General features: G+C 38.6%; 6 protein-coding genes and 1 long non-coding RNA gene across 13 annotated transcripts; 4 read left to right on the forward strand and 3 right to left on the reverse strand.

Annotated features, from left to right (window-relative positions):
• The first annotated feature begins 3274 nt into the window (after positions 1-3274).
• On the forward strand, positions 3275-5603 carry LOC122982026 (CMRF35-like molecule 3). The gene is made up of 4 exons (XM_044350977.1): positions 3275-3409; positions 3518-3883; positions 4829-4892; positions 5068-5603. The coding sequence occupies exons 1-4, from the start codon at positions 3373-3375 to the stop codon at positions 5207-5209; spliced, it is 609 nt and encodes a 202-aa protein (XP_044206912.1). The 5' UTR covers positions 3275-3372; the 3' UTR covers positions 5210-5603.
• Positions 5604-7436: 1833 nt separating this feature from the next.
• On the forward strand, positions 7437-12602 carry LOC122982027 (cell division control protein 42 homolog). Of its 3 annotated transcripts, none has more exons than XM_044350980.1 (6): positions 7437-7552; positions 8135-8279; positions 8402-8474; positions 8582-8691; positions 9923-10120; positions 10998-12602. In XM_044350980.1, the coding sequence occupies exons 2-6, from the start codon at positions 8175-8177 to the stop codon at positions 11085-11087; spliced, it is 576 nt and encodes a 191-aa protein (XP_044206915.1). In that variant the 5' UTR covers positions 7437-7552; positions 8135-8174; the 3' UTR covers positions 11088-12602. The 3 variants fall into 3 exon arrangements, with proteins under 3 accessions (XP_044206915.1, XP_044206913.1, XP_044206914.1); XM_044350978.1 differs by lacking the exon at positions 10998-12602 and adding an exon at positions 10289-10900 and having other exon boundaries at positions 7438-7552; XM_044350979.1 differs by lacking the exon at positions 10998-12602 and adding an exon at positions 10289-10900 and having other exon boundaries at positions 7448-7552; positions 8138-8279.
• On the reverse strand, positions 12483-17425 carry LOC122982025 (F-box only protein 6-like). Its single transcript, XM_044350975.1, has 6 exons — positions 16903-17425; positions 15348-15597; positions 14755-14869; positions 14560-14655; positions 13905-14040; positions 12483-13805 (listed from the first exon to the last, which is right to left on the reverse strand). The coding sequence occupies exons 1-6, from the start codon at positions 16996-16998 to the stop codon at positions 13659-13661; spliced, it is 840 nt and encodes a 279-aa protein (XP_044206910.1). The 5' UTR covers positions 16999-17425; the 3' UTR covers positions 12483-13658.
• Positions 17426-17480: 55 nt separating this feature from the next.
• On the forward strand, positions 17481-23513 carry LOC122982028. The gene is made up of 4 exons (XR_006403375.1): positions 17481-17772; positions 19553-19703; positions 20860-20900; positions 21355-23513. It is a non-coding gene; the product is annotated as an uncharacterized LOC122982028 (long non-coding RNA).
• Positions 23514-27370: 3857 nt separating this feature from the next.
• Positions 27371-28918, reverse strand: LOC122982744 (F-box only protein 6-like). The gene is made up of 5 exons (XM_044352282.1): positions 28753-28918; positions 28547-28663; positions 28352-28447; positions 27698-27826; positions 27371-27595 (listed from the first exon to the last, which is right to left on the reverse strand). The coding sequence occupies exons 2-5, from the start codon at positions 28597-28599 to the stop codon at positions 27445-27447; spliced, it is 429 nt and encodes a 142-aa protein (XP_044208217.1). The 5' UTR covers positions 28600-28663; positions 28753-28918; the 3' UTR covers positions 27371-27444.
• A 10129-nt stretch (positions 28919-39047) lies between these two features.
• dnajc11a (DnaJ (Hsp40) homolog, subfamily C, member 11a) lies at positions 39048-49412 on the reverse strand. 2 transcript variants are annotated; one of them, XM_044352237.1, is made up of 16 exons: positions 49299-49412; positions 47617-47746; positions 47382-47455; positions 45692-45793; positions 45444-45572; positions 45188-45310; positions 44942-45015; positions 44652-44841; positions 44456-44541; positions 44162-44278; positions 41895-42050; positions 41696-41765; positions 41365-41422; positions 40175-40317; positions 39845-39974; positions 39048-39504 (listed from the first exon to the last, which is right to left on the reverse strand). In XM_044352237.1, exons 1-16 carry the CDS (start codon positions 49368-49370, stop codon positions 39479-39481), a joined length of 1680 nt encoding a protein of 559 aa, XP_044208172.1. In that variant the 5' UTR covers positions 49371-49412; the 3' UTR covers positions 39048-39478. The 2 variants fall into 2 exon arrangements, with proteins under 2 accessions (XP_044208172.1, XP_044208173.1); XM_044352238.1 differs by lacking the exon at positions 49299-49412 and adding an exon at positions 49098-49119.
• A 1837-nt stretch (positions 49413-51249) lies between these two features.
• Positions 51250-102810, forward strand: LOC122982445 (calmodulin-binding transcription activator 1). Of its 4 annotated transcripts, XM_044351736.1 has the most exons (6): positions 51251-51542; positions 55399-55500; positions 65861-65964; positions 92076-92133; positions 92627-92680; positions 95559-95742. In XM_044351736.1, the coding sequence occupies exons 1-4, from the start codon at positions 51518-51520 to the stop codon at positions 92097-92099; spliced, it is 255 nt and encodes an 84-aa protein (XP_044207671.1). In that variant the 5' UTR covers positions 51251-51517; the 3' UTR covers positions 92100-92133; positions 92627-92680; positions 95559-95742. The 4 variants fall into 4 exon arrangements, with proteins under 4 accessions (XP_044207672.1, XP_044207670.1, XP_044207671.1 ...); XM_044351737.1 differs by lacking the exons at positions 92076-92133; positions 92627-92680 and having other exon boundaries at positions 51250-51542; XM_044351735.1 differs by lacking the exons at positions 92076-92133; positions 92627-92680; positions 95559-95742 and adding an exon at positions 66053-66237 and having other exon boundaries at positions 51250-51542.
• Positions 102811-125817: the final 23007 nt, after the last annotated feature.

Here is a 125817-nt window from a genome sequence, read left to right on the forward strand (position 1 = left end):
ACATTATATGTTACCAATTATGCCTGAGCTGCCAAAATTGTAATAAAATTTGTATCAAAGACCTGTTATATGAAAGAGGAAAATATCTACAGAGACACAACAAAACAAGAGGAAAGACAGATGTTTGTGATTTGACTGAAGTGCACGGATCTCTGATATCTTATCAAATATGCCATCCATGTCATGCAGTAAATACGTTTTCTGTCTCTGTTGAACGGTGACACAAAATATTAAAAGTCGAATCACATAAACAACGTGCAAAATTGCCTTTGAAAAAGTATTTAGACTGCTGATATGTGATGATAAATATGTTTGACAACTCTAATCATGCAGAAAAGATGATAGTGATATGTCATGGAGAGGGATTTGCATTAGTCTATGATTAACATCAAAAACATTCGCAGGGTAAATGGAGAACGTATCTAATCATTTAGTTTCCATATTATAATGCAGCCTTCTTTATCTTTAACAGTTAATGTAATATTTAAAGAGAGATATGCTGGTGTCAGCGGAAAATACCTTGGCTGAGCTTACGCACTGGAAGCAGAAGTAATGTCATTTGCTGTTGCTGTTACAAAACAACTCTGTCTGCTTTCAAAAGAATAAAAAAAGAGATGTCAAGCAAATGTCAAGGAGAATAAATTTATCCACAGATTTACTTCGTTAAAAATGAAACACAATCCAATTTAAGTTTTAGCCAAGGTCACTTCATCATCTCAGAACAGTTCATTTAGTAGCCTACTTGAGAATTATTTCCTTGAGCTACAAATCAAAGACTAATCTGTCACGTATCATACATGTACTTTAATTAAACATCTGCTCAGTTAAAAATAATAAAAGTCTGAATATTCACAAACCAAAAAGGACTTTTTTATTAAGCCGTAGCTATTCTGCGTCGTGTCTAACTGCAAGACAGAGAGTTGAAATTTCACATCATTGCAGATAAAACGACCTTATTCAGGTTCAGGTTTTTTAAATGACTTACAAAGAAGAGCATTGTTCCCTATGGGTGGCGTAACCTCTTACTCGATTACGTACTCACTACTGCATGTGTCAACAACATAGTTCTGCTTTTTTACTCCTTGGGTTAACCTTTACTCTCTGAGGGTCAGACCACATTAGTGTCATTCAAGTTTTCTTCCTGAACTCAGAGAATCTATTAATCTTCACTATCACTATAAACAAGTAAAAGTGGATAAATATACTGTAAAGTGGACCAATTTTAATAAAAACAGTTGTGTTTTTAGATTAGAGATTCAGAGTTATCCTGTGTGACAAAGACAACACAAACTGTTCCCATGATTTCAGGACTGCTCTCTGACACAATCAACTCAGATTGTTCAATCGTCTTGTGGTATTTGTTGTTTACAGCATTTTCCTTCCCACAGTTGCTATATCTACATGCGTACGTCTATATTACATCAACATTAATTGTGAGATTTTACTGCTTGTTTTTAAAGTTTTGCATGATCAGGCTCCTGCCTATGACCTATTTACTGCCTATCCTCTTTAAAATCTCTTCTTAAAATTAATTTTTGGCTTATTGTATTTTCTTTACAATGTGAGAAATTGTTTTTTATTATTTTATCTTTTCTTTTTAGGATGTTTTTCTACTTTTTGTTCTTTTGTTGTTGTTGTCTTTTTTTTACTGTAAATCACTTACTAACTATGTTTTGAAAGGTTAAGCTTTATTAATAATGTTATTATTACAGTTGTTATTATTATGATTATTATTATGTATATCTATATGGCTAGTTTTGGGCAATACCAATTCAATTTGGACTGAAACAAATTAAAATCTTTTCAGTATAATAAAGCAATTCATTAGTTGTCACTGAGAAATAATTCATCAATAAAAATCAAGATGACATAAAAAACTGAAACATGAACTGTGACATATTTCAACCTATATAAAGTCCACTCAAGTCTACAAGACTGAACTGAACCTCGGAAAAGAAAAGAGCTAAGTCAGCCGCTATGAATGTGATATGAACATGAAATATTGAAGCCCATGAAAAGAAATCTGAAAGCATCATCTTTTATGATAAAGTAAAATATCATTATTAAGCCATTAAAAATGTACTGTGACACAAAATGGCAAAGAATCAAATTAGTATTAATAATTTATTGTATCTATAAAAAATGGGAAGATACATTTGATTGCACTATACCATGGAATGAAGTCTTTGGGTTGATATATAAAAGAACAGTGGACACATTTATGAGATCCTTTCAATTAAAAATAATTAATAGGTTTTTGGCTACAAGAAAAAATGGTAAAGATTTGGAGCATTACTAAGACGGATGGATGCCGTTTTTTGTTTTGTGGAATCTGAATCAACAGATCACTTTGTTTCAGTGTCATGTTGTTTCTGCCTTTTTGGAAGGAGGTTCAAAGGACGTGTTTGAAAATCAACCTGAGCTTCCAGCCAAACTTTTTCTTGGTTGTACTGGGTGATGTTATAATAACAAATAGTTATATTATTAATTTTATTATTTTGTCAGGGAAAATGTTTATGAAGCTGAAGGGATGGACAGCAAAAAGAAATAATAATACTACAAATTATCTTAAGCATTGGGAAAAGTTCATTGTAGCTGAGAATTGGTAAGAAATTTGTTTTTGTTTTGAATACATTTGTCTTTTATATTCCCACATAATGTAATTATTTTGTATATGACAGTGAGGATGTAGAATTTCCTTTTTTTTGTTTTTTGTTGTCAAGTTTGGTTGTAAATGTGTAGCTTTTATGGCTGAGTTGATGTTTATGTCTGATATCGCGTGGTTCGTTCTTTTGTATGTGTGTGGTTGTATTTTGTTGTATTTTTCTGTCTTAAAAAAATCTAATAAGAGAACCAGAGTGTGATAAATGCAATGCAATGTGAAGCAATGGGGTGAGTGAAAATATTGCATGTCTCACAGTAAATGATACTATAACACTGGTGTAGGTGAAATTCCCACGAGGCTGCAGTGCACTGTAGTTGATCAGATGGGAAGAAAACAGCTGAACTAGTTTAGATAGATAGATAGATAGATAGATAGATAGATAGATAGATAGATAGATAGATAGATAGATAGATAGATAGATAGATAGATAGATAGATAGATAGATAGATAGATAGATAATAATTAATAATTAATTACGTCCTCTGGCAGGCTGGTCTTTAGTGCCACCTGCTGTTTAAGCAAATAAACTGGCTTTACAGTTCCCACTCAGGGGAAATATAATAACGGACCTGCGCAAATTTACTTTTCCCAACACCCTGATTCTCATGAACTAATTGCACAACCTGACCACATGGTAGGAAGCCTTAAGAAGGGGAAGCCTTAAATATCACAAACTTCTGCTTCACATTGTTCTTTCCACTCTCGTCATGAAGACCTCAAGGATATTTGTTGGCTTCTTAAATGGTAACAACAGCTTTTTAAACTGCTGTACTTCTTTAATAGTAGAGAAGCATGGAAACAATACTTGATGTAATTAACTAAAGTCATATGAAATGTCTTTGCATTGTGCAGCTCCTGTTCTCTTTGTTTTCTGGCTAACAATGCATACAGTGGACTCAGATCAGCTGTCGGCTCCAGGGGAGGTGAGAGCAGTAAACGGAGGATCTGTGACAGTCTCTTGTCAGTACGACCATCAGTTCAGAGACAACACAAAGTACTGGTGCAAGGGATTTGTATATGAGCTGTGTGTAATAATAGTAAAAACACCCAGGAACCGAATTAATGACAGATTCTCCATTGCTGATGATAAGGAGGCAGGGATCTTCAATGTAACTATGACTTCACTCAGACAAAGTGATCAGGATGTGTACTGGTGTGTCATCGCCAGACTTGGAAGGAATGTCTACAGTCGTGTCGAGCTCGTCATCTCCAAAGCAGGTATACTTCAACTGGGTCAGCTCTGACACTAAAGCAAATATAATAAAAATGCTACTGCTGCTTTTTGATAGTCTTGCTTTGATGTATTAATTTATTACTAAACAAAAAATACATATAACTGACTTTAATTTTGAGTACAGTTAGGCCTAACTTCACTAAAACCATGTTGTTTGTTGATGCTATGTTCTTAAAGACCCTGAAAATGTATTTCCTCAATCTTTCCACTTTTTAAGAGTTTTGGTTGTTTTTCACTGGTTTTAAGTGGGCAGGGCTCAGTTGGAAAAATGATGATGGCACGTATTTCTTTGGACCAATCACAATTTAGCATCAGGTTGTTTGCTTATGTTGCCGGGCCATTTCCCATCAAATCTGATCAAACACATGGACACAGTGCAGGTGAAGCAGATTAAGTTAAGTTGTAGCTAAATAAGAAAAAAAAAGTTTTTTCCACTCTGAATTTCATCTTTGAGGGTTGATTATTTGATTGTTTATTTAGTCATCATAAATATTTAATGATTAAAGAAATACTTAAGGTTTGTACCCAGTTTTAAAGACATTTGATGTCTGTCCTCAATTAATTGTCTTGTTTTGTTTTTAATACTGTGTGATATTTTTGCATCAACAGCTGATATTTTACACCAGTATTTCTTTTTTTTTCTACTTTGATCCCCAAATAACTTCTAAACTTATCAATATTCACCAACATTGTTTCCTGGCCGGGTGTAAAACTATAAATCTGAACTGTAAATCTTACCAATATACTCCAATAAAAGTCCCAAACAAAATAAATTACTTAGGTTTTCTGTCCCCTCATGTAACTGTTTTACATTACTGTTACTAGGTATCTGCTATGGAGATATGTATGCTGATGTTTTGACCTCTTTTCATGTCACTATTGTAATTCAAAATGTCAGTTATTTTAATGCAAAGTTTTCTTTTACACAGTGATAACACCCATCAACATCACACCAACAAATTCATCAGTGACACTGGAACAAGCTGAAATAAGGTGAGAAATAAAGAATAAACAGGGATGGCACAGTGTTCATATTGTTGACATATTGATAAAACATTTACTGACTGTTAATATGATTTAATAATTAATATGAACAAGTATATGCTTCTTACACCAAAAGTAATTAGTGTCCCAGTTTAAATGTGTTTGCTGTTGTCTGTTTGTGTAGGTGGTGGGCGATTCTACGTTGGATCATCTTTATTTTAATGTTATGTTGTTTGGTATCAATGCATATCACTGTGTGGAGGATAAAGGCTGCACAAAAAACACAGCTGCACCAACAACTTCACTCTCAGAACATTTACGAGTGAAAGTCTGGCAATGTCACAGTTTTAAATCGGGTGACTTATGAACACAAACTGTACGTATCAAAGAATTCTGTCAGTGTGTGAATTGAAATGAACTATCAAGTGAAAAATGTGCTTTCCGCTTTTTTTTCCTTAATATTTAAATGATTAAACCTCATTAATTTCAGTGCCAGGGCCTCAGATAAATTTGGGCGCAACTTTTTTAATATCCAATCAACTTAAATTTAGCACCTCTGGAGGACTGGAGCTCTTGTCTTTCATTTAATTTATTTGCCGATTTTATATGAATGGTCATAGAAGTTGGTATTCTTTTTGCATTTTACCACCACTTACAAAATCTGTCAGTGTTGTACTTCAAATATGTGAAAACCATGCAGAATAAAAATCTCTTCATGCATTAACGAAGGACCAACTCCTTGTGAAGTGCTTCTTTTAAAAGACAATACATGGACATATAAACAGATGACTTCCAGCTGTAATCAAAGGTAAATTATATTCAAATTTCCCAGAAAATGTGACATAAGAGGCAATGATGGGTTTTTGATTCTCGTCAAGTAGATTACATTAGCCTGTTGATTGTACCTACAAGAAATAGATAATGGCGTCTGCCGGTCGTTGCTTTCACAGATTTCAAAACACCCTCATAGAACAGCATATTAATAGTTTAATAGGCACACCTGTACAGTGTAATAACCCTTCATTAATCTTATTTTTGTGACACATATAATGGTCTTCTTCCTTCTATCCTTCTTGTCGTAGTAGGAAAAGCACAAGTTACTCATAACATTAACAATGGCTCTGTTCCAAGTGTCCCAGTAAACTGTGACAGTATAACAGGGAGTATAACATGCACAATACCAGGACCCTGAATCCGAGGCAGCTACATGGACTTCAACAATGCTTTTCAAACTGTGACATATCAAAATGTCTTCTACAAAAAAGGCGTATAGCAAAGTGGTTCTAGTCTCAAATCATATCTTAGAAATCATAAGTCATCATACTAGTTTCAACAAAAAGGGGATATTTTTAGCAATATAATGTTTATCATAGAAATCCTGTTGTATATTCTTCAAATATTCCCTCAAGACCTACTCAATTAAATTCAAGGAACCCCAAATCGCTCAATCACTTAATTTCTCATATCTATCTCCATCCAATTTAAATCTATTGATCCTCTTAATAAGAGAGAGAGTGGCCTGCTACCTGTACATGTACTGTGGAGGAGGCAGAGCTGAGATTCAGGTGAGGATGCAAGAGTTTGGGAGGTGACGTAATCACTTCTGCTGCATGGACCTCCTGCGTCAAGACACCAGACAGTTAGCTTTCAAAATAAAAGCACAGGAGATAAATTAAAGGATAGGTTCACAATTTTTCAAGTGTGTCTTAAAACAACAGTTTGGTGTCCATATAAACAGTGAAAGAGGTTTTCCTTTCTGTAATCATCCTTCCTGTTCATACTGGCTGTTAAAAAAAAATCCTCTTCAAATGTGCTTTCAAAGTAAGTGATGGCGGCCAAAATCCACAGTGTGTCCACACAGTCATTTTGTTCAAAAATTCATTTAAAAGTTTACGTGAAGCTTATATGAGGCTTCAACAGCCTGAGTTAGTTAGTTAGTCATATCAAGTGAATATCTGCCACATTTACAGTCTTTTTTAGTATGAAATTCCCTCTTTATGTTTCCTTGGACATTATTTCCCTGTTGAGCTGCAGTGTAAGTATAGTAACAAAAACTAAAGGAAGGAGGAAGGAGGAGGAACTAAAGCTGCACTAAAAAGACTGTGACAATGAAAGTTATCTACTTGATTTAACTAATTTTGACAGCTGAAGCTTCATATTAGCTTCAGATTAAATGTATTTTTGAACAGAAGGAGGCTTGTGGATTTTGTCCTCAATCACTTACCTTGTAAGTGCATTATGAAGGCATCTTTTAATAGTCAGTATGAACAGGAAGAATGATTATGAAAATTAATCAAGGAAAATCTGTTTCAATGTTCATTTGAACTCCTGACTGTTGTTTTAAGACAGAGTTGAACAATTGTGAACCTGTCCTTTAAGTCTCTCTAAATAAATTAGCCTATATAAAAGTACATGCAGTATAAAAAACAGCTATGGATTTAATTTGAGCATCTTTATATCCACTTTGGTTCCTCTCTTGCAGAATTTCCTCTCATGAATAATTTGGACTTTGCAAAGCATGCAGGATATTTTATGTTGAAGGTGATATCCGGTTGTGATGCGTGTTGTTCGACAGCAATTCAGCTCCACACTGACCGTAGCAAGTTGCTGCTCGCTGGTGCCAACGCCCGGCGAAACAGACGAGCTAGCAGAGATACGGAGGTACACTGGTACGTAATACAAACATTTTCTGACACCTCTGTCTGCAGCTGATTTAGAAATACAACGTTGGATATTAGTTTCATGCTTTGCCTTTGTCAGCTGGAACTCAGACACAGCAACTAATGCCAACGTTAGCTAGTTTACAAGCTAACGGTGGCAAAGCTAGCTAACTAACCAGCTAGCATTGTCAAATGATTGCTAGCGCTGCATTAGCTCAGCTTGCTAACCGATACAACAAACCGATTTCATTTTCAGAAACGTCACACGTTTGTTAAAGTATTTAGTGTCAAATTCTATTATGGACCTATGTTTCAAATATTAAAGTTGGAAAAATAATTACAAGTTACTTAGTGTTAGCAAATGAGTAATGTTGGTCAACGTTATCATTAGCAAACGTTAGCTCTAACAGTTTTGGTGGTGGGGTGTGACACTGAACAGTCTGACTTTTCCCATTAGTTTGTCTTGTTTAATAAAGATTGTCTGTAACTGTTCATAAAGGTGGATTTTTAAATAACCTTCAGTTATCTTAGGGTTATTGTTTACACGTTTTATACATAGTAAATGTTCTAACGAGTTATCACATCTCCCAGCAGCTAACGTTGTTGCCAGCAGTATCAGAAAAGCACAGAGATGCAGACTATCAAATGTGTGGTGGTGGGGGATGGAGCAGTGGGAAAAACCTGCCTATTGATTTCATACACCACCAACAAATTCCCCTCTGAATATGTACCAACAGTAAGTAAGTTTGGTGTACTTTCACAGTTTGATGCATGTTGACACAGACCCAACATTTTGATAAAGAAAGTAAGAAATACTCCTGAACAAACTATGACATTCCTGTCATTCTTTTCTTACAGGTGTTTGACAACTATGCAGTAACTGTAATGATCGGGGGTGAACCATACACCCTTGGCTTATTTGATACAGCAGGTAAGATTATGTTTTCATCTTTCATTTGAATTTGTCTCTTAACTGAATGAACTACAGTTATTAGTTTGTCATACAGTCAATTAATTTGCAGTTTGTTCTCTTTATAGGTCAGGAGGATTACGACAGGTTACGACCACTAAGCTACCCACAGACGGATGTCTTCTTAGTCTGTTTCTCAGTTGTTTCACCTTCCTCATTTGAGAATGTTAAAGAAAAGGTGAGTGCATTGTGTTTATCTTATAGCAGTGGAGTTGCTCATATGCACATCTAACGTCCTCCTCTGTATTATTAAGTCATTGGAGATTTGTAAAGTAGTATACTAAGGAAGGTCAGTCAGGTCACACATATGAAAATCATACTGCCACAGTGGTAGCAACGCTAACACACAAACTAACACATACTCAACAATGTTTTCGATATAATCGATCAATTAATAAGTGATTCCCTTGCAAAACAGTCCAATAAAAGGGGTACGAGATATGAAATGAAACCTAAAAATTAGCTATTGTAAGAACAAAATATATGAAACGAAACCTAATGCTGTTAACCCAACACACATCAGCATATAACAAGGCAGTGGCCACAAAACTCAGGTAGAAAATATGACTCCAGTTTTTCCTTTGTAGACTCTTAACTGCCACTTTTATGGGGAATGGCAATGGATCTTTTGATCTTAGATCATCTGATGTCTCAGATGACAAAGTGTGAAGTAGGGGGTATTTTGAAAAGCCAGATTATAAAGTTGTTGAAAACAATTTGACTACTGTCTTGTGATAGTTTCAGGTTTGGTAAACAGAACATGAATTTTAGGTTTAGGAATATGATTCAGTCTTGCGGATGTGCAGAATTTCCCGAGGCATTTCAAAAATATTTGGCTAACTTGTGGATCCTGTTTTGTTAATGAGGAAGTTCAGTTCATGATGGTTACAATCTAGTTTTTATTTTTTGTGTGTGTGACCAAGTTACATGGAATGAGCAACAAATAAATGAATACACAAATTAAACAAAATAATAGCTAATAAATAATATACATGAGCATACATATATATACAAGTGTAGCCATACTGTATACGCATATACAGTATATGTACTCATTTACAACCTATAACCAATATAAAAAGTGTTGTTCCTTTCCTGAACAAGTATGGCACCATGACAGAGATTATATGAAAGTAAAACATCCTTCTTCCTTTACCAAGAATCAAGAACAAAAGGTTTCTTTTAGTTACACCAGGACCCCAGAATCTTCAGGCATACTTTCTTTTTACCCATTAAATCCCCTTCTTCCGAGCTACAATAGTTTTTTTGGGAATAATTATATTCCATCATCAGACCTAACTTCATAGCAATTTCATGCATAACATTCTACATGTAGCACAAAATTTAATTGAGTGTATCTTCCCTTTGATGATAAGTGTTTTGTCTTTGTGGGGCTTTCTTTTCTCCAGTGGGTTCCTGAAATAACTCACCACTGTCCCAAGACCCCGTTCCTGTTGGTAGGCACTCAGATTGATCTGCGTGACGATCCCTCCACAGTGGAGAAGTTAGCCAAGAACAAACAGAAGCCAATCACCCCCGAGACAGCAGAAAAGCTGGCTCGTGACCTTAAGGCAGTCAAATATGTCGAGTGCTCCGCCCTAACACAGGTAAGATCTCCTATTTAATAACACGTAAAGCTGGTGTGGCAAGCATGTGTTTAAATGTCGGTTTCCTAACGAGGGTGGAAATGCTTTTGCTAACAACATTTGGCTTCAGACTTCATCTAACTCTGTGTTGTATGCCTGTCTTTCTCCCTTGTTTTCCTCTGTCTGTAGCGGGGACTGAAGAACGTATTTGATGAGGCTATCCTAGCCGCTTTAGAGCCCCCTGAAACTCAGAGAAAGAGAAAATGCTGTTTGTTCTGATGTCTTCTTGCATCTTGCTTTGCCTCTCGATCGTCTGCTGCTTACTCATTGTAAAGAAATGTCTGTCACTAAATTAACTACAACGCTCTTTTAAACTTAAAAAAAAACAAAAAAACAACTTTGTGCCCATTAACTTTTTTTCCTTCTGTTCATGTGTGCTTTCTTTTCAACTTGATCTAATCACAAGTACCCATGATGCCTAATATGACAAGAGTGCCAATCTTCAGTTCTCCTTTCTGTTGTCAGCACCATGTGTGCAAGTCTGTGTAGCTGGACATAACAGTTTTCTTTTGTTTTCTTAATTCAAGACTCTGTTATTATCTCAGTATTGAGCTTCTCAGTATCATTTGTACCCTACGAAGCATTTATGCTACATTCTGTCTTAGACAGTGAGAACGTTTTTTTTCTACTGCAGCATCAAAATTTTCCATGGGCTTTTGTCTATACTGAGACAACTTGATCACGAGGAGAGTCTTGTATAATGTTATTTGAATAAAGGAAAATTTTGACTGCCCTGCTCCATTTCTACTCAGCCTTCTTTCACAATTAGTTCCCTGAAGATGATAATTTGTATTTGGAACGTAGCTCTGTTTTGAATATTAATATTTTGTTTCCACAGAAAGGATTAAAGAATGTGTTTGATGAGGCAATACTGGCTGCCCTGGAGCCCCCTGAACCTAAGAAAAGGCGTAAATGTGTACTGCTCTAAGTTCCGTCGCAGCCTTCTCCACACCACTTACCAAATCTAGGTTAACAGTACTGAAGAGGTTTGTTGCACAAGCACATTCCAGCATGAGTTGAAATACCGTGAAATATTTTGCCTCCTGACTGACTTAACCTAAATACATATTCAATGTTGAGCATGATTTTTAAGATTGAGTAACATTTTGATGCTGTTTGTGATGATTTGATGCTGTTGAAATGGCCTTACATGGTGTGAACACTGAACACTTAAAATATATATATCAATAAATTGTAGAGGACACTTCTAAATAACCTTTCAGTTCAACCACATTATGTTTTAGCGTTCACTTAGCAGAAAGGCTGTTCCAAAAGGACTATGAAATGGGATTTTTACTACTGTTTTATTGACTGCCTGTAAAGCACAAACAAGCTGATAATGATGACTTAGCAAGATGCTCAAATTCTGTCTTTGTATGTCCTACATCTGTTTCTTACTTTTCTAGTAATTCTCTTCATGTTTAGCATTTACACTATACTGTATGTTCTTAACACGCAGGGCTGCATTTCATTGCCACTGCCTCATTCTTCTGGTGGGGTATACAGCGATATAAATCCTGCTAAAGTCTTAAAACTCAAATATTTTGTTTTCCAAACATTTTTTTAAGAACACATTACTCAAAGGGTTAATAGGAGTCATTTTATTTCTCCACATAATTTCATGTTCAATGTCAACATCGCCTACGGGCAGATCTAAGAAGTATTTGACAGTTAGACATTTCTAGGCTATGCTCCATCTCACTTCTAGTTTGCCAAAAACAACCTGGCAAATTGACGCCTGTCAAAGTCCAGATCCGCAGAGGCTGACAAAGAAGTGGGAAATGTACGGAGCTAGATGTTTAAATACAATGTGAACACGCCATTGGAAGTCTTGTATCACAAATAGTCACTGTCAGTTTAAGCCACTACACGCATACAGTTTCCCAGTCCTTTACTTTTTGTGACAGACATGAGTTAACATGAAGGTGATGTGTATCTTTTACTGCTTATCAACACAAGTTGCAGAAGTTTAACTTTGTAGGTGCATTTTAGCAAAACCAGGGTAAAGAACTATTTTGATGACTGAAAATACTTGCAGCATTGTTACGTCAGCAACACATTGTGACAGTTCTTACAAAATGCTATACATAGTTTGAGATCCTGTGAAGTTTTTTGAATGACTGAAGTAGTAGTATTTGCTTTTGTCTTTTACTATATCCATGCCTAGATGTGGGCTTGAATTAGATTTGTAAATACAGTGAGAATAACTCATAACTTATTGACTGAATAAAAATGTGTGCATTACTGATACAAAGACTTTAAAAAGAAGCTGAGGTGACACTGAAATCAAATTAACCAGAAAATGTTGATTTGCAATAGAGAATGAGTTTCTTGGAGTCTTTGATCTTTATTCAATTTGACATCAAAGTTGTACTGTATCTTCCGTGTGATAAAACGTCACAATAAACCAGTATTATGAATAAAACTAACTTCAAATACTATACATGATGTTGTCTGACTTGATGGTGAAAAAGAAGGTTTATGAAAATACACATTTTTGACAGATGACAGGGATGAGAAATACAAAGAGTTGTGATACATTCTCCAACCAAAATGTTTCCCACTTCAGATTTCAGCATTATAACATATACATTACAGAGCAGTGCAAAGCATATTTCTATTACAGCTGTTACAGTAGTGTTCACAAACAGAGTGTGGATATTTATTCTTTTTGTCCAAAGCTGAGCAGCACTCATCTTGGCCCAAACATATGGATGTTGTCAGAAATAATGAGATCACAGCACACAATGATGCCTCCACATAACTCACTCCACTTTACAGGCGAACACCTGAGAATAATATCAGACAGTCCACTGACGACCCTGTTCTTCAAAACTACTCTTGATACTGTATAGGGAATCTTTTCCATTTATATAACCAGGTGACATACAAAAACACTAAACTGAAAAATGATTTATTCCAGGCTCAAGTGTACGTTTTCATTAAAAATATGGAATGTTGAATACAGAGGGTGATTTATATCAAGTGTTCTCAGGGATCATAATGGCTCTTTGGTACTAAAACAACATTAACTTCACTGCCCGTGAACTTCCTTTTAAAAATGAACAGCCAGATGCAATGAGAGGTAATAATAGTGTTTACATTTAAAGAAAGTTACATTTCTGTTAACTCTTTTAAATGGTCTCTTTTAGTGTGTTGACTTTAAAGCAAGATTTGCACAATTTCTGTCAAGATTTTCAATTACACTTGCATTGGAACAAATCTGTAACAACTCTTCTGTCTTCTGTTGTACAATGCTACAATTCAAGGTGTGCTGTGTTGCTACACAGAAAATCTACATGTCACAATTTTTTCAAATTTCCTTCCATAAAGAAACGTATGCACATAGAGTATTTCGTTTTTTAAGTTAAATAAAGAATCCTTTAACATGAAAAATGACTGCGTATTACAAGGTCAGTATAACATACAGTGCAATATCTGAAAAAAGGTGCAATTTTAGGCAAAGGCAGGAAACATGCTTTAGATTAATCCCACAGAGCTATGTCTCGATTGCTGGACATATCTCAACACAGCTGTCCGTAACACGAATACCATACCATCCTGCCCAGAACTTTGTGTCCTTGCCTCCGTGGATGAAACGGATGTATCTCACTCCTGGTCCGTAGTTCTGAAATACATGGGTCATCTGAAAAATAAATATCAGTCAATCTAGAGTTGTCTTTGGGATTTGTTCCTCTGCTAAAAACATCATTTTATCAGTTAGGGCCCCGTGCTCTGTTCATACCTGATTCCATTTCTGATCGTTCCACTGCTCAAAGTAAACCGTCTCTGGAGCAAATGTTTGGACAACCTTCTTTCTTTGATTCAGCAGCTCTACGCAGATCTGATATTCAGAGCCACAATCCCATCGTGGTGCATACCTAATGTAACACAGACACACAAGCATGTGAACGTACAGTAGATGCTTATTTACTTTGAGTGATTTGGAAACAGTTTTGAAATTTAGGACTCCAAAGTCTTCAAAGAGATTACAGCATTATTCCATTTGTTGACGTATAATGACATTGTTAATACCATGTTTTTTAGCTCTGCACAATAATTGGCTGTTAAATCTAGATTGTGTCAATTTACCTTTAATTAAGAAATTTACGTAATGAGCTGTGACAATATGTGTATTGTCCTCAAAAGTGTAGTAGATGCACACATCCAATAAACTTCAAACAGGTGCTGGACCAAAGAAACAATGCAACAAAGAAAGATGAAGGTCCGCACACTGTAGCTCCTTTTAATGAGACATCCACCAGTGACGTTTCGAGCTACATGCTCTTCAGACTGTAGCAGCATGTAGCTTGAAACGTCACTGGTGGATGTCTCATTAAACTGCATCTAGGGGAGCTACAGTGTGTGGACCTTCTTCTTTTTATATGTATTGTTCTCACCAATCAGATACTTTGATGTCCGGCTGGAAGTGATCCATAAACGACGGGTTGTACCCTTCCACCGCCAGATCAACCAGCTGGGACTTCATACACATGCTAAAGATAACAGAATAAGTTTTAGTGATTACATAATTTGAATGTAGTACATAATATGATTGCCATATGATTTCTGCGCCACCTATGGTGTAAACTCACCCATAAGAGGTCACAAAGTTTTTCTGGGCCACTTCATTTGGATGTGGCACCATAACTTTCTCTACTTTCCATCCATCACCACCGTTCTCCACAATTTGCCAATGATTCATCTCATCTATAAAAACAAAAAGGATAGTTGTAAGAGAAATTATTTTGGAGAGCAGGAAAACAATGTTGAGTAGAGTTAAAGGTGCATTGTGTAGAGTTTAGTGGTATCTAGTGGAATGGACTTGGCAGAAGTGGAATAAAATATTCATAAATATGTTTTAATTAGTGTATAATCACCTGAAAATAAGAATCATTGTGTTTTTGTTACCTCAGAATGAGCTCTTTATGTCTACATAGGAGTGGGTCCTCCTCCACGGAGCCCACCATGTTGCACCGCCATGTTTCTACAGTAGCCCAGAACGGGCAAACCAGACAATGGCTCTAGAGAGGGCCTTTTGTGTTATTTGCTGGTTTTGCGACCACCGTAGGTTCTCCTACATGCTTGGAAAGGGAGGGAGGGGTATTCAGTTGGTTGCAATCTGCAACGTCACCTCTAGATGCCACTAAATCCTACACACTGGTCCTTTAATTTTGCAGCTTCTTACGTTCTCCTCTTGGATTCTCGAGAAGATTCCTTCTCTTCTTGCACAAGAAATAAAACAACCTCCAGTCTTTAGGTATTTTGGCAGGATCACGGAGGCGATATCCTTCTCTTCTACATCGGTCTCTCCAAAGAGATTCACTGTCAGCCACTTCTTTCCATTGACGGCACACTAACCGACAAAGATGAACCACCTGTTCAGGAGGAAGATTCAGGAAGATCTCCTCCAGGATCTCCAGAGGAACAGGGAAGAACTGACGAGAACAGACAGGGCACAGATAAGGTGGAGCTTTGGATAATGAGTTTAGTTTTAAAACGCTATGGACCAACACCCCTCCCACACTGCCTATATCATCATGTATGTCAACATTTTGTCTCAGTATTAAACAAACAAGAAAAAAACTAAATGTTATTCGGTATGTGGAGACAAGGAAACTATGTTACCGTCTTTGATACTAAATGAAATTGAACTCGCACATAAAAATTTAACAAGCATATGCGCCTGACTCTTCAAAGAAAGAACAAAGTTAGACCTAAAGGTGAATCATTTTAGAGGTTATGCATTGACAATATTTGCTGGAAGAAGGCTTCGCTTCTACCATACAAATATTGCATCTCCAACAAAGTCAAGGACACCCACTTTACACTCTCACACAAGATTTATCCCTCTAATTAGTTTTTAGCTGAATTTACAGATGTTGAAAGCTCTTGTGCCTTTTGTGGAAAATGTGAAGAACCCCCATCCATTTGTTCTTTACCTGCGAGAAAACCTTGAAATGTTGGGAAAGTTCATACTTATTCACCAAAGTCAACCCCACACTCTTCTTTAGCCTCAGGACATTGTCTGTTATTTTGTTGCTGTTACACACAGCTTAAAACACTTGGTTAAGTAGAAAATGTCTTTGTTCTAATAGCATTTTTTTTACCCAATGTTAAATTTCTTAAAAATAAGAAATCCATAAGACTGCTGGAATTAAATAGGACTGATGTTTCTCCATGAATGACTGATGTTATATTATGATATATTTTGTCATGTGCCTTTTTATCTTTTTTTTTTTGTTGTTGTTCTGTTTCACTTTTTTTTATCCCTTTTATATTGTCTGTTTGTATGCTTGTCTTGATATTTATATTTGTCTCATTTAGTTTCATTTTGAGTCTGTGACTCTTGATTCATGCAATGTTGAACCTTTTGTGTGTTTACAACTGTTCTGTTCCTATGTTGCAAAAAAAGTTTACAAATGCAGGTTTTATTTATTTTTTTTAATGACAAAGCTCTTAAATACTGATAATTTTAGCCAATTGTTTTTAACGCATTTGTAAACTTTCTCTTTCTAATGGTTTCTGTTCTGTTTTTCCCCCCTTAAAAATGAAAGTGAGTTCCCTCGTGCTGAACCACCTGCACCTCTTTCCAAAAATGAAAGAGACCAAAACAAAGTGTGGTAATCGTTCAACCACTATCAACTGTTTAATCCACGGTAGTTTAATAATTCTTGTAGGTGCAATTCAGTTGAAGTTCATTAAGCACTGACTTCGTGTTGAGGGTCGTGTAAAGCACTTACTTCTGCTTTTGAAAGCGAACATGACGAAGCAGCAGACTGACTGCGACTTGAGGGTGAATCAGAGCTGTGACTTGAACCCATAGGTTTCCTCTTCATGCCTGGGACAGACCCAGACTACTAACGACTTTACAGGCAATACAGCTTAATATGCTCAATCGCTACAATCGCTTCTCGACCGTCTGACGAAGACAGGTTTGTGTGTGACTGCTTATGCAGCAGCGATATCACATATATGGCTACAGTTATTTATAAACGATAAAGCTACACGACGCGGAAGTAACTGTTCGAGGAAAGACTAGAAATAAGCAGCTCCGGTACAAACGTTACCAATCAATCTAAATTTAGCAAATGACCTTCAGTTCATCTACTTTCAGAAGTAACGACAGTCACTTTCGGTCAGACCTGTTTCTACGTCGCCTGTAAGTCATACTTCTTTCTAAAAGGTGTTCCTTGTTTCTGACAGTTCACCAAAAGAAGCGTTCGTTATTAACACCGGGGCGCACGTCCGCCTGGACGAGCGCGACGAGCGCGACGAGCGCGGAGGGCGGGAGGGGGGAGGGGGGGGGGGGTAACAGCTAATACAACGCAGCAAAGATACCCGAAAGCGAAGGATCTTGTTCCCCGTTATATTGTACCCTATTATTATTGTAGCCAATAATCGATCCTGCAGCAGCTGCAGGACGCCAGTATCGCTGCTGACTCCGCCCACCCTGATGAGTTTCTGTATACGCCGTATAGAATTAAAAGCGAACCCTTTCCGGTGTGGGCGGGCCAGCTGAAAATATTATTTAACGACGATTTAAACAATTCCTTGGTGTCTCGTGTCTGCGGATAGCCGAGGATGATGAAGTTTTATGAAGCAGCCTCAAGGTATGAACAACTTTCAGAATGAAAATCTTGGAGTCTTTGATTTTTACACAATTTATCATGTTTTTTTTTACTATATTTTGTTTGTGATTAATCAATAATCTGGTATTGTGATAAAATCCTAACCCTAATTTCTAATACAGTATGTTGGTGACTGACTTAATTAGCACATGTATTGGTAAGATATTATTTTACAGATCCTTTAATTTTATACCATTTTCTTGGAAATTTTCTGAGTAATTTGCAGGTACTTAAAGGACTAGTGTGTGAGTTTTAGTGGCATCTAGTGGTGAGGTTGCAGATTGCAACCAATTGAATTCCACTCACCCTCCCCTTCCAAGCATATAGGAGAACCTACAGTGGACACGAAAAACGCAAACAGCCCTCTTTAGCATCAGAGTTTGTTTGTCCGTTCTGGGCTACTGTAGAAACATGCAGTGCAACATGGCAGCCTCCATGGAAGGGGACCTGCTCCCTCTGTAGATAAAAAGGGCTCATTCTAAGGTATCGAAAACACAACGATTCTTATTTTCATAGGATTATACAAAAATTAAAACACACTTATGAATATTATATCCCATTTCTGCCACTAAATCTTACACACTGGTCTTTTAATGGTTAACTTTAAGGACATTTTACAAGAAGGGTGGTGCAATTTGGTACAAATTATGAGAAAACAATGAAAAAAAAAATGTGTTACGTTGGTTCAGTTGTTGGTACTGAATCATTATATTTGAGTTCATACATAGTTGTTAGTTTGTGGAATTCTTCAATTTAACTCTTAACAATTCTTCAACAGGACAGAAAATATTTAGTTTTAAGTGTGTAGTTTTGTGTGTCAAACTACAAAAAGATATATTTTTTTTTAAAATAGAAGTCATTCTACAAAAAAAAAAATAGTTGAACATTACACATATCCTTCATCACACCTTACACATTACAGTGTGTTGCAAAGCGGCAGTACAAAGAAGATTTCCATAAGACCGATATGCCAAACAGTAATGCTGCACAGCTTTCATGAAGAAGTTCAACTTGTGGATAATGTTGTCCCAAACCATTTAGCATTCATCCTGGACCAAAACAGGCTCTTTCTCTGACGTTGACAACGTCAACAAATCAATAATACTGAGGAGATGGATTTTATTCCCAATGAGGTCTGGTTATCATTACTGCAATGCATTGTTCCCTCAAATTACAACAGCACAACACTGATGCAATCATTGGACTTCAAATGCATTATCATTAATCTACCTTTCAATGAATACGACTGAGAAGCAAGCAAACATCAGATAGTCCATTCAAAGAGCCTGTTCTGCAAAGCTGCCTTTGTGAGGCATATTGTCCTTAGGATGTCCATGACTGGTTGTCATGCAACAACACTAAAGGGTAAATAACAAAATTAACAAAATTATTTTGGCTCAATGGAAATTTTCATGATGTCATGACCTGGCTAAAGTGGCCACAACAAAAGGGAGACACACCATGATAAAGCTTCAACAAAATATATCTATTTAAGCAAATTAAAGAGATAATTGAATATTTACAATGTGAGGCGTGTTGTCAGTGGGATCAGTGGTGTATGTGATGCATGGGTGGTGAGTGTATGTGTGTGTTGAAAGGTGCATGAAACCAATGCAGTCTAGTATAATGTTATTTGAATAAAGGAAAATTTTGTCTGCCTTGCTCCATTTCTACTCAGCCTTCTTTCGCAATTAGTTCCCTGAAGATGATAATTTGTATTTGGAAGGTAGCTGTTTTGAATATTAATATTTTGTTTCCACAGAAAGGATTAAAGAATGTGTTTGATGAGGCAATACTGGCTGCCCTGGAGCCCCCTGAACCTAAGAAAAAAGGCCGTAAATGTGTACTACTCTAAGTTCCGTCGCAGCCTTCTCCACACCACTTACCAAATCTAGGTTAACAGTACTGAAGAGGTTTGTTGCACAAGCACATTCTATGGAATCAAATAATGGTCATAAATATTTTGAGCATGTGAAATGGTTTGTGAATGTGTAATAATGTTTTTGCAGCTGTAGAAATATTTGTGCATGTGTGAAAAAGTTTTGTGCACACAGACATAATTTGCATATGTGTAAAACATTGTTGTAGTTGTAGAAATATTTTGTGTATGTGTTGGATTTTTGTCAACAGCAAGGTTTCACAAAGTCTGAGAGACAGACACACAAATTTCCCACCTTTGTGTGCGACAGTGAAGTAACAACTACAAACTGCAACTTATGAGTACAAATTTTTTATGTGTGAACTCCGATTGATCAAACGCAGAGTCACCCTGTCCAATCAGACGGCCGATGGTTCTGTTATGTTCAGTCCTCTCAAACGAGTAGCTCACTTCCGGCCTGAAAAGTGAAGCCAATATGGAAGTGCCTTAAACCTGCATTCTTTCTAATGGCCAGCAGGGGGCGACTCCACTGGCTGCAAAAAGAAGTCCAACTGTATAGAAGTCTATGGGAAAATGACTCTACTTCTCACTTAATTTATTACCTCAGTAAATACTTTCCTAATGAGTTTATGGCCTCAATTGCTAGTTTCAAGTCTTATTCAATTCAGCATGATGTTCATTTTGTAAATTATGGTCCCATTTAGAGTGAAATAGATGATAAAGCAACGTATGCTTTAGGGCGTGGCTACATTGTGATTGATAAGTCACTACCACGGCAACAACATTGATTACGTAACGTAACCATGGCGTAACCCCAGATTTACAGAGCATAGGCTAGGCATAGCTGCTGCTATTTCGCAGTGTGTTTTCAGTTCATGAAAGTTAATCGTAACATTTTCGCCGCCTAAAAGAGTTTTGTTCAGCGTTTGGCTGTGATAAAAGACCCTCTAAGGGGTCGGATGTTCAGTTTTGTTCCAGTAAGTATATTTTGTTTTAAAGGTTTTAGGTCTGTTTTGTGCCAGCAGAAATTAGCATTAGCATTAGCATTATCACCGTTAACCATAGATTGGAAATGCACCTTGCTAACGAAGCTAGCAGCTAGTGCTATGGTCAGCTCCATACTCTCATCCAAATACAGTCACTTCTGGTCACTACGTCCACCTTTTTTACAGTCTATGATCCCCCTACAGGTCTTGAAAGATGGTGCAGTGCAGGCTCTCCCGCAATCCAGGTGGGTTTAATTGTACTTGAGGATACTATAGATGTTAATGGTAAACATTTAATGTGATGTGTATTTAGCTTATAGTTAGTTTGCTGTTATTGTAAAGCAACGCAGTTGTCCAAATGCATATTTCCAAGTTCAGGAAGGCTGCTTTATGTACCCAGAATAGAACAGTAATGTAGCTTTCTGTTAGCAAATGTCTGCTAGTGTTACTGAAGTAGCAGCATCAACGCTGGCAGGAACTTTTCAGGCTGAAGGCAAACCAACTATGATGAACTGTACGTGATAACACATAGTTAGACACTCCTTAGTATTTACAATTTTGTGTTAGCGTTGATAGCGTTAGCTATTAGCTTAGGTAAGGTTGATCATAACCGTAAGTCAGTAAATTTACAGTAAGTTGATTATATTTTCTGTGCAGTGATTGCTTTGCATTTTAATCTTATTCTGTTTGTTGGCACAGGTACAGCTGATGGTGAATTCATCCCTGTGGGTGCTTCTACGAGTCTACAAACAAATTTTACACATGTTCGAATTATATCTGTGTGCACAAAACTTTTTCACACATGCACAAAATATTTCTACAGCTGCAAAACTTTATTACACATTCACAAACCATTTCACAAGCTCAAAATATTTATGACCATTATTTGATTCCATATAATGTGCGTTTGAATTAGATTTGTAAATACAGTGAGAATAACTCATAACTTATTGACTGAATAAAAAGGTGTGCACTACTGATACAAAGACTTTAAAAAGAAACTGAGGTGACACTGAAATCAAATTAACCAGAAAACGTTGATTTGCAATAGAGAATGAGTTTCTTGGAGTCTTTGATCTTTATTCAACTTGACATCAAAGTTGTACTGTATCTTCCGTGTGATAAAACATCACAATAAACCAGTATTATGAATAAAACTAACTTCAAATACTATACATGATGTTGTCTGACTTGATGGTTAAAAATAAGGTTTATGAAAATATACATTTTTGACAGATGACAGAGATGAGAAATACAAAAAGAATTGTAAAACATTCTTCAGCCAAAATGTTTCCCACTTCAGATTTCAGCATCGTAACATACACAGAGCAGTGCAAAGAATATTTCTATTACACCTGTTACAATAATATTCAAAAACAGAGTGCCTTACAATCTGAGCGGTCACACTGTGGATGTTTATTCTTTTTGTCCAAAGCTGAGCAGCACTCATCCTGGCCCAAACATATGGATGTTGTCAGAAATAATGAGATCACAGCACTCAGTGATGCCTCCACATAACTTACTCACTCCACTTGTGAACACCTGAGAACAGCATCACACTGTCCTACTCTGATCCTGTACAGGGCATCTTTTCCTAACAATTTACATAACCAGGTGACATACAAAAACACTAAACTGAAAATGATTTACTCCAGGCTCAAGTGTAAATTTTCATTAAAAATATGGAATGTTGAATACAGAGGGTGATTTATATCAAGTGTTCTCAGGGATCATAATGGCTCTTTGGTACAAAACATTAACTTCACTGCCTGTGAACTTCGTTTTAAAAATGAACAGCCAGATGCAGTGAGAGGTAATATTAATATTTACATTTAAAAAATAAATTACATTTTAAATGGTCTCTTAAAGTGTGTTGACTTTAAACCAAGATTTGCATTATTTAGAAGTTCTGCACAATTTCTGCCCTCAACATTTTCAGATACACTTGTGTTGGAACAATCTGTTAGGACTCTTCTGTCTTCTGCTGCACAATACTACAACACAAAGTGTGCCGCTAACCAGAAAATCTGTTAGGTCTTCTTAAGGTGCAGCTGTGGGAAATTTTTCAAATTACCTTCCATAAAGAAACTGATGCACATACAGTATTCACAGTTTTTTAGTTAAATAAACAATCTGAAATGGTTTCTGCCTTACATAACCGATACTCCCTACCAGTGTGGATAAGGCACTGAGAATGTGGCTGTCCTACAACCTCTGAGCCAGGTGTCGAACGGGCTTCCCTCAGTCTAAACACAAGACTGCCTTAGCCTGCTTAGGGAATCCAAATGTCCACCCTGGCTTCTGTAATCACTAGCTGCTGCTGAATCACTTATTTCAGACCTGTTATGTCAGGAATGCCTGACGGCTGGATAGAAACGGAAATGTATGCATGAGATAAGTGGTGGGAGACTGGTTGTACTCCGGGATGGCCCTTTAATGGGCTATCTCTGGAGGAGGCCCACTCTGTCAGCTGAGGGCACTTGCCTGGTTTTATAGGGCAGCCTCGGAGCCCTGACCGTAACATCTAATTTAAATCAAATAAAATTAATTAAATGCCAATTGAACAAGTTATAAACATCTCATTCAGATATGCTTAACCTTAACTTGCATTCTGATAGTATGCAACAACTTCAAGTATACCAGAACCTTTTTAATAAACAAATTTAATTTTTACTATCGGCCCATCCCAGGAGAGGCGTCTGCTTACCTTAAAGCACTAGTCAGAAGATCTCAGAGATGAGCAAAAACCAGGAACTTTGGTTGGAGTGTATAAAAAAACAAACCAGTTTTATTTAGGTTTTACAATAATATGAGTAATAAAAAAAGTGAAAAGTTAAATGCAGAGGTTATAAAAGGTTCTAAAAAGTAAAAAAAACGGTGGCCACAAGAACTGTTTGGTTTTATATCATTTTGTCTGCCACTTCTTACAGCTTAAACCATATATGGTCCACAGACTAGAACAACAACACACTATTATATATATAATATATATAATAGTGTAATGTATCTTTGTTTATGTTGTACATCATAATTCATAGAACTCTGACATGTAAGCTATTTTTACATGTTCCATGACTTAACGGCTAGAAGTTAAGATTATAGAGGTGTCAGCCAGGTGCAAGAACCGCAGCTTGCCTTGAAGGCCACAGGCTTCCTACCATTTTAACCATCTCAAAGATGTCAGTTTGAGCCTTGCACAATAGCTCAGTCACAGTTCAATACAGATCATGCAAACAATGAGTGCAAACATTGTTTCATGTGTTAGTTAACTGCCAATTTTAAATATACTTATTTGAGAATTATTTTAGAGGTAGATTTGGGTAGAGTTGGTCTTGGCCACTTATTAACGGAATCTTTAACACCCTCTCTTGGCTGAAGCACACTCAAAGCCCTGCAGGAGGATGTTTGTGGTCAGTGGTGGTGCTGGTCAGGGCAAAAGACTATACACATAAAAACAGAGGTTTCTGAAACCACACATGGCCAACCTCATCCATCCTGCCACCCGGCCTTTGAGACTGGTGGCCCCTTCACAGTTACCATTGTCAGATAATTATAGTCAACCTTCAGATTGAGACACCACCTATACTACCAAGAGTTACATAATCAATCATCCAATTTTGGCCACAGCTGGGTTTGTGCAACTGGCATCGCTCTGCTTGCAAAATATCACACAATAAAAAAATTAAAAGATAAAAATATAAGAAAAATGATCAAACAATTCAATTTTATTTATATAGCACCAAATCACAACAAAAGTCATCTAAGGGCACTTTTCACATAGAGCAGGTCTAGACCGTACTCTTGAACAGTTTCCAATAACAATCAAACAATGAGAAATCGAACATAAGTAACTTCAATAATAGAGTATATTTAAATCCATCAAACCTTGTTTTTTTTCTATTTTAACACGAGTCTCAAGAACTAAATGTCTCTCATTGTGAAATTGTTTCCTTTTCCTTGAAGAAAGCAGTTAAATATTATTGGGCCTCATACTCCATGTGCATGAGACAAAGGCAGGCCTGCATGCAATCACAAAGTCTGATAACAAGAAGGGCGCCAATCAAGTCCAAAACGGACTCCATCTCCCAACATGCTCTGCTCAGTTCGCATCTTGGTGTCAAGTCCGGATACTCTCATCTCTCATTGGCAGAGACGCTCCAACACCAGAGGAAGTCACAGCATCACAGCCATGACGTCATCGCCCCTTTAACTACTGGCTGCACACAGAAATCTTTGCCTACTACAAACCATGCAGGAGGAGGCTCTGTCCCTTCGTGAGCCAGTTTACTAAAGGGGGTAACCCCGTGCACACCCTCGAGCTGAAACTTTGCCCTGCGATCAACCAAACAATCACCAGATCCAAGAGCAGACAGCTGCCACCAGCACTTTCACTGCCTGCGGAAGGAAGAAAAGGATTTCTTCACGAAGATGCAGATAACTTCTATGCCCCGCTCTTCTTCAACTAAGTCAACTCGGCTGTTTTCTCCGCCACGCTGCCAAGGATCAGCTTGCCGTGAAACCCGCCGACAGAGCATGAGGACGGCCCCATCAGCATCTGAAATGGACCAAAGACGGACTGAAACACACACCCTGCTTGCTTTCTGAAGCGACCAAGAGGCTTAAGTCTGGGCGGAGACAGTGTTAGATGGTGTATTTTCATCTTCAGTGCTGTTAACTTTTAGCTTTTCAAACTTTATTGCTCATGTTTGTTGTGTGAATTGACGGACCACCGAGTCCCTTTGTGCTGTTTTACTCTGAGGAATATTTGAATTTTGCTGCCTGTTAAGTCGTGTTTACCACACTAGACTGTCTGTGTTTATCCCGCTTGGGACTGCTATGTTCGTGCCACTGAGTGAGAAAGTAAGTTGCTTTGTCGATCAGAAGTCAGACAACGTGCGTTACAGACTGCCGTCCGTATGCGCGCTCTCTGTGGACAAAGCAACCGCTTCTCTCCCCCCCACGGTCACTTTCCCTCCTCTTTCTTCTGTGGTGGAAAACTGTCCTTCCATGAATAGGCTAGTAATTGTGCAAAGAAGACATTTACATCTATAAGAGATAGTTCCCAAGGGAATACGGAAGGGGAGAATCAGCAATGTCGTATTTTAATCTTCTGTGTGTGATGAGCGAAGGCCACTTGGCCATGTGTATTGGGAGAAATGTGGAAGAGGCCAAGTACAACTGATACCTGTTAGAGAAGTGTGAAACACCTTTTGTTTTCTGTAGCTGAGCCATGTCTGGATTATTACCAAAGTGTTAAGATCAAGCGAGGTGGGGTTTAGCAATAAAGCTCCACGTTAGGAGGGGTTATGAGAGGTATATACTTATATGTTTTATGATTTTTCATTAGATTCTTTATCCCGGGATCAAGGCCTCGGTTTGCTTTGTATTGCTCTTTATGCAGAGTAAACCTATTCACATTGAACTCTACCAGCTTCCAGTGTATTTCTTTGAGTCTTTCTCTTATAAGTTTTGAGTTTAATACTAAGTTGTGGGTGACCTGAAGATTTATTGGCCCATCTGAAGATTTCTCCACAACACTTCCCTCTCGTATTACTAACCCACATACACACACACACACATCTTCTTACACATCTGACGGTCAGATAACGTGGGACACAGTGCCACTCTGCCCCTCTTTATCTACCATCGGACACCTGTGTTTTACATGGAATTGGGTGAGTTTAGAGACGCCGACCTCTAGGCGGCGCCATTTTGCTATTCTAACCAAGACACCATGGTCATTTCCGCCATTTGGTTTTGGCGTGACATGACTTCCTCCCAGTCACGTCACCATCTTGCCACGCACCCATACCCACACCCACACACAAATACATGCTCCCGCTTGCATGTGTTTTCGCTGTACACAGCTGTTTTGTGTATGTTATTGCTTAGGTAGGATTAGATTTTAGGATAGTGATTTATTGATCAAAGCATCGGCTAACTTTGTTAACTCTGCTATAGTTTAATAAACACTGTTATATCTTTAAAGAGAAGTCTTTTGTCCTTATTGTGTTTTATATATTGTGAAAAGTGGCTGATTGAGAGAGTCACAGCTCGAACTCAAACCTTCATTCACCTGTGAATGTTGATATCCCTCAGATTTTAGCATTCTAGATGAACTCTTTTATGAGACTACCTTATTGTTTGGTTATTGGTCCTGGTTTCCGGGTGGTGCCCTGTAATTATTAATTCATATTAATTATACACATTATAATTATCTCTGATAATTATTAATAATTGCTAATATCCAACCGTGCTCCTCACAAATCCAACAGTTGGTGTCCCCATGTGAGGCTCTTTAGCAGTTGGTGCCCTGTATTATTAATTAATATTAATAATATCTTGATTTTATAGTTCATAATTATCTCTGATAATTATGAAAGCGCTTTTACACTACAAGCCACATTCACCCATTCATACAGACATGCATACACTGATAGCAGGGGCTGCCATGCAAGGTGAGTGATTAAAGGTGCTAAGGTGGGTGGTAAAGGTGAGTGATAAAATAATGTTAAAATATAACACATGCAATAAAATGAAATAACAACAGTATGAAATCACTAAGTATCTAGTTAACTTCAACACAAAAGGTTCAAAAAGAGAAATCATCAAGTTTCATATGCAACAAGTTTAGCATTGATCCATCTGTGAAAGGTGAAGGTGATCATAAACATGAACATGAAAAATGACGGACGATTACAAGGTCAGTATAAGATACAGTATAATATCTGATAAAAGGTACAATTTTAGGCAAAGGGAGGAAACATGCTTTAGATTAATCCCACAGAGCTATGTCTCCATTGCTGGATATATCTCAACACTGCTGTTTGTAACACGAATACCATACCATTGTGCCCAAAACTGTGTGTCCTTGCCTCCGTGGGTGAAACGGATGTATCTTACTCCTGGTCCGTAGTCCTGGAATACATGGGTCATCTGAAAAATAAATATCAGTCAATCTAGAGTTGTCTTTGGGATTTGTTCCTCTGCTAAAAACATCATTTTTTTATCAGTTAGGGCCCCGTGCTCTGTTCATAGCTGATTCCATTTCTGATCGTTCCACTGCTCAAAGTAAACCGTCTCAGCAAATAGTTGGACAGGCCTCTTACTTTGAGTCAGCAATTCTATGCGGATCAGATATTCAGAGCCACAATCCCATCGTGGTGCATACCTAATGTAAGACAGACACACAAGCATGTGAACGTACATTAGATGCTTATTTACTTTGAGTGATTTGGAAACAGTTTTGAAATTTAGGACTCCAAAGTCTCCAAAGAGATTACAGCATTATTCCATTTGTTGACGTATAATGACATTGTTAATACCATGTTTTTTTAACTCTGCACAATAATTGGCTGTTAAATCTAGATTGTGTCAATTTACCATTAATTAAGGAATTTACGTAATGAGCTGTGACAATATTTAATGTGTATTGTTCCCAAAAGTGTAGTAGATGTGTGCATCCAATAAACTTCAAACAGGTGCTGGACCAAAGAAACAATGCAACAAAGAAAGATGAAGGTCCATACACTGTAGCTCCTTTTAATGAGACATCCACCAGTGACGTTTCGAGCTACATGCTCTTCAGACTGTAGCAGCATGTAGCTTGAAACGTCACTGGTGGATGTCTCATTAAACTGCATCTAAGGGAGCTACAGTGTGTGGACCTTCATCTCTTTATGTGTATTGTTCTCACCAATCAGATACTTTGATGTCCGGCTGGAAGTGATCCATAAACGACAGGTTGTACCCTTCCACCTCCAGATCAACCAGCTGGGACTTCATACACATGCTAAAGATAACAGAATAAGTTTTAGTGATTACATAATTTGAATGTAGTACATAATATAATTGCCATATGATTTCTGCACCACCTCTGGTGTAAACTCACCCATAAGAGGTCACAAAGTTTTTCTGGGCCACTTCATTTGGATGTGGCACCATGACTCCCTCTACTTTCCATCTATGACCACTGTTCTCCACAATTTACCAATGATTCATCTCATCTATAAAAACAAAAAGGATAGTTGTAAAAGAAATTATTTTGGAGAGCAGGAAAACAACGTTGAGTAGAGTGAATTTTGCAGCTTCTTATGCTCTCCTCTTGGATTCTTTAGAAGACTCCTTCTCTTCTTGCACAAGAAATAAAACAACCTCCAGTCTTTAGCTATTTTCGAGGGATTGCTGAGATGATATCCTGCTCTTCTACATTGGGCACAACTCGAGGCAGCCCCGGAAAGAAACCACCCTTAGTGGTGCTGTGGGGGTTAAAAAACACACACCACAGTCTTTTCTCAAATCTACCAACAACTGACCTCAGCACCTATGTAACATAAGATGGAAAATGAAACCCACTTGACAACAATGGTAAAAGTAAGTTAAAATAAAGTGAAAATAGAATACATAGAACACATAAAATGTGTACTTCAGTGGTGGTAATTTCAGACCTAATAACCAAAAACTCAGAAAGTATTTCACCATGTGTGGACAATCTGTAAATCGGCGCCTAGGTCTCTGAAGCCATAAGCAAACAGAACCTCCTTTTTCCCAATGGACACGGACTCACCACTGGCCTTGATTAACTGAAATAAGCCTCTTTCGGCTTACCGCAGAACGTCTTCCCACGGGTTTAACCTCACTGTGGGTCTTATCTTTGTCGAGCGCAAGTTGAAGCTGCCCCAGAAAAAAAAAAAAACACCCTTAGTGATGCTGCGGGGGTTAAAAAACACATAACAAAGTCTATTTTCTCAAATCTACCAACCACTGACCTCAGTACCTGTGTAACATAAGATGGAAAATAAAGCCCACTTGATGAACTAAAAATATCTAGAATGCGTAATATAAGGTGGAAGAGAAAACCCACTGACACATGAAATAGAATTCACACTGAATAATAAAACGAATAAGAATATAATAAAAATAAGTTAAAACATAGAATACATAGAATGTATAAAATAGAGTAAAATACAACATTTTAAAATAAGTGCAGTAGTGCATAAGTGTGAAATTGACTGAAAAGCTAGTTGAAGGCAAAAGTGATGAGATAAGTTTTCGGCTTTCTTTTAAAAAATATTTAGTGAGCTGGCTTCCCTGATATCTACAGGTAGTGTGTTCCATAGCTTTGGGGCATAACTGACAAAGGCTGAATCTCCGATTTTCTTTCGGCTGTTACTGGGAACCACCAATAAACCAGCAGCAGATGATCACAGTGTTCTTGAAGGCAAACAGTTAACAAGGAAGTTAGCCATGTAGCTTGGTCGTCGCCCATTAAGGGCTTTGCATGTAAGCCAGTGCAGAGCAGCTAAAACTGGACTAATGTGTTCTCTCCTCTTAGTTCTGGTTAATAGCCGAGCTGCAGAGTTTTGAAAGAGCTGAAGTCTCTCAGTGGTTTCTTTCAGGAGGCCAATAAAAAGTACATTACAGTAATCAATTTGGCTTGAAATTAAGGCATGAATCAACTGTACAACTTGTACAACTGTTCTGTCCCTTTGTTGCAAAAAACGGTTTATAGTAACACAAATGCAGATAAAAAAAATGACAAAGCTTTTAAATAATGATCATTTTAGCCCAATTTTAGTGTACAACTTCGCAGTTCAGAGACCAAAACAAAGTGTGCATTTTTGGAGCCAGAAGTGATGAGGAGTGACCATATACACCAAAAAAAGTTTCTAGCTTCTGGGTTTGCTTCTGCGTTGTGCAGCCCACTGAATATGCGCAATGGTGTTTCCTCCGCTGGCCCCACCTGCAAGTTCCCGTTCGGCCAATAGACTTTACATTGTGATGATGTCACAGATTTTTAAATCGCTTTTCTCAGTTCGAGGAAAGTTTTACAAATGTAAAACCATTTGAGTCATAATTGATATTGTTTGCAGTTTGAGGTGTCCTGTCGTCAATTTAACAGACGTCTCTTTTACAATGGTGGTCTACGGGGAAAATGCTTTTTGGGCTACAGGGGGGTTTTTCGCTGCAATACCATGAGTGACCACTTGGAAAAACTAGCTGCAAGGCTGAGCAACAGAGTCCTATCCAGCTCTTATAATACATCCATGGCATGGTTAGCACAGTGCATTTAGTCTATGGTTAACTGTGATAATGATGATAATGAGCCCAGCTGAAAAAAACTAAACTTTAACCTATAAAAAACGTGGATGTATGATGATATTGAACCGTTGAAATATGATTGTATAGTTTACAAAAACACAATTATTAAGTATGGATTTCAAGTATATATTTAACCACAATTTAACTATAATTCCTGTAGCGGCACGATCTTTGTCGTCTTGTGTTTTCTGATATCCGAGGATGATGAAGTTTTATGAAGCAGTGTCTAGGTGTGAATTTTCTTTGATTTTTACACAATTTATCATGAAATTTGTGCTATATTTTGCTTGTGATTAATCAACAATCTGGTATTGTGATAAATCCTAACTCTAATTTCAAATACAGTATGTTGGTGACAATTTCCTGGAAATTTTCTGAGTAATTTGCAGGTACTTAAGTTAGTTAACTTTTAAGACATTTTACAGAAAGGGTGGTGCAATTTGGTATAAATTATGAGAAAAAAAAAAGTTTAGTTGGTTCAGTTGTTTGTACTGACTCACTGTATTTGGGTTCATACATAGTTGATAATTTGCAAAAAATTCTTCAACAGAAAGAAAATACTGTGTAGTGTAGTTTTGTGTGTCAAACTACAAAAAGATGATTTTATTTAAATAGAACTGATTATACAACAAAAACAGTTGAGCATTACACACTTCCATCACACCTTACACATTACAGTGTGGTGCAAAGCAGCAGTGCAAAGAAAATTTCATTAAAACTGATATGCCAAACAGTAAAGCTGCATGGTTAAGCTTTCACAAAGAGAATACCTTTAGTTCTGATGTCAACTTGTGGATAAACGTCCCAAACCATTTATCGTTCATCCAGGGCCTAAACAGGCTCTTTCTTTGATGTCAACAACGTCGACAAGTAACTAATACTGAGGAGATGGATTTTATTCCCAATGAGGTCTGGTTATCATTACTGCAATGCATTGTTCCCTCGAATGACAACAGCACAACACTGATGCAATCATTGGACTTCAAATGCATTATCATTAATCTACCTTTCAATGAATATGACTGAGAAGCAAGCAAACATTGGTATTTGGTATTTATGTATTTATTGGGATCATGTACCGTGTTAAACATAAATGTTAACATTTGATGTACTGAACCAGAGTTAGCTTATAGCTAATTTTCATCTGCAATCCCTTACAATTAAAACATATAACAGCACAATAACAAACAGTACAAAGCAAAAAAACACAGGACACATTATACAAAATGCAAAGCTACACACAATAACACATCACATACACCCACAATGTCAACTAGAAATTAATAATGTAAGCTTGTCAAATTAAAAGCAAGATTATTTGCATTCATGAGAAGACCATGAGATGAAATTTAGATTCATTGGTTACAGAGCTGAGTAGTTTTTAGCAGATTTTTTAATTTGGTTTTGAACGTACTGATGGAACTGCAGCTCTTCATATCATCAAGTAAGACATTCCACTGAGTTGTGGCTTTCACAGAGAAAGCTGACTGCCCAAATGCAGTGCGATGAAATGGTAACATCAGATAGTCCATTCAAAGAGCCTGTTCTCCAAAGCTGCTTTGGTACTGTATGAAGCATATTGTCCATATGGTTTCCATGACTGCTTGTCATGCAACAACACTAAAGGGTAAGTAACAAAATTATAAAGTTATTTGGGCTCCAATGGAAATTTTCATGATGTCATGACCTGGCTAAAGTGGCCACAACAAAAGGGAGACACAACTTGATAAAGCTTCAACAAAAGATATCTATTTAAGCAAATTAAAGAGATAACTGAATATTTACAATATGAGGCATGGCAGTCAGTGGGATCAGTGGTGTATGTGATGCATGGTTGTAGGCCTGGGCGATATGATCAAAATCTCATATCCCGACATAGGTAATTTCGTATCCCGATAACAATACCTATCCCAATATAGCACTTAGCATATAGCATTTTAATTCAATGAATAAATAGTTTCTGGTTCAGATATAGCACATTTTAATTCACAATGTAATAAGTGTAGTGTAGTCAACTTGAGTACTTCAACTGGTTCACTGTCTCTCCTGTGTGTGCAGCACACACATGGAGGGCTCAGAGTAGTGCAACCATAAATGACAGCAAAAGCAACAGAGACTCTCACACTGAGCTCACATTAAACAAGTGCACATAAATCTGGTAAATAGCATAAATAAAGACAACCCCTACTGCATTTTGCTGCCATTTATGGTCACGTGTGCAGTGTAGCAGAGGAGAGACAGACAGCGGTGGAGAGTTGGAGAGTTGACGACAACTAAACTCGTTACATTACTGTAAGTGCAATAAAAGCTTTGTCAGTAAAAAGCCAAGAAGAGTAATTTATCAATGTAATCTGTGCAAAAGTCAGACAGACTCCAAATGACAAAAAATATTGCCATAAAGAACGTGATTTGCGTCACAACGATTTAAAAACAAGCATAAAATGAAACGATAGATGTTTTTCTCTCATCACACGATATATATCGTCATATTGCGCAGCCCTACATGGGTGGTGAGTGTGCGTGTTGACAGGTGCATGAAAGCAAGGTAAAGAACTAAAGCAACATAACAAAATCAAAAGAGAGAAGAGCAAAGCTGCTGCAGCTGTAGTAGCAGAGTGGAAAGTGAGCCAAAGCCAAAGAGAAGCTGCTAACTGCAGCCAACTGGGAACACCAGTGCCAGGTGTTCCCAGTTGAGCTAACAAGCCACCTGTAGAGCAGAGAAGACAGACAAGTGAATATACAGCAAACAAAAGATGACACATCAGAGATCATCACCCCCACTTTGACTTATTTTTCAATAGATTTACTCTAATAAGATCTTTATGTTTCATTATGTATTGAAAAAATTAATAAAAATCTTTACAGAGAGAATTTGTATTTTTTTCCAAAAAAATGACTCAAAATGATTAGTCAATTGTAGAAGTAGTTAACTATCCACCTGTTGCAGCTCTTGTGTTCTTAGCTGGCTTGCTCTGTTTAGAGTAGAAGGGTGTGTGAACTTCTGTGCTTCTAATGCTGTTACAGTCAGTCACGGGATAACGTTAAGCAAGCTGTTGATGGTCAGCAGAAACTGACGACTTGTTAAACTACGATGTTTCCTTTTCAAATGGAGGTTTTGGAGTTATTTGATGGGGGTGTCTGATTTTTTAATATCCTTTAACTTGGTCTGAGTAACTGCTTAATTTCACTTCTGCTTTTCAGCAATATTTAGCTAGTAAAGTAACATATGCACTTTCTATACTTAATTATTATTTGCATCTAAATTGGCCAACGCTTACATCTACATTTGGGGGTGAGGCTGGAAGTGAAGTCTGCTTCTTCCTCAGATTTTGGCCTGACTCTGAGCTGTTAGTTTCATCCATAGCGTTCCTCTTCTTATCTGGGTCTGGGGCAGACAGGCCAGCAGTAGTTTCACAATTAAAGTGTGGTGTGGAGAAAAGTAAAAAAGAAACAGACACAAGTGTTGCCTCACATAAAAGTTAACAATTGACCTCTATACTAATCCCTCCAGTTAAGGAAGTTAGTCCCTTGCGGTCAAAACATTCTTAGTTTGTGTCATCCCTGGGAGTGGGCAGAGAGCAGTGCATGAAGGAGAAAACAATTAGGAAAAATAATGTAAACTGTAGCTGAGATTGAACCGTCTCAATCAAATTCAACAGATTAAAAAACACAATAGGCCAGAACATATTTCACACCTCTGGATTTTAAAACTAAATGTCCTCTTTGAGTGCCCGAGGAGTTCACAGTACTCTACATATCTCTCTATATAATAGATCCCTCTCACATGTTGACTTGTCAAAACAAGAAAAGCACAGGTGGAATTAGTAACTAATTAATGAATTCCATTTAGGTAAGCCAGTTCCAGGGCTCTGGTGTTGTGCATGGGCACTTGTTGCCCCCCCCCCTGGCCTGGTGGATGTCAGGAGGGGTGTGTTCATACACCCTGCAGATTTATGTAAAAAGAAAGAGGTTGTGTTCAGCTCGACTGCAGGATTTATTCTGCTCCTTCAACATCAGAATACTGAGGTCATCAACAAAATGGTTGTTGTAGCATCAGGTAAGTTACAGTATCTTCAAGTACAAGAGGTATTCACAATATCTTCAGAAAGTACTTAAGTAACCATAGCATAGACAAATACATTGAAAAAACTATTTGTTCTCGTTTGGTTACTACAACTAACATTTTCCAAAGTTCATCACATTGCAGATAAAACAATAATATACAACCTTACAGTGAGTAACTATTAAATTTACCAATCATATTACTCCTACTCCATTGCCACACATTCACAAATTATTGTATTTACACCTCTTTTAAAGTCAGTAACAAACACACATATATAGGAAAACAGTTTAACAGACTGTGAAATACATGCACTTGCACTTTATGTAGCCTTCAGATCCGTCAACAAACCAAAACAAACCCCTTTGCATGTGTCATTAGCATTTCTATTATACTGTATATATTACCATTACTAATAGCATATGGACTGCTAGCCTAGCATGACAATTTATAGCAAAACATCACTATTCCGACCATGGATGTATAATAAGAGTTGAATAGGGCGCCGCCACTCAGCCTTGCAGCCAATTTTTCCCAGTGGCCACTCGCAGTATTGCAGTGAAAAATCTCCCTGCGGCCCAAAAAAGATTTTCCCATAGACCACAATTGTAAAAGAGACACCTGTAAAACTGTTGACAGGACGCCTCGAACTGCCAACAATGTCAATTATGACTCTTTCTATTATGAACTTTTGATCCATGGAGGTTTTATGTTTGTAAAACTTTCCTCGAGCCGAGAAAAGCGATTTAAAAATCCTTGACTTCATCACAATGTAAAGTCTATGGGCTGAGCAGTCGTCCAAATTAGTCAAATCAATTATCTTTCAGCATAACAGACTTTTTAGTGCCAAAGTCCATCTTTTTTTTTTACTATTCTTCCACCGCAGCTCAACAGGGAAACACTGTCTGAGGAAACACAAAGAGAGAATTTTATGCTAAAAAAAACTGTAAATGTGGCAGATATCCACTTGATATGAGTAACTCAGACTGCTGAAGCCTCATATAGGTTTCAGATAAATTTTTAAATACATTTTTGCTCAAAATGACACTGAATTTTGGTCCCCATCACTTTGTTCAGCCTGTCTTTTAATTTAGATTCTCTGCCCAGTAAACATGTAAATTGCTTTCACATCTTAAATAGCCTTTCAGCTGAGATGTTTTCTGCAGCTTTTGACCCAAGCGCAGCATTGTCTTCTCATGCTGACATTGCTTGTCTGGTGCACTCATTTAATACACATTGCTCTGCCATTTTGACGAAAGTGGCTCTTAGCAAAATGAGACTTGTTCCTTTTGTCAATTTGTTGTCTCCCTGGTTAAATGACACTATTCTTTGTTTCTGGTGTAAATGTCAGAGGGTAGAGTGACTGTGGAAATCCACTAAGCTCCATGTGCACCGTCTCCATTACAAAGACCTTTTAACTGAGTTTAATAACTTGGTTAAGGATGCAAGGGCTTCTTACTTTGCTCACCTAATTTCCTCCAGTAAACATAACCCCAAAGTCCTATTTGACACCACCAACACCTGATGTGTCTGTATTTTCAAATAACGATTGAAGTAACTTTCTCTTTCATTATGGATAAGATTAGAGATGTCTGGGCTAGCATCATCCCCTCTTCTTCCCAGTAGGACCTCATTGATCTGGTGGGCAGTATGAAACCTTCATCAAGCCCTGTAGATGTTTTACCACCTTCCATGCTTAAAAATGTACCTGGATCTATTGGTCTATGCTTGATATCTATTATAAATAGCTCCCTGCTGGTTGTGTCCCACCTTATTTTAAACATATAGTTGTTCAGCTTCTTCTAAAAAAAACTAAACTTGACTCACCCCTTCCTAAAAACTACAAACCTATATCTAAGCCTAAATAGAAGCCTCTATCTAAGTCTTAGATAAAGTTGTTGCCAAACAGCTCACTGATGTCTTGGCTGCTCACAGCATTTTAGATATAATCCAGTCTGGTTTCTGTCAGAAGCATTCCACTGAAACAGCTCTTCTCAGAGTCTCCATTGACATAATGATGTCTTCTGATGTGGGTGAATGCTCTGTTTTGGTGCTGCTGGATCTTAGTGCAGCTTTTGAAACTGTAGATCACAGCATGCTGACTGAAAGGCTTAGGCAGTGGGTGGGTGTCTCTGGGAGCACCCTGGACTGGTTCTCCTTCTATCTCTCGGATGGGTGTTTTTCTGAGTTTGCATGTCTGAATCTGTTGTCCTTTCCTGTGGTGTGCCTCAGGGTTCTGTCTTGGGTCCTATATTATTTCCTTTGTATATGCTTCCCTTAGGTCATATTATTAGCAAACTTAAAGGATTCTCATATCACTGTTACACAGATGATATCCAACTGTATGTCTCCTTTAATCCCGATGAAACAAACTGACTGTTTTGCACAATTGTCTGACTTCCATTAAGAGCTGGATGGCTAACAACTTTTTATAGCTAAATGCAGATAAAACTGAGGTCCTTATCATTGCTTCAGATAGCATAGTTTTCAAGGTTGCTCAATGTATTGGGTCCCTTTCTTCAGCTGTACAGTCTAATCTTAGAAATCTCTGTATTATGTTTTATCAGGCTATGTACTTCAATCAACATATTAAATCGTTGACCCGTACATGTTTCTGCCATTTAAGAAATATTGTTAAACTCAGTTCTGTTGTATCACAACTTGAGCAAGAGATGATTATTCACGCCTTTATACCATCCCAGCTAGACTACTGCAATTCCCTTTTCACGTGCCTCAGCAAGTCATCCTTAGACTGTCTACAATTGATCCAGAGCGCTGCTGCAAGGATGTTGACCAGGTCCAGCAGGACGACTCACATCACACCCATCTTATCTTCTTTACATTGGCTTCCCATCAAGTTTAAGATTCATTTTAAGGCTCTTGTTTTCACATAAAGAGCCCTGCATGATCAGACACCTGTGTACATTTCTGACCTGCTCCATCTTTATATCACCAGTAGCAACCAGGGCTTATTGGTTGTCCCTTGCTCTCAACTGAAAACAAAAGGTGATTGTGCCTTTGAAGTGGTGGCTCTGACACTGTGCAATGCTCCACCTATAGACATATGACCTGCAGTCTCTGTTGATGCCTTCAAAAAGCAGCTGAACTCATTTATTCAAACTGGCCTTTGTCTTGCCTGTCTAGTGTTTGTAATTTTGTGTTTTTAAGGTCTGTTGTTGCTTGTTTTATTGTTTCTTTTTTACTGTTTTCATGGTCTTATTTGAATACTAATTTATTTTAATTAATTTTAATACTATTTTTATACTAAATAAACTTTATTTACTTACATTGAAAGTGCATTTGAAGGGGATCTTTTAATACCTAGTATGAACAGGAGGAATGATTACAGTGAGCAAAACCTCTTTCAGTGTTCATATGGGCACCTAAATGTTGTTTGAAGACAAATTTGAAAAACTGTGAGCCTATCCTTTAATGTTATTTACACCTGTTTTTCTTGCTTTGAAAGATCTGCTATTAGGGGACATAGTAAACAGTTATTTCTACTGTTACAATACTTACATGTACTCTGTACTCATTGACAGTTTCTGTCTCAAGCCTTCCCGAGTGAGGCCAATGTATTGTACCTCTCATCCACATACAGTAGTCTTTAAACACACAACACCTTTTAATTGTATTGATCATCAGGTTTTATAATTCACTGGTTACATTCAATCATCAAACCATCAAATCATATCATGTCATGTATCCTGGAAAAATTACTGGTAAAAAAACTGCCTCATGATGAAATTGTAAAACTCAATTAGACTTTTCAAGAAGAATGGCACATTAGGGTTACAGGAAACATCTGGTCAGTTTGTCTGCCCTCATCGCACGATCCACTTGTGATTATTGGAAAGGCAGGGTTGCACTTCTCACAGGAAGTAAAACAATCTCTGGTCTTGTAGTGCTTTCAGTTAATCCATTAATTTTCCATTTGTGGCAAGCTAACTGGCAAACAAGTGAAAGGAAGGAATATCCACGATCATCCGGACTTCACAAACAGTTTGTCTGACAGATTATGTGTAACAGTTGCATGCAGTCATCAACTGAAGATGATCGGCATGTAGAATAAATTTAAACTCTTATACTCGATCAAATCAAGGCCAATCAACACTTTCTATATTCAAATCAACTCAACAATATTCAGATTAAACCAAGATAACCCAAATATTTCACCTTACAAGCATTACAAAAAAAAACTAAATAATACCAAAATGTTTAAACAACATGAGAGAGACTGAAATCTTTAATAATATGGCAAATAAACAGAGGTGCATTCATGTCTTCAATCACATAGGCACTGCAGTTTGTGTACAATACAGTACATAGAACTTGATCATAAATTACAAGCCCTACCAAAAATAAATGGACACCAATGAGGCTAGAAGACCTGTGAAATGAGATGGCAGCCATTGATTTTGGTGTCACATTAGAATTTCAAGCAGGCCACAACCCTGTCCATGGATACTGAATTAGGATCAATCCAGTCTGTGATGGTTTTACTCTGCTCTGCATATTTGAATGAACGCTATAAAGACAAAAGATAAATGCACATTTTCTGAGAAATAAGGATAGATCCATGTCGTATCTAAAACAGAGCTTTATCCATCTTCTGTCAAACAGCTGAGAGATGTGTCTTTTTGGTCAGCAGAGGAGCCCCTATGTGTCTGCATCAATCCTGTGAGCTGTACAGAGGACACAAGAACAAAGAAGTCAGAAATAACGCTGCTGGCAGGCACATGAAAGTGGCAGGTAATATAGCTCAGTGGAATTTAGGGGACATTCTCAAAGTGGAGATAAAATATTTTAAGATATGTTGCATCAGACTACAAAGTGTTCAAGTTAATTTCCCCTGCTGTCAGTTACCTCTACATCTGAAACAAGGGCACGTTAGACTCATTCAAGAGAGTATATGATCTACCAGATCATTAACCTGCACTGAAGTAGCTTAACACTACAGTAATGGGGGCAAGAATGCAACGCAGTATCTATATGATAGAGTCACTGTGCTGTGCTGGGACTTACATTGCTTTGGTATCCTGAGTGGTTCCGTGTCTCCTGACAGGACTTGATGCATGACTCCGCGGAACTGATACAGCACCTTCAGGCTCTTTTCCTCCCCCACACAGGGGTCATAGAAGCCAGGGAGTCCTGACTGGAAAGACAACACAAGGTCATGTACAAACTGTAAACACACAAATACATTTATAACCGGTAATTGTCATGTATAAATATATTTTACGCAACAGGAAAATACCTACATACTGTATCAATGGATCCAATATCATAACGGCACAAAAATCTAGTCTATTGCGTAGGTTTTGGGTAAATTCTGCAGGTTGGAAATGTACATACCTTTGTGGTCTCAGTCAGGATGAGTTTCGAGTCTTTCACCAGACACTGCAGTGGCACAGTCACATCAATGACCTTTGCCCTCTCGTGTTTTCTACTATTGTCTGTCACGAACTTGCCGTACCAGGCATTGAGGATGATGAGGCCTGATTTAGGAAGCAGCATCAAGAACAGTGTGAATCAATTGGAAATGTTATGCATTAAAGTGGTATGTTAATGTGTTCCAAAATGCAAATTAGTCACTAAACTGTCATACTTGAGTTGATTTTGGAAATCCAAGGAGGACAGACAACATAGACAGGATTTTTACAACACTGTCAAACACAAACCAGCACTTGCACAATAGAATATATTTCATCTTGCATGCCAGTAAATTTAGCCATACTGTTAATGACAGAACCAATATAATATATTAAATTTATTTTGCAAGTACATAACAAAAACACAGCACCATTATTTGTAATTGTAAGCTACATAGACAATACTGTTACCATTTCGTGGAGTGTGGTCCGTTGAATAAAGAAGAGCAGCTGTGTGTCTGTCATTTCACACACTGTTATTAACTGTTACAAGTGCAATGTCTAGGAGACCTCTGATGATACTACAATCAAAGCAACCTCTACAGTGACAGGTGTTATAAGCCAATTATCACTTACCAAACTCCCCAGGTGAAAATTATACTGTCTGCTGAGAGCTTTTTGTTAGTGTACTTATCAAAGGCAAACTAAAAAGCCCCAATTATCAGCAGTCAAAATAGAGTCTGGAGGGTCATTAAAAAAATCCACTGAAACGTATTTCTCTATTAACCATTTTAACCTTGTTTAAAAAGCTACCCATATCTCCACAAAATCACCCTGGATACTATCAGTGTCCACAAAGTAAGTGTCCTATGCTACAATGGAGAGGCTTTAGTTTGGATTTTCTGATGTGTGAACTGGTTATTCATAGGTAGCAGAAAACTTAACAGCAGTGATCTTTTTTTGCCAGTAGAAGACCAGTTTTGTTTCATGTAGTTAAAACACGCACTGTATCTCGGAATTTACACTTTTCTGTGAGCAACATTCAACCAGCCATCAACGCATTTCACCTAAAAAAGTATGAAAAACAGTTGAGGATCTAAGAGAATCAAATAGTTTCACAACCTGCTTAAAAAACATTATTCTGAGGATAAGCTCATCCTTTACTGATCTTACCCATTCTAGACTCCTCAGCTTCAATAATCCTGCGCACAGACTCCTGCATGAGTAAGACCTTTAGAGATGAAAAAGGCACAGGGAGAGAGAAAGAGAGACAGACACAAACAATGAGATTTCAGATCATATGGATTATACTAATGAATTTCACTAAGACTTTGCATCTTATCTAATCCCATCTCAGCCCATTTGTTACTACAGATTTCTGACTGGTGTGGGGCTTGTAATACTTCTTGACAGTCACGCACAATACCTGCATCTCTTATCTAACACTGAATAACAATACAGGATTGGCAGCACAGCTAAATGTAGGCCTATAAAGTCAACTCACAGCAGCCTCTGCCTCCTGTTTCTTCTTTGTTATGTTAGAGGCCGAGCTCTCCCGCTGCTTCTCCAAGTCTCTGTTGAGTTAAAAGATAAATGGAGGAATAAAATGAGCTCGTAAAATCTGGCCATAATAATACATGTGGCACTTCTTCCAATAACATTTCTTGCATGAAAAACACCAACATAAAGAGGGGATTTCTTACTGTTCCTTCTGGGCCTGCAAGTAGGGCCGAATAATTAGTTGCTGGAGGGCGAGGTAGAAAACCAGTGGTCCAACTGTGGCGTAAAATACAGCACTAGGCAGGAGTTGGTCGGTCAGGTGAATAGGGAAGAAATACGTCTGGCTGGCTCTGTTTAGTCTGCAGAGAGAGTTGATTTCATATTTATATCTGAACGGCTGCTAATTGGTAACTCCATCTAATATATTATCTAATTTCTATGTGAAAATGAAAGGATAGGTTAATATTTTTCCAGTATTGTCTTAAAACAATAGTCAGTCGCCCATATTAACACTGAAACAGGTTTTGTTTGCTGTAAACATCCCTGCTGTTCATACTGACCGTTAGAAGATTCCCAACTGTGCTTACAATGTAAGTGATGGGGAACAAAATCCACAGTTTATCTGAAGACAATATGAGGCTCCAGCTGTCTGAGTTAGTCAGATAATGTGGATATCTTCCAAAGTTACAGTCTTTTTCGTAAAAAAAAAAAAAAAAAACATTCTCTGTGTCTCAACGGACAGTGTTTTCCTGCTGAGCGACAGTGGAAGGATCACAGCAGAAAGGGGCACTAAATAGAGAATACTGACTTGATTTGACTAATATGGACTGAAGCCTTATATCAGCACCAAATAAACTTGGCGGATTTTATCCCCCATCACTTATAGTGAAAGTGCATTATGAGGGGATCTCTTAATGGCCAGTATGAACAGGAGGAATCATAATAATGATAATAAGTTTATTTATATAGCACCTTTCAAGAGCAGATACCACAAAGTGCTTCACAATAAAAACAACAAAAAGCAAATAAAAAAAAGCAAATAAGAGACAGAGCAACAAACATTAAATGCAGCATCCAGCTAAAACACAAGGCAAAAACAGAAATAAACAAAACAAATTAAACAAAAGCAAGTCTAAACAAATGGGTCTTGAGATACTTTTTACAAGGTGTCTACAGTGTCCACAGATCTTAAGTCCAGTCGGAGAGAGTTCCAAAGTTTGAGAGCCACAACCCTAAAAGCACAGTCTCCTTTTGTCTTGAGCCTGGCGTGAGGGACAACCTTATTGGTATTATATGGCTGCAGTAGCTCTTTAATGTAGGCAGGTTCCTGACCATGCAAGGCTCTCAAAGTGATTACAAGGATCTTGAACTGGATTCTGAATTTGATGGGAAGCCCACATCAGGATTGGTGTTACATGAGACTTTCGGGGGACTTGGTCAGGAGCTTGGCAGCAGCATTTTGGGCCACTTGTAAGAGGTTCAGGGATGTCTTGCTAAGACAGGTGAAAAGGGAATTGCAATAGTCAAGATGGGAGGAAATGAACGCATGTATAATCATCTCCATGTCAGCTATGTACACAATGGGCCTGAGCTTAGCATTGTTTCTCAGATGGTAGAAACAGGAGGGAACCAAACAATTCACATGCTGGTCAAGACTCAAAGCCTTGCCCATAGAAACGCCCAGATTATGGAGGGTAGGTTTAACAGAACAAGATAAAGAGCCAAGACTTTCCCTCACCTTGGGCACAACGTAATCAAGGGCAGAAATGCGAACTTCTGTTTTATCAGTATTTATCAGTAGAAAATTATCTGCCATCCAATCTTTTATAGAGTTGAGGCAGTTCAGTTGAACAAACAGTTTTGAAATATTTTGAGGCTTAAATTAAATGAATAAAACTTTAATGAAATGAATGAGACTGCTACTATCGTCCCTATAACAATGAAGGAGACACCTGTAAAATGACTTCTTATCTGCCCGAGTGTAAGAAAGTACGATGCAAAGAGCAATGGGCCCAGGTCAGAACCTTGGGGAACACCACAAAACAAAGATTCAGTTGATGAGGCATAATTATGAACTGTAACCAAGAAGGTCCTGTCTGACAGGTACAAGGAGAACCAATCCAAAGCTGATCCAGAGATACCCACCCACTGTCTGAGCTTCTCAATCAATATACAGTGGTCCACAGCATCACAAGCAGCACTGAGATCTAACAGAGCCAATACAAAACATTCTCCTGCATCATTTAAGACTCAGAGAAAATCTGTTTTTGTTGAATGCAACCGACAGAAACCAGACTGAAACTTGTCGATAATGTGCTCGTCAAAGACTTAGCCAACCACTTTTTCTAAGATTAACTGGCTGAGACAAGGTTACATCGTGATTCCAATGGGCATCGTGGCAACAGTGTTTTGAGTAAAACCCTCTGGAACCTACACCAAACGGGAAAGTGGAGCAAAGAGCTGCACTTACTTGATCTTGAGGGAGACACCTTGGGGCACTCCCACGCTGACAGTTGCTCCCAGGACACTGTGTCTACTGATCTTCCTCTCAGCACCGTACTCTACCACAGTCCCAAAGAAACCTGATCTGCAATATAAAGACACAGTCACTACCTCTCTACCCACAGTCAAACTTTTTTGAGTTGTCAAATTACTTACATTGCATACTCAAATGGATAGAAGTTTGAGTAGCTACAACAGGGATCTTAATATGAATTTATAATTATGTTTTCCAAATAACACATATTGCACTTTGACAACATACTTTACTGAGCCCTTAATCTTCGTCTGGTCTTCATCCTGGAACTTGTACTGGTAGCTCATCATCATAAAAGTGTGAGGAATGCCAAGCTGCAGGGACAAAAAGTAAATGATAATTTTGGCACAACAGTGACAAGCAACTGTTGATTTAATGGTGTCTTGGCCAACATTAAAGTTAAATATGACTGCTGGCTGCTAACCTGCATTGCGAAGGTGAAATGGCTGCTCTTGGTATCCCTGACAACGCTGGTGTTCATAGAGGACTGGACCCCCCAACGCCACTGCAGGTAGCCCATAGTGTTCTTGTCTAGGTGACGGGCCAGCACTGTGGTAAACCCAGGACGCACGCCTCGGGATGAAAACTGGAGCCCACACTGAGCTGTCACAAAGCTGAGGCACAAAAGGAAAAAGAAAAAAAAAATCACTGAATTGTTCATGTTGTAGAAAAACAGATTATTGATTTTTTTCTCTCTCATATTTGTAGACATACAAGCGAGGTGTCAAGTTTCGGAATATCTTCATTCCAAGGAGAGGCCCATGTGTGTCTCCAGCACCGAACTCTACCTGTGTACACACAGACAACAGATACCACTTCAACATCTTAAAATGTCAATGCCTGTTGTGCCACATAGGCTGGCAACTCTATTTGTGACAGAGTCACAGAAAGAAAGTGTGCTATTTATAGTGTACATTACAAAAATGAGTGCGTGTGGTGCCCAGTAAGAATGCAGCATACCTCTCCCCACCCCTTAGCTGAGGTGACTCTTCTCAAGGCCAAGTTAATGGTGCCACCTCCATTTCCGTTGTGGGTAGACAAAGAGCCAGACAAAATGGCTGTGTCATTTGTTGTAAGAGGAGCCTGTGGTAGAACACATACAACAACTATAAGGAATTAGCTCAAACATCTTTCCTTACAACTAGCACAGACTTGATTAATCCAAACCACATCATTGTAAACATCACTTCAAAAAGAACCTGGAGCATTGTTTTACCTCTATGGATTGTGATATGTGCATCTTGTTGATTTCCACATGTGGGACGCCTCCTCCAGCCATATCCTCATAGTCCTCCTCATAATGGTCAAAGAGGTCTGTGGCATCAATACCCACACTAATCGTTCCCTGTATATAATACATTCAGGAAACAATACTGTTTTAATTAATAATGTATATAACATGCACAAGATGCCTAATGACTCATTTAGTTCAATATGAGGCTTGTTATCTATCCCCGTGCATACCTTTGGGTTGGTCCTTTGCTGAAGCCTTCTCTCTTCTCGCTCTCTCTGAAGACGCTCATACTCTTCTCGAATCTCTGCAGGGGTTCTTTTCCTCTCCACCACCTGGAGTCAGAAGATAGGATTTGAATACAAAAGAAACGGTGGATTGGCTGCTTCACAGGTGGCAGATAAATAGTTACAGAAGAAAAAATTTCACACTCCCCTAAGTTCTTTCTGTGAAAATATTTATAAGCGTCATAATTTTTACTGTCAAGCTCACATCAGTAGTTTTAGTAAATACAGATACAGATACAAAACAAAAATGATTTCATGCAGGTTAAGGGGTGAAAGTCGTATGGTAAGAATGCAGGCTTCATCTCATAAGACTGTAATGCCAAAATATAATATGTTTATTAATGCCATATATAATAGATATGTGGTTTATACTCCTTGATACACTATATTCTTCCAATAAGTAAGTTATTCTCAAGTGAAGACCGTAAAAGGATAAAGAGCTCTTTTTATGCACATCATTTCTTTTGATGCACTTCTCTTGATGTTTCCATTTGAATACTATACATGTCAGACCTCCAGCTCAGTGGAGTTCTGAATTAAACTACCACAATGGAAAGGCATTTTTAAAAAACATAATAACACATTTGTATAATTGCTTGCCATCAACATAGTCCAAAGTTACATGAAAACTGAAATTTTGGACTTGTGTATAAAGCCCCGCCTCCTAACCTTTTTGTCCATTAAAATGCAGCAATGTCTATTTGAGACCCCTCATCACCAGTTGCATATACTGTATCTACCAGTTGTGACCAGTTCAACCAGTGATTTTCCTTGTCATTTCTATATTTGAATATTTTTTTTATTTCTGAAGAATTTAAATCATCCGTGAATCCACAAGAAAGATTTGAGTAGAGAAAATAAATCCCTCAGGTTGAGAACCACTGGTCTAAAGCGCACCAAGCAACCTAGATGTGTATAAGTGTGTAATTTATAAAATATATTGATTTGCTGAAGTTGTCAAGAAGCTGCAAAACCTAAAGATATGTTCCATCCAAACTAATCCTGGGATGCATGCTATGAAAGCATATAATTTTTCTCTGTAAAACTTGATTCTACTGGAAAACAGCCATCCATGATTGCAAATATAAACACACTACCCGCATCACCCTGAGGAAGGCAAAAAAAAGCCAGAAACATTTAGTGAGTTAAGTTAAGGTATACTGTGGAAGAGTTGTTGTTTTAATTTTGGTGGCTTTGCACTGAATCTCACACTGATCTGCACCTCACTGTGTGTGTGTGTGTTCTCAAAGTTAAAATTGCAAATGCAAACACATACTGAATTTTTCACACAGATAGACATGGTGAATAGATTTTTTTGTTACATGACATTTGGTTCTGTTTGCAGTTGGCTAGCAAAACACATATGACATTTATAATGAATTCAATATACAATATTTTTAAAAATGTATGAGGTAAGCCTGACAATCATGGTTGTGAAATTCACTCCCATGAGGCTTCACAGCTCCCCCGCCTGTAAAACATGTCCGACATGCGTCAGTGTATGTTTTGAGCTTAGTAAATAGTGAACTGTCAATCAACGCAAGGTCTAAAAAACAGTGTTTCTAACATCATGTGGTGGCTTATTTGGGAATTATTGACAACGGATTTTAGTCACTTCATCCAATAATGGACTTACCTCCCATCCTTCAACATCGAGTCCTCGCTTGCCATAGATATCATAGATAGCTCGTGCCTGTGGGTCACTAAGCACTGGAAAGAGATAGATTACCTTCAGTAATGTGAACAAACAGTATAAATTGTTTATGAATCTGGATGTGTCAGAGTAGATCGTAACATGTACAATACAACGCTAGCTTCATGTGTACCTGGAGAGGGTGTCGAATGCATGATGTGATTTAAGCTTTTCTTACCTTCATAAGCTTCATGTACGAGGTTAAAAAGCTGTTCTGCTTGACGCTTAAGCTCAGGGTCGCGGTGTTTGTCTGGGTGATACAACATGCATAATCGCCTGTAGGCCGCTTTCAGCTCCTCCTGTGTTGCCTGAAGCACAAAGTTGAAACAGAAAAAAAAAAAGTGAGAGAAAACTTTAGGGGAAACTTGATCAACACACACAAAATATTCAGCATAATGTCGCTACAACTGGCACTTATTTGAACTTTCTAAGGTCTATAAACTAGGGCTGAAACAAATGATTTTTTTCATTATTGATTAATGTGTCAATTATTTTCTCGATTAATCAATTAGTTGTTTGGTCCATAAAATGTCAGAAAATTGTGAAATATGTCGATCACTGTTTCCCGAAGCACAAGGTGAAGCCTCCAAATGTCTTCTTTTGTCTCGACCAGCAGTCCACAACCCAAAGATATTCAGTTTACAGTCATAGAAGACTAAACAAACTAGAAAATACTGACATTTCAGAAGCTAATTGAGAGAATTTTTTCTTAAACAATGACTAAAAATGATTAACTGATCATCAGAATAGTTGGAGATTAAGTTAACAGTTTGCAGCAACTAATCAATTATTTGTTGCAGCGCTACTATGAACCCTGCTGTAATGCCATTTCAGGGCTCAGATGACTTGTGACAAAACAGTCTAGACACCAAGTTGCTGATGTTGATAAATTCAGTTTATAATTACATTGTTGTGAGACTGACTGGTGCAAAAGGTCATCTATCATACCGTATTCATAGGAATTAAATCTGGACCATTGCCAACTGAATTAATTTAATTTTTGAGATCAATGGCATAAGAGACTATGAGTCATTTTGTGTTTTACTGCAACGAGATGGGTTACACGTTTTCTAACCTACTCTTGAATTTAAGATTGTCATGTAAACAAGCTTAAATTCAAGCTTTATTTGTTTGTTTTGTTTTAACACTTTGAGATTGACTGCGAATGAAAGGTGCAATATAAGTTAATTGCATTAATATTATAAATAATAATAGACATTATTTCTGATTAAAGTTTTTTATATACTTTTCCCGCACATGCTAACTTACTTAACATTAAGCAAATTATGAGAACATTCAAATTATACTTTGTTTAGTCAGTCTCGGTACCACAAAGTTGATTTAGTTTTGTAAAAGGTCATTTTCACGTCAACACACTGCACTCTGCTTTACAAATAAACTGAACATAAGCGACAGTCATTATGGCACATATTCAGAGTGTAATCTGACCAGCTGTAAGTTTCATGGTGAACCTCAAGTACAGCTGCACTGATACATGGTAGCATTAGCTAGTTAGCACAGTCCATGAGATCTTTCTGAAAGTGAAAATAACTCTCAGGTAACATTAACATTAGCCGCCATATAACCGCAGTAACACACGATAATCCAGATTACTTCATGAACTGACAGATCCTGTTGGTAAAGTGGCAACCAAACAACCTGTTGTGTGTCTTGTACAAAGTGTCCAGCCGAGGAGTCACAGCACAGAAACCAATGTCGAGGGTCACAAGTTAGCCCACCTAGCTAACGTTAAATCTGATTATACGCGCTGCCGTTAGACGTTAACCGGAGAAAGTTTACAGAGCGACTGCGACGTTCATACGCGCAGACATTTATTCAGATCACAACTGTGCAGCCTACCTCTCTTCTGACATTCAGCAAGGAATAATAATCTTCATTGGAGATCTCATCATCGTCCAAGGGAGACGCCATGTTTACACCCGGTCATCGCTTCTTCGTGTCATTTACGTCGCGTGACGACTTCGCTGCGCACTCTGTCGCCCCCTTGTGTTGCGGATGAATAAACATAATAACGTCTTTTTATTCATGCTTGTTCATGTTGTGTTGACATTTTGAAGTTTTATAAATTTGCAGGTATTCGTCTTTATTGGTATAAGGAGTGGCGCTTAGAGATCTGTTTCTAGCATAACATGTAGAGTGACATTTTAACCCCCAAACTCTGGAAGACTTACCTGCCGAGATTAGGTTTGCTAAATCTATCACTGCTTTTAAATCTCTTCTTAAAACATTCTTTTGTCTTTTCTTTTTAAAAAAAAAAGGTTTTAAAATTGTATTTTATTTCAATTTATCCATTCATATGTATTATTATTTTTTATTGTATTTTATCTTTTTGTGAAGCACTTTGTAACATGATTAAGGAAACTGCTATATAAATAAACTTAATTATTATTATTATATTTAACACTGCAGTTAACCATTTACAATTTGGCCCGTTATTTTTTTTTATGTAAATGGAAATACATAAAAGTCACTTAATGTGACATGTTAGATAAAAATGCATTTGGCTACAACGTGATATTTCAGATGTTAAAAAATGAACATACATTATTTAGAAGATAGATGGATACATGCATGCCATTCTAAAAGGGTGGGCTTATTGTCTGCAGCCTATCCACCTAGAAGCAATTAAGGCAAAGGGCGAGAAAATCACTTCACCACATTAGGTATTTCATTAGCTGATTATTACTTTCCTTGCAATAACAAAGCCGTTGGCTGTACAAGGCGCACGAGTAGCAGGCAGCGGAGGAGCTGTCCTTTCAGCACCACCACCTCAAACTATACACTGCATTTCAGCACTGGCGATCTACAGCCTGTTAATATAGGATGACGGCTGTCCTTAAGTGCTGTAGTTGGCGAGAGTGCCAAAACCAAAGTCTGTAAAGCACAATGATCTGTAATTAGATTGCCTGGAGTCATTTAACGTAGCCATACTATTTGTCAAGCCTATATGTAACTGCGCCATAATGATAGAAGTTTTCAAATCTGTCACACCGACCCCCCCAGTAGCTGACAGAACTGTTTAGGTCGATCCACCTCCTGTAAATCCCTGCGGCCGGAAATTCTGCGTTTAGGACCAGCCTGCAGCAGGCTATTAAGCTGCCACTATCTATAATCAGTGAGGTCTACAAGGGAACAAACTAGTCTCCGGGCTTTCAAATGTAAACAGACATCTGACATTTGATTGGCAGATTGTGCAGACGTAGGTCTACTATTGTTTAAAATGTTTCAAGTGTTTCGTTGTTTGTTTGTTTTTTAGTATATCTGTGCCTAGGACTCCCTGGAAGGAAACCAGTATCCCGCATCCGAGTGAAAATAAAGCAAACTGAGCCTTAAAATCAAAACAAGGCATGCAAAAATTATTCTGTTATTGATGATTATGTAAAACTGGCAACATCATTTTTCTCCAGTTATCAGTAGACCTCTTTGACCATCAGTAGAGGGGTCTCCAGTTATCAGTAGTTGTATGAAACAGATCAGACAGCCATTATCAGTTTTGATCAACAGACTTATCTCTAAAGATATGTTTAAATAAACTTAATAAAGGCCATTAAACAGTTAATTTAGCCTAATTAGGCTATGTACTACCTTGTGTCACCCAGGTACCTAGTGTTAAACAACTTCAGTGGGACGGCTCAAAGACAAACATTTAATATTCACATTGTAATTAGTTTTAATTATGGCTAAAAGATGCAGCCATAACCCACTGAACATTAAGTAATTTCCTTTTAATATAATAACGCGTCATCAGCTTTAAACAAAAGCGTCATGCCAGACCTGCAGCGTCTCTGAGCTGTTTTAAATTCACTGTAAAAAAAAAAAAAAAGAAAAAAAGAAAAAAAGAAAAAAAAAACACGGCTGGTGGTGCCAAGGTGATTGGAGATGTGTTTTTCATCCCGGAGCCTCTCTGTCAGTCACCGCCTCACAGCCAATGATAAGTTCGCCTCGGTCGGACCGACTCGCCGCTTGCTCCTCCAGTCCCTCCTCGTGCTGTCCTCGCCGTGCACGCGCGTGGTACCCACGGTCGTGAGGAGGAGGAGGATGTTGCGCGTGAAGGGGAAATGGCTGCCGAAAACAAGCCGGAAGGTAAGAGAAATATAATGGGATTAATTTACTAGTATGACCGCTGTGTGATTTTAGGAACAGTTGCAACTCTGCGCGGAGATGACACACGCGAGAGGACAAGTGGAGAATTTTTTCGGTTGAAAACGGCTCCGCTATTTTCCTCCGAATAGGCAGCTAAAACGTGGAGACATCACCTAGCCAGCTAATATTAGCTTGCATTCTAGCCAGCTGCTATTCCCATCGTAGCCCACATCTAAAGCACCGCCACGGGGACAAATTGTCAGCGTGGTAAAAGTAACGCGTTTACCGTGCGTTTTGCTCTGGATGCTTATCAAGAGACGTAGCAATTCAAGTTGTTAACAACAAGGCTAAGTTAATGACAACATGTCATTGGCATCGACTAACTTCTTCCCTTATTACCCAGCTTTAAAAAGCGGGTTGGTTGTGGTAGTTTATCTGTCAATACGACTGTCCTCTGCAGCCGCTGTTTGCAGCTTGTTTTGAAGGCATTGCGATAATCATATGGGCATATCTGTTTTAAAATGTACAAGTCTAGTTTTATATTTTTTTTGCCGTCTTGAAAGGGTCGTTCAGTTCCCCCTTGAAGCGCGAGGGTTTTCTTTGGCATTCAGCGAATAGTGTTTGCGAGTCAGAAGTGATGTATTTTTTTTTTTTTTAAGTCAGTGATTATGTTTCCCAAATTCCAATTAGGCTAATAGTACTTGGCCTATATTTGGTTTGAGACACGGACACCACAACGTTGTAATGCCCGCTCCGCTTGTAATGCCCTATCGCGCTGGAAATGAAATGCCATCACACCAGAGGAAACAGGGAGCATGGAGAGTAGGATTTCCAGCAGCCTGCCTGCCCATTACACTACTTTACACATAGGACAAAATGATGACTTTTTTCCTCAGCTTATTTCACACGGCTCACTAACTTAAAATGAAACCCATTAGACTTACTTAGTGGGATATTTTACTGCAAAACATATCCATAAGAGACCTGCTCCTATTCACATAGGCCCATGGAGTATTTGGGTGAGTAATTAAACAATGACTGTATAAAAATAAATACATATATTGTAAAAAATGTTTTCATGGCAGCTTTCCACTTTTAAGAGTATTAGATTCAGACTGGAGTGAGTTACGTACTTACAGTCTCTGTTTCACATTTGACAGGGATGAAATTCTTAAAAACATAGCAACTTAAACTCACATTTTTAAAAACAAATCTGGAAAATATTGGAGCTTGTTAACCTGGCGTTAATCACATTTTCTTGTTTATGTTGATGTTAAGTTGTTTCTTATGGACTAAACTCACTGTGATAACAATAGTTTATAACTTGAGAGGGTTTAGGTTTTTTGATGAGCAGAAATGAGTATAATTATAGGTCATTAAGACAGTATGCTCTTGCATTTTTTCTAAATGTGTGGTGTTTTTTTCATATTTATTGATTTATATTGACCCTCTGGGTGATGCAAAAGAGTCATCCTAGACTTTTAAATTGGCTGCATAATTTGAGAAACAGTGAAAAAAAAAAAAAAAGATTTCTACATAAATCGTTAAGTCCAGCTGTTTCCGAGCTGTTCATAACGTATTGTTGCAGGCTCCGAAATTGAACAGACCTCTGTCAGTGTGTGGTGTCAGTACCCTCAAATGTGGATTCCTCTTGATGTGGAATTACTTTAATGTTTCAAACGAGTGTAAACAAATTACCTCCGTCCATATGAGGGGAAACGATAAAACACTGGGAATTCAGTTGTTTGAATGTCAGTGTGCCAACCACTAAACAGAGTCCCACCAGGGGGTGATGTTGAGCTACAGAAGCACACTTAGTGTATGAAGGATCTGTCTGTGGTCTATGACAAAAAATGAAGACATCTGGTTTTATGATAGTAATGACTTCACTGTGTGTTGTATAGTCCTAATGTATTCATCTAGATAGCAGAACTTAACAAATAGGATCCAGTTGTTAATCGCGATGCCTCTCCAACACAGCAGGCTCTCACTGAAAACCCTGACTTGAAAGTCCCATTGGTGAGCAGGTTTAAGTTATTTTCAGTGTTCCTGTGAGGCCGGTCAGTGGAAAAAAGAGGAGGAGGAGGAGGAGGAGGAGGAGGAGGAGGAGGAGGAGGAGGAAGGGGAACATAGAGAGAGTGAGAGAGCTTCATACCTTCATGTAAATGCAATGTCGCCTCATGCAAACCTGGCCCTTGAAGCTTTTACATAGAGCTCCCATGCTGAATCTTTATTCCTGCATCCAGTTTTTTTTCTTCTTAGTTTTGGCTATTCATTAATATAGAACATGGTTTTTGGACATCCCTGTTACAGTTTTTACATGACGTGTCCCTGGATGTCGGGTAGCTGCTGAGAGAGCTGAACAGTGTTTCCTTAACCTTTTGTCCTTGTGGTATGCAGGCAGTGCTGATCTCTCTTAGTTGTTTGGCAGGTCTTATGATGGCCCATAACAACTGAGGGTTACATCTTGTGTTAAACCCAGGGGCCATGACCCAGTCTCACTCAGTGGTGTAATGTTTACATCCTGGGGTATTTCTCTCCAGCCTAACTGATTGTCAGGGCCCTTGGGGGTGTTTTTTTTTCTTTCTTCACACTCATAAAAAGCACTGTGGGTCCGTTATTTTAAGTACAAAGCCTGGAGGGCACTGAAAAGACAGGCTTGATATGTCTTACACTGAGACTCCTTGGGATAAAACTTCAGCCAATGGTCTTATGAATCTACCAGAGCAGAGACTCGTAAAAATATCTCTGTATAAGAGCCAAAAATTGAGAAAAGAAATTTGTAAACACAACCTACGTTACTAACACTTTGTATGTTGGGACTCACCAGGAAAGGAAACACAGTGTTAAAGTTAAATCTTGAAGTTGAATCTTTGATAGTGTCAGTTTTTTTGTAGACCTAGCATAACAGTGTAGCATATTTACTTTAATTTAAAATCATATAAACGCAAGGCCTAACATACTCACACAGGTGTGATACGTAACCTGCATACAGTATATCTAAGGGTAAAGCAGCTGGAACTTTGGTGACAACAGAAACAATCAGCAAAGGTTGTTTTCTAAAATGTAGTGAATTAAGCCTGTAGTCTCAGCTGAGCAGGAAGTAATATTTCTCTTTTATTTTTCAATCGGGTGCAGATTAAAAAGTTTCATGATGTTATCATTTCACTCAAAGTTCATGGTGAAGCGGCAGCAAAACATCAAGTAAGCACGCAGTCAGCCATTAACTTACAAAAGTGCTTGTGCAGCAATGGTATAAATATTTCTCCGCTGTTTTGTAAAGAAGGATGAATTTAACCTCCTCGTGATGTCGGACGACTTACTCTCCCAGTTTTGTGTTGAATCAGGCGGTACATTTTTTCCAGCCTTTTAATTGAATCAGCGAGGCGTGGATGGATGGGACCCAGGTCCGGTCTGTGGTTGCTGAGACGTATCATTCCTAATGCCTGCCTGTAATAGACCTTTACTGACTGCTTTGCACGGTCTCCACTGATTGATTGTATTGATTTTATCCAGCTTACCACTGATACAATAGGGAGTGTTATTGAACCATATCAAAGTGGGGCAGAGCTACAGTGACCCTTATTACTGGCCATATTTCTTATAGAGACAAAAAACTTCACTGTTTTAAATGACAACAGACAAATTCACTGTGATTTATTGTGATAATTATTATTATTGTTATCATTATTATCGTCTTATTTTGCCCAACAACTCTTGTGTATTTTAAATGTATTTCAATATACTGTCTAGCCTCTGTTGATATTGCTTGCATGGGGAGTTTGCTTAGTTACCACAGACTGGGAGAATGCTTCTTTTCCTCGATTTTCTCTACTTTTCTCTTTGCCTCCTGAAGGACTGAAGAAAATTCGTAATCCGGATCGAATGTACAGATCAGCAGTGTGTTATGCTGGCCATGGTCCACCTAAGAGTATCAGTGATGACACAGAGACGAACAGTAAGAGTCAGTTATTAATACTGCATTGCTGCTCCAAGAGGCCACTAGCTGGCCAATCTATTATTCATTCATCGATTCATTTATTTACTTCTTGATTTCATCTGTCCCCATGCCCCCTCCTTCTTCTATTCTCTTCCAACACAACACCTCCGGCTGCTCTGTTGATTGAAGTGTCTGCTTTACGGGATCATGCTGTCAATAGCTGAAGTGTTGTCGTTAACTAAGAGTGATTGTTTCAGGTTGAGGCCAGGGGATCAGGACCTGAGCAGACCCTCAGAGAGAAAGCTTACACTTTGAGCCATCAATTATGGCCCTCTACTTGCCTTTTCTCTGCTTTTCTTAAACCAGCATTCGATGAGGGGGGGGAAAAACAACCCAGGTTAAAAAATAGATGGCTTTAAAATGTTGCAAAATTAAATTGTGTATGACCAAAATATTTATTAACTGCTGAAAAAATTAATATCCTCTGATATTTTCTTTTACTTCAAATGGATTAATCTGTGCCTCTGCCTCCCTCTCATTACATTTGTGCTCTATGAGAACTGTAGTCTAGGGGCAAAGAACAAAGACAACACAACATCATAGCTGAGGTTTTTATGACTTGTAAAAACCAGCTTCTGTGGGAATTGCTTCAGTGCACTTACAAGTCTGCGCACTAGTGCTATTTTCTGTCACGACCAAAACAAATCAGTCAGAAATATAGGCCAAAGTCTTGTTTTTATTTGTGGGTGATTTTCCTTTCATTCCTCTTTAGAAAATGTGTCTGAATTTTAGCCTCTGTCTTTGCCCATTGAAAAAACTGTCAGCTGTAAAGCAGATTGTTTCTCAGCAGAAAGGAGCCCCTTCATTGTTAATAAATACACCAGTCTCTTCACTGCTGGAAGACTCTGTTGATCTAGACTAGAGACTGGGTAATTAAGTGTGCTCATGTATTGTCATTTCTAAATAGAGAGTCTGAAATCACCCCCAACTCCTTATTAGACTCCTCACTCGATATCTGTCACTGGAAGAGCTCTGCTGCACCAAATCTTCTTGGTATATTTTTAAAAGAGAATGTTTTGAGAGATTTAATGGTGGGGGACTGCCTCCGCAAAATCTATGAAACAGGGGTGTAGACTGTAACGGGGACATTGTTGGTAGACTTTTGCGTTACCCCCTCATGTGTGACAGCTGTGACTGACAATACATTTTGCCGGTCTTGCTATTTTCCCTCATGTTATTGCGTGGTATTACAGTATCCTGTACCCATGTCAGACATCCTGTTTAATGCGTTCAAGCCTGGAGGTTTTTCTGCCTCGCCAGGACACTCTGTGGCAGAATACAGCAGCTCGAACAGGCAGGTAAACCATTGATCTGAGTAATCGTCTGAGTAATTGTGGGAGTAGTTATGATACAGAAAGAGGGGCTTTGTTTGTGTGCATGTGTAAGCAAGAGGGAGAAAGTGAAAGAGCACGAGAGAGAGAGAGAGAGAGAGAGAGAGAGAGGGAGTAGGAGAGAGAGACCTCACCTTTGCTCTCCTTGAGATGGGATTTTTATGGATGGGTGAGCTTGGTGAGGGCAGAGAACACATAAAGAGTCATTTTCAGTTTGTTGCAGGCAGTTAACCATGTGTGCATGTTTGTTGAACTTCCAGTAATAGGCCCAGGCTTTTTTTTCTGCTGTTTGACTTTTTGACAGTCTTCCCTTATTATGCTACATTATGCTATACTATTATAACCACATAGAGCCAGAGTGCGTCTAGGGTATAACCATTGGGGGAATGTAAACAATGTAATTGTGAACAATGAACGCTGCCACAATGCACATGTTGCATCTCGTCTGGTGGTAACACAGCTGTTTATACAATACCAGCCAAAAGTTTGGACACACTTTCTCATCCAAGTGAATGGGAAGATGTGTTCAAACTTTTGACTGGTATTGTATATCGATGTCCAGAAGAATCCAGTATTATTCAGACTCTTTATATCTTTCCCACCGGGAGGAGAAAAAAATACCTTTTGCGTCTCTTACAGCAGCTGTTGTGTGTGTTGCAGGTCAAACACTCATCCTAGATCTTAGAGAAGTCATGTAATGTTCTCTTTGTTGTAGTTTTGTTGTAACATAGCAACGCCATACTGGAGTTGAGTAAGACTTTTTTTGTGCTCGTGGGCGGTTAGTAATTTCACTGTATGTAAGAGCGTTATCGAACAGGCTATAGGCCAAATGATAAAGATAATTGGTTTCCCACTCCTACACTAACACATGGCTATTTTAAGTCTACACACTCCTATCCATGTCCCCATCTAGAGCCATCAGGCTGTGGGGAGACTGGCCCCTGGACTGCTGGCCAATCATTGTTATAACTGCCAGGGAAATTTGACACTGCTTTAATTGTCTTGTGTTGTAGTAAAGCTCAGTTCAGGATCCCCCTACAAGTAGGAGGCTATGGACTTCTCTGTGGCCAAGTACCACAAAAGTCTTCCTTGTAGAAAAAACTTTATGAAATTGATGATGTATAGTGGATATTCAAGTTTTATGATGTTTCAAACCTCTTGAAATGAGTGATTTCTGGACTATCACGTATAACCGAAATGTGACAAAACGAAATATCGTTCAAAGAGATAAAAAAAGATAAATCGTTTTTGTTAAGTTAATCACATGTTAGAGAGCTATTAATATTTAATGAGCCTGGAATTCATGACATTTGGCCACAAAATATTATTGACGTCAGCAAGAATTTTTGGGTCTTATCTGAATCACAGGAAAGTGTCCTAATCTGAAGGCTACAGGGGAAATATCCCATTACTGTAAAGGCCACCGTAATAGCCTCCCGCAGGTTAAACCCCCTCTTTACCTTTCCACCTTCTTTTTTTCACACCTCACAACCAGATTGATCGCTTTTAATTGGCAGCATGTCATTAGCTGACCACTGCACCTTGGCTGCTTCACATTTGACCACATTTTTTTGTCTAGATTTTTTTCATCTTGTAACGTCTTTCACCATGTTAACATTTGGTTTGAACTTTTGGTCCACCCAGATCTGGTCATTACACTTACGGCATGACACATCCGTAGCACTACAGTTGTTTAAATTTAGATACCTGCCTCCATATCTATTGCCATGTCTTGGCATTTCACTTACTTATATTTTTACATCCCTTTTTAAGGAAAGTGCATGCTGTAGAAACTGCATGTAGCTAGCCAGTGGGAATTTTTTTTCTGTGCATGTTGTGGATGAATGCCATTTCTGTTTTCCTCTCTTCTGTCTATTGTGATAGGCCTGTGTGCTTTTGTGTTTCTCGATGTGCATGCGTGGTTTGTACACACACTGAAAGTTGTTCTTTCAAATCCCCTGCTAGTGATGCAAGTAAAACGATTCAAATAATATGTGATGTTATACTGTTTCTGTCCCCCCCTCACAGTGAGCGCTTAAGTGTATGAGTATTATTCTGTCCATATAATACAGGGATTATGTGATCAAAATATCAGTTTCTTCAAAAAAGGGAGCTTTGGAACAAACATTGTTAGTTGCAGGAGGTGAAACAGATGACGATGCATCTCCAGGTGAAACAATGCTGCTTATTCTATCTTTAAAGGGACTCAATGTAGGCAAATAAGCTGAGTTCCCTTTAGTTAAAATATGTTATGAAATATGCAAAAAAACAGGCAGTTGTTGCAGGATGTTAAAGTGATGCATTTGTGACCATAATTAGGCCGCAATTTTGATATGAGACTCTACAATAACAGCCAGAGCACCTTTGCAAAGGATGATATGCTTTTCTTTTGTTTGTTTATTTACATATTGTATCAGTCCCTACAATTGAGATCCTGTTGCTTGGCCAAAGTTTATCTGCAGCAGAAGAAGGAGTATGTTTTTGTTTCTGGTGGCTTGACATTTCTCACCACAGTTGATGAAATATGTCTGCGCTAATCTCATTTGGCTAACCAGGCTAATTTTGGAGCTAAACTCTTAGGGGCATTTTTGGTCCTGCCCAGTGGATGGCTGTCATCCAACCTAATGATAATAGACATTGCCATAGGCCTAATTCAGCTTCACAGCCCTTCTTACTGGACAGAGATTAAAGCCAAATGTTTATCCACAGGACTGTTTGTTCTTTTTTGATTCGCCTCCTACGTGTTTCAGGTAAAGCTACAAAAGAGCAGATACTGTTACACTGCCCTTCACATCCTTAAGCCATATTAGCCACTGAACTGTTGTGGAAAATGTTTGCATTCAAACTGTTACTTTAGATATGCACCGCCAGCAGCGATTTGTTGAATGATCTATAGCCAAAACATTAGCTTGCAATTTCTCCACAATGTGGGCACAGATTAAAAAGAAAAACTGTCACTCCCAGAGCGCTCTGAGACAGAGACGGAAGAGAGAGGGTTTTGCGTTCAGGGCTCGGATATTGATTAAAGATTTGTTTTTGTCAGCCTTTCCAGTCTCATGACCCTCGCTCTCGTCTCTAGGGTGGGGCTGGAGCAAGCTAGCATGACAGATACCCTTAAATTCGGCCCAAGTGTTTGCTTAGAAGCCAGGATCAGTGATAATCCAAACATCAGCACACAGAAATATATATATTTATACCCATTTGACAGAGAGTGATGTGAATTATGAAGGGGCATGCACAGGCTGCCACTGTTCGGCACACAAATGGCCAGTGATGGCAACATGAAAGCTGTAGACCTGTAGCCTCTGTTCAACAGAGCCCCTCTCCCTGTTTAGCCTTTTGTACGTGAGCTCGCTCATCAAGACTTAGAATGTAATTGGCTCCAGTGTGCCAGCTCAGCTCAGCACATCCTCTCATGTAACAAGCTCGGGTATCAGCCTGTCTTGCACTTTAGTGTTTTACAACCAAATAGTAGTTTTCTGTGTATCCCTTTCTTGGCTAATGTACAAGCAGTCATTAAGCCTGCTGTTTAGAATCCAAAATAAATATTAAACCTTACAGGAGAGTTCACAGGAAATGCAAGAAGTAGAGTGCGCCTTTCAAGCTTTGATCAGCTTCTGGTAAAGGAAAAAAAAAGCTACATTTACATTTTCAAAGCCAGATTTTTGTGGGTAATTTGTTGTTCATGCATTGATCAAATCAGACAATTTGATTAGGAAGAGCTCTTCTATATTCTGTAAACCTATTCCAAATCTGGCATCCAAGCTATTCCCCTGTGGGTTGTTTTCAGCTGATGCACAGTCTACAGTATATGTGCATTTTCATGCCACAGTGGACAAATCTTTAATTAGTAAGCAGTACTTTGTTGGAACGCTCACAGTTCTTCCTTTACATCTGTGGAAATGCCTGGTGGAGGGAACAGTAGACATATAGCTGTTGAAGTATTACTGGTGTAGATAAATAGCAGCTGAAAGAACGAAACAGTCGAGAGTTCAGAAAAGAAACCTCAGCACTCAACAGTTATGTTGAGTTCACTTTTGTATGCTTTGAGAGCCTCGTAAGAAACGTTCTAGTGTAAAAACAAGGCCCCTCTCAAGTTAGACAAGGACTCCCAGATTAGAGGCCAACACTGAACATCTGAAAAATAAGTGCCACATCTAAAACACATGCTTTATTTAACAGCACAAAGCACAGTGTGCTATTTAAAATATAACAGTAGCTAGCCTGTTCTTCAAGGAAATACAGTCATCTGTATCTGAGATAAAACCTTGAGCAGTAGCCCTCTGTATAATCTGATCTATATGTACAATAGGCTTTTTTAAAGGCAATTACTATAAAAAGACCATGTCTATAATAGTTTACAGACAGAGAACGTTCTACTTCACCATCATGACTTTTTTCCTCTATATAGTTTAGTGTTAATTTAGCTGCAAAAGCATCCACACAGTACTGAATAAATGTCAAATAAATGCAGCACTGAGTGGTTTGTCCATTACGGTGGTGATGCTGCAAACAACAGGACAACATTTCAGAATATTTGGCTTCATTTGGATATTGTAAAATGACATAGCACTGGTATTTTGTTAAATAAATAATACATATTTTATGGCTTAAATCAGTAGTATATTACATTTAATTTTGCTTGAGGACTCGTTCCAGTCAGTGACTGTCTGAAATCCATGATCCATAGACATCAACAGACACTTGGCTTGTTCCCTGATGATGCTCTGCCAGGTCTTTACTGTAGCAGTATTCATTTCTTGCTTGTTTTGGGGGCTTTTCGCCTCCAGTCTGGTCTTAAGCAAGTGTAACAAATGCTCGCTTGGGATCAGGTCAGGTGACAGACTTGGCCAGTCAAAAATATTCCACAGTTTGGTAATTAAAAACTCCCTGGTTTCCTTGTCTGGATGTTTAGGATTACTACCCTGCTACTTTGTCTTATAAGTGTGGGACTATGGAAAGAAAGGGCTGTCACTATTGGCCCAAAAACGTGAACACCATCAAACCCTCTTCAAGCCGAAAGTCAGCACTTTAACCCCATACAGTACCTGCTGTTTCATTTCAAATCCAATGTGCTTGAAAAATTATTCTGAATGCACTGTATGTCTGATTGGAATGGATCTAATCTATAAATTAGATTTGATAGATCTAATCTGTAAATTAGATTTTTAGATATGTGCTACAGCAAAACAGAGCTTTGAATGTGGGAGGGCCTTGCCTTTAATTAGCCTGCAAATATTAGTTTAGCAGCTAATAAAACAGGGTGGAAATGCCTTTTGTAGAAGTTCTTCTATGCAAAATATAAGAAGTGAACCAATTAAACATTTTAGTGTGTAAAAATAAATAAATAAATACAACGTTTAAATGCAACTTTACAACATAACATCACCCACAATGTAGAGATTATTATTTTGTGCTCGCTGTAAAAAATAACATCTAACTATTGGGCTCTTATGAGAACGTCTTCATAACAGTGTTGTGTCTTTTCACATTCAGTATGTTTATACACACATTAGTAATCTGATCATTCCCCCAGTTTCAGCAGTAACCTGATTTCAGAAGCGACCATGTAAGGTTAAAGGATCAAGGGAAACCCAGTTAACACCTTGTTAGTCCTACAGGGTTTACATAGGTTGCTTTAATGCTTAGGGGGATTGTTAGCTGACAAATACAAGATTGGCATTTCAAAGTGAAATGCAGTTACGTTGCAGTTGTGTCATCTTCTCATGTGCACAGAATACTGAACTGAGATGCGTTTTGCATAATTCAGAGGTCTGTGGCAGAGAGAGCTGTAGACCCAACAATACCTTGCACAAAAACATGTTGTGCAATGACCGATTTAATTATGAGACCACAATTTTATTGCATTTGTCAAGATCCTCTATGCTGAATGTTCTCAATCCAAGTGTTTATGCCTGCTGGCAGATTGAGCAGACATATCCTCCTACGGTAGATTTCTATCTCGACTCCCCCGGTGAGAAAATCCTCAACATACTTGAGACATATTCCAATCCTGCTCTATCTCGTGTTGATGGTGGCATAGGAGGGTGTGCCAGAGGGCAGCACTGAATCCCGAATAATCTGTGGAGAGACAGGCTCGCCATATGTATCTGCTGCTACTGCTGTCTGTCGGTTGCAAAGAGCAAATCTTCCGAGCACATTTTGTACGATGGGAGATGGCCAAGACTTTGTTCTGGCCTATGCTGCATCTGAGTGTGGATCCCGTGTGAATTTCTATTTGGGATTCAATATTGAAGGCCGTTCCCCTTCTGGACCCTTTTAGTGAAAGACAACAAATATGTGGCACTGCAGTAAAGCTACACTACAGCTTCATGCTTGTTTTAAGTTTGCTGCTGTACAATAATAAGGGTACACACAAATACAACTTCCTTTTTCCTTTGGTACCTCTCTGATCATTCAGTTGCAGCATGTTTTCCAGTTCTGACAGTGAAACTGCTCTGGTAGTACCAAGAAGCAGATGCTGTATGTGATTCTTAATTGGGCGAAGCAAATGATTACAGATACCTGTGTAGCTCATATAAAACACAGTCTTATGCAGAATTATAGGTACAGATGGATTTGGCAAATACTACAGATCTACAGACCTAGTCTTTCATTCCTTTGGGAGCGATAATGTTCCACCTTATGCGTTACACTCAGAGGCTCCAAGCCAGCGCCATCTCTGTGGACCAACTGTGTTCATCCCCATTGAATTTTCCATATGGAGGTTTCTGGGCAGTAGCACTGTGTTCTTGCTGTGATGTAAAGCAAGTTACATGCGCTCTTGTTATATCCCCATAACCAAGTGCACCACTGGATTATTTGTTTTGGTTTTTAAAGTGGTATTTTCTTTGGTTGAACTTTTTCTCTTTTTTTTTTTTTTTTTTTTTTTTTTTTACAGTCAACCACTGATATCAGCTACTCCAGGGATCCATAGTCAGCACTCATATTCAAGCTTTTTTTCTGTTTCTCCCTTTACTTTACTTTTTTCCTAGTATCCTAACCAACAGTCTTATACAGTTTATATGAAAGAATGCAGCTTGATGAGATTTATTTTCCAGTTGTAATTTATTTTCAGGCTGAATTGAATTACAAATAAATGCAGCTTTTTGACTTAACATCAATCTTCTGGTGGAATAAGAAGTGAGATCTTTTACTTAAGTAACAGTTGCAATACCACAATGAAAAAAACACCACATTACAAGTTAGAAGTTAGAAGTTGTGCATTCAAAAGTAAATGTACATAAGTATTGACAGCAAACTGTGCTTTGACTTTAGAGTAGTGTACTTTTTACTGTATTTTACACTACTCTGTTCCCCTAATCGCACATGCATGTAGTGTTATAGTATTATATAATGTTTCCTTCTTTTGTTATTGCATGTGTTTACATGGTTTTATGTCTTAGTTGCATGCATAAAAGGTTTTTTTATCTGCCTTTTGCACAGTCTCGTAGGAGCCACAAGACACTTTTCATTGTAGGTGTTCTCTGGATTAAAGTCAAGTCATCAAAAGTAAAAGTACCCATTATGCAAAATGGCCCCCTTTAGAGTTGTATTCATCATATACAGTATATATTGGTGGAATATTAATACCTAATTGATGTATACATGTAAACATCATTTTTATGTTGGCATGGTAGAACTAATTTTAACTTGTGCTATCGGGTAGTTTCATCTATAACAATACATATTATTTTATAAACTGATCATATGTTTTACATATAAAATATTTATATGAAAAGTAGCTGGTAGTTATAGCTGTGAGTAGCACAAAATGGAAATACATAAAAAACAACATAAGTAAAAGTACTTCAATGTAGTAGATGTACTGAGTTACATTTCACCACACACATTAAAACTAAATAATAGATTCGTTTGCACATTCAGGAACATTGCCTGGATTAAGTGTAACTCTGCATCCAGGTTTTGCAGTGTTGCAGTTTGTTAATGTATTAGAAGTCTGATATATACAAAAGATTAGGTGAACACAGTCTGTTTGAATGAGGGAGAAGAATAACTGAAACTTTTTTTGGCAGCCTACAGAGACAAGGGAAGCAGATATTAGTTTGCTGTTTGTGAATGATACAGATGCTAAAATATTTCCTTGTAATGAACTATACACCTTTTTCACCTGAGTTTGTTTTTGACTTGCACTTTAGCATTATCTCCAGCTTTTAATAGTTTAAAAAGGTGATTAACAATCCCTTCATTGTTAATGATTAGATCCTTGCTTGTAATATCTTCTTTTTGTATGTAAATCACTAAAATTATTGACACATACATTAAGTCTACATCTCATGTAGACTTACGTGTCTACATGTGATGATCACAACACGACCATAATAGGATTTTTCATGATATAATAAATTCAACACGTTTTTGTCTCCTCAAACACTCTTTGTCCTCTTTGTTCACACTTAAGCCATCTGCATATTTGAGCAGGAAGAAAGCAATGGAATGAAATGAGCATTTGAATGCATCCATGCATGCGGGGGTCTTTAAACTATACTGTTTTATAATGCTTGTGAACTGATTGTAAAATGTAAATTATAGATTGAACGGCATACATTATGATGTAAGCGTTGGGCCTGGTAATTGTAATTATTTCCCTGAATAATATACCACATTCTGGCATGCAGCACACAGATTCCCATACTAAATCCCCATACACTATAAAATCACTCAAGGGTGTTTATTGTGTCTAAATAATGAATAGACACAGCCTTTACAAGTTGACAGTGAAAAATTTCTGGTGAACTCCCCTGATAGAATGCATTTCACAGTAAAATAATATAGCCAAGCACAAAATAAAATGTATGCAAATATACGCTATTCTTAAATTAATTTCCTAATTCAGTTGGGGATAGTTATTTTACAGTCAGCGTTTTGCTGCAGAGAGACTGATAGACTGATAAAGAGGCAGACGAGCAAGTCAATAAGGTATGAAGGCCGCGATAAATACATGTTTTGTCTTGCTCTCGTTGTAGATGAACATGGACATTTGAAAATATACCTGCCCAAGAAGCTGCTTGAATGTCTACCAAAATGCACCTCGCTGCCAAAGGAGAGACACCGGTGGAACACTAATGAGGTAAGGCCACCGCTCCTTATTGTACGACTTTATACTCAATCCATCTCTTTACAAAAGTGCCCATCCATAAGACACGCCGTTCTTTCAGGGCCTTTTCAGGCAGATTTGTAAGCCACGTCAACTGTCTTCAAAATGACATCTCCCCATGAGGCCCTCCAGTCCACCAAAGATATCACCATTGAAATGAACTTGTTTCTTTTTACTGTTCACATGTAACAGTGATTTACATCTAATAAGTTAATTCTCTGTCGTGCTCTCTTCAGATACCACTTATTGGACAATTTAGCATGTTTGTTTTAATTGTATGAAATGATTTTTTCTTTCTTTATTTATATTTTTATTATATCTAATATTGCATTTAAAGTGCAACTTCAGAAACATTTCGGAGCGCATCACCTTTGCAATAATTTGAAGTGAAATAATTTTAAAGTTAATTGTTTTAATATTGACCCCAAGCTTCAACTGATTTTTTTTTTTAAAGCTGCATCAGAAAGTCCCATTCTCAAATAGAGAATTAAATGCCACTGGGCTCCCCATGAATAGCCTGATTGCGATCTGGTATGTATTCTGGTCCAATTTAAGAATAAACCACCAAAACAGGCAAAACATTCTCTCCCTCTATCCTCATGTTTAAACAAAGACAGTTGCAAAATGTCTATCTCATCTTGTATTCTATGTTTACTATGGATTTTTCCAGTGTTCATTTTGCAAGGAAACCTTTTTTGGCATAAATCAAAGGTTAATGCCAATTGCAATGTTGAATCTTATTCACAAAACTTCACTCCTGCTGTATTTAGCGAGCATTATGAAGGGCTCTCGATGTAAACGTAAATACTGTTTAACATTGGCGCCGTGAAGGCTCAAGGTGTCTGGCATTTCATATTTGCATCACATTAGGGAAGATAACACACCACTTTACATTTTCTCTCTTGGAAATCAAAGCTAAAAGGCTTTGCTTTTTTAAGAAGATGTCACAGATGCCCTTTGCTGTGTTTTTTCTTTTTCTTTACCTAAAGGAGAGACATTTTGAATTATTTTTTGAGCACATAATCGTTTACTTAAAGGAAATTGTGTCGTGTCTGATGCTTTAGTTGTTGTCTAAAACATAATCTTCTACAGGCATGTGGTAGACACAAAATTTCACCTGCAATTTTGTCTAATTTTCTAAATGCACAATAAGAAAATGTTTTTTTCTTTCCATATAGTCATATGTAGACTAAAATCACTAGCATTCACCAGCATCAACAAAGCATCAAATGTAAAATAGGAAAAACGAACAAGTAAAATCTACAGAAGGAATTACAGCTGTCATTTTCAACGATCTTCATGATCCATTATGCATATAGTAATTGATTCGCTCTTGCTTAATTTCACGGCATGGACCAACATATGCACAAGTGTTGCGTAAACATGTTATACTGCATTTCCCTAACATGATGTTGCTTCATTTGCCTCAGAACTCATTTGCCAACCTGGCCCTTTTCTCAGAGGACAGTTTGATGAATTTATCACTTTCATCTCTGCTATTGATAGATGAAAAACCGGTTCTTCTTTTCATAGAATAACTGGTAGTAATTACATCCAAATGCACCCCATGACAAATCTTAAAGCCAATATGCAAAAATCAACCATCCATGCTTCTGATTAACAAATTGTGACCATATAAATATAGTCATCTGCAGTGATGAAAGTTAATTGACTGAAAAACAACCAGATGATAACGCACCAGACACGATCGTTTTTAAGGAACAGGATATTCAAAAAGACAATCTGTCATTGACATACAGTTTTTACTCCGACATTGTACTGTATGTATATTTGGGAAAATATGTGAAAAGACTAATTCATCCCTGGTAAAGACAGGGATCTGTAGAAGTAGACTGGTAATTAATACAGCAAGGAATACACATAGTTTCTCCTACCTTACATCACTAGCAGTCCCCATCCAAGTTTGCATCTGTCATATTTTTACTCACTAGACTTGCCCTGGTTATGAAAAAAATGTAAAACGCTTGTGTGTTTCTAATTGGCTGATGTTGTAACTTGTTTGCCCTGTCTGACCTGCATTGTGCTGCTAGCAGTCTAAATTAATTAACACGGCTTTGAAATTGATCTCAAAATGTAAGTCTAAGCATTTGCTGGGGATAAATGCTGTCAGCTAGAGTTGTTAGCTTGTCTTGTCATTTATTACCAAATTAAATCACAACCGACGTATTTCAGGAAAAAGCACCATGCTGTGTTACTGGGCTGCAGATTTTTGGTGGACTGATAGGATATTGGAAAAAATACAATTCCAGCGGTGGTGTGGTATGCATGCCAATAGTGTTTTCCAGGACTGAAGAGAGCAAGGCAACCTTTCCCTAAAATCAAGGGCATTTCTTTTTTTGTGCAGACCATGCAAATCAGAGTGTTTGTGCCTCATTGGTGGCAGACAGGCAGGAAGGGAGGGATCAGAGAGGCTCTTGTCGGTGCAATTGTGTGACTCTTAGTGAAAGTGACACCTCATCAATTCTATGCATATTTCCGGCACTAGCTCAGCATACTTAAAGGGTACCTATTATGCTCATTTCCAGCTCTATATTTTTATTCTGGGACTCCACTAGAGTAGCTTTGCATGATTCACAGTTAAAAAACATCCTTATTTATCTTATAATGGTCCTTTATGCCCCTTAGTTCATTTGTGCCCCTTTTAAGGCCGTGTCTTTAAGGCCTCCCTCCCAATGAGCTCACACTGTTTTGATTGGTTAGCTTCCAGAAGCTACATCACAGCTGACTTCTGGCCGCTCTGGAAGCTACGTAAACAAACCATGAAAATAACTATAGTAGTAGGATTTCACTTATTTTTCTCGTTTTTTACTCGAAAGGTCAACTTCTCAAATACATCTGTACATGTTTGAGCAAGAATCTGATCCGAGATATGCGATTAAACAATGCAAAAACCTAAGCAACTACCTTAGCAAGTAAGGCTACGGAACGGACAACCGTTTATGGGCATGCACGACGATCTGACGCCACCTCGTCAGCAAGATAGAGAAAAATGTTGCAAATGAAGTGTTCGTAGCAGGCTGAAGCCTGGGCTTTTGAATTGCAGGGAGCATTTCTACATACGTTAACCTTAAGATTGGAAGTTTGATCATGTTTAACATAGATATCTGACGTCATAACAGTATATAAATAACAGAAGACCACAAAAAGCATAATAGGTCCCCTTTAATACACTAATTTCCCACTTTTTTGCATTTAAGGAATCTCAGTTGTCTAGACAGTTAAAGCTGCTATTACACATTTGAGCAATGAGAATTGGTTGTGTGTATGTAATTATTCTTCTTCCATAGCAATAATTAGCCCACAAAGTTTGTCCACTTTATATTTGAAAATTGTTGTTGTTGGTATGATTGGCTTTCAGACAACAAAACAATTACAAAAATAAGCAAATGAATAAGTTAACACATGACTCCTCTCTTGGCACAGTGTTTTGGACGAGATACAAGGCAGCTTACAATCACAAAAAAATGAAAACAAAAACTATTTTGTTTTTTAACAAACTCACTGACACAACTATCTCTCTTTTTTGGAGATGAGTTCATGTATCTATTCATTATTTGTGCACATTCACAGATACAGAGAACCTCCAAGAAGGCATTTTTGCACACCTGACTGCGTACTTGACAGTTGCACGTACTGTATAATGTAACTGATATGAGGGAATATTCATAAATTATCTATTTTTTCCTCTCTCTGGCAGCTCACCTCTTGCAGTTGTACATTATTTGCGCCTTGTTCAAATCTGGGATGATTCTGTTTCAGTTTCATTCATGAAGAGGTACACACTTCATTTTACTGTTGGTGGAAATGATTGAGGATACAACTTGCTGCTTGGAAACTTTAATCTGGAAGGAGGATGAGTGGGGGGCTGTGGTGTTGCTGGTGAGGTGAAGTGAAGCTAATGCAGAACTATTAATTTTTATCTCATTCTCATGATTCCCCTGTGTAGTTTCATGAGAGGAAGGTGTGCAGGAATACATTTCAAGCATTTACTGGAAAATTAGATAAACCAATCGAATCAAAATTCAAGGGAGGGTATGGGAGTTTAGAAGGTTGAATGGAACTCTCGTCATTGAATCATGAGCAGCGTGCAAGGTACGGATATGCTATCAGCCTTCAAATTATCAATGGGAGAGAAGTACCTGGCAGTGCTTGAGAATTTACTTAGCAGCTGTAGCAGAGAAAAACAAGGTATTATTGAAAGAAATACAAAAGGAGGTCATGATTGGAATAGCTTCTATTGTAGTAGAAATCAGTGATATCGCTGTGAGATGATACACCACTTCATAGTGAGTAGGTTTGCACAGGAAAATGGAAATACTTCCAGGAGTCTATGTTTACCTTGCTCTTTCAGCCATTGATGTCCCCATGTCGCTCAGGTGAAACACATGGGAACAAATCCTCACAGAATTTCCCTTAGGTCTGCAGCCAACTGCTATTGTCTGCTCAGTGCTCTGGCACGATGACCTCTATTTTGCTAGACATTTCGGTTGAGATTAGAATCTTTTTAAAGAAGGACATCTCACACAGGAAGGGCTTTAGGCTTATATCCCTTTCAAGATCAAACAGAGTCAGCCTGATGTTTGGTTACGCTGGCATGAAGGTTGCAGGACTTCAGAGATGCTCTGGAGAATTGCGATTTTGCCAGTGCTATTTTCAAGATAGACTTCTTGCTTTTTGGTTCATTTTAGAGCTCTGATTCAGGCTATGTATTATTATAGGATTCAAACCAAGTGTATCATCAATTGGAAACTACAAATCAAAGGACCTGACTTTATTTAGGCCAGACTTTTCTCCTATTAAGGTTGAGTTTGCCCCTTAACTATTTACTTCTGTAGCAGCTTTGCTTTTTTTACCAAGTTTGAATGACAGTGTTTATGACTTGCTGCTGGAGTCCTGAGGACAAGAACAAGCAATATTTTCCCAACATGTTAGATTAGACTCCTTAGTGTTAGCCTCCTTGTAGACATAAACCATGCTGATTTTTAACAAGTGGCTCAAGTTGTGTGACATTATAAGGCATTGACAAACAGAGAAAAAAATTGGCAATTTTGGAGAAGTGACTATATTCCAAGTCACTCAGTCTTAAAAAGCAGAGGCAGAGGAGTACAGCATGAAGCCTTGGTTGAGGGAGGACACTGGGCCTAAGCTGGTGTGACACCCTCAGCCTTTAATGAACGGCACAACGCTCTGAGTACTGTGAGCTCCCACTCAGCTTAGAGGGAACTGCTTCTGAACTGGTGCTGAACCAAAACAGACAAGAGAGCATCAGCTCAGGCCTCCACCGGCCTGCTACACATTTAATGCCCCTGTCGTCAGGAATAATCCTCTCTGCCTCACGCCACCGCCAGCAGCAGCACAGCATGGTGCCTACATGCAATATGCCGCCGCTCAGGACAGAGCAGGAGCACCAGTAGAAACACTTAGTGGACTCACCAGGCAGCGGTCGTAACAGCCGAGGAAACAGTGATCAAAAACCACAACAAATTAAATTAAAGGCGAGATCGGATAAACCTGAGAGACTGTCAGTAACAGTGTAAGATAGGTGCTATAATGACGAGCACAATTGGCTGCAGTGCGGTGTAATCATTCACTCCTTATCTCTGACTGTTAACCTGCTCCATGTCACTGTGTTATCTTGGATCCTGCTGTTATGATTTCACACAACAATACACTTGGGGAGGGGTGAATAAATATTTTTTTTATTTATTCATCTGTTCTTTGAAAACAGTAATGACTTTTTTTTTCAGTACACTTGCTAATTCCAGTTTACTGTGGCATCTCTCATGAGTTTGAACGTAAAGGGCCGACCGTCCAGTTTTACACTTTTCTCAGTCCAGCAGTAAATTAGGTGTGTTTAGTGTATGCACGGAGAGCAAAGCTTCACTTCTGACTTTGTTTACTGTGATGTGTGTAGGCTGGTCAACTGAAATTTGCAATTTTTGCACATTATTATTAAAGTTATTTTTAACTTTGAGTTTCACTATGAATGAAAAGTGCGGTTCCAATTAAATGCATCATTCTCATTATTATTATTAATATTAATAATACAGTGTCACCTGCAACTGATCAAAACAGTAAAAACACCCTAAAAATGTTCTTTTTAGTCTGCAATTTTATGACTTTTCCCAAAGTGACCCAGAATATACAAAAATGGAAATATTTTCAATTTTTTAAAATTTTTGTGCAGCTGATTACACATTTATGTACAAAGAGGGTGTTCCAGGTTAAATTTGACGCATATTTATTCAAAAATTACCATTTAAAAATATCGTTGCATTGTTCACATTCAGTAAAATTCATTGAATCTCCTGTTTTAGGTAACAGAAGACCATAATATAGTGAGATTGTGAGAGTTTTTTCTCCATAACCAAATAATGTAAAACCTAAAGAATACACTGCGCTCTCTGAAAGCTTCTTTAAGGATTGAGCCTATTTATTAAAGACTGATAAGGTATTTATGAATGAAAAATAGATTTGTGGTTCAGACGTTTGGTATAGAGACTAATTATGAGGGGATAGGGGTGAATGGTCAGAATATGAACAGTATGTAAGGGTTAATATAAGTTCTATTGGCTGTGTGTTTCCAGTTTAAAGATTTTTTTGCCATTATTTGATAGATGAAAGTGCAGAGCGACAGGAAACATGGGTAGAGAGAGAGGGGTACTATGTGCGCCAACGGTCTGCAGCCGGAATAGAAGCGTGGATGTTGTGGTTATGCGGTAAACGTTTCCAAGCGCCCCGTGTGTTTCCAGTTTACTTCTCCGCCATCTGTGACTTTCAACCCTCAGCCTTGACAAACACGTCAAATTTAAATTTGTGTGGAGTGTACTGCAGGCTGAGGACTTCGGCTTGAAACTCCTGGTGCAAAAGCTGGAGCATCCCCCTTGGAATATCCTGACCTCATTAAAACATTGGCTGGATAAACGCTTTCTGCTGTGGATTAGTATGACTTGTACTAGAGCGATCTGGTTACTCTGGTCAAATCGCCAGACTATTCATACCAGTTCTGATGCTTTTTGTGTCATCACACTGCCAAACCTGAACTGTCAGTTATGTTTTTATGGGCGTCAGTGCCCAGAGAATTCACCTAATCGAACACGGGGTCATGCTTGATTAAATGTTTATCTTCATTTTAGCTCCTTGCCATGCATGGCTTTCTCTGTGGAGAGTAATTAAAACGACTCCCACCAATTGCTGATGTTTACAGAAATGTTCATTAGCTTCTCAGGGGCAATCAGTGGAAATTAAAGGTCATGTTTGTCCATTTATCTTTTTGTTTGTTTATTTATGTTTGTTTGTTTGTTGTTTTTATTTTTCATTTTTTTTGTTTAGATGCACACAATGTTACAGTAACAGGTGCCGAGAATATGTCACTGAATTGAGAAGGGTATCCTGCAGGGATTCTTTTTTAACCAAGGTTCAGATTTTATTCATATAAGCTCTTCATTGAACTACTCAGTTGAGGTTTAGATGGCAAAATGCCTGCACAATTTATTCTGGCTGCTGAGAGAGCACAGTTTTTCATCCACAGTGTTGCCGTATGACAACTTTTTTACTATTTCTTTTAAAAGTGTTTTTAATAGAAAACACCCGGGCTAATTTATGTCTGTGTGGAGTCTATGTGGAGCGATCATATACTTTCATCTTACTGTAGTTTCCACTCAATTACAGAGTTTACTAAATAGATTTCACAGTGATTTTTCATCTCATCTGGCTGTGGGAAAGTAGAAGACAGGAAGATAAGGAATTGGCAGAGTTTCTTTGGATGGCTGACTTCATCGTAACTTCCTGTGAGCTTGATAGCTTTACTGATTGCTAGTGTTGTAGCTTACTGTGAAGTGTCAATTGCGAGGCTACGGTGTAGTGAGGCAGTTGTAATAGGAACCCACCAGTCAGGTCATTCAGGGGGTCCTGCATGCTAGAGGGACCCTTTGCTTTTTCCTCAGGATGTGCACATCAAGGCAGGGGTCCTCAGTATTCTCTGAAGACAGGGGTATCCACTCAAAATTGCATGACCTCTATTGTAGCAGATACAGGTCACTCCACCTCCTGTGGGAAGCCTCTAAATTGAACCCAGCTTGTGTCTTCGATTTCTTTCCAGCTCTCTCTTCCTCTGGTTTCCCTCCTTTACTCTTATCTTCTGTCTCTTTCCCTTTTCCCTCATGTGTTCACTGAGCTGCAAAGCTATTCAGGTATAGACGAAAAGATTTCTACCTTTCTCTCGGAATTGCTGGGTCAGGATTTTTCTGTGCGGAACCATTTTGTAATGGAGTTTAACTTTATTTACTAGATAAAGGAAAATGAGTTCTGCATTTGATGTGTGCGTCTATGCTTCAATAAACTGTTATATTGTTTCATATACAGTAGATGTTCATATGAGTGAATACCTCTGGTGGGATTGAATGGCAGTAGTATTATCACATTCACTACCATGATCTGCTCTGTTATCAAAGTAGCCTCCTGGAGCTTTAGGTGATATGTTTTTTTAAATTGAATCTTTGTATAGTATGTTTTTTCCACCGTTGATGCTGGAACTACTGAACCTGTTGACAATAATGAGGACTTTTTTGGGGGACAATGTTCTTTGACTTTCATTAATTTGGGATGGTGAATCACTGGCATTTATGTATATAAACTTTCCTGATCTAGGAAAGTATTATGAGATGTTTTGTCTACATCTGCTGCACTGATAACTTTGTTAATTCTTTAAATGAATTCCTTAAATTTCTCAAATAATAAGATACTCAGAAAAAGCCTATATTATAGGAAGAAAACAGTGAAAAGAAAAAGGAAAATGGAAATCGGCCAAAATGGAAACAAAAAACTAAAACCGAACTGGAGCTGCTCACAGAGGGGGTACATCAGAGAAAACATATAATAAAAAGGCAAATTTAGCACCACATTGACAAGAACAGACAAAAAAGATGCACGGAAAGAGATTGCAAACAAAATTAATGCCAGCTTTACTCTTGTCGCTTGTATCCCCGTGGAATACAAAAACAGTGGTTTAACATCCTGTCAGAAGTGTGTCAGGAGATTGCAGCTTACAAGAAAGACTCTGCTGCAACTGGTAAGCTATAAAATTACTCTATTCTGAATTATGCATATTACTTTAGATAACATATTGTGCATGACCAGTGCTATATTGTTCAGCGAGAGCGCTTAAATGTTTTGGGACCGCCACTTGTACAATCAAGTTTTTCAAGTTGACATCATATCTTAAATAATTATGTTTGAAAAGAACAAGACACAGTCTGGTGTTCTGCTGTGTATCTCAGTTATAAAGCAGCCTTTGTAGGGAATAAAGTTTTCTACCCCGACACCATGAGGAGGCAACAATATGAACAATGTTGAGTCGTAGGCACAGTGCAGTGGCAATGGTTGCGTGTTTGCGATATCAATATAGACAAGTGACTAAAAACTTCACATCTAAATATCTAAACCTGTCTTATTTACAGATAATCTGCTAATTGTTTAGGCTGACTAATTAACCATCCATGAATTCATCCCCTCATAAAACTTAAGAAGAGACATAAGTTTCCATTTTTAAATTAATAGATGACATTGACTCCTCTCCGGTCTCCTTTCTAATGGTATTTTTCTTTTGTACTTACAAGCTTTGTATTTCCTTATCAGTCAGACATTGCCTCACACTTGATTTAGTGCTGTCAATGAAGGAAAAAAGCCACTTAGCTCTCTTACTGTGACAACTAAGGTGTCACCCATAATTCAAAGGGTGTTTGCAAACATAGACATAACACATTTTAGTCAGCAGAGATGTGGTAAATCACCCCGACATCACAGGCTTGTGTTCTCAATCCAGCCCATCATGCTATATTAAAACTTACTCATGCTTTAGATGAAGAGGATGCTTTGTCTACAGATTTTTGTTTGCAAACTATATTCTAGTTTAGTCTTAAAATCAGCTAATCAAAATTCTGAGACAGGTTTTCATCTTCCTACTGCAATGTATTTATTATTTTTTTATTCTTCTACCTACCCTGTTTTTATTCACTGAATATTTCTGCTGTATATTTATGTTAATTTCTTAAGATAACTCATATTAAAAGGAAACATACACTTACAGAGTAAACACAAGAAAACTTTTGAGCATTTGAACATCATGCACTACAGATTCTACTCTTTAAAGGATTATTCCAGCAATTTAGTATAGCACTTTTATAAAAGTGGGGACCTCAGAGGAGACAGATTAAAAAAAGACTGGTCAAAATCGAAGCAGCTGAGGCTGAGATATCCTGACATTTAATCACTACTATGTGTCAAGCTCCAAAAACACTGGATCCTACATTTCACATAGTGCAACTCAATAGCGTCTTTTCTCCTGAATGTCCTCACCTTTCATGACATCATCAGGGTTATTTTCTCAGACTTGACAAAACTCCCTCCAGTGCCACAGAAGACATTGTTTTTTTATAGGCTGTGTATTACTCATCTTGACGAGTAAACTGGACTCGTTATGTGTAAAATCAGTGGAGTGCCCCTTTAAGTGGAGCTTCATTTGTAACTGAAGTTGTGTTGTCATAGCGGATTTAATGTAAAACAGGTATGTATTTAAAAAAAACTAACCGCATGCTCTGCCTCAAAATTGAAGGTAGTTATTATATAATTTAATATTGAACCTCTAAGTAGACTCCAAGTTGGCATTCACTGTCATAATCCTTTCCAATAACATCTCTTCAAACATCCACAAGCAAACTCTCAACATAACCTCTTACTGATTATCTACATTCAGCTTAAGACATTTGTCAGAAATAGCTAATTATTAACTTTATATAGATGTTAAGAAAATGCATGTTTTTTTATTTTGTTTTCTGCTTTGGATCAACTAATGCATTAATTATTGATTGATTATTCAAACTCCAGTCAGCAAATACTAGCCTGAATGCTTGATATGGCTGAATTTTAAGGATCAGAGAGTTGCCAAAAATCTTGATTAGCTCTCGCCACAGACTTATTTTTTATTATAAATCAATAGTTTTCCATAGTTGTAGTAAACTAACAACAATTTTAATATACTGTTAGATTTGAATCGATACCTCTGACAGTCTTTTTCTTTAAAATTTTATTATAAGGTTCACAATGGGTTGTATTTTATTTATTTCAAGGCTATTGTTTTGGATTACATTGATGATATGATGTCATTGTAAGTTTGTCCGTTCCTTGTAGTTATTGGCTGGATTGGCTATAAATTTTAAGCACACCACATCCTTTCTGATGGAGTACATCCATCTGAACAAACACTATCTCGGTTGAACTCCTTGCGGAAATCTCCAATAAAATTGTGCCTTCGCTGGGCTGAGCTTGGGCTGAGTTCATATTTGGGAGGCTTTCCCTTTCAGTTATATTTTTGTTGTCCATTTTTAGATGTTCTAAGTTGTTTCGTAACACTTCATGTAGCTCAGTATTTGTTCGGCTCTACTGCTTGTCCCATTTTGTATTTCACCAAGGTTAAACAACAGCGCCGGCCGGCAGAAGAACACCGTGTATCTTTTTATTTTTGTTGAGAGAGTGAAAGCAGGGAGAGAGGCTACTTCAACTATTCCTTAGAGGGAAGAGGATCTTTTTTTAGAGTATCAAAGGAGCACATCATTTCCACACTACAAAATATAACATGTTAAGATGGAGTTGAGGTCGGAAGATACTTCATCTGGCACTAGATGGAGGAGGCTGCTTTGAGTCTTGCTGTCTATCTTGTTGTGTGTTGGTCTTTGATCTCTAAAGGTCCTTGAGAATGAGAAGCCAGCAACAACAGCAGGCTGGGATTCTCTGTGGGCCTGTTTGGATCCCAGCCCATCATGCCCTTTTCTATCTGATGGACAGCTCCAGGCATGGCAGTGCCTCTATAGCCCTGCTGCATTAGGCCTTCATCTGATTAAACCCTCTCTCATTGTCAAAGGCGGGGAACTAGAACTAGGGCTATCATTGACCTTGTTTGTAAGCAGCAGGGAAGGCCTTAAAATGCATACATTTTCTTACATTTATCCACCCTCCAATTATCATTTTTTGCTAAACCAAAAAGGCTGTTAAGCTTAAACATAGGGACACCTGTGTTTAATGTCACCGCACACTGTTCATCTTATATTTTTATTTTTAGCTCTCATACTGCATGTGTTCAGCATTTATAAAATTTGCAGACGAGGAACCTGAGCATTTGGCAGGTTGACACGACTGTGGATGCACAGCTGACTGGGCTGTCATTTTCTGTTGTATGAAATGTGGCTGCTCCATCTAGAATCAAGGGCGACTAACTAACGAGGTGTTCGCATCAAATCAGAGATGCTTATTAGGCCGATCTTAATTCTTCAAGTAAGAATCAGAGAATCAAGTCTTGTTTCTAGAAATTTAACTACAGATCTTATTTTGTAATTAAAGCCTGATGCTCATATAATAAAGTCAAATACAAAATCAACAAACTTCAAATTTTAAAACTGTATTTTTATAGTATATACTTCTACGGCTGCAAAAATCCTTTTTTGAATTCCAGGGATATAACGGTGTTCCTTTTTTTTTTTTTTTATCAATTGTAAGGTTGAAATATATCTTACTTTGTTACAGTTCTCCTTCATAGGTCGCCCTGACCTTTTGAGATATTTGTATTTCAGTGGATCACAGTATCAAAGGTTATTCCCTATAAGTTCATTGTTTTTTTTCTTATCAAAGCTGCCCATTCAGGCAGCTCGTAGGATCCTGGTCCAGCAGGATTCAAACGTCCTTTTGGTTGGATGTCCTTGAGCCCTTTGTTCAACTGGGCAGTATGTGAAGTCCCCTTTCTCCTCGAGATGTTTACACATCAATAAAACTGGCTGAATTTGAAAAATAAAGCTGACAAGGACATAATGATCCATCCCACCGGTCTCAGATCCAGGACTGAATGAGTTCTTAAAAACCTTTTTAGCATAAAGGATAAAGTTGTAGAATAAGGAAGCTCTCGGTAGGTTTGTCTTCTAATGGTTGTTTAAAGTGATAGGTCATTTATTCTGTTATTTTTTTAATGATCCTTTCTTCTTTGAAGTCAAAGTAAAACAGCAATGAAAGAATCCACCTTGTGCTCTTCTGCTGTTTTACTCCAGTCACTTGAATGTCTAAAAGTTATCTTCTCTGCAGCAAATCTCTCAAATCCTGCCAAGAAATTATTGCCAAAATATGTGTGTATCAAATAAAAGATGAGGACAAAACAGTTTCCCGGTGAAGAATGATACTAAACTTTCAAAAAAGTGGACACTGAAATGATGAGTGACAGCAGAGTGAGGTGTTTATTTTTATTGCACAGCTCTCTCCTTTGATTATATTCTGCACTAGTGCATTTTCTATCTTCTGTGAGTGATCTGTGCAGCTTATTTCAAAATAGAGCAAAATAGGTTGCTGCAGGGGAGCTACTGTACTCAGTAGCAGGTATTACAATGTGGAGCAATAGTACAAATTTCAGTATATGGTTTCCGCTTCTGTTCAATATAACAATGACATGATTTTACATTAAATATTGTCAGTGCAATTCTTTAAGATATGCAGCTTGTTTATCCCCTGTTTCCAAAGATTGAAACTTATTTGAATAAATGTACATTACAGATAGCCATTCAACGTGTTTCCATTAACATATTTTTGAAGTATCACATTAAAAAAGCCTAATGGAAATGCCAGAATTTGAAATTTCAATGAATTTAGCGAAAAGGTTTTTACGCTCGCTTGAGGTAGATTTCGGAAATGACGAAAAAGAGTTTATATGCAAAATGGGTAATGGAAACACATTTGTCAAATAAATAATGACGTAGCAAACGTTTAACTCACAGGACTGATCAGCTGTTTCCGCTCTCGGTGTCTTCCGGTGTCTTCAGGTAGCATGAAGCATGACCAGTACTAGCTGGCATGAAAGAACAATTACAACTTGCTTGATTGAAACAAATTCCTCTCTCCATTTTTCTCTCGTCAAGGCAATATAACTATTTGTTTTGTTTCCGCTACTTCTTCTACTCTGTTTACTGGTGGATGATTTAAGTCTATACCGCCATCTCCTGATGAAACTATGCATTGCGTAGCCTAGTTTATCCGCTTCAAACTAATTGATGGAAATGCACCTAATTCGCATTTTCCTTTTTGCTACATTTCAAAAGTTTGCTTAAAAATTCTCTTGCGAATCTAATGGAAATACAGCTAATGTGTGTGACGCAGTACTCTGATTCGCTTGTGGCTTTTAGTACCTTCTCTGAGCAGTGACATTGGTTTCATCTTTATTCTGTAGGTGTTTCTTTTGCATAATTGAATGTCCTGCCTCCATTTTTGGAGACAGTTTGTGGTTAAGAATAGTTCCAGCTTCAAACAGTGATGAATGGGGGATTGTTGTTTGACTCAGACACACTGGTTGGTGTTGATTTTTTGGTGAGAAACAGCAGAGTTTGCTCTCTAGCTTGGGCCTAAAAGGCTGAGGTGTCAACAAAGTGTATTTCGAGAGTCCATAATAACCTGTCCTCCTCCCCTCCTCTTCCTTCCACTCCCCTAGCCTGTCCTTTAGCAGAACCTTGAAGCACCATTGAAATTCTGCACTGCCTTTTGAAATCTCTGTTGATGAGGCAACATGGACCCACAGTGGCTCTGCTGTTCTCCCACTGCAGGATATTTTTCAAAGTCATGTTTATATACTATAAGTAGAAAGGAGTGAAAGTGCTTTGATGGTATCTAACAATGAAAATGCTTAGAAATCTCTTCTGGACTGGAGGCATGAATGCTTGAGCTGGGCTGTGTTTTTCCCATGACATGTTCACTTTCTCAATAGGACATGCTGGTAACTGTTGTCTCTGCATCACACGGTGTGACTCTTGGGTTATATTATGTGTAACCAATCATGCGTGACACTTACCGAATGCACACATTTGTTAGCAGAGATTACTAGGATCTACGAACACACTTTCATCACTTCAGTATTTTAAGGAAACACACAAATTGGTCACATTCAAATCGGGAGACAGTTTTCTCTGCTGCTTGACTAAGGAATGATTGATGTTTGTGATTCCTTGTGACGATTTTTATGACGCTTCATACATATATCTCCAGACTGACAAAAAAATATCTTCAAATGCAAATCTGATCTTGTTTTATGCCGGCTGGTTTGCTGCTATCTTGAGAGATGATTGTGCTTTACTATAAAGTCAGCTGCACACACATCTTCATTAAACGTGGGTTGATAAACCATTAATCCATTCAAACACTGTTTTATTTCCATTTATTCTTGTCCGCCCACACAGTACAGCAAATAAAGACAAAATCTCCCTGGCTTCGTTCAGACTGACTCCAGCCCTGCGTGAAAAAATCAGCCCCCTCTTTCATTTGAATGGTGGCAGTCCGGCAGCACAGCAAATGCAGAGGGCTCCAGCTAAAAAACTCAAGGGTGTCAAGCAAAGATTTTAACCTGGCTCAACGTTTACCACAACACAACTTCATACAGCAAGACTCTGCTAAGTATTATAAACTGGTTTCTGTGTTATGGCGTCTGATGAGCCTTGAAATTCCTGGATCTTTTACTCAAATTGGACTTCCTGGATCGTATTTCATTGTCTCACCAGTACCTGAAGCGACACACTACCACCAACACAGCCTTTTGTGTGTTGTTTTAACATAGGACTATTTTCGGTCTGAATGCCTGCTCTTATTTGACAGAAAACTATGTCATCGAACGACTCTGATGTAGTAATTAGGGTTAATAAAGGGTGTTTTTTTTTTTTTTGTGGACACAACTCTATTTCTCTCTGTGTCCAGTCACTCCTGTGACCTTTAAGACCATCTACTGTATTGAGTTTCCAAGTATCGTGTATAGTATGTGAATTGATCATAAGAGGAAGAGATATGTTCCAGTAAGACTTTGCACAATGTGTGTGTGTATGTGTGTGTGTGTGTGTGTTCAGCTGTGCCTCTTTTGCCATTCATGTAGTGTTGGGGTTAGGTCAATATTATATTAGCACTGCCATCGCATTTTCCACAGCCCCATGAATAATGTAAAAGTCAGATATCCCTTCATATAAATACAGCCCATTATCGCTCTGTATCCTTGGTAGACGCAAGACTGCTTATAGTTTCTTCCCACAGATTTGATTAACCTTATTGCGTGGTATCGCCGAATGATGGCCTAAAGTTGTTGCCACAAGAGATAGACCCCTTTCTGTAGAGAAAGAGACCTTATTGTGACGTTGGTGGAGACAATCAATGGCCTTTATCTCCGCCAGTGCATAATATATCCTACCAGAGGGTTGGTCCACACATCCCTGTAATGTATTGACCTGCACCGCCAACATTTATCAACTGGACTTGCTGGCTAAATAATTTAGCTTTTGAGCTTAGACTGTACTTAGTCAGTGGCGCCCAGACCAGGTTCAGCATGCCAAGTTAGATTGATGTGCTTCACAGAAGGGGGATGCAACTTTATTAACCCTATCAACCAAAGAAACTGGAGTTCAACTTTTTGTATCTGTTTGCTGCACATAAACACATGCTCAACAAAGTCATGCACACACAGGCCCCATTTTATTGGAAAGGTCAAACTGCAAAGTCAGCCACTGTGTAGGTTTGTGGCTTTACTCTGCCTTATAGATGTTACAGCTAATGTAACACCTGGGAAGTTGCTGCCTGTGAAACTCGAACCAGATTGTACCCAGAATCAAACCTTTCATCTTCTGGCTTCTGATTGGCCTTTTCTTATCTCTGAACCAAACTTCCCCCCTGTTAGACAAACACAATATATCCTATTCTGTTTGAGGATAAGGAAACCTTCTCAGACAGCAGTTTGTCCTATATTAGACTGATTTTCTCAACTGTACATTTATGTTTGTCCTGCTCAGTTATTTACTCTTCAATTGTCACAGGGCCTATAATCATAGCCTCTTGAATCAACACGAGAGCTTTAACCACTGTTGTCAGCAGATAGAAATTGCTTTCATTTACAAGAGCAAACTACAGATTTTTTGTAAGACTGTTAGTGGCAGGTATAAAACCATGGAAGCTTGCTTTAGTTCTCAAATCGGAGTAATTGAATAAAAAAACCCAACATTTTCTTTTTTAGAAATGCAGAATTTGTTTTGATGGTGTGAGTAATATTTAAAAGTTAGCCCTGAAGCTCCTCTCTCAGAGAAATGTGTGAAATATCATTAGACATGCCTTCAACAAAGGAAAAAAGAGCATCAAATTCTTAAACGATGATAAATCAAAACTCTGAATTCTGAACTGAAAGTTAACAGCAAAGTTAAATTAATATTTTCCATTTCTCCCGGTAGTATTTCTTTGCATCTTTTCCCCTCACACTTCACACTTCTGTTTTGCTCAGGCTCAACTCCCTCCTCTTGGATATTTGCACTCTGTATTAATAAGAAATTGATGTTGCCGATGACTTTTAGCAAAGCAACACCAGATTACCATACTCAGCATGAATACTAAACAAGAGGAAGGGACGTGTTCAGGCTCAACCTTGATCTAAAATCTCCCTTTAACCAAATCACATTCCCCAAGATGAAAGAGGGAATTGTTCTGATAGGCTGATCAAAGCAGTGTATCGCTGTACTATAAAGGAACACCTGGAAACCTAATGGAGAATTCTGTTGGAGCAGTGAGGGCACTGGGCAATACATAATGTATTTGTACATAATGTTTATGTAAACATCTGCTCGGGGGTGTTCTAAGTTATTTATTTGATTTATTTCATTCTCCCTGCTGGTGTTGCTGATGATGTGCTGATCCTTAGTGGCCAGATCCAGGGACATGAAGGCTGGTCTCGTGGTGTCCTTGGCTTTTTGAACTGATGCTTGTTAGAATAAACCTACTGCATTTTGATGGATGTGGCTGTTTAAGCTTCACTACTAATGGTTTAGGGGGCCCGAATGGCCAAGATGACCTCCTGACTAACAAATGTCTTTTCAAATTAATTGTTGACTGGATTATTGAAGATAAATCTAATAATTTGCATTTATTTATTTAATAGTTACTTACCTAATCTTTTTTTCTACATGCTCGCTAGATGAATATGTAATTTAAAAAAATAATGTAATAAATGAACCTATAAAATCATTTTTCTTTGGAGAGCCACACTCAAATGCCGTCTACACTGTGAGATAATACCTGAGGCTTTAGTCATCAAGTTAGTCCAACTAGGTTGCAGTGTGTAAGAGGACATAAAATCCTTCACATCCAGTAAAGTATAATATAAGGTATTTTAGATCATGTGAAGATTTTAAATATTTACTGTATTGTGGACATATTTCTTCATTTACAGATCACAAATTGCAGTCTAACCTAATCTATTGCGATATGTTGTGGCGCATTTTAATCATGTTCTGCATGCTGTAATTAATGACATATTGAACAGTCACCTAAATTAAGTTTAACTCCATGAAAAATGGACATTTCATACCATAATGCCTTCACGGATATATCTGAAATTTTGCAATTTTAGCTGAAGGAAGGCCCAGACAGAATCTGCATAAACATAATACTTTCTGCACTACTTCTTCAATGTTTCTCAAGATTGCATCACCGTGTGTAAGCCAATAATCACAAGTATGCTGATGGAAGCTTAAGATATCACACTGTGGCAAAAGCTAATGTCGGTGTTCGATTGAAAAAAAAAAAAAAAAAGAATGACATTTTAATACAGATTGTCTTGGTGGTGTGCAATAAGGCATCAAAGAAGGAATGTATATTGTCACTGCATAATGAACTACATTGGACTCCTTCTAGTGGACCCCTAAACCTGTTAGCACAACATGCTATCTGCTGCCAGTGTGCTGACATGATGGCTTTTCCAGTGAGTGAGCAGGACTGCCAATAGTGTCTGGGCCGGAATGGGCTCATGGTGTAGAAAGGAGAGGAGAGCGAGGCTCTATGCTGCGCTATAAATACCCCTGTCACGCTTATATCAAATAAGCCCCACACACTAAAAGGCTGGTGTTAGTGTTCAGGGTATTTTTCACACATGTCTTCAGAGGTCCAGGGGGTCTGGAAAGGTCAGTGTTACGCTCAATAGCACATTCATATGAGTAGGTTTGTGCATTGATGTTTATCATGATGGGTGTCGCAGATAAAAAGTATCATTAGAATTAATTATCCAGGGGGTTATGGGATAAGGCTGTGAAATTGCTGCATCCAGCCACTGTTACATTTATCTTACTCCACATAGCTGTGTGGATGCTTGATGAATGACTGATTTAGATATTAACCAAACAAGTATTATTAGCATACATATATTGCATTCAAAGTGAAATCCTTTCAGTCTTTTCCTCTCTCATGGAGATAAATAGCATGTTGCAGTTTGATGTCAAAGAATTTATGAGGCAAATTTAAAGCTGACACAACATGCTTAGGATTTGTTTATTTTTCTTGAATGATCATTTTAAGACATGTTCCTTCCTATAGGTAACACTTCTCCAGATTGCCTTTAATGAGCGCTGTTAGAGTTAGAATTGTTACATTCAGATTTGTTTCCTAGTTGTGCTCCAATAATGGCTCCCTAGAGGCTCCAGTGTTGGGGAACCCCTGATTTAAAAGGCAAACACGCCTGCCTGATGCCACCTCCACAGCTGCCTGTGCCGATGATGATGAAGTTTCCAGGGAACGGATGATAATCCTGACACTGCATCCTCCTAAGTCAGTGAGCCATGCAGTATAGATATGGATGTGTCGCTGGCAGATTGGGAGGTAGATTTCCCATCTACACCTCCTGTGGTGGCTGGTGCCTCGGGGGAGCAGCTATGTAAATAATGAATGCCTGTGGGTGTGAAACATGCACAGATAACCTTCAAGACAGGCGCGGATCAGTGCCTTCACATTAGCTGATAGGATTAAGGTTAAAATCTACAGAAACCTCTCCATAAGAAAACACAAATCTAGCCACAGCGAATAGCAGGTTACATGGGTACGTAGTGTTCAGCTGATAAGGCGAGGCAGAGGTAATCACGGGGAACTTGTAATAGTTCAGCAATCTGATGATGGGAATGACAGAGCTACATATCTCTGACTTTCTCCAACTAAACAACAAAATGAGCAGCCTGACTACTTTTAGAATCATTTCAGTGAGTTCCACTTGTTTGACAAAATGTAAAAGTCATGACTTGCTGATGGTTTATAATTCACAGAATACTTCTAAAAGGAGTGACTTGTGTATTCAGATGACTGCTAGACTTTTCTTGAGTCCACAGGCCTTGAAAGGATGTTCAGTGCCTTTCTCCTATGGCCAGATGATTGGTCTCAGTATTCAAATTCAAAAAACAAAATCTCACTGAAATCTGCATGTTTCGAGGCTCTGTTGAGAAACTAACAAACTCATTGAGCATATGTTGGCATCCATAAGAGAGGAGAATACGTGGGGAACAAAACTAGTTCTTTCTGTTGTCCCATCTGTCTGCAGAGGATTTTGTGCACCCAGCAGCGGCCTGCTAGTTTCTCTTTCTCACAAGTCAGCTCGTGCTGTGCAACAAAGGATGTCCCTCAATTCTCTCATCTCTGTCACGATGCCCTGCTCACAGTCACTTCAGTTAAAGTGACATCACAGAGTTGGAGGCTTGAGGGACCAGTGCTAATAGTGGACTCGATGAATACATCTGAGGGAATGAGATCCAGCATGAATGACCCTCCAATTACAATAAGACAGTCTTGTTTGGCTCTGATGAACACATAGAAGTTGTTAGCTGGAAATGATGAATCTGGAAATTAGTGTCCTTGCTTCATATTATTTGGCTGTGTGAGAGAATTACACCTGGAGTAATAACTCATTAAACTGGAGTAATTAGCATAAACAGCTGTAACACAATGACCCCTATTCATCAAAGATATTGGGACTTGCATGTTTTATGATGTGTATCTATCTATATGTCTGTCTATCTGTCTGTCTGTTTATTTCTCCACCAGTAGTGCTACACTATACTAACAACACATTGTATTGCATGTTGGTATGAACTGGCATTGCCTGAAGGTCAGGGACTGATGATGCCCATCTGTCTTTGATTCTTATCCCCGGAGCGAAATGTTTATGGTCTGAGTTGGAATGAGGAAATAGAGGGTGAGTGAAAGAGAGACTACAAGAGAGATGAGGGGTTGTGGCGTCATTGTTAAGCTGAGCTCCAGGCTGGTCCTGAAGGACAGTTAAACCTTAAGTCCAAACCAAGCTCAGAGAGAGCGGTGGAAGTTAATCCTCCATCCTCAGGCAGGTGTTACACAAAGGCTAAACATATACATAGGAAGACCGACCAGGGGAGAAAGTTGGGATAATTGAAGTCTGCTAAGAAATGAGCATGTGCACCCTTAGGGTGAGTCAGTTCTGCTTTGTGGTATTACTTCTTAATGTTATCAAGGTAAAAGAGATGAGGGTTTCATTGCCCAACCTTTTTAACATTGTTTATTGCTACCCAGCTTGGGAATTTAAAGGGGACCTATTATGCTCATTTCCAGCTCTATATTGTTATTCTGGGACTCTATTAGAGTAGCTTTGCATGATTCACAGTTCAAAAAACTCCTTTTCATTTATTTTATACTGGCCCTTTATGCAGCCCCTCAGTTCAGCCTCTGTCTCAAACAGGCAGTTTTAGCTCCTGTCTCTTTAAGACCCCCCTCCCAATGAGCCCACTCTGTTCAGATTGGCCAGCTTTCCGGAAGCCCGCCATTGGTCAGCTACATCAGAGTCATGTTAAGTTACCGCTGATGCAAACCCAACAATTCCTGCTTTACTGCTTCATATTAAAAGCTTTTAAATGACTAAATAAAGAGAGACTTTTATTGTGAAGAATTTACAGGAAATGAAACATGTTCCTCGCTGAATTAGTGGCGCTAAAAACCAGTTGAAACAACAACATATGGACGTATTTGGAGCTATTTGTTCAGCGGATCAGTTAGAAATAATGCAGGGAGGCATAGTACAAGCAGAAACAGCCACAGTGATGATGATGTTTGATGAAGAGCTGCAGAGGACCAGCAGGTAAACTACTTATTTTATTTTGCCGTGCTGTGTAATGGAAAAACACTCACAGCATGCCAGCTTGACTCGAGTCATGGCTCGGCGTGACTACCCCCAAAACAATGAAAATAGAAAATCACAGAATGTTAGCAGAGTGGAGCAGTGAACTTGCACACTGTGCGTGTAGCAGATGTCCATATAAAGAAATCTGTCATTAGCCGACGTTGACTCGATCTGAAAGTAGAAAAAAACATTGGAAACTGGCATTAATATGAACATCTAACAATGTAACATTGACTGAAAATAAGTAAAAGTATAATAGGTCCCCTTTAAGAGAGTATTGAGATGGGAGTCTATACAGCACCAGTGGGTGAACTAGCTTAGCTTCATGTTTTATATTTTGTAAAGCTGCTCTAGTCAGGGATGAGGAATAGCTGTGCCTCATGCTACTGGCACTACATATTAGCCTATCAATCACAATAAACTTTCAGCTTAATATTTGTCGAATGAGAAGTTTATCGATCAACAATATCAGCTTCTGTGTCTATTGATAAAAAGGCATGGCAACAATGTAAGCCTCCGCTGACCCAGGGAGATTTTCTATTCCACTAGCCTTAATCATTCATGACACTGCCCGTTGTCTCTACAAGGTGTCTTTGTCTTTGACTGTCCTGATTCCCCTCAACAGCAAAACAGCCAAAGTCAAATTGAATCCAGAAAGGAGGATTTTAAACGGAAAGATAAGGGGGCAGATATGCCTTAATCATCATTTGCTCTTGATTAGAAAATCAATGGCCTTTGATGCCAGAGTGCATGTCTGCCTTTGGAGTTAAGAGTGTGACAATGACAATGTGGACTGGAAAATTGGCCTTTTAAACAGCTACTATCTCTTTGTTGTTTGGAGCCCCATTCTTTAATGCAGTAAAAAGTCTCCTCTATCACATAATGTCTGCCTGTCAAAGAAATTACTTTTTCTCTCGCTCCTATGTGAAACTTTGTTAAAGAAATCCTTCGAAGCTTAAAAAGCACAGGGAATTTCTTAGTTTGTAGAGCTGACTTTCTCAGTATTTCCTTGATTTATGTAACAGATGAGAAATAAAGTTGTCACTCAATTCTCTGTGGCAGTTGTGAGATATGCCAAAGAGAGAAAATCTTTGATGTCTTCCCAGGTTTACCTGTCAAAAATGTTTTAAAGGCAGTGTGTCCCAAGTTATAGTACAGCTAGATTGTTGCAGTCAAAAAATCTTTGCACCTCTGAACTGCATAACAGTTTTTACTCTGTTGATATAAGAAAAAATATACAGTACCATAAGAGTTAACTCAGGATTGTTTTTTCTTTTTTTTCAGTATGCCTTCTGGCCTTTATAGCCTCCTTGAAAATGAACATTTGTACCTCCAAAAGAGCTGGTAAAGAAGTTGAGCAAACATGTTACGAATAGAATACCAGCTATACTGTACCTCAGCATACAGTTAGTCATGCTTCCTTTAATTATAACAGAAGATGAGGAGGATTCGCTTTCTCTTATTAATATGCTGTGGATGATGATTTCTAAACTCGGCTTACCAGGCATCTTTCCCTCACTCTCCTGTCCTCTCTAGTCTTTGTCTTTGTGCCATGCTGTTGTACTTGCTGTGTTTTTACCAGCTCTGCATATCGATCCTGCTTTATCACCACCGGCTCCCCTTGCAATAAGCCTGCAGGAATATGGATGAGGTCTGGTTGGCAGGGGATGCACTGCTGATTAATATGCTCTGCGTGAGGATATGATGAAAATTCACATTTATACGTCTTATATGAACACTGATCTCTGTGTGGAGAACATCTGTAATGGTAAATGAGAGATGTTCTGTGGAATGGTGATAAAGGGGGCCGTTTGTGGAAATCAAGAAATACCAGTCGCATTTACTAGCAGTTTGTTCTTGCTTGTCACGTACACTGTGCACTAGTGTACATAATATATTGATTGCAATTCAAATACAGATCTGACAGCTCCTAATCAGTGTAAAGGTATTAACTGTTGCTATCTGTAAATGGAAATGTCAGAATTCAGCCCCTGATCTGTTCCCACAGAACTAACATGTGTGCACATCTCCTTAAGGTTACCTGGTTGATTCCATTAAGGGATAACAGTCTTGTAAAGAGGCAAAATTAGCTGTATCTTCTTGTTTTATATGTAATTTCAATACAATTTATACAAACGGTGTGGATGCTGTAATATTTCATAGACATGACACTTGAAAGACTTTGAGTATAAATATAACAATAATTACTATAGTAAAAAAAAAATATATATATATATATTCGCAGTATATTACTTAATTTTTTTAATTTGAGTTCAAAACAGGATTTTACACGATTGTAGGTTAATTTGCTCAAACTGGAAAAACTGTAGAGAGGAGTACACTGAAGCTCTGTTGCCATTTTACTAGTAGTGGTTGTTGATGGCATCTTGAATCTGATATTCTGATGTGCCCTAATGTTATGACAGTGCATTGTGAAGCTTTGCTTCAGCAAAGAGACATTTTTGTCACCCATACAGAGTTTAGTTTTTTCTTGCATTCCCCCATTTAATATCAAAGTAACAGCCTACATTTATTGTAATGAATCCTGATATATTTTAGATGGATAGTAAAAACTATCATATTGTTAGTTTGGTGTCAATAATCACAGGAATATAGGGGGCATAGGGATAAAAGGGTTTTCCTACTACCACAGAGCTCTGAGTTTGAGCGCCACTTTGTGAACACAGTTGGCAGTGTTGCTGGGTTAGTGTCTGCTACTGGTTGCACAGGGTGCTTGTGTGAAGCAGGTTGGGATCCTGAGGGGATGGAGTCACCCTATAAATGTGTTATGTCCTCCCTTGTCGTCTTTGGGGAAAAACACCTGGTAATAACATGTGATCTGTATCTGGATAATGACAGGCTTTTGCATTTACACCTGGAAGGTGACATTCAACTTGATTTTTTTCTTAATCCTGCAGTAGCTGATTTGCTGGCCACCTGGTGGCAACGGAACAACCTACAAATACATCATTGACATTATCACCACCATTTAAGTTGATAAGGTGAACCTGTTAACAAACATAAGCCTATTTACACATCCAGCAGATATGGAACAAAATAAGCATTAATTTTGAACAGTGGTACTAAAAGGTGAATGTAAGTCAAATATTCATTCTCCTTTTAGCTTTGTTTTTGTTCTACACCAACTACTGAGGGAAATACCTGGCTCTTTATCTTCTAAATGCTCCACTTTGTTCACCAGCTTGTCACTAACTTTTCTGTTGTTTGGGGCTGGGTTTTATCTAAGCTGTTTTGCTTGCTTGCTGTGGCTGAAAATTATATTGATGAGATCGGTTGCAGGCCAAAAAAAAGAAAGCAATGGGCTGAAACATGTTGAAAAGCTCTGTAGAGCTGAGGGGAACTCTGGAGTCAGGTAATAATTGTATGTTGGTGAGATGAGGTCTGGGTGAACTGGTCACATTCCAGTTACAATGGGTTCTGCATGCATTTACACCTTGCAATAACTTGCACTTCTCCTTATATAGATAGGATGTCCAGATACCAAACAGCATGTTAATGCCAGGTGTAAATGGGGTCCATTTGTATTGCTGCTCACATCCTTCTAACAGTAAGAGATAATGTAGCAGTGACAGGAATCATCTTTGGATCACTCTCAACTGGAATGAAATGAACTAATTGTAAAACCTACCTTAGCTGGGATGAAAGTTTTAAAGTTTTGCCTAATGACATAGCACTTGCCAATTCACACTAAATAAAAGATCTCAAACCGCACATTAATATGCCTCAATGTCGACTGCATTTTAAAAGAGAAGCCAGAGAACACATTTAAAGCTGATATTTGTCTGAGCTGTGCAGGTAAATGCTTTAGCAGTTTTGCCCTTGACTTGCTTCAGTTGGTTTTGCACTGAATAAAAGCATCATTTTAAGAGAATTACGTAGCCATAACAACCATCTCAGGTACAGCGTATTGTGTCAGCCGCAGTTGTTGAAAGTGAAGTAGTGGCTTATTCCCCCAGGGGAATAGCCACATCAATCAAAGAGTAGTGATATGTCTTTCATTTTTAACTATAATAGCCCTGTTTCCTGTTGTGCCTTCCAGATCAGATTAGTGATTGAGTACTAAAGAACAGTGGACAACCTCCGTGTAAGCCACTCAGGTACCTACACTAATAAAAGTCACTTCAACACCTGCTCTCAATGTAATGTAAACCATAAAGAAACATGTTTGGACACAGCGTTCAACAGACCTTGTACTGTATATTATCCAAGACATTATTTGCCATACATTGGATTCCTCTGTTCTGAATGCAGATAGTATTCTATATACAGACACACACAGTGTACTGTGCTATCTATATGATGGAAAAAATGACAATAATTGCATTTGCAAAAGCATGTAACTACTTAGATGCCATTTATTATTCATTTGATTGTAATTTTACAAGTGCTTTTAAATGCAATGTTGTTGCTGTGCAAAGACAGTATGGTGCTGCTGTAGTATGTACACGCAGAACATACGTAGGCAAACAAAGCATATTTTTTGTATTTATATATAGCATCTAGTCTAGCTTTCGCCCATTTAGTTTTTGTTTTCTTAGAGAATACCTTGTGGCTCTCTTCTCTAATCCATGCTGCACACTGTGTTCACAGCGTGGCAGTGTGTTCCACACTGGCAACCCTACTGTGTGAAGGTAATGATTGCAGGTGTGTATGGAAACCACTTGTTGGCATGACAAGATGCAAGTTGTATCTCACAAACAAACATTATGTTTTTTCTCCTGAATGATGAGTCTGTCACACCTCCTGGTGTGCTTTTTTTCTTCAAATCTCACCTGCACTGATGTTTCACTTCAATGATACACTCTCATTCCTGGTTTATTATATCCTTAAGTAAATACAATTTATATACCTGTATATAGAGCAGTGTTTAATCTTGTTTAATCTTGTTTGTGATGTATTGCTTTTTTTCTGACTTTCACATTTTTTGTACTACGTATGCTATTTATACACAGTACTGGACAGATGTACAGGTGTACAAGCCGCCATATTGGATCCACAGTTGAAATTAAACAGCAGTTGCATCATGCACTCTGTGTTACTGAGTCCTCCATGGCTCTCGTGTTTAATATGAATACCTCTGTGACCAGAGATAAGGCCGTTATGGCCATGACAAGGCCATGTCTTGCTCTGCCATGATGCTTCTATTGCTCCTAGTGCCTGTTTGCTCCCAGGGCCAAAAACAATATGCTGTAAATTGCGCTACGGCCTCTTCAGGTTGATGTGCTGCCTACGAACGTGATGTGATTGGGTATCGATTCACACCACAACGCTAAAATTGCCTGCCTCATGGCCCCAGACACCAATAGTGACAGCTTCAGTACTGGACAGGAGGAGTACCATGGCATGAGTCTCTGGGTCTGGGAAAGGATACCTTCTCTCCGCTTTCTGATCTTCACCTTCTCCTTCTCCTTAGAGTGGAAAGGATTAGAGATTAAAAGGACAGAGCCTCCCTGCTGTATAGTATGAACATATCACAGCTACATATACAGCAACATAACACAACCAAGAAGCTTGGCGGCCCATTTTGTTGGCATTTTGTAATCCCTTTACAAAAAAGGAAAAAAAAAAAATGTAAACATCCTCTTTTCATTAAAATGCCAGTGATATTTGCACATGGACAGTTTTTTAATCTGTTCAAGTTTTGACATTTGTGACACTGAACAAAGATGGTCTAGCTTTCTGCTGGCTTTTCAGTTAAAAGTAGTGGTGACACAGCACTGTCAATCTGCATTCAATATGATTAAAACATGCCCTGGATCCTGTTGGAAGATGAATAATGCAAGAGAAATTGCTTGTGTAATGAATAAAAGGCAAATAATCCCACCACAATTAACTCCCCTACATACAGTATGCAAACCAGTCATGCTCCATCTACTAGGACAAGATGTCCAGCTGAGGTAAACCCACAGTAGCCTTGTCCTGATACAAAAGTATTGTTGCAGTTTCAAATGAATTGAACATGTCCTTGCGCTCTGCTATGCTGTTTTAATAGCTGGCATATCTTTTGATTTATTAGGAGGCAAAACAGCCTTGGAGGTATTATACGAGTAAAAAATGATTGAATTTTGTATTATTGAAGAATTAAATGCTAAACTGGTTGCAAACCTAGAAACTGTTTTCATAGAAACCCCTAGAACTATCCCAATGCCAAGTATTTTTCTTTCTTTGAATGTTGACTTTTGCTGATTCAATCAATGCGATTTACACAGCAGTAATTTAACATTCAGTCCAAACCCCAAGTTACTCACAGGTGGTAAATAAGGGGCTGGTGGTGTACTTGTCATTAGCATTTCTGTGCTAGTAACTCAGATGCCTAACTTAACAACCCACTGGATTGGTAACTGACTTTGCTCATCACTGGCATTCCTAATCTAAAATAAAAGACTATTTAAAGAAATGTATTCACAGTGTACAATGTATGTAATGTATGTATTTGTGTGGGGCTCAGAGTATAGTGATATCCATGTTTCCTGTTTCTTTTCAGATAGTGCATAGAGTGTGTGGCCTGCGACTTTCAATGTAATAACATACATTTACTATAATGAATCCTGATATCACCTACGAACTGTCAAAGTACGGGCATATCTAAGGCTAAAACCCGGTGAAAAACTATAGAGGACACCACAGTGCTTTCACCAGCTGCAAGCTGTTTGGATAGGCTCACTTATGATAATATCTACAGTACATCGAACAAAATCATTAACCTCCTGGATTGAGGGAATTGCTTCCTTTCCAAATGAGACTCTAATCAGGCAATGTCACAAAAACCACAGGCTCATAGACATTAAATGTGTTTTGTCAGACTAAATCTAAGTTAAAATGTACAGAGCTGAAACAATTAGTCCATTAATCGATTAGTCAATTGTAATTGTAAACTATTTTGACAATTGATAAATCATTTCGAGTAATTTTTGTAGGGAAAAAAATGCCAGAATTCTCTTGTTCCAGCTTCCCAATATGTTCTGGTTTCTTTAGTCTTTTGTGATAATAACTGAATATGTTTGGGTTGTGGTCTGTGGGTTGGGACATAAGAAGACATTTTGGAACGCCACCTTGGGCTTTGGGAAACAGTGATCAGCGTTTTGTTTTTGTTTTTTCATTTTCTGACATTTTATAGACAAACAACTAATCAAGTAATTGAGAAAATAATTGACAGATTAATCGATAACAAAACTAATCATTAGTTGCTGCTCTAAAAATTCACCTTTTCTCCAGTTTTTAGATTGCAAAAAAAGCAAAATAGACTCAACACCATTTTTATAAATGTTAAAGATATCAATTTAAATTCTTCAACATATTTAAATCTTAAAAAACGCCACATTTTATTAGGTTTTCTTTAATGTGTCTCATTCAAACTGTGCAATGCAAACGCTGAAGCTCTCCTCCAGCATCACTCTCCTTTGGCTTAGTGGGTGTTGATGTCCAAAGCTGAGGCAGTTTTCTTTACACACAGCAGAACAAAGCATGATTTAGGGAAGAGGGAGGGCAGCTGTAGTTGATATATGTGTGTTTTGCTTCATAGGTGAGAAGAATGATGAATGGATGAATGGAAGTCCACAGCCACCATAATGGTACCCCTGTGTACCATGGTAGAGGGAAAAGAGGAAGGGTGTACTTGAGAGAATAGAAGTCAGCCTCTTCAATCAGGACTACCTAAAAGAATTCTTGACGATATATCCTTGTTGTGCTTTCATGATAAGCCTAATGCTGGGGGATGGGGGATGGGGTTGTGGGAGTATGAGAACTGAGGGGTGGAGGGTGTCAGTGGGGGGAGGTGGGGGGAGGTGGGGGGGAATCAAATGGGGCGTAAGTAAGGTATTTTTCTATTGAAGAACAAAGAAATAAAATGTGTTTACCTGACCACAAATGCTTTAAATAAAGTAGGCCGCCGTGGGTGAAAGTCACAGAGGAGTTTGGTTTCTATTCCATAACAAGACACAGTTAATAGAAGAGCCTTTGAAACACAGCAACATGGGTATTTTCAAATATTACTTTTCTTTCTGTTTCACATGTTACCACTGGTGATATACAGGCAACATTTATGCTTAGCAGCATGGCTCTAGGGATGGCGATTTCGGTCTGTCGGTCCGTCAGTCAGTCGGAAACTGAGATTACATTTTGTACAAACACTCGTGGTCCCCAGAGGATGAAGCCTACTGACTTTGGTGATCCCTGACTTTTCCTCTAGCACCACCAGCAGGTTTACATCTTTGGCTTTTACTAAAAGATCTCAATAATTATTGTGTGGATTGCCATGAAATTTGGTTTTGTTAAGTTGAAGTTTTAAGATCAATTCCTATGAAACTAATGACATGTCTACCATCCTCAGCCATAGTTTAGTGCTAATCAGAAAATGTCAGCATGCTAACATGCTAAACTAATGTGTGTCAGCATTTACTCCAAAGCACCACCATGCCTAAGTACAGCCTTACAGAGACAGTAGACTCTTAGTCTTGTTAAAAGAAAGACAACGCTGTGGTTTTGTGTGTATCGGTGTGTGAATGTTAACATTTGTGTGTGTATGTTTTCGAGTCTCTTTGTCTGACTCTGTGTTTGCAGTTGTCCTGTCAAGTCATTTGTTGCTGAAGCTATTAATTCCCCCCAGTCCTCTGATCCTGTTGTGCACTCATTTGCTGATATACTTGGTCTGTCATTAGTCTATATGCCTACTCTGCATGTTGGAGAGAAATATTGACATTGTCAAAGTACCACTCATTGCTTCTGAGTGTAAACCGTGCTTTTACATATCAGGTGTCAAACGTAAAGGGTAAATTCATCAGTGTATTCACACCTCAGTGATGTGGCAATTGTAGTCCCCTTGGACATAGATTGGGAGAAGAGGCACTTAGAGGGAGAGAACAGAGTGAGCAGCAAGATGCTGGAGCTGACCCAGCCATTTTGATGCATATGTTGCACAGAAATATTGACCAGCTCTTTAGTCTGTGCCTCCCCTAGGACTGGGTAATTGTCTGTCTGTGTTTCTGTTGTTTAAACTAACTGCATTTTGGCAGTCTTCCTCCTCAAATCAACAATGGAAACCTTGGCAGAACAATGATGGAAGACAGTGGATGATCCACGACCCATCTCCTATGATCCATACTGATCATATCACAAATCAATATCTATTCATTTAACAAATACATTCTGAAGAGCTACACTACGTTGCTCTTGAAACTTATTTAGATTTGATCTTTTTTTTTTTGAGAATGGATCCTTTATTTGGTTCCAAAAGTGGCTTAATTAGTAAAAAAGACTCGATGCAAGTTAATTGTGCTCAGTGTTATGATTTTTGTGTCTTTAAAACAATGATTTAGCTTCCAGGATCTACATTACAAAATATGATGGAGTACATTAGGGGAACACTAATAATAAATCTGAAATTGGGAATATTGAAATTTTAAGATGAATGCCAGCACTAATTAGTGGCCAACTAGAAGTTATTATAGCTGCTTTCAGTAGTATTAGTGTTATTATCGTAATTTATGTTTAACTATTTGCAACCAAACCAATCAGATTTGATGCTGATCAGCGATGTTCACTCACTCATTCACACGCTAACTCACACAGTCAGGGGTGCTAAACTGAGGACGCTGTGCAGAGGTATTATTCTATCTAGAGAGGGAACTTTTCTCTGTACATGTTCATTTTTCTTACACGGCATCTGATGTTGCAATTGACGTGCAAATTATGCAATTAAGGTCGCCTCTTGGCTTCACTGCTCTGCAAATCAACAGCGCATTGAACATGTCCAGGCTGTACAAAATTAAGATCACCAAGAAAGCATATAACAAAACACAAAATTAGACATCAATGTGTTTTTGATCTCAATGGAAATTACATTATAAGAAAATATGTGCAATAATGTCTGCAAAACAGAGAGCAGTTTGTGTACGTCTAATCAACACTTTACAAAACAGAAGAAACTCGTGGCACAGGGAGATGCTGTTTTGCAGAGTGACTAAATTTAGATGTTCTTACGATTTGTTTATTCTCAAGTGGGTGAGCATGTTAGATAGAGTATAGAAAAATAGTTATCACAAATAGTGTTTACATGACAAAGTAATCCAAGAATACATTACAGAAAATGAGCAAAATGAATCACCTACACTAGAACAATGATCTGAAAAAATGAAACTTCTTGGGTTAACAATAATGCAGATTATATTCATATGAATAGCTACTGTACTTCTAACTACCTTTAGGAGCAATAGCTTTCACACAACAATCTCACAACAATCTAATCATAATCTGATTTTAACTGCAATGTTGTTGGGGACCAAACAAGTCAGGCACAAGAGACCTCCAAGGAAAATTCACAGTTTTATTTACCCAAACTTAAAATGTCCATGGGAAACAAACTCTTTTAATTTGTGTATGACTACATTTAATAGAAGTTGAGAGTATAAAACAATGCAGCTCTTTCTAGACTCCTTTAAAACTAAAGTCCAAAGCAGAAATGTAGCCACAATGAGCAAAGAGACACAAACAGACAAAAGAGGAAACATTTATGCCCTCTCTGGCTAAACTATGAACACAAAAAGGAGTGACTAACACACACTGCATTATACTTTAGTAAAGGTATGGCATTTATATTTGCTCAAGATAGTTTCTTTTTCTACCTTATGTTCTTTAAAACAGAATTTGTGTTGAATAACAATCTATGAGTTAAGTTCATGCCCAGGCTTTCTCTTTTGCTGGAGGAATACCAGACAAAAGCTAAGACAGCCACAAAAGTCACACCCGATGATAAATAATGTGTCACTGTTTAACTTATAGTTGACTGTGAATGCTGATTTCACCTCATGACAAAACAGAGGTTAAACGAAAAGTCTTAGGAAATACACTTTATCAATTTCCTGCCAAGAGTAAGATGTGAAGATTGATACCACTGACACACAAAATGGTGACTTATCATTTTTATACTTTGGTTTTTGTTCAAACTAAAGGACCAGTGTGTAGGATTTAGTGGCATCTAGCAGTGAGGTTGCAGATTTGCAACGAACTGACTACCCCTTCCAAACATGTAGGAGAACATACGGTGGCCACAAAACGTGAAAGGCCCTCTCTAGAGCCAGTGTTTGGTTTGTTCATTCTGGGCTACTCTAGAAACATGGTGGTGCAACATGGCGGGCTCTGTGGAAGAGGACCAGCTCCCTATGTAGATATAAAGAGCTCATTGTAAGGTAACGTAAACACAACAATTCTTATTTGCAGGTGATTATACACTAATTAAAATATACTTATGAATATTATATTCCATTTCTGCCAGGTCTGTTCTGCTAGATGATACAGTGTGTTAATTACTGAGCTTCGGAGGTGCTGGTTGGCAAATTGTGTTTCGTTAGGACAGAGGCAGGTGAGATGTCCCCCTGCTGCCAATCTCTGTGCTAAGCTAAGTTACCCAGCTGCTGGTGGTAGCTGCATATTAACTGCACAGACATGAGAGAGATATCAGTCTTCTCATCTAAGTCTCAAAAAAAAAAAAAAATAGCAATAATGGATGAGCTTACATCTCCGAATGCTAGAGACCTTCATATATGTCATCGGCAATTACCAGCACTGTGGTCTGTGTGTTTTTTATTGACAATGATGGACTGTAATTCTTTCACTAGAAACGCATAGATTGCACTACTTATCACTACTTCAGCTTTCATCCACAGTATCGACATCGATGCAAACATTTTATTTTTTTTTTTTTTTGCTTCAAATGGGTCTTAATGTACATGCATGCTGTGGGCCTGGATGGGGTTCATGTTTTTTTTTTTTTTTTCATCCTATATTTGTATTAAAACCTGTTCTGGAATCAGACATTTTCAATTTGTAGATGCAAAATATTGCAATGCTGATCTTTTGATGACTTGCATCTAATTTTGAAATTAGCATATTCCAGTGAAGTGTACTGTAATTTGTCTTTGATGATTGGTTCGTCTGTAATAGATGCGGGATTGAGCTCCCCACTCTCATGTCTCTCTCTCTCTCTCTCTCTCTCCTTCCCTCTGCTGGAGAGGCACACAGATTTTTGAAATGTGCTTTGACCATCAGAGCGGTGAGAAAGCACTAATATTTTACTGACCTGAAATGAAAGGGATTAGGTGCAAAAACCCTCTGCAAAAGGCTATCTCGATTTACAGGTGATGTTTTGTTTGTTTCTTTTTTTTTTTCATCCTTTAAAAAGAGGAGACTTGGATATAATCAAAAGACGTATTCCAGAGCGTAAAGCTTTGGGCTTTGAAGCTTTTCAAATGTTTTGTTGGGAGAGGCGAGACGCTGGAACAGCATGTCTGCATTCAGAGCATCCATGAATCCCTGTCATCAGCCTCCTTCCATCTCCCTTCCCCTCACTTTTGCGAAGTCTGTTTTTTTTTTTTTTATACCACAGAGCAGATACAAATGCTAGATAATGAATGAGTAGAAGACAGAGACTGCAGAAATAGGACTGTTTCAATTTCACAGCCAAGAGCCACATAGATTTCTTTTGTTTTATTGCGGGTTTAGGTGGCACAAGAACTTTGCAATTATTTGCACAATTAGTTGTAATTATGGTATAAGCATTTATCTTGCGCGCCCAAGAAATTCCAATGTGCATTCTGCAGGGGAGAATAGGAAGAATTAATATAGATTGTTTTCTCCAGAAAGTGCTGCTTGTTTGGTTGACGGCAATTAGCAGCTAATACCTGTGAGATCTCCCGTCTGCTCAAACCCGTGCTGTTTTCAGTTCCACAATGATCAGACAATTAATGATGGGTGGAGAACACAGGCAGGACTATGGTTTACTCAAGGCACTGTCACAGTGGTAAGCTATACAGTACAGCAGTTGTTGTTGTTTTCTGGTTGAGTGTTTCCCTGCCTTTGTGACACATAGATTATGATGAGGTTACATTTACTCTGCATGCTTTATCTTAGGTAGTGGAACTAATCACACACAGATACAGACGCCTTCCGAAGTGTCTCCCCCAACCCTTGGGCTTTTTTTTTTTTTTTATATATATTTCATTGCACTACAGAAGAATCTGAAAATGCATTTATTTGAGAGTTTGTTCATGATCTTCTTGAAGTGCTAGACACTAATAAAAAACGAGTTGTTTTGAAAGGTACTTCCCTTTTTTTTCAATGCTGACATGTTGCCTTAGGGCCTAATGTGTACTGAGTGTTGTCTTACATATAATGTTATTTGGATTTCATGCTTAAGATGGGTTGAGGGTCTGGTAAGATGTTTCTTGTTGGTAAAACCTTAAAGTGTGTCTTTTTTCACTGATAAATGTGACATCTGCTCCCCTAGATGCTCATTAATGGATTTTTGGATTTAGGATTTAATAGTTGAGAAGTTTTTTCTGGGCTTCAATGAAAAAATGAGTCATCAGCCTATTATACTGAAGATGAGATGGTGTTTTAGTGTTTTTTTTATTTCTTATTTAATGTTTTTTATTTATTAAATTGTCTGCATGCTGAGACGACTCAGCTGGGCATGGACTGTTTTTGTTTTTTTTCTAAAACTGACTTTTTATCTTCTAGTGAATCACATAGGCTACATATGGAGATTCAGCGTTATTGACCCCGTGGTCACTGGTAACTCATGGATCATATGAACATTGTTGTGAGAGGAAAACTGTAGAATTACTTTAGGGGCTGTAGAGTTTGTTCAAGCACAAAATGTTGAAAAACTCCAGAGCAGCACATTTGAATAATATTTGAAAGGATATTTTTTATTTGTGTATTTCTTATCCACTTCACACAAACAATATCAAATAAATAAATGTGAAGCATTTTATGCATAACAAAATGTGCAGACTTAAATAGATGAATACTTTCTGCTTCGACTGCACAGCCATTTGTGTACTTTTTCTTTATTTGGCAAAGAATAATGCCTTTGTTGTCTTCGGTGTGCTGGAGCCTCACAGACTGTTTTCTAGGCTACTATAGGATTCTTTTTTGGGGGGAGGGAAACGGGGGGTTGAGCAAAAAATCAAACATGCTCTTTGTCTTACTAGTGTCTACATTGTTTGTAAGCTTAGAATTTGCTTTGTGTGTAGGAGTAGGGGCGGGCATGAAAGCATTAAACATAAAGCATGAGTGATGTGTTAGCATTGCATTGGTGTCTTGCTTAGTCTACCTAATTTTCCTGAGAGGTTTTGAAATGAGCAAACACTTAATTTATGGTCTCTGTGCTGTTATAGGATGATAAAAAAGATGCCTTCTATTGTTTTAAAAGGCTGGAATAAGTGTGTCTATGATTCACTAAACCCTGAAATAGCCCACCACCACTTAAGGAAACTGATCTTCTCTGGTTTGTTCGCCGCTGTGAATCAGTGCTTACTACAGCATTGTGTCACATTAATATTTGAGTGCTACATATTGTCAAGTAGATGTTGGACTTAAACAGCACTTACAGTGAAGTGTACTTACATCAACTCCCTGTTTATTTCTTCCAGAGACATCCATGCAGACGCCATAATGGTTTCCGTGTTTATATTGAACTTGACCTCTGACCCCTGACCTCCTGCATAAGCTTGGTAATCATTTCATTTTTTATTTGGTGCATTATGATTGATTTGACCCTTTTGCCATTATGATTATCATAATCACTGCCATTATCTATCACAACTGTTTTGTTTCTATTTACTTTTGTCTCCTTGCCTTATTTTCCCTCCTTTTTTGTTGACTTTTATAATTGTTTGAGTTTATAACATTATAACTGTTGCATTCTGTTAATTTAGTGGTGTCCTTTTATTTCACACTTGTCTGTCTCTGTGCTTTGTTACGTCCACTGTCCTTGAGCTATTAGCCTTACACAAATAAATTGTCAACTGTGTTTGCTAACACCTATAATTTCTTTTTTATGTTCTCTCATTTCTTTTCATCATCTTTATATGATAAACCATCCAACCATATTTCCATTGATTTTTTCTATTACCAAGGATTTCAACTCCCTATTTCATACATTGTGTACTGCAGTAAGTCTCTGTCACCATTGCTCTCTTCCTCTCTCTTTTTCTCGTGTGTGTGTGGGCTGGGGTAATGTTTGAAAGTGACAACACAAGGAAACTGAAGACAGAGGGAGGAAATATGGCACAGCACTGTATTGCAGTATCACATCCCTTGTGTGTATTATGCTATTATTTCCTGAAATATAAACCGAACACCCACCAGGCAGACTGTGCGAACAGAAATGCATCATCCTTTTTTGCCAGATTTATTCCAAAAACCTGGTCCTGGTAGACGGTAGGCTTTCAGCAGCTGTGGACCAGTGAGACCATGGAGTGGCAGGGCCAGGGCTAGACGTTAGGAGAGCTGGCAGCAGGAGAGAGAAAGGAGTCACAAGGTTGCAACCCAGAGCAGTAGACTTGCTTGTCTCAGCAGAGTAAACATCACCCCTCGTCTGCACACAGTAATGACTAACAGAGGAGGACGTGCACAGAAACACTATCAGGACTACTGCCTTGTCCCGCCAGACCCCACGCATACCATTCCTATCATCTCCTAGCCTTTGCATTCCTAATAACAAGCACCCTGAGCAACGCTGTGGGCACAGGTATTATTAAAGGTGCTGCTCCTCTTGTTACCTCTGCCCTTGTTTGTTTAAGGTAACATAGTCAAGCTCTGAGGGCCACCTGTCTCCATCCGAAGACAAGATGGTTAAGTAGAGTGTTTTAGTGGTGCAGTCACTGGGTTTATTTTTGATGAGACACAGTCGAATATATTGGATGTACTGACCATTGTACACACTGATTTATCAGACTCCAATCAGGAGCCGTGAAAATGCAGCATAACAACAGGAAATTATGAGTGATTGGGAGCATCTTGAGATCTGACCCCCAGTTGTTTGACTGATTTTCTTTTAATTGGTTGTCGTCTCCCACTTTGTTGACACCATCAAAGCTTTGCGCTGGAGGTGAGACGGATGAAATGGTTCTATATTAACTCTCGAGTATGATAAGACTCACCGCCTTAGAAACATTTTAAAAATGTGATTGCAATCACAAACTAGTCACCATATTATTGTCCTAATGTTAATGAAGAAATATGAAGATACGCTATTGCACACAATCTTCATTATGTTTGTCACCCATGTTTTAACCAGTGCAAGTCTTTGTCAATTAATTTTTTTCATGTCATAACTTTACAACTAAATTCAGTGAATGTGTGGCATGTGTGAAACACCTTGACAAAGAGCAGTTAAAATGATGGCATTTAATTTATGAGACTAAGAGTATGGTTATATCTTTATTTGTCTTCACTGGTACTCATAACATATTCAGCACCTCTTTTAGTGGTGTGGCGCATATTTACTAGATCAGAACCATCTGTTGTCCTAATGTTTACTTCAGCTTCAGCTTTAACTTTATTGTGCCCAAAGGGAAATCGGTCGTGCCTGGAGAGAACGCAGAATGCACAAAGACTCAAACACAAGATACTTAAAACGTAATAAAGTACATAAAACATATGACATCAATTTGAAGTGCATATGCTTAAACCTACCACCTGACGAATGTGTTCCTATTTCATTATTCTTACACAGTCAAATAGACATGGAACAAAACCACCAGCAGCAGGAACATAACGCAAAACCTCCTTAAAATACAAGTTCACTGCTGTGATCAGTATCACATGACAACTGTTCAGTTGCTAGTAAAGCATGAACTAAGGGCTTAAGCTCAGCCTTTACTAGCATCCATCTGAGGTGCTTCCAATTAAGAGCCCTCTTTGCAGTTCTGCACATAGTGGAATATACAAACACAGACGAATTTCACTTGGGTTACAGTTTATTTATCCAGGATATTTTACTGCAGAAACATTCGTTATACCCTGCTTAACAAAAGCATCTTTTACTTTTTCTTTCCGTAGCGAGGGCGAAGTTGCTTCTGGAGTGGGGTATTTGTTTAGTAGAGTAATTTAGAGAGCCTTAAAACGTGCCTTAATGCAACACAGCAAGGGGGGCAAGTTGTTTGCAGCTCGAGGATGTATCGAAATAAAATCCTCTATGAGAATAAAGGTGTGTGTCAAGCTTGCCACTCATAAGCACCGGATTCATCATCTAGCTGTATGAAAGGTAGTGACTGGAAAAGGTTGAGGACATAGTTGTAATACAAAGAGGGACACGGCCCTGAAATTTGCATGACGAGGAGAAGCTGATGCTGCCTGAGACTCAGTGAAGACAAGTGTTTGCTATGCCTGGTGATGTGCGAGACAGAGCGAGCAGAAGATTATTGTTAGCATACTGAGAAAAGATCATGAATTCCAATGATTCCCCAAAGCGCAGGCAGAAGATTTACTGAGACTATGCCTTTACCCCCTCTATCTATGTATGTCACTTCAGAGTGCTGTCAGCACAGATGATTTTAGGTCGAGGGGAGTTGATGGTGTCCCTCTGTGCACTGATTCAACATCTGATAATGAGGAAGAAATGTTATTTCAGTTAAAACCACAATCCATGTTTGAGGAAGAAAATAGCAGACAGCCAAGCCTGGCACACCATGCAACAAGCTAAAGGAAAAAAAAAAAAAAAAAACAGATGACGGTGAAAAATTCATCCTTTAGAGCCTGTTTAATATGTGTTAAGGCGTAGCTTGTGAGACCTCTCAGCTCCAGTAATTTCAGCACATCAAAGACATGCCTCCTCCCCAAGCTGGTGTAATCTTAAGAAGAGCTCATCATATCCAATCACACATTCACCCATGGATCTTGTGAAGAATACCTCCAACCCTGTAATTTTGTTCATTAAAACCAGACTAATATGGGTTGGTCAACACTACTACTAAGCACTGTGCTGTGACAGCGATTGCAGCTGGTAGTCCTTGTCCCCTGTTGACCTGTTTTGTTAACTCTGCTGCTGTATTTCACTGCCTGATTAGATGTCACTCAATTAAAAGCACATTTCTGCGGGGAGAGCGGCCTCCCTAGTTGCCATGGATGCCGTGCGAAAGGTAGCAGAGCCGCGTAATGTGTGTCCCAGAGCACCATAATGAAATATCCATGCTACAGCAGAAATACACAGACAACCCAAACTTTCACACCCAATCAATGAGAGCTGTGCGGCTGACTTTTTTTTTTTTTTTTTTTTTTTTTTTTTTTTACATTGAAAAATTAAAAAGGATGTGCCTAGTAAGTCACAGAGGACTCACCCATTTTATAGTCAGCTATGAGAAGCACTAGGATTAATAGACCTCTCCTAATATGCCTCGCATTGGTGGTCCCTGAACACCCTGATCAGGTAAGGCCCAGCGAAGCAAAGATCATTTATAAGTGGTTCATTATTTTACCTTCAGATTCCTCTGTCTGGCATTGATTTAATAAACACTGATGTATCTCCTTGTAGGAGAGAAGTGCCATTTTTCATTTCCCAGATTTGCTATCTTTGTTATCGCAGTTATCAGTCGAGCTCTGGCATTTCAGCGGTAATATGCTCCCAATCTCAGCTGTGCGCGGGAAATGACACAGGAAAACACTGCAGTTCTTCTATGGCAGATATTCCTTTTAATGTTTACTGAAAGATTCTTTAAAAGAAAATATTGTCTTTTATCTCTCTGACTCGGGTGCCTGCGCATCCAGACATGTCTTTGTAAATGAACAGTTTGTTTAATAAAGTTCCGCCAAAGTGCTCTGATTATCTATGAAAGGATTCAACAACGTGTGACATCAACAGTGAGGTACAATAATTAATGATCTATCAATGTGTTCTGATGATTAATGTATTTGTTTTTGCAGTTTGATGGACCCATAAACTGTGTGAAATAGACAATGAGCTTTGCCATCATGTATTCCCTGTGGTGAACAGAGGCAACAGCACCGAGGCACACTATAAAAAGCACAGCAAAGGGATGAAAAGAAAAGGAAAAAACTGGCTCTTTATTATTAAGGTGAACTGTCAGTAAAGGCTCATGCTCCTGCTCTATCGTTTTTGTAACTGAGAAGCTGAGCTTGTTGTATTTTCCTGCTCAAAGGATTCTCCTGTGAAGTGTTAAAAGCAGTTTGTGGTCAGATTAGGTGTGTATGGCTGGCACATCAAATCAAGATGAAATGAAATGGAATGATCAATTTGCCCTGCATTAATCCCTCCTCTCCAGCTGCATCCTATTGATTTTCTTGTTCAGCTTCCCTGATAACAAGAATCATTTAAAGGTCACATTTTGATGTCTGTCAAAAAGAAAACATTCTTAATGCATTGTGAGTGGCCTTTAAGGCTTATGTTTGTCAGAAAGCACAGACTGAATCTTGGCACCTCAGACAGATGATACCGAAAACAGGGCTAAATGGCCTAAGATGCAGTGGGTAGAAGTTTGCAAGGCAGATACCACTCTTACTGAACTATTAAAATTCTTTAGAAAGATAATGATTTCCCTTTAAGGTAATAATTATGATATATACCGAAAGTATTTCCATCCAAGCATACATTTTTAATTCATCAGAGGACTGCGGACTTTGCAAAAACCCACTGGTGATGCATTTGCTTAAAATAGCTTGGTGCATGCTGTCCTGATGGACATACAAAAATATTGCTAATGAGAGAGTCAGGCATGTGTTGAGTGTTGCCTTTGCCCACAAGACACCAATATTCAGCCTTACTTTTATCTCAAAAAACCACAGAAAGAAAGATCTTGTTTTCGGTCTTTCCATTTTGCCTCCCTCGCTCTGTTGTGAATGTCAGCGTTAGGCCCGGGTGCTAGATGGCACACATATGCTACTGTATGAATACAATAACTATTCAGAGATCAGCGGCTTCCCTGGTTTTCACAAACATCCAGCGCTGACCTTTACTTGCTCCTGCTTCAGGATATAGAGCCGTGCATCATGGGCCACTGCCTCAGGCACATAGGATTCTGGGAGGGAGATGTCTTCAGGGAGATTCTGATCAAACGGAAAGCATGCACTGTTATCAAAGCATTTGCACTTCTGTTTGTACAGTTTTGTATAAAAGCCAACAATTATATTCAGTTCATTCACACAATCTTTCATTTAAAATTAGTCTTGTCAGTGACCAATAAAAGTTAAACATATTGAATGAGAGAAAGAAATATATCATGAAATATGCTTAGAAATTATTTCGTTTTAAACCGTTGCATGATAGACTGTTACATTATGTCTATGTAGTCTTTTAAATAAGTTAAACTTATGCCTCTAATTTCTTAGAGTACAAGCCTATGTGGGTGTGACCAATACATTTTTACTGAAGGCACAAATGCAATACTGGTGCTGTGCAAACTGAAAAAAAGAGGATGATGCAGAATTAATATTTTAATACAATATATATCAGCAGGTTATTGAAGAATACGGTTTCAGCGGGTGGAGTTCGTGCAGGCTTAACTAATGGCCAATCACATCAGCTTCTCTCATCTCCATTAAAATCAGTAGACAGTTTAATAGGCGAGGAGGAGCGCCCAGGCTGGCTTCTCTGAGGAGAAAACTGTCCTTCTCTGGTCTCAGTAGCTCCATACAGGACCCAAATCATGCTTATAACAAATCCCCAAACATGCTTTCAAGGGCAGACAGTTATTTAATTTACATGAAAAGTCCTGTCTGTAGCTAATGAGTTTTTGTTATTTTAGAAGATGATAATGTGTGCAAGTAGAACAATAAAATAGGTTTTTGGTGGAGCCAAATACTCTTCCAATGATTTTGCCGTTTAGAAAAGGAAAAATTGAAAGAAGAAAAGCACTGTAGGTTCAATCTATTGTACATTTTAGATCATGGTGTTGTCTCAGGAGAGTTACTGTAATAAATTAATACACACTGTTTGACCTGTGTAGAATAGTGTGCATCGCATCCAACCAACATCTGATTGTGACTTAAGTTGTATTTTGATTTAAATCTATACTGAATACTTTATATGGAAGTGGAAGACGAAAAACACAACATACATGAATGGGTTTACATGATATTGTAGAAAACTGTGTATGGACGTCTTCTAAAGACAAAAAAAATTTGTTTCTGTACTGCTGTGATTTGACATGGTGAAAAAGCAAGTTCAGTTTATTGCCAAAACACGTTTGATGTGATGGGGAGGAAAGTATGTTCCTTCTGTGCAAGAACGAAAATAATTTATTTTCTCACAGTTTAGGGAAAAACCAGCAATATAATGGAGCTTTATGAATACTTGATGAGTGCCCCTCGTTTAGCTCTGTGTGTTTTTGTTCTGCTACCTGTCTGAGCCCATACTGATTTTTGTAGTGGGGCCCCAAATAGAGGGTGAAGAGAGCTGACTGAGTTTAGGAGAAGAGGAGCAGCGAGCCCTTCCACTCACTGTGCCTGGGTCAATATAAAACCTCATTACTGGGGTGTCATAGAAAATTTGTGCACTTTCTGCTCCATCTAGCAGCAATTTTGCTGGATAAGCACTGCTCTCGTTTGGTCCGTTTTAAGTATTTTCACTAAAGAAAGGCTTGCAAACAGGAAGCCATCGCTTCCCCACAGGGGCCCTGGCAGCCCAAATCCCCCGGTGCTGCCACTGCTCTTATATGTGCTGTGTTGTGTTTGTGTGTATGTGCCTATGTGCATGCATAGAGGCTCATGTTATGACTCTTTGTGATGTCTAGTTTGCGCAGCTTACATTTGTGTATGTCTGCAAAGCAACACAGCTTATGAAGTACAGCATGACAGGTTTGGACGCCACATTTCCATCTTAAGTTTCTTTTTTTTTCTTGGCTGTGCATTTTTATAATTGACAATGATGTCGTGGAACATGTATGTGCAAGGATTTCCAACGTACAGATCGTGCTTTGCCATAATTAATCTCCTAATAAGCCAGTTATTATGCATGTTTTTTTTATGGATTACTGATGCGCGAGCTTTTAACTCAGCTTGATTTTTCTCACACGATTTTTTTTCTATCCTATTCCAGCTGAAATATACATTTTACTCACTCTGCCTCTCGCCTCCTTCCTGATGTCAAAAGGAACACCCCCGGAGGAAAAATACTGTTTTTTTTTCTATCCATTGGGTGGCTGATGGGGACATTGGCCAGCTATTCACATGTTGTTAGAGTGTTTTTTTTCCATCATCTGTGCAAAATTGAATTTTATGAAAGCAAACAGAATGACATGTTTATAAATATGGATGCCTGCCTTCTGGACAAGCTTCTCAGCCAGTGCCACGTTGGCCCCAGCGCTTCATGGAGGAACCTTGTAATTTCAGAGAGTGGGGACAGAAAAAGAATCAAAGGGAAATGATAAAGGATAGAAGTGCCGTTTGGCCATCCTGTAAAGTGATTTTTTTTTTCTTTTTTTTTTTGTGCAGTAGTGGAGACAGTGGCTGAGCAGAATGTACACAACAAAGATTCTGAATAAAACATGATCAGATAAAAGCCAAACATGCAGAAAATACCGGAAAGGTCAGAAAGAACCCCGGCCATAATTATGGATGGAGAATTTGCCAGGAATGCACTAATTAAACCACAGACAAATCTCCAGTCTCGACCTCCTCCATGCGCCTGCAGCTCCACCATAAGACCGCATATTAATCATTGGGGAGGGGAGCGAAGACTTGTCTGGCCGGTGCTGCTGTACTAACAGAGTGTACTTTAAAACACACACAAATGCACACACACATACATAGACACACACATACACACCACTCAGCTACATTATATCTGAGAACAAACGAGAAGCTGGGCAGGAGGAAGATCCAGATTGGATCAAGGAGTGAAAATTTGGACCGAGCTTAGGGTTGAGCTTCCTGCCGGAATAAGGACTGGTACCAATCAGTGTCTCTAACCTAAAGTGGAGTGGGAGGTCTTTTTTTTAACACTAGGCCTTCCTGGAATATAGAGTAAAGGAAACAAAGGCATCAAAGGTGAGCTGTGTTGTTGTGAGTATCGTAGGCAGCCCCTCACAAGTTAGATCACACTGCTTCCCACCTGCAGAGTACCCCGTTAGTGTGTGTGTGTGTACATTTGTGTGTGTACAGGACTGACTGTATCATGCTGTTCACCTCCAGTGGCGTGTCTGTAGGTGTCTTTCTTGTTAGCGCCAGATGACTGGTGATGATCTGAGTGATCCCCTCTCTGCTTTGTGTGGCACCGATGCCTGTGGGGAGAAAAAAGAGAAACAGAAATATTTAAATATCTTAAAATTTAACTAAGATCACATGATCAACACAAGCCTGTCACAGAGAAACAATTAAAGGGGAAGTATGCGCAGTTTCTGGTCTGTATTTATATTCTGGGACTCTACTGGTATATCTTTGCATGATTTACAATTCAAAAACAAAATGAACAACCCATGCAACAACCTGAACAATAAAGACTACCGAACAGACGGCAGTTTGTGGGTATGCGTGAACAATCTGATGTCATCAAGAGGAAGAAGTGGGAGTAACATTGCAAATGAAGTGTTCAGAGCACGCGGAGAATCCTGAAGTTTTTACTCGTAGTGAGCATTTTTACATACATTCACCTCATGTTTTTGACCTTTGACCATCTTTAACATAGACATCTGGCATCACAACATTATAGAAATAACAGAAAATAACAAAAAGCATATGTCCCCTTTAAGATCATTTGTTCTGTTGTTATTTTATTCATTACTTCTGTGGCAAAGCTGTATGTGCTCAGCGATACGACATGTTTGCTTCTGTCTCTGGCTCAACTGCTCCTTACAGTCTGGTATCAGGAAGAATGTTTTACATTTCCCCAGGATCCAGATGGCTAACTGTACGCGACCTCCAGCACTGAATGATAAATGGCAAAAAAGCACATTTCATCCATCGCCCAGCTTACCTCTCGGCTGCACACTGATTTTCCTGCTGAAAGTGTGGTGAAAGGCACAGTTGGATGTATGGATGTGGGCTGCACTGGAGAGGGTTTGATATAGAATTATCCTGTTCAACAGTTACTCTGCTTACAGACGCTTCCCGTGCTTTTGGTGTTCACAGGATGGAGCCCAAGTCTGAAAACCTACCAGCTGACGTGACCAAATTCTATCAGCAAGGATTAGCTGCATTTCTATTATTCCGATTGGAAGCCAATGGGAAGCTTCAGGTGCATTTTGTGTTTCTGGCACAAAAGAAAAAAAGGTCCCATTGTCAAATGTAAGGGCCTCCATTCTGGTTTTAAGTCATAAGGTTCTGGTAGAGGAACAGGTGTGTTCCCCCAACACATCAGTGCCATAAGTATTGTTCAATGAATTTGCAGTGTTAATTGTGTGTTATACCACACCGCCCTATGGGGCGCCCTATAAAAGCAAACCGTCCAGTGAATTAGCTCGTACATATTACAACACAGCCTGAATGCAGTATCTGAGGCTTGGGTTGTGTTTTGTTGTGTTCTGTTGTGTTGGGCTCTCCAATGGCCTGTTCTGGGAGTGGAGCCCTGGGGCTCGCTGAGCCACATAGCCGCCCCTGTCAGAGGAGGCCTGCTGGCTGGCTGGAGCAGCCATAGAGAGTATGTGGCCTTCACAGTTAATCATAACGCCGACTCACTCTTGCCTGATTGTATTGGCGGCTCCAGGGATCTGCCATAATTGGATCCTTGTAAGTGGGATGGAGGAGCTAAACAACCAGATTGCTGTTTGTTTATACCTTTTCATATATTAGTAACGTGCCGAGACTTCTCAAGCAGTCTGGGACTTGTCTCACTGCTTGCCGCTCTAATTAGTAATTCATTCTTAACATATGCCTCAATTGTGGCCCTATCCAGCTATTTATGATTAACTCCACTTTAATTAGAGTTGCTCCTGCAGACTTTGGCTCTGCATGGACGGATAGTGGGCACTTGAACACCACCAGTAGCCTACCATGCGTGGGTTCATGTGACAAAAAGGTGCCCTTGATAAGCAGCTTTTTTAGCTTGGACTGGAAATTTCAGATATTTTGAAAATCCCAGGGAAAAAAAAAAATGAAAAAAAGAAATAATATATAGCAATGTGCGATGCATACAGATGAACCAAACAAAATTTTTTAAAAAAAGATGAAGAAAAAATGAATTAAAGGTGGAATATGTAAATTTCTTCATGTTGTTGACAGCCACAAGCAGTCTTAAGCAATGCTGTTGAGCGGTTGATGAGGGCTGTGGACACCCGCTGTTTATTTGAATCAAACAATGCAAAGCATGACAAATGTGTCAGCTAGAGCAGTGTGATGCAACTGAGCTTATGCTTGATTTCGATTCATGAAAATACAAACATGGTGTGAAATTGTTGCTTCCAGTCCGCTGGGTCTGTTTTGAATTAAATGATTTATTAAGTAGAACATCGCAGATACCAGTTTTAACTGGTTTCGAATATCAAAGTGTTTGATATGACTCTGTGATACACTGTATTGTCAGACTTGAGTACTTGACAGACACAGAAAGACACACACTGAGCTTCATCTACCAATTTCTCACCTCTCTAATACTTGTCACCGCCCGCTGCTTTGACAACCTAACTTAATCAACTAGGACTACATATTTATTTTATTAGTTCTTTTGCTGTAATTAACTGACACATTTGTCTGACAGGCCCCATTTCACCTCTGGATGTGTATGATTTGTATGTTGAGGAATTTTAATATGTCCAGCTGCCCTAGTAATATATGTGCTGAAACTTTGCAAAATGAATCAAAAGGTCTCCACACTGGAGCACTCCAATACCGAAAGCCAGTAATTAAAAGGCGACAGCTTTGCAGATTAACTGCGGAATGGAGTTTGTGGGGAAACTCATGCAGGGAAGGGGGCATTTAGTCACATGGCCCCGAGTTCCCCCACAGATAAAACTCATTTTCTCTAGCAGTGGGGTAGAAAGAGTGGAGAACACAGCCCATTTGGTTTTGGCCTCACATGGGGCCCACAGGGGTAGCCAGCATTTTATTTAAGGTCACCAGGAATAAATGGGATTCAGGCTGTGTCTGGCAGGTTGCAGTGGACAGGGCCCAGGCTGGGGCCTTCCACCCCTGCTGCCCCCAGGCGCCCTCTCCATCTCTTCTCGCAGGAGAGCACAGGGCTTTTCCTGCCTTCCATTTCACTGTCTGGAGCCCCGACTAAATACCTCACAACTCTCCTACTTCCAATACCGGCACTGTGTCAAAGGGTAATAGCATGTTAAAATCCCCCTCAGGTTGTTCAAAAGGGCGAGTGCAGAAAAAAAAAGATCCCAATAGAAAAGCTCTTAATTCCATTTAGCTCAATAATGAGAAACAAAGGGAGGGAGAGGCGTGGGGAGGGCCTGCATTGTTGGGTCTGCAGTGTGTGATACATGAAACACAGGCACCCCATGGCAGACCAAATCAGATGATCCTCTGTGGGGTGACACTTCGCTTGAGCCACTCTGTCATAAAGCGCACAATACGCTTTCAGGGAAACGAGTGGCCATCACAGTCTAAGGGCTTTTCTCTCAGGTGGAGGCAACAAAAAGCTACAGAGATGGATCTGGCTGCCAGTCAAGCTTTGTATCAGTGACTGTGCTTTTGAGGAAATATGAGAGGCTGGACTGCTGTCCCATCACAGCATGATTCAGAGTGAGAGGGATTGGAGCTCACGCTGAAGCCAAGCTGCTCTGCAGAGCTGTTAATATGTGAGTGGGCCATGTGTTGTGGTGAGGAAAGTGTAGACGGGGGAGAGGAAGCCCCTGTTTGCTGTATTACCTTCAGACTGAGACATACTGTACAAGTGCTAAACAGGGACTAACTGCGTCTCTCATGTCTGTCAAGTGCTCTGCCTAATCACTTCTCACCATTTCCAACTTGTTATCTCCTAATATCCTATAAATGTATTAAATGTGTGAAAAAGAAAAAAAGAGCTTAGTACGCATCACAGCAACATACACACCACTGATGTAATTGTTATATTACAGTCTCAGTGCAGCAGATCCCATGCAAGCCGATTCAGTGTTCAGACTAGAGATAAACACTGGTATAAAATAGTTTTTATGTGTTTTTATTAGATATTATATTTCACAGCCTACTTGAACATTGAATACAAACTGCTCTTGATGCACAGGCACAATACCCAAGACAGTGAGTGTTGCTGCTGACATGGCCTTATTCCTTCCATTATAATGTTAATAAAAACCTCCAGACTGGAGTGGTGCTTCTTTGAGGTGGAACTGTTTGACTTAGATTGCCTTCATTCAAAAGAAAACCTTTTATAAAAAGGCATATGAATATACTTTTTATACATCCAGATCTATATGTTCATATATGTCTATATGTGGATTGTTAATTGTCACCTGCCATGCCGTTATCATCATTACTGTTAAATTGTCATTGCCACGTATGTTGAGATTATACAGTATTCAGTGAAATTAATATTATAAGAATACATCATAATACATCAATTACATAATTTACTAACATGCATAATTAATGTTATAATAACCAAATTCTGAACCTAAAGCAGAAAATTTAGTGTCAACAGTTAAAGTCAAATTAATTCCTTGTTCTTTCTTTCTTTCTTTCTTAAGAAATTGTTCCATTGCATTATAGCATACAATACTATACTCCCAGCCTGGTAAAACCATCTGATAGGTTGTAGTTTTAAACACTATTAGATAAAAACTAACCCCCTATATATATATATATATAAAGACAAAAAAAATCACACATTCTCTTTATCAAAATCCATTGGACATTTCAAATAGATATCATGTAACTGTAATTCTATGCAGTGGAATCAAAAATAATGAAAACATAGAGAAAGAAGAAAAAAGTTCAGTCCATAAGTATATGCAGTCCATAAGTCATGAGACAGTAACCCATTTTGTTGTGTTTAATCATCCAGGCTATAGAATACTTAGAATTACCTCATTTCCATTTCCATTTATTCATTGAACTTTTGTCCAAAGTGACATGCAAATGAGGTACGATGTACAACGTACTAAGTCAAGAGAACTAGATTATTAGCATCATGTATTGTCAAATAATTGAGGAACTAAGTAAAAAAAAGTTCGGCCAAAATGGATGTGAACGCCTTCAAACAGCACTTTAACATCATAGTCATTGTTTCATTTCAAAGCCAAAATGAAAAACCTTTAATTGTCCTAATGTTTATGGACTGCAGTGAAATGTAAAGGTATTTGTTTAATGTAATAATGGACAAAAAAATTATCTATAGTATTGAAAATGTTTGTCCTTTTAAAAAGTCCCATATAAAGAAGCTGCTTTGTTGCCCGTTGCTATACCTGTTTGCTTTGTACGTCTTTTGAAAATGAAAATAATTGTTTTCCAATGCCATCCCAGTCAAGTCTATGAACAACCAGTACTGGGAAGCAATTACTGACAGTCTCAGTGCCCCATTCATGGTTAGAACTACAGGCTTTGCACATCAAAGGTGACAAGAAGGGTGTTGCACAAAGCCTTGAGGGTCAAAATCGTTCATACCTTTGGTGTTCTGTACAGTACGAAGGAAGTATCACCACGACAGGATGTGCACACACTGTATTGTGTTATCTTATTCCTACAGTACCAAGCCCACACCACAATGCAAAAAATTCAACCTCTGTTTTTTTTTTCCTCCCCAAAACATATGCATGGAAATTAGTTAGGAATGTGATTATGCAGATTGAGAAAGGAGCCATGGGTACCAAATGTCAGATGTCAGGTATGCATTTTCAGACCCTTGTGGGATGGAGATGATTATCATGGTAATTATTCAGCATTTGAACAATCCATTTTCTGTGCGGAACACTGGGAAGCACATCTGCCAAGGGACCTGATGTTGGTGTTTGTCTGCCACCATAAACATGAGAGTGTTAGTCAGAGATATAGGAAGAGACAGGGAGGCGAGGCGGGGCAAAGCGATGAAGAGAGTGCGATGTCTGCAATTCAACTGAGATAAACTTGGTCGAGGGAGAAATAGTTGCTGTATCCTGTGCCCAATTCCCTCTCCTTTCTCTTAGCTCCTATCCTTGGTTTCTCTAAGCATTAAAGAGATTGGGCTGGAAGTGGAACACATATCAGTCATCTTTATCTCCCAGCTGAGGGAGGGCTGGCTGGGGCCTGGGCTTTCCTCTCTTTATGGTTTCTTCCCCTCTTTTTGTTTTCCCACCACGTTCTGTTCATCCTTTTATGCACTCTGTATATTCTGAGGCCAGCCGTGTGTTTTAATATGCATGATAAATTTTATTCCTGTGTTCATACCCATTATCTGTTGGACTGAACACCCCCCTTTCCAGACTCTGCTCTACTGACAGGGAAATGCCACGCCATGGAGGGCCAGCAGGAAAGCGAGATGGCCTCTGCCATCCTGGTTGTCATTAACCCTGTGACTGGAGAGTGACCCCCAGCACCTACACAGACACACACACCTCATGCTTATCATAATCCTTTGTCGTCACTCTTTGATGTCCCTCTCAGTCCTGATGTACTCTGCTGAGCACACAGACATGGCTCAGTTCCCTTATGGCTGCCTGCTCACACAACACACTTCACACTCACAACACTCTTGCACTCTGCACAGACACCCATTAACTGCAAAGGACAATAGTTATCTCTGTTGGTAAAAGATTTGAACTGTTTTTGTAAAGGGATTTATCATGCAGGACTTAAGGTCATGGTTTTGTCGTCAAGAAGCTCATAAAGTCGTGTGCTTAATGATTGCTTGACACGCATCTGTTCAGTATTTTCTGAAGATACTTTAAGACATAACGAGATTCAGATTGCAAGATTGCATACTGTATGTTCATCTAGGGCTAGGTGATATCACCTAAAATCAATATTATGATTAATTGTCACATTTACCTTGGTAATGATTAATCAAATGTTATCTTATTAAATACACTTGTGCACAAGATTCTCCGTCGTCACAGCGGAGGTCTTATTAGTTATTTGCACTCCAAAAAAAAAAAAAAGAAGAAAAAAACAGAAAACCCTGGATTATGACTTATTTATTTACCATATTCAGTAGTTAAGAAGCCTTATAGGTATTTGTTTGCAGGAAATTAAAAAGTAAAGTATGGCTCTGTGTGACATATCTTGCAAATGTCAAAGTAGATGATATAAATAGATTTGAATAACATTATTTTAATGATTGAGTAAAAGTCTGCAAACTTCAAGTTTCAAGTTCAAGTTTCGATCGTACCTTAAAGTTAGTTGCTCAGAATATACATTTTGACATATATTTGCACCTTTGTCCGGACCTATAGGAGCCGCTGCATCTGTGCGTGCCACCATGATAATTGTTTACTTGGTTGTTGAAGAGCTGTAGCATTTATTTTCTGACAAATTGTCGGTCATACTGAAAAGTCATACATTTACAGTTTAATGTGAACATCCAGCATATTTTTCTCTCCTGCACGCTCGGCTCACACGCTCTGCACTTAATGCTCCCAAAGAAACTGCACCAGTCTGCTATTATTGGACTTTATTTTAGTTTTGTTCTGTATCATGTTGCATGAAGCCAAAGTGAGCCCGTTTCTGTACCAACTACCAAGCTGCATTTCTCCCACACTTGAGTAGTTTCGTCACCATGGACACCTATGTTTAATTACATCACTTTGAACAGCAGGTGGGCATTGGAGAATCATAATGTCGGTTTTGGTTACTATTTAATTGCCCAGCCCTGTGTTCATCTTCATATAAATGCCTGTTGTTCTTCAAAGTCTTCTTTGTTGGGCCACTTGACTTGTTCTGATGCTTAGGGGAGAGCTTTGGCCTGAATACTCAGTGTTCCACATCTGTGGCACAGGGACCTTGACCCACAGGTCTCCCAAAGAAGGCAGACAGAGAAGGAGGAGGAGAGGATGAAGAGGACAACAGGAACAGACAGCTTAAAAGGGGGTTGAGTGAGTGCACTGAGACAGACTGAACACCTATTGGCTCCAGATGCATTTTATGCCGAGTACTGGCTAAAGGATAGAGAAATATCTACCATGAATTGTTAACTAGGGTCGACCCAGGACAAGCCGAGCATGTAAACAGTCAAACTGGCCTTCTAACAAGCTTGACTCCTAATTTACATTCTTCCCCATTCCCTCCGGCTTCCATTATACATGAAACCCCCTTATGAAAAAGTCATAAATGCAAGAATGTATTCAGGAAAAAGGCACACGGATTAATTACAGACAATCTAGTATCTACTGTATTTAAGCACCCTGCATCATGCTGCATACTCGTTCTTACACCTGTTTAGATCCAAGAGATGCCATTGTGCCATCAGGGACTCTGCGTTTTCTATCGTAGACTATAGTATAGATCTACAATATTATGCCATATTGTACTATAGTTGCAGATATTGCTCACAATAAATTGTTTTACCTGAGACGGCATAGCAATATACTGGAATATAATGTAACCTTAATAAAAAACATTTCTGGACAGTTTTTAGAAAACCACTTTACCTGCAGAAAGTATTTTATTTAACTTAACAATCTCTATATTTTTTGCAGCCATTCAGAAAACGCAAAGTTGCAAAAATTTGATCTTGCTCCAATGTCCTGTGACATCCACTATGTTTGCCAGTCAAGAACTCGCAAGCCTGTACAGTGTAGCATTGTGCTAATTATACTGTTTGTCTCACAAGCGTTGAGATGGAGGAGAAGATTTCAAGAAGTCTCAAACCAGTATAAACCAGTGTTTTGGCATTTAATAAACCTTCAAAGTTGACTGGTTCATATTTTATCTTTTCAACAGTACCTGTGGCACCATGCCAAACGTGTTTTTAATGCTGTTTTTGGTCTAAACACAATGTAAGTACAGCACATGGGTTCAGTCACAGGTCCTTCCTCTTTCTTCAGCTCTATTTGAACCCTGTGTCCTGGTTAATGAGATATAATGGTAATAGCAAAATTGTAGTAATTAGTAATTAACAGTAATATTAGATTTCAGCATGGTAAGTTTATTGGGTGTGGTTTTGGTTTCAGAAGGGTCATTTTCACTGCACAATAAACTAGTACATGTTAAAGAGAGACAGAAACAATAAGATTTTAAAAAATATTTGAGATATTTTCCAATCAGAATTAAAAAATAAGAGACAGGGTGCCTTGTGGCGCTTACAGTTTTTGGCAATTTCTGTGTAGCTGACTGAGCGTCAGGAGAGTGAAAGCCTGTTTTAAATATATTAACTTTGAGGGGCTTTGCATTGAGTTATTTTTGTGACAGCCACATTTCATTTTTGTTGCTTCCCCGTGCTTTATCTAATTTCTTTTGTTGTGGCATAAACATGGAATTTTTTGTGAAAATTCAATTACCGGGGCCTTTGGAGATTCTGCAAACAAAGACGTATCGGTTGTGTATCTCCCTCTCCCTCACTCTTAAAAGTGGATAGCCAGTGGAGTTTCTAATTTATTCAAACAAAATGTTGCTCCCTCTGTTAATCATGCAGAGTGGGCTGAAAGGCCCAGATCAGCACAGACTGGCACAGCCTGAAACACACAGGCCTTATTTATTGAGGTTTGTGTTTTTGTATTCCGAGGTTTTGTAATGCATTCAAATGAGGGTGCAACAAGCCAAAGTCACAGCAAGTTGCTGAGGGAGTACATCAAGCGTTGTGGCGATGTTTTTATTCCTGTCTCCTTGCCTCTTCACTGCTCACCCTGCCATCAATAGATCTCATTCAGTAGAGGCTTTTCTTTCAGTCTGTGTTGCATTGTGGCAACAACTGCCTCTTGACGGAGGAGAAAGGATAGCTTGTCAAGGTCAGAACTGTGCGCTAATTAGCGTTCACCACTGAACTGCTGGGTTGACTCCTGTGCCCTTCACCCCTGAGGCTTCATGGCATTACGTGTGTGTGTGTGTGTGTGTATATGTGTGTTGTGTTTTCTATCATGTTTGCCCCTGCCCTTTCTCTTCCACTGTAGAGGCCAGCCATCTGAGACAGCCTATACAATACATACCTCCTCTATCACGCCCCGGACTTGACTCAGATGGGGCAGTCATATGTGACAAGCAGACAGAGGAAAAAAAGAGAGGGAGAGATATAAGGGAGGGGTGGGTGGGTGTAGGTGGCAGTGAGCATTAGCATCCCACTGGGCTTTGTGTGCTTGTTATAGCATGAGATCACACAGACAGGAGAGGGCAAAAGAGAGAAGGTGAAAGAGGGAATGAGAGAATGTTGCCATGATGGCCATAGGAGGCAACGAGAATCCAATTGATACCAACACAAGCAAGAGGGTTCACTAAATAATGATGGCAACAGAGAATGCAATGGCAAAAGTTCAGCCATATCTTAGGGGGTAATTTTAGGCCCTTCGCTTGGGAACAGCAATTTCCTCCAGCTCTGTCTCTGAGCGATATTACTGTGGAATCATTAGACTAATTCATCATCCTTGACTTCTTCGTGTTTTCTGCTGCACTAGTGGGAAAAATGGTTGTTCTAATTGCAAGCCATAGAATTCAGATGTAAGCTCCGAGTCCTCCTCATTGCCTCTCCACAACTCTGCTCAGCACACTTGCAGAATTAGTCGTGATCAGTTGTTACCGGATAATACAAGGCCTTTGACATCTGCTAGATTGTCAAATTGTTAGAGTGTTTGTGTTGCACAGTATGTATGAGTATTTCCCTCTATATCACTGTTTCATTATGAGATACTGAGTACTTACTGTATATAGCCTGTACAGCATATTACATAAAGTGCTTTGCACTACATAGTAACAGTTGCCCAGAGATATTGATCCAATTTGGCATGAACATCATGGAAGAACTTTTTTTTTTTTTTTTTTTGCTGTATCATATTTTGTTGTTTTTTTTAAAAATCCCTCCCACATACACTCCTATTGTTGTTATTAAATGTGGCTGATATGTATTCTATCTCTGTAACGCTTTGCTAGGAGCAGTGAAGGAGATATGTTAACAAGTCTGTTCTCTAAGCAGCATCCATATGGATGCCTCTGCCCTGCTCCAGTCACTGTAGTGGTAACTCACAGACCGATGAAACACATGCATGGCGCTTGCCTCCATTAATTTTTGTTTATTATGTATTTATGCTCTAAGCCCGAGATTTGCTGTGATCAAATGCATCTGTTTCAGCATGGATCAGTGGATAACTTTGGCACACCACCACCTCCATCACATCCTGCTTTCCATCTACACCTCTCCTCTGTTTCTACTTTGCTAACACTCCTCTTTTTTGCCCTCTCTTTCCTCTCTCTCATCTTTTCCCTTTTCTCTTCCTACATATCTTCTTTTTTTCCCTTTTTAGCCTCTAGTGCATTCGAGCCTGCATACTGTATGAATCACCAGTCTTTCTCTGAAAATAAGATCAGTTCACTTAATGGTCAAAGGGCATTTTCAGCTTTATTAGCCAAATCCAGGGACTTAAATAAGCAGGTCTTGAAAGGGACACAGCACAGTCTTCTCTCAAACTATTTTACTTAAGTGTACTTGTGTGAAGAGCCTTAATTTATATATAGAAATCCCCTTTTCTTTTAATCTCATTAACTCACTGACTGTAGGGTGTGTTGTGCAAACCTGAACTCCCAATAATTACTATGCCCATCATAATCATTATAATCTCAACTGCTTGTAGTGAGATATTAACATATATATAAAAAAAAAAGAAAGTCAAAAAGAAACCACACGTGATAGATTTGACTTTGAAACAAATTTGATTCATATGACAAATTGCTTCCTTAACTGGACAGTCATGCACTGTGGTTTCTGTAATTTGCGTCTAATTTTTGAGCAAATATCAGAATGTTTTCTTTTTCCCGAGCCAGGATTTCCACATTTGTATCTTTATAACGTGTATCCCGGCACTAGAAAGAATAAATTAAAAACACTGCTTCCCATTAATGGCATTTACTGTATTTCAAAATACAGAAACAGCTGTTAAATAACTACTATATCAGTAACAAACAAGTATGTCCTGAGCAGTTGCTGTCTGCTGAATGCATCCGAGATTCAGTCTAGCATGAACATCCCATCAGCTTCTTGGCTCAGTGTAAGAGAGACATTTTTTACTCATTGTGCCCTAATGCCATCTCTTTAATACTCTCAGTGCATTCTGGTAAAAGAAAGGTATGCCCTCTCAGCACTTCTTCCGTGACATGCGAGCCAGCAACGGACAATTGCAGATGCTTTTAGTGAGACTCAGTAATGGGCGAGTAGTAGACATGCAATCCAGGCTGTATAACCAGCGAGTGCTAAAATGACAAGTAGTGCCACAGCAGCGGAAACATATATCTTAAAGACATCATCATTATGTGACACCAATGACAGACCACACTACAAGATGCAATAGTTACTGTAGTAGGTTGGTATTGTACAGTTTATGCCCTGTATGAAAGTAAGTTACGCAAAACATACTGTATATAATAATATATTTATCTTAGACTTTCAATGGCAGAACGAAGGATTTTTTACTTAGTAGAGAAAATACAAAACAATATGAGATCATTTTAATGTTATAAATCACCGATAGGCATTTTATTTCTTGTTAAACAAAAAAGTGCAAATACAAGATATTACATATTTTTAGTGTAAATTGGAAATAATTCAAGAAACATACAATAAAGATCATCTTAGTTTGGATATGCTCTAAGAAGAAAAGATAAAGTTTGTGCCTGCTTAGGGAAACAGCAACTTAACCAGCTTCTTTTAGTACAGTCAGCAATTGCAGGGTGCTTGAGCTCCACATTGCATTTTTAATCTCTTTGTTAGGTGAAGATGAAGTGCGGATCACTTCTGCCCTGCTCATTATTTCAAACAGTTGCTTTAAAGGTCTTTTTTTGGGGTTCAGATAATGTGCCTTCTGTAACGCATACTCTAGTAATGTCATAACATTGTTAGCGAGGAATTAACAATTTCTTGTCACAGTGAGGGTAAACAGTGAAACCTTTTTAGTAAACAGAGGAACATTTTGTAGAACGCTCCCGTTATACGAAACCTTTGAAGGCAGTTTAGCTATGTGAAAATTAAGTTTTAATCAACAATTCTTGCAAGGCACTGTACAGCCACTATCCTAAACTCATAAGCCCTCCATAATCATCTCTCTGGAGGCTCCAGTATATGGCATGCATTTGTTTCATTCTGCTAGCGTATGACATCATTAATTGACTTAGGATACTAAAGAGAATGGCTGAAAAATTGAACCCCGGTGGAAGACATTTGTTTTGAATGGATGATGACTGCCTGGCTTGCTGTTTAAACAGCCTTGCAGGCTTTGGGCAGGTGGAGGAAGAAAGCTCTTATCCGTCTTCATCGTAATATCAAGGTCATGGATGGGTAGCTGAGCTAATCTCCTTCTTCTCATATCTCTTACGGAGCGAAAGAGCTGGCAGGCCTGCCGTGTATTAAGCCCTCTCCAGCCAAAGACAGAATACGATGTCTGTTCCACACAAGGAAATATGATAAACTACACTGAAACGAAATTCGAGAATGTGGAGGTCCCAGTATTCGTAAGTGATGTACTGTACACATCCTCATCCAGACACCAGCTGCTAAATCAAATAGGAGATAATCTATGCATATTCAAATTCTGTGCCAAACTATATAATCTTCGACATCTGCTTCATTATGCATGGAAGACACCATTTTGAGCATGCATTTCCATCCAAACACCGTATCCCTGTAAGTGTACATGACTATTAAATATTGTACCAGCTACATTCGGGGGCATGATCAAAGCAAAAAGCTTGTGTGTGTGAGCTTAATAATGACAGACTCATGTTGACAGATGAGATGGGGTAAAGGCTCAGAAGTACTGTATCTGAAAAAGAGTTGGCTCCTCCTCTCCCACAAATAGATTTGCCCTGCACAAGGTTTTATCCCCATTGTTCATTAGACTTCTGAAGGAATAATTAACAAGGCTTTAAAACACGGCTTTTATGGATCACCTGCTGTCCCCCAATATCATTTTTGTGATTGCGCAGCAGAATACGGCGAGAAGCATTGATGCTAACGTCTGGCACCCAAATGCCTTGCAGGATCAGTAACTCTCCAATTAAAGCAATATCTCTCAGTCTTGTGCCTGGCACCAGAGCACTGAGCTCACCACAGGACTCGTCCATATACAAACACCAAAGTTCTTTATAATAGGACCGTGGCCCCAAGATAAGAATAAACAGCCTTAATGCACTAATGTAATGCAAGGATACATTGTGTTTTATGAAGCTGAACTGTATTGTATAATGGTAAGCCAAGAACATGGTAGAATAATGGGAGGCAAGGACACCGTTCATTTTAAAGTAAGAAAGGGGAAACGAGAATATTCTTTCATTTTAAAGTCACAGATTAGGCTGAGAACATTACCCCTTATCACAGACCGGAGCTGTAGAGAGCACTGTCTCCTTTCAGTAACACCCCTCTTTACCTGAATCACAGTGCCTTCTCAAAATGCACAAATATATTTGTCATGTCTGGGGCCGCCAAATCACGAGGTAAATATTATCATCCAACAAGCAAACAAACAGTCTTTTGTGTGGTAGATAAAGGTGAAGCGTGTGGTGAGGTTAATGGGACCGGGCTATTAGCATTGTCACTCAGTCTGCCAGGTCTGACAGTGCAGCTCAGTCTGAGGGCCTCTCCTCCCCTCGTCCACCTGCTTATCACCCAGATAAATTAACTCCGGCAGACAGGAGAGGCAGGTGGAGCAGTGGGGTGGGGGTGCAGATCCTCACCTATCACAAGACAGGAACACCAGGCACAGATCATTGCTCTGTTGACTCTAGTTAATAGCGTGGGGCCACAGTGTGTGTCAGATTTTTGGGGGTCCATGAGATTGACGTGCAGGGCAGGAGAGTAAACACTTGATAATTAAACACAACCGCATGTTTGTCAGAGGTGATGACAATGCCCACAGTCCCTCCGTCTCCACTTCTCACTCAGTCCTTCCAACTTTGTATGAAACAACAGTTCACCCTGCAAGAGTTCCTCCGAAACTTAACGACAAAATACATCATTTGTCGTTGTCTTCCAAAAACGACTCATAGGAGTGTTTTTCTGA

The sequence above is a fragment of the Thunnus albacares genome, chromosome 5 (assembly GCF_914725855.1).
Source record: "Thunnus albacares chromosome 5, fThuAlb1.1, whole genome shotgun sequence".
In the NCBI taxonomy this organism is placed as follows: domain Eukaryota; kingdom Metazoa; phylum Chordata; class Actinopteri; order Scombriformes; family Scombridae; genus Thunnus; species Thunnus albacares.

Excerpts from the sequence above, each read along its gene's own strand:
- LOC122982744 (XM_044352282.1), bottom strand. The coding sequence starts at position 28,599 with ATGGTGCCACATCCAAATGAAGTGGCCCAGAAAAACTTTGTGACCTCT. Across the intron at positions 28,448-28,546 it reads AACTTTGTGACCTCTTATGG|CATGTGTATGAAGTCCCAGC; the intron begins GTGAGTTTACAC and ends TGTTATCTTTAG. Across the intron at positions 27,827-28,351 it reads GACATCAAAGTATCTGATTG|GTATGCACCACGATGGGATT; the intron begins GTGAGAACAATA and ends GTCTTACATTAG.
- LOC122982445 (XM_044351734.1), top strand. The coding sequence starts at position 51,518 with ATGGCTGCCGAAAACAAGCCGGAAG. Across the intron at positions 55,501-65,860 it reads TGATGACACAGAGACGAACA|ATGAACATGGACATTTGAAA; the intron begins GTAAGAGTCAGT and ends CTCTCGTTGTAG. Across the intron at positions 65,965-102,465 it reads ACCGGTGGAACACTAATGAG|AGACATCCATGCAGACGCCA; the intron begins GTAAGGCCACCG and ends TATTTCTTCCAG.
- LOC122982025 (XM_044350975.1), bottom strand. The coding sequence starts at position 16,998 with ATGAAGAGGAAACCTATGGGTTCAAGTCACAGCTCTGATTCACCCTCA. Across the intron at positions 14,870-15,347 it reads CGAGAATCCAAGAGGAGAAC|ATGAGATGAATCATTGGCAA; the intron begins GTAAGAAGCTGC and ends TTGTTTTTATAG. Across the intron at positions 14,656-14,754 it reads AACTTTGTGACCTCTTATGG|CATGTGTATGAAGTCCCAGC; the intron begins GTGAGTTTACAC and ends TGTTATCTTTAG.
- LOC122982027 (XM_044350980.1), top strand. The coding sequence starts at position 8,175 with ATGCAGACTATCAAATGTGTGGTGGTGGGGGATGGAGCAGTGGGAAAA. Across the intron at positions 8,280-8,401 it reads CCTCTGAATATGTACCAACA|GTGTTTGACAACTATGCAGT; the intron begins GTAAGTAAGTTT and ends CTTTTCTTACAG. Across the intron at positions 10,121-10,997 it reads AGTGCTCCGCCCTAACACAG|AAAGGATTAAAGAATGTGTT; the intron begins GTAAGATCTCCT and ends TTGTTTCCACAG.
- dnajc11a (XM_044352237.1), bottom strand. The coding sequence starts at position 49,370 with ATGGCGTCTCCCTTGGACGATGATGAGATCTCCAATGAAGATTATTAT. Across the intron at positions 45,573-45,691 it reads AGCAAAGGACCAACCCAAAG|GGAACGATTAGTGTGGGTAT; the intron begins GTATGCACGGGG and ends TATTATATACAG. Across the intron at positions 42,051-44,161 it reads GGTGTCTCCCTCAAGATCAA|ACTAAACAGAGCCAGCCAGA; the intron begins GTAAGTGCAGCT and ends CTCTCTCTGCAG.
- LOC122982026 (XM_044350977.1), top strand. The coding sequence starts at position 3,373 with ATGAAGACCTCAAGGATATTTGTTGGCTTCTTAAATG. Across the intron at positions 3,410-3,517 it reads ATTTGTTGGCTTCTTAAATG|CTCCTGTTCTCTTTGTTTTC; the intron begins GTAACAACAGCT and ends TGCATTGTGCAG. Across the intron at positions 4,893-5,067 it reads CTGGAACAAGCTGAAATAAG|GTGGTGGGCGATTCTACGTT; the intron begins GTGAGAAATAAA and ends CTGTTTGTGTAG.